Source organism: Equus caballus, chromosome 7 (genome assembly GCF_041296265.1).
Source record: "Equus caballus isolate H_3958 breed thoroughbred chromosome 7, TB-T2T, whole genome shotgun sequence".
NCBI lineage: Eukaryota > Metazoa > Chordata > Mammalia > Perissodactyla > Equidae > Equus > Equus caballus.
This window is the reverse complement of record NC_091690.1, coordinates 48263884-48402173: the sequence shown is the minus strand read 5'-3', so window position 1 is coordinate 48402173 and position 138290 is coordinate 48263884. Positions and strand designations below refer to the sequence as shown.

At 40.7% G+C, this 138290-nt stretch overlaps 1 protein-coding gene and 1 long non-coding RNA gene across 5 annotated transcripts; one reads left to right on the top strand and one right to left on the bottom strand.

Annotated features, from left to right (window-relative positions):
- Positions 1 to 18273: 18273 nt before the first annotated feature.
- LOC111774285 (uncharacterized) lies at positions 18274 to 56861 on the bottom strand. Of its 4 annotated transcripts, none has more exons than XR_011440941.1 (6): positions 56659 to 56861; positions 24910 to 24938; positions 21829 to 21950; positions 21328 to 21454; positions 21042 to 21127; positions 18274 to 20701 (listed from the first exon to the last, which is right to left on the bottom strand). It is a non-coding gene; the product is annotated as an uncharacterized lncRNA (long non-coding RNA). The 4 variants fall into 4 exon arrangements; XR_011440942.1 differs by lacking the exon at positions 24910 to 24938 and adding an exon at positions 43372 to 43568 and having other exon boundaries at positions 56659 to 56840; XR_011440943.1 differs by lacking the exons at positions 21829 to 21950; positions 24910 to 24938 and adding an exon at positions 43372 to 43568 and having other exon boundaries at positions 56659 to 56808.
- A 12792-nt stretch (positions 56862 to 69653) lies between these two features.
- LOC100630876 (zinc finger protein 709) lies at positions 69654 to 100964 on the top strand. Its single transcript, XM_023645341.2, has 4 exons — positions 69654 to 69826; positions 96903 to 97029; positions 97249 to 97309; positions 97695 to 100964. Exons 1-4 carry the CDS (start codon positions 69824 to 69826, stop codon positions 99157 to 99159), a joined length of 1656 nt encoding a protein of 551 aa, XP_023501109.1. The 5' UTR covers positions 69654 to 69823; the 3' UTR covers positions 99160 to 100964.
- Positions 100965 to 138290: the final 37326 nt, after the last annotated feature.

Genomic DNA, 138290 nt, shown 5'->3' with positions numbered 1-138290 from the left:
CCAGCTTTCTTCTTCTAGTTGATTTAACACCATTATGTTTCAGAACATATGATTGATATGACTTCAATCTTCTTAAATTTATTGAGACTGGTTTTGTGTCCCAACACAAAACAGGTACAGACTATCTTTGAAAATGTTCCATGTGCACTTGAGAAGAATGATATTCTGCAGTTTTGGACGGAATGGTCCATGTATATCTATTGTCTATCTGATCTAGTGTGTCATTTAAGGCCAATGTTTTCTTGTTGACTTTCTGTCTGGATGATCTATCCATTGATGTAAATGGGGTGTTGAAATCCTCTACTATTACTGTGTGGCTGTCAACTTCTCCCTGTAGGTCTCTTAATGGTTGCTTTATATATGTGGGTGATCCTATGTTGTTTGCATATATACATTAATAAACGTTATGTTTTCTTGATGGATTGTCCCCTTTGTCCTTACATAATATCCATCTTTCTCTCCTGTTACCTTTTTTGGCTTGAAGTCTATTTTGTCTGATATAAGTAAGCCTACACCCCCTTTCTTCTGGCTGCCATTTGTCTGGAGTATCATCTTCCACCCCTTCATTTTGAATCTATGTCTTTAGAACTGAGATGAGTCTCCTGAAGTCAGCAGACAATTGAGTCTTGTTTTTTAATCCATGTAGTCACTGTGTGCCTTTTGATTGGTGATTTAAATTAATTTACATTTATGGTGATCATTGATCTATGAGGACTTACCAGTGCTATTTTAGCTTTTGTTTTTCAATTGGTCTGTATCTCCATTGTTTCTTTTCCCTTGTGTTTCTGTCTGCCGTTTAAGTTTGGTAGTTTTCTATGATGTTTTTCTCAGTTTTCTCTTTTTTTGTGTTTCATGTCTCTGTTGTAATTTTTATTTTGTGGTTACCATGAGATTTGTATACAACATCTCAAAGATAAAATTGTACTTTTTCTGCTGATAGCTTCTTATCATCATCTACCTATACAGGTTCCCTCTTTTTCCTCCTTACCTTTTATGTTTTTGTTGCCAAAAATTATCCCATTTTATGTTGTGAGTTCACTACCAAATTGAAGTAGTTTTAGTTATTTTTACTTCTTTTTTATCCTTTAACCTCTATTCTATAATTGCTTAACACATTATTCTGAAATAGACATGCAATTTTCTGGTTCTGCTTGTCTATTTATCACCTTACTCAAAGTTTTCTGTACTTTGGCTTTTTCATTTCAGATAAAAGAGCTCCCTTCAACATTTCTTGTAAGGCAGGTCTAGTGGTGGTGAAGTCCTTTAGCTTTTGTTTGTCTGGGAAAGCCTTTATTTCTCCTTCATATCTGAAGGTAACTTTGCTGAATAGAGTATTCTTGGCTGGCAGTTTTTATCTTTCAATATTTTGAATGTTGTTCCACTCTCTCCTGGACTGAAGAGTCTCTGCTGAGAAATCTTCTGATAGCCTAATGGCTATACCTTTGTAGGTTACTGTGTTTTTTTCTTTGGCTTCATTTTAAATTCTTTCTTTATCGTTTCCTTTTGATGGTTTTAATATAGTGTCTTGGAGAAGATCTTTTCGTATTGAGATAATTAGGCATTCTCTTAGCTTTGTGGACTTGTACATCCAGTTCCTTCCTCAGGTTGGGGAAGTCCTCAGCTATTATTTCTTTAAATAACCTCTCTACTCCCTTCTCCCCCTCTTCTCTTTTTGGGATACCCATTATCCTTACGTCGCTTTTCTAATGGCGTTGGATAGTTCTCATACAGCTTCTTCATTTTTTAAAAATCTTACTTCTCTATCCTCTTCCACATGAATTTTTTCTAGATTTCTATCTTTGAACTTTCTAATTCTCTTTTCCACATGATCTACTATTTCCAATGCTTTCTAACACATTCTTCATCTCATTTATTGAGTTCTTCAGCTCCAGAATTTCTCTTTGATTCTTCTTTTAGAGTTTCAATGTCTTTGGTAAAGTACTCCTTCTGTTCATTAATTATATTCCTGAGTTCATTGAACTGTCTTTCCAAGTTTTCTTGTAACTTATTGAGTTTCTTCATGATGGATATTTTGAATTCTCTATCAGATAGATCACTGTCTTCTGAGAATTTAAGTTTGGTTTCTGGAGAATTGTCATTTTCTTTTTGTGATATCACGTTACCATGATGTTTCATCATGATGAGTTGTTCCTCTGCCATCACATTTGAAGTAGCAAACACCTTTCTTATTTAGGTAAAGCTTTGTTTACTTTGATTCTAACAGTTCAACTGATTGGTATTTGGAGGCCTCTTTTGTTTTCCAGTAGCTGGCACAATGGCATAAATTTTTGGTCCCTGTTAACATGAACTACCTCTGCCTATATTTGAGAGTCAGCACTTTCAACCTTCCACTGCCTCTGGTCAAGGTGAGGCTAGTGCCCTCACTGTTGCTGCTTGTGCCTCTGAGATTGATGGTGCCTTGCTGCTTGCAGTGTTGCTGTGGTCACGGGCATCACCACCAGGGTCAATGGTATGCCAGGCACCACACTCCGTCCACAGATGCCTGGGTCACAGGCACTACTGCTGCCAGGGGGAGAGGGAGTGTGAGGTGGGACCTGGGATTCCAGGCACCTCCACCTCATCTGGGGCTGTCAGGTTTGTAGGCACCTCAGCCATGGGTTGGGGGCTGGGCTCACAGGCCCACCCCTGCCACTGTACAATTCTCTGTGGCCCTGGGTGCCACGGCAGCCAGGGATTGAAGTCATATATGTAATCTCCATTGCTGCTATCAGGTTCCCTTGGGGTATGGATACCACCTTGGGGGGCCATGATCATGGGTGCTGCCTCTGCCACTACTAACAGGTTTGCTGGTGCTGTGGGCTCAACTGCTGTGCCCAGGGGACTGGGGTTGTGGGTACTGCCTCTGCTGTTACCCCATTTCTGCCTCCTCTGTGTGTTCCAATTGACTCACCTTCAAATGTACAGATGTGTGGATCTCTCCAGCATCCTGGTATGTTAAGCAGAGGAACCTCTGTTGAGTTATGAATGTCTTAGTAGGTATAGATTGAAAAGGAGAGACAAAAGAAGCATCTCACATTGCCATAATGCTGACATTACTTTTTTTTTTTTTAAGAATGTGGCTCATGTGGTTATAGAGATTGGGTAAATTAAAAATCTGCAATCTAGATAGGCAGGTTGGAAATCCCAGGAAAGAAGTGTAGTCTAAGTCAAAAGACAATCTAGTGGCAGAATCCTTCTTGTTCAGGGAAGGTCAGTTTTTGTTCTATAAAGAACTACAATTGATTGGATGAGGCACAACCACATTATAGAGGGTAATCTCATTTACTTAAACTCCACCCATTGAAATGGTAATCTCATGAGAAAAAGCCTGAACAGAAATATCCAGTGGAATGTTTGACTAAATATTTGGGCACTATGGCCAAGTCAAGATAAAACAGAGATATTGGCTTGCAGTTTTCTTTTCTTGCAATGCCTTTGTCTGGCTTTGGTATCAGGTAGATGCTGGACTCAAAAAATGAGTTTGGAAGTATTCCTTATAGTTTTGGGGAGAGTTTAAGAAGGTATAAATTCTTTGAATTTGTTGTTGGTCTGTTTGGCTTTCTACTTCTTAATTCTTCCTTGGTACGTTGTATGTTTCTAGGAATTTATCCATTTCTTCTGGGTTATCCAATTTGTTCACATAAGTGTTCATAATAGTCCCTTTTGATTCTTTTTAGTTTTGATGCTAAGCATCAAAATATGTCCTCTTTCACTTATGATTACATATACTTCATTCTTCTCTGTTCTCTTCATAGTCAGTTAAGGGTTTGTCAATTGTGTTTATTACTGCAAAAAATTGGTAGTTTTCATGTTTTTCTGTTTTCTTATATTCTATTTATTTCTGCCCTAATATTTATTATTTCCTAACTTTGCTAACTTAAAGTTAGGTTTGTTATTCTTTTACTAGTTCCTTGAAGTGTACTTTTTGGTTGTTATTTTGATATCTTTCTATCTTAACATAGGTGTTTATTGGTATGAACTTCTCTTTTATTACTCCTTATGCTGCATCCCACAAGTTTTCCTAAGTAGTTTTCATTTGTGTCTCAAGATACATTTTACATTTCTTATTAATTTCCTCTTTGGCTGAGTGGTTGTCCAAAAGTGTTTTATATAATTTCCATATAGTTTTGAATTTTCACAATAAGATTAAAGGTAATTAATCCTTTACTATGAGTTCTTAAATAGGCCTTAGACTGTTAATATTTGCTTTACCTGTTGGTGTCAGGAGCCTCAATATCCTCTACTGTTCTTGTATTTTTCTTCCCTAGTGTGTTTGGGTATCCCTAGATACTCAGTCTTACGTAGTGTCGGCATCTTATAACTCCATTTTAATCCACTGCTTTTATATTAAATCCCTGATGATATGGTTGGAAGTTATTAGGCTGGGAAAATACTCTCTTATGTTATGATTAAACCTGTAATGCTTTGGTGGGACAGAATCCCTGGACTGTGAACTTCAGAATGCATTCTTAGCATTTATTCTTCCCCTTGTGTCAGAGAGGAAGCCTGAAGAGCTTGGGAGTTGTCTGACTGCTCTTTCCACAATCATAGATAGTTTTGACAAATTAGTTTTCTTTGAGGGATGGCCTAAGTTACGGAGCACAGAATGCTTTTGTGTTTGCCCCCCAAAACATTTTCCCCTCATTTCCTGCATGGAGAATGAAACATTTTTATTTTCTAGTCTCCAGAGTGAGAACCTAGTTGCTTCTGTAGGAAAAATTCAGGAATTTGGGAGAGTTTCCTAAGAATGGAGCCCCAAAGTTTTTAACTCTCAAGCTAGTCCACACTTTGGCAAATTCATCTCTAACAGTTTATGTGTTCCTAGAGGTGGCTGGCTCAGTCTTTCCTTCTCCCAGAAAGCAATAATTCTCTATATTCACCTCTTGTTTGGGGGTATTGGTCCGCGAGGTAATTTCAAATCTCTCATGGATCTAAGAAGAAGTTTGCTTTTCAGCTTGTTCAGTTTTTTCTTGTTGTCAAGATGAGAATGAGCCATCCAACTCTGTACACATTGGAACAGAAAGCATTCATTCACGCCTGTTGCTCTGCATTTTTCCCTTGTGAGAGTATGCCACTTTCACTTATTGATTGTACTGCTAGAGCTCTTGTGGGTGGCTTCAAAATTTTTCTTTTCTGACCAACACATCTAAAAACATTATCAAACAGATATCTCTGCATTTGAATTTCTTATCCTCATCTTCTAAAAATTCACTACACTGATTCTGACCAAGATGGTGGCGTGAGTAGTCTTCTTTGTCTCTCCCACTTTGAATCTACAACTAATTGGACATTCATCGCTTAACAAAGGATATCCATATAGCATCTCAGGATGCTTGAGAGACCCATGCTGCTATACATCAGAAGGCGGACGGACTTCCCCCTGGGAGGAGGGGGAGATAGGTGAAAACTCTCCAACCCTGATCCCCAAACAGCCTAGTACCTGCAAGTGGCTTTCTTCCAGCAGACGCCCCCAGAGCATCGCCACACACCAAGGGCAGGAGGGTGCACACACCAGAGGAGCGACGGTGGAAACAGGTGACCACAGCCCTACCTAAGGCCCCCGCGATTACACCTAAGCCCAGGGGGAAACTCCAGAGTCCCACACCGGAGGTGGCAGGGAAAACCTCTACTCGCCATTAGCGGAGAGGCCCCACCCAGCATCCACAACGCCGGGAGGCTCCCAGAGAGGATCCCAAATGGGGCAGCAGCCCGCCAGATGCCACTGCTGGTCTCACGGACTGTGGCTGTCACCCGGTCAGGGCACGAGGCTACCAGAGATCTCCTGGGAGAGGACTGGGGCTGGGTGGAGTTCCAGCAGCCGGCTCTGTGGCCCAGGGGGAAACTCCAGGGTTCTGTCCTGGCAGCAGGTAAAGCCTCTACCTGCCATTAGCGGAGAGGCTCCACCCAGCATCCACAATGCCGGGAGGCTCCCAGAGAGAATCCCAAACGGGGCAACAGCCCACCAGCTGCCACCACTGGTCCCACAGACTGCAGCTGTTGCCCGGTCGGGGCATGGGGCTACCAGAGATCTCCTGGGAGAGGACTGGGGCTGGGTGGAGTTCCAGCAGCCGGCTCTGTGGCCCAGGGGGAAACTCCAGGGTTCCGTCCTGGCAGCAGGCAAAGCCTCTACCCGCCATTAGCAGAGAGGCTCCGCCCAGTATCCACAACGCTGGGAGACTCCTGGAGAGAATTCCAAACAGGGCAGCAGCCTGCCAGCTGATGCCACTGATCTCATGGACTGCAGCTGGTGCCCAGTCGGGGCACGGGGCTACCAGAGATCTCCTGGGAGAGGACTGGGGCTGGGTGGAGTTTCAGTGGCTGGCTTCCCTGCCCAGGGGGAAACTCCGGGGTCCCATTCTGGCAGCAGGGAAAGCCTCTACTCGCCATTAGTGGAGAGGCTCTTCCCAGCATTCAGAACACCAGGAGGGTCCTGAAGAGAATCCCAGGCAGGGCAGCAGCTGGCCAGCTGCCACTGAACTCACGGTCTCCAGCTGTCCCCCAGACAGGGAAAGGGGCTCCTCGAGATCCTGGGGAGAGGACTGGGGCTGGGTGGCAATCCAGTGGCCTGGCTCCGTGGCCCAGAGGGAAACTCTACAGTCTCACAGCAGCCTCAGTGAAAGCCTCTGCACAGTACTAGTAGAGAGCCCCTACCCAGCAACCACAAGGCTAGAAGACCCTGGGACAAAACTAGCATAGCTAGGTGAGCTAACCACAGGCTGCAGAAGATGCCCATAGCTCTGCTGTGACCTATAGTGGACAAGTGAGGTTTTGTGGGCACCGACAGTGACAGAGCTGCAAATATAGGTGATCCTGCCCCTGGCCGCTGGGAAAGCCCATAACACCACTGCAGACCCTAAGGAGGGAGCACGTCTAGGTGGTCTGCAACAGTAGGCACCAGCAGCCTGAAGCCCCCTTGTGACTGCCCCCACAGCTGAAGAGGGACCCCACAGGACCACTGTGACCACAAGGATGGGCCCAGGCCCAGTTAGCAACAGCTGATAGGGTTCCTGGTCAGTGCACTATAAACAGTATTCCCCCACCACACCAGTAGAAACAAGTGGAAGCAGTAACTAAACTCTATCTCTATGCGGAGGCACAAATCTACACCATCAAGCAACATGAAAAAATATATTAAATCTCCAGAACAGAAGGAAAATGACAATTACCCAGAAAACAATCCCAAAGACAATGAAATATATAACCTAAATGACGATGACTTCAAAACAGCCATCATTTAAAAACTCAATGAGTTAAAAGAGAATTCAGATAGACAACTCAACGAGTTCAGGAGCTATGTCACAAAAGAGTTTGATACTATAAAGAAGAACCAAACAGAAATACTGGAAATGAAGAACACAATAGAAGAGATTAAGAAAAATCTAGACGCACTGAACAGTAGGGCAGATAATATGGGGGACAGAATTAGCAATTTGGAAGATGGGAATATAGAAATGCTCCAGGCAGAGGAGGAGAGACAACTAAGACTAAAAAGAAATGAAGAAACTCTCCGAGAATTATCTGACTCAATTAGCAGATGCAACGTAAGGATTATAGGTATACCAGAGGGAGAAGAGAAGGAGAAGGGGACAGAAAGCCTGTTCAAAGAAATAATGGCTGAGAAATTCCCAAACCTGGGGAGAGAGAATGAACTTCATGTGACAGAAGCCAATAGATCTCCAAACTTTATCAATGCAAGAAGACCAACCCCAAGGCATATAGTAGTGAAGCTAGCAAAAGTCAACGACAAGGAGAAAATACTAAGGGCAGCCAGGCAGAAGAAAATAACCTAAAAAGGAACCCACATAAGGCTATCAGCAGATTTCTCAGCAGAAACTTTACAGGCTAGAAGAGAGTGGAATGATATATTCAAAACTCTGAAGGACAAAAGCCTGCAGCCAAGAATACTCTACCCAGCGAAAATATCCTTCAAATATGATGGGGAAATAAAAACTTTCCCAGATAAACAAAAATTAAGGGAGTTCATTGCCACAAAACCTCCGCTTCAAGAAATGCTCAGGAAAACCCTCATACCTGAAAAATAAAAAAAAGGAAAGGGGCTACAAAACCAAGAGCAAAGGAGATAAGTAGAAGGACAATAACAGAAAGTAGCAGCTCTCCATCAGAACAGGTTAGCAAAAGTTAAATAAAACATTAAAGATAAAAGGAAGGGAAACACCAAGAATAAATATAACCCTGTCATTTTAACCACAAACTCACAACACAAGAAAGAAGGGGGAAAAATCTGACAATAACAACCTGGAAGGGGAACAGAAAAGGGGTAGAAGGTTTTAATTTAAGGAAATAAGAGGCTATCAGAAAATGGACTATCTCATCTATGAGATGTTTTATACTAACCATATGGTAACCACTAAACAAATAACAAGAATAAAGACACAAATTACAAATAAGAAGACACCCGGGGCTGGCCCCGTGGCCGAGTGGTTAAGTGTGCGCGCTCCGCTGCAGGCGGCCCAGTGTTTCGTTGGTTCGAATCCTGGGCGCGGACATGGCACTGCTCATCGGACCGCGCTGGGGCGGCGTCCCACATGCCACAGCTGGAGGGACCCACAGCGAAGAATATACAACTATGTACTGGGGGGCTTTGGGGAGAAAAAGGAAAAAAATAAAATCTTTAAAAAAAAAAAACAAATAAGAAGACACCCAATACAGAAATTTACATACTTGAATTAGTAATCCAAAAACCATGGGATGAGAAACAAAGGAAATGCAAGAGAACCAGAAAACAAGAGATAAAATGGCAGCAGTAGGCCCCCACATTTCAATAATCACTCTAAATGTAAATGGATTGAACTCCCCAATCAAAAGACACAGAGTGGCAGGATGGATCAAAGAACAAGACCCAACAATATGCTGCCTCCAGGAAACACACCTCAGCCCCAAAGACAAACACAGACTCAGAGTGAAGGGATGGAGAACAATACTCCAAGCCAATAATGAACAAAAGAAAGCAGGTGTCGCTATACTAATATCAGACAAGGTAGATTTCAAAGCAAAACAGATAAAGAAAGACAAAGAGGGACAGTATATATGATAAGAGGGACACGAAGATGACAACACTTATAAATATATACGCACCCAACACAGGAGCACCAAAATTTGTAAAGCAACTCTTAACAGAACTAAAAGGAGATATCAACAACAATACAATAATAGTAGGGGACCTCAACACCCCATTAACATCAATGGATAGATCATCCAGACAGGAAATCAACAAGGAAATTATAGGATTAAATGAAAAATTAGACCAGATGGACTTAATAGATATATATAGAACACTTCATCCAAAAACAGCAGGTTACACATTCTTCTCCAGTGCGCATGGAACATTCTCAAGGATAGACCATATCTTGGGAAACAAAGCAAGCACCAATAAATACAAGAGAGTTGAAGTAATATCAAGCATCTTTTCTGATCATAATGCTATGAAACTAGAAATCAACTACAAGAATAAAGCAGGGAAAGGTGCAAAAATGTGGAGACTAAACAACACGCTACTGAACAATGGATTATTGAAGAAATTAAAGAAGAAATCAAATATTATCTGGAGACAAATGAAAATGAAAACACGCCATACCAACTCATTGGGGATGCAGCAAAAGCAGTCCTAAGAGGGAAATTCATTGCAATGCAGGCTCACCTCACTAAACAAGAAAAATCTCACGTAAGCAACCTCAAACGACACCTAACAGAACTAGAAAAAGAACAAACAAAGCCCAAAGTCAGTAGAAGGAGGGAAATAATAAAAATTAGAGCAGAAATAAACAATATTGAAACAAAAAAGACAGTAGAAAGGATCAATGAAACAAAGAGTTGGTTCTTCAAAGAAATTAACAAAATCGACAAACCCTTAGCCAGACTCACTAAGAAAAGAAGAGAGAAATCTCAAATAAATAAAATTAGGAATGAGAGAGGAGAAATCACAACGGATACCAAAGAAATACAAGGGATCATAAGAGAATACTATGAAAAACTATATGCCAACAAATTGAACAACCTAGAAGAAACGGACAAATTCCTAGACTCTTACAACCTCCCCAAACTGAATCAGGAAGAAATAGAGAATCTGAATAGACCAATCACAAGTAAAGAAATAGAAACAGTAATCCAAAACCTCCCCAAAAATAAGAGTCCAGGACCAGACGGCTTCTCTGGAGAACTCTACCAAACATTCAAAGAAGATTTAATACCTATCCTTCTCAAACTATTCCAGAAAACTGAGGAAGATGGAGCACTCCCTAATACATTCTATGAAGCCAACATCACTCTGATCCCCAAACCTGACAAGGACAACACAAAGAAGGAAAACTACAGGCCGATATCACTGATGAACATAGATGCAAAAATCCTCAACAAAATTCTGGCAAACCAAATACAGCAATACATCAAAAAAATTATACACCATGATCAAGTGGGATTTATACCAGAGACACAGGGATGGTTCAACATCTGCAAGTCAATCAACGTGATATACTACATTAACAAAATGAGAAACAAAAACCACATGATCATCTCAATAGATGCAGAGAAAGCATTCGACAAGATCCAACATCCATTTATGATAAAAAACCTCAATAAAATGGGTATAGAAGGAAAGTACCTCAACATAATAAAGGCCATATATGACAAACCCACAGCCAACATCATACTCAACGGACAAAAACTGAAAGCCATCCCTCTGAGAACAGGAACAAGACAAGGGTGCCCACTTTCACCACTCCTATTCAACATAGTACTGGAGGTGTTGGCCAGAGCAATTAGGCAGGAAAAAGAAATAAAAGGAATCCAAATAGGCAATGAAGAAGTAAAACTCTCGCTGTTTGCAGACGACATGATCTTAGAGAAAACTGCAAAGAATCCATAGGAAAACTATTAGAAACAATCAACAGCTACAGCACAGTTGCAGGGTATAAGATCAACATACATAAATCAGTAGCATTTCTATACACTAACAATGAACTAACAGAAAAAGAACTCAAGAACTCAATCCCATTCACAATCACCATGAAAAGAATAAAATACCTTGGGATAAATTTAACCAAGGAAGTGAAAGATTTATACAATGAAAACTACAAGACTTTCTTGAAAGAAATTGATGACGACATAAAGAGATGGAAAGACATTCCATGCACATGGATTGGAAGAATAAACATAGTTAAAATGTCCATACTACCTAAAGCAATCTACAGATTCAACACTATCCCAATCAGAATCCCAATGACATTCTTTACAGAAATTGAACAAAGAATCCTAAAATTCATATGGGGCGACAAAAGACAGAAAATTGCTAAAGCAATCCTGAGTAAGAAAAACAAAGCTGGAGGCATCACAATCCCTGATTTCAAAACATACTACAAAGCTACAGTGATCAAAACAGCATGGTACTGGTACAAAAACAGGTGCACAGATCAATGGAACAGAATTGAAAGCCCAGAAATAAAACCACATATCTATGGACAGCTAATCTTCGACAAAGAAGCTGAGGGCCTACAATGGAGAAAAGAAAGTCTCTTTAAAGATTTTATTTTTTTTCCTTTTCCTCCCCAAAGCCCCCCAGCACATAGTTGTGTATTCTTCATTGTGGGTCCTTCTAGTTGTGGCATGTGGGACGCTGCCTCAGCGTGGCTTGACGAGCAGTGCCATGTCCGCGCCCAGGATCCAAACCAATGAAACACTGGGCCGCCTGCAGCGGAGCGCGCGAACTCAACCACTCGGCCACGGGGCCAGCCCCAAAGAAAGTCTCTTTAACAAATGGTGCTGGGAAAACTGGACAGCCACATGTAAAAGGTTGAAAATTGACCATTCTTTTTCATCATTCACAAAAATAAACTCAAAATGGATCAAAGACCTAAAGATTAGGCCTGAAACAATAAGTCTTCTAGAAGAGAATATAGGCAGTACACTCTTTGACATCAGTTTCAAAAGAATCTTTTAGGACACCATAACTCCTCAGATGAGGGAAACAATAGAAAGAATAAACAAATAGGACTTCATCAGACTAAAGAGCTTCTTCAAGGCAAGGGAAAACAGGATTGAAACAAAAATACAGCCCACTAATTGGGAAAAAATATTTACAAGCTACTCATCCGACAAAGGGTTAATCTCCATAATACATAAAGAACTCACACAGCTCAACAACAAAAAAACAAACAACCCGATCAAAAAATGGGCAGGGGACATGAACAGACATTTCTCCAAAGAAGATACAAGGATGGCCAATAGACACATGAAAAGATGCTCATCATCACTAATCATTAGGGAAATGCAAATCAAAACTACACTAAGATATCACCTTACACCCGTTAGATTGGCAAAAATATCCAAAACCAAGAGTGACAAATGTTGGAGAGGTTGTGGAGAAAAAGGAACCCTCATACACTGTTGGTGGGAATGCAAACTGGTGCAGCCACTATGGAAAACAGTATGGAGATTTCTCAAAAAGATAAAAATAGAAATACCTTATGACCCAGCCATCCCACTACTGGGTATCTATCCTAAGAACCTGAAATCAGCAATTCCAAGAGTCCCATGCACCCCTATGTTCATCGCAGCATTATTTACAATAGCCAAGACGTGGAACCAACCTAAGTGCCCAGCAACTGATGACTGGATAAAAAAGATATGGTATATATACACAATGGAATACTACTCAGCCATAAAAAAGGACAAAATCGTCCCATTCGCATCAACATGGATAGACCTTGAGGGTATTATGTTAAGCGAAAAAAGCCAGACAGAGAAAGACGAACTCTATATGACTCCACTCATAGGTGGAAGTTAACATATAGACAAGGAGAACTGATCGGTGGTTACCAGGGAAAAGGGGGGGGGGCGGGGGGAGGGCACAAAGGGTGAAGTGGTGTACCCACAACATGACTAACAATAATGTACAACTGAAATTTCACAAGGTTGTAATCTATCATAATCTTAATTAAAAAAAAAAGGAAAAAAAAACCTAAAAGAAAAAAATTTCACTACACTGAGTTCCTGTGCATCACCTGAAACACATTTTCCATGAGTTACCTTTTGTTTTAGGTAATAATCCTACTCCTGACTTTTAGGGCTAGGATTACTACCCTACCTTAACGACACGAGACATCAAGACCATGTTGCCACATACATCAAATTAATAGAAATGTTTATGACTCAAAGATATTTCCTAAGGAGAGTAGGGCAAGGGAAACCTGGTTCAGGTGACAAGTTCAAAAGGACAATGTATTGGCCTTTTAAGGTGTATAGAGAGAGAGGCTTTAGGTCTTAAAGGTCTGAGCCTCCCATCTGCAGACACAAAAAGCAAGGGGGCACGTGACAACCTTCATAACTTGTTTACCATTGTGGGCCTGACGGGGTGCGCAGGTGTCTACAGCTGATTCAGAGTCCAATATCGAAAACAAGGTCAGTGTCTTTATTAGTGTTCACTCCTGAGGTTAGTTGACTGAGTGATGCCACTATTTAAATAAATCTCATTTGAATGTTAATTTTTAAAAAGCCATGTGAAAACCACAGCAACATATTATATTTAAGATGCCAAAGCCTGAAAGAAAACATTTGAATCTAGTTATCCAAAAGTGTTGGAGAGATCCAGGAAAGTGTGTCAGAATGGTTCTGGAATTCTGTTCAAATATTTAAGTAATATTATTGTATATTTTAACTTATGTCATTTGTTGTGTCATTGGTGGCACCTTGCCAAAGTAGCCTACCCACACACAACAAGCAGCCCTTTCAGAGGAACAGAACTCTCCCTGGCTGGTCAACAAATAGTCCCCAGCCAACTAATCATCAGGTCCCCTGGCTGCCAGGGAGTTTTCTTTCATGGAAAACATCTCAAACATTAGCTGACTGCTTCATGTATTTTGTAGCTGTGTAATTGTGAGGCAAGATATTCCCAGAGTTCTTTATGCCATAGTGGGCAACCTTGGATAAGGAGTTGTTGCTACTGGTGGGACTACACAGCTAGATCATTGTCAATGGCCACAGGATCTGTAAAAATGTGCACATGTGTTTGATTCTTGGCCAGAAATTTTCTATTGCTAGCATGACTTCTGTTTGACTAATTGATCTGATGCTTGGGTCCATTTTTTGATCATAGGTGACCTGTTTGATCTAGGGACAGAAGGCAGCATCTCTGCAGTGGACTCCATCAGGTGTGGTGGTGCATGCTGTCAATAAAGTATATGAAGACCCTGATCACCCATGTGCTCCTAGGTGGCTGTCCAAGTGGCCAATGTGTCTAAAAAGAAATGGCCTCCTCCAGAATGGATTACATCAGAGAAGAGGGAAACACACTTCCTAGTGTTCATGAGATATTTCAGAGGCACCATTTTTGGCCCTATGCTGTAAGTACCCATCTCTTCAATGAAGAGGTCTTTGACTAGCAAGACTGAGGGGTCCTGCGTTCATGGCCTAAGGCAAAATGGGAAGCTGGTTGTGGAGGATAATCCACTCAGGCCCTGGGAGGACCTCCATTTTCATAAGGACTCTGTCAGTTACTAGCAGTGGCTTTTCTAATTGTGTGCTGTACCAACTGAAGAGAAGAGTTTCTGGTACAAGAATGCCTTGGGCAATTTATGTCGACCACGGGAGGTTTAGAGACTCTTGGATGCAAGATGGGAGACTGCTAAAGCCTCTATGATAAAGGAGTGAGGGGAGGGGGACACTAATGGTATTGAGTGTTTTTACAAAAAATTCTAGAGCTCTTTGTTTCCCAATTCAATGTAAGTCAATTTTGAAATGTTGTGTAAATAAGCAAGCAAACAGATCTGACAAATATGGGATGTTTGTGGTTGCTGTGGCTGACAGAACGTCCCCACGACATAGTTTCTAACACTTGCTTCTGTCACTCTTTTAACACACAGCCCCCTGGTATTGCCTCAGAGAAATTTTGCAGAGCAGGACATGCATGGATTTCTAAAGACATTTCCAAGTAAGCAGGCATGGAGTAGGCTTGAGTTGGGCAATGAACAGCTGGAAATGGTCTATGGATGGCAGTGAAAAGAACATGCTGATGCACATGAATGAGGATGACAAATAAAAATGGCAAGTAATAGGATATATTGGAGTACATGAGGAAGCCATTTTGTGTAAACCTAATTCAGCCTGACCTTGTCTTTCCAAAAGGGCCTGAACGAGGCCGTTGAGCATGCATTGTATATCTGCTTTAGAGATTCCCTATGGCAAGAACAAAGGCCCTTGAGATAAAGGTGCAACTTCTCTCCCCCTCCCAACGTTGGCATCTCCTTAAAGATTAAGCATCTTTCTTTAGGCTGGAAACCGATTGCAGCGCTCATCTGTGACCGCCCAGCTCGAGGCAACAGACCTGCCACCCTGCGGCGTTCACTGAGACAGCAGACCTATCTGCTGTTTCCATCAATTGCTGTGCTGACAGAGCAGCCTCGTGACTATTGTAAAAGGGACATTTCAATCATATGTGAAACATACTCTTTGAGGGTATATAACCACTCTGTGTAACCCCACTTCTTTGGAGTGCTCTGTTCCTTTGTGGAAAGACTCTCCCGGGTCATAATCCTAAGATTTAAGCTCAGAATAAACTCACCCAAATTTTCATTTATAGATTGGTTATGGATTATTTTCATCAACAAGGATATCCCCGGGCAGATCCTGCTTGGGATACACTTTCAAGTTTTAGAGCCACAGTACTTCCAAGGAACCTGATTTAAACTCAAAGACATATTCTGGGAGCTTCTCACTAAGGTCATAGTATGTGTTTGAGATGAGGGCAGGTGCAGCTCTAGAGCATGATTTTTAAATTAAGACAGAGTTGTAAGAAAGGACTGTAGAGGACTGAGTCCTTCTTCCCCAGTCCTCTAATTCTTCCTATGAAGGATCCCCCAGTGGTGGAAAGAAGAGTTGAACACATAAAAATCAATGTTCAGGAGAATTTAACATTCTCCTAGCATCTGAAAGCAAGCAATTATGTTATGTGGTTTCTAATTATTACACACATGGACATATATAACATATATAAATATATAGAAAATATTTTTAATGTACTCATGAGTTTTCATGAATGTGTAGTAATATTGCCATGAAGACATGGAAAATATATCATCCCAAAAGAACACTCTTTGGTGCCCATGCAAACAAAACCCCTCCAGTACGTAAGTTAACACCAAGAAAAGTGGAAAAGATTGAACTCCTTTGCTCCTTTAAACTCCAAGGTTGTTAATGTTCTTTCCCACTCTTCCACATGTGCTGGACATCTAAGCATACGGAAGAGAAATGTGAACAGCAATATGGACTATGGGGTTTTGTCCATCACTGAAACAAAAGACATCCAGCCACTCTTATGATGAAAAGATGTTGAAAATTTCCCATTTTGCTTTTTATACTCAATTAGGGTATTACTCCAAATGATACCCTCTCTCTCTGCAGCTCACCTCAATTGTTCCTTAGATGATTGTCTTTGAACTTTTATAGCTGTTTTTGGGGTTTCCACTGGGAGATCACAGTGGACTAGATATTAGTGGATAGATATTACTGTACTCACAGAATACACTCAGGATGAGCTGGAACAGCGCAGATGAATGTACCTGATTTTCTGAATAGAAGAAACCCGGTTCAATGGAATAAGGTGCATATTCTGTAAAGCAGCAAAAGGAAAATGCCAGACTATAACAATTAAAATTTTTAAAGGTAAATGAAAATCCTCTCCTATCATATTAAACACAAAAAGACCCCACAAATATCTGTGGCCTAAATCAATAGTAAGTCTCAAGTCCCAGCTAACAATAATAATGACATCCTTACTCACCCCCACCCTCATCGAAAAGATATGTATACAGACCTCAGCCTCCCTATTAGCTCATATTGTATTTTACTTTTCTTCTAAGACCTTATTTCCATCTTACAAACCAAAGCTTTAACATTTGTTAATCACCTCTTTTCCTGCAAACATATAAGCACCATGATTGTAAGAACTGGTTTGTTTCATGCCACTATATCCACATCCTACTGTGCCTTCCTTGTGCTAAATTGGGTACACTGACTCTATAGCACATGGCAGGTGAGGGATGTTGAAATATTAGCATCAAGAGCACAGTCTCTGAGAAAGAAAGGCTTGACTGGCACAGTGGTCCTGTCTCTCTCCCTTGCTAGGCTTGCATTGTCTCACAATTTGCCTAAACTCACAGGCCTCAGTTGAGTCATAAAGAAGATATTAAAAATATTACATACTAAGAAGTGAATTTATATTTTTAACACAGGTACTTTAGAGTAAAGAGTGTCTAAAACACCTTAGGAAATATATCAGTGATTTGATAAGTAGGAAAGGAAAAAGCTGCTCTAGAGGACTGGGAGCTGGCTGCCTTCACTGCAAGGCTGTCTTATCCTGTTGATGAGAAAAATGTCATGCACCTCATTCCTCTAAGGCAAATGGTAACCATAATGGACCAAGACATTTATCAGGGACCTTTGTAACTCTATCTCTAAAAATGGAAAAAGATAAAATTCCAAGTCAAAAAATGACCAATATTCCCCTCTTCTTACTAAAATGACTGACTGTAGCTTCTTAGAAATTAAGCTTAACTCCATTAAATTGTTACTGCCTTCTGGAAAAAAAAATGATTATGATTACCAGTGACAGAATAAAGTTTACCTCCACACAGCATTCAATACAGAAAAATGTCCTGCTTCCTTGAATAGCAATCAAATCATCTAACACAAGTTAATATCCTAAAAGAATTACTTCTGAACCCCCTGTTACTGATATACCTCAGTCCTCTAAGGTTTGTGGTCATTCTTATTAGAATGCATTACACCTCTCTCATTGGCTACAGGGGTGATCCTGTGGGCCACTGCCAAAGGACTGAGAAAACCATGATTTAAGTTTTTGATATTGAGAATGAATGAGAATTGTTTCATGAGAAAAATTATAACTGTAAAAGGATAAAAAATAAAATTTGGGGGCTGGCCCCGTGGCCGAGTGGTTAAGTCTGTGCGCTCCGCTGCAGGCGGCCCAGTGTTTCGTTGGTTTGAATCCTGGGCACGGACATGGCACTGCTCATCAAACCACACTGAGGCAGCGTCCCACATGCTACAACTAGAAGGACCCACAACGAAGAATATACAACTATGTACTGGGGGGCTTTGGGGAGAAAAAGGATAAAATAAAATCTTAAAAATAAATAAATAAATAAATGAAAAATAAAATTTGCCTGAGGAAAAAAATAACTGAATTTTATGCATATGATGAGCCTGACTCATAATGTAAAATGATTAAATAAAGAAAACTGCAAATTTTATCTGAAAATCCATAATTATAATGGAATATTTTAATATATCCTCTGAGAAAATAAAAAACAATAATATTTGTTAGCATATGAGGGCTTATAAGACACTTGATAAACTATTTCTATGAAACAACTACAGAAATTTCACAAAAAAATGCATGTACTTTTAAACACATACAATCAAACATAATTAAAAATATTTTGAGGAATCATGTTCATCTATAAGTAACAGTTAGTCTTCCTGACAGGGGGAAGGTAATTCTCACACGGAAGAACCAGGTCAAGGCAGCCGCTGCAGAATGCAGTAGAGAAACAAACTCCCATGTCCTTCTTTTTGAATACACCACTGTGGATGTCACGATGAATGAGCAAAACATATTGGCTAACAGCAGTAACAGCAGAAGTTGTTTCCTATATACCCTAGACCTTACATGGATATAATCTAGAAAAGATGGGAACCAGAGAATACTCCCAGTCACGCAAGTTTGAATTAGTTTCCTGGTGGATGCAAGAGGGCTTACAGAAAAACCCAAACTCTGATGGATTGTTGAGGTGGAACTTGTGAAGACATCAGCGGAAACCTACATCTCAAATAAACTGGAAATCAAACAGTTGGTGGTGGTTTTGAGGATACTCTTGACTGGAAGGGCAAAGAATCCAGGAAATTGGCTGGAAGATGGTGTCCTGGAAGCTCCTATGTATCTGCCTCTCTCCCTTGATGGTGGCTCCAAAATGTCACTAATGTCTTCTTCTCGTCTGCCTTCCAAATCTCATGCAAGTGAGGCTACTGGTGAATTCTAACTGGGAAGTATAAAACGGATGGATTCTGGAAGATGTGCTTCCTAACATTACTCACAGGAAGGATATCTCCAACTCTAGCTTTTTTTTCCTGTCACAGGTCTCTCTTATTAATCAGTCTGTTCACCAAAACCAGTCAGAAGGACAATGAGCAAAGGCCTAAATGTGAATAATTCACATGAAACTATATTCTTTGATAATCTTGTCATAAATAAAAATTTATTCCAACTGTTTAAAAGCATGAAAAATGATAAAAGTTTTCTATATCCTCCACTGCAAAAAAAGGAGCTTTTTCAATAAAAAAAAGAAGCACAATATATATAATTGAGTAGGGATATCCTGGAACTGCCACACAAGGCCATGAGGAAAATCCCAACAAATAAAACTGTCATTTTTCAATGGCCCCTTAACAAAGAAAAAATAAAACACTACAAAAAATAAACCTAATTGCATATGAGAAATACATGTCAATTCATGCTTGGATCCAAGAGGCTTCAAGAAGAAAAAATATTATTAACAGATTTAAGGAAAAATCACCATCTATTAATCTTATGTACTACTTGTAGAATTATCTCACTTCAATATTCATTTCTAGAAGTAATTAGTAGAAATCCACAGTCCAGTCGTGTACCTTAAGAAAGAGGCTTAAACACTATATATTTACAACTTTGATAACAACTCTTTCACAATGAAAAGTTTTCTGGAACATTATGCATGCATTAATTCCCATCAAGCTATCTCAAGCTGTCTCATGTTATTTACATTTATTTCTTTTTGGTGGGAGTTGTCACATTTTAGGAAGTGGGCCAATTGAAGACCTTCCCATGCTGAAGTGTTCTCTAGTGTGTCCTTTCATGCCTTTGGAAAGTACCGGGATCACAGAAGGCCTTCCCGCATTCCGCACATTTATATGGTTTCTCTCCAGTGTGCGTTCTCAAGTGTCTTTGAAAGTTTGTGTGACAAATGAAGGCTTTCCTGCGTTGCTTACATTCATAGGGTTTCTCTCCTGTGTGAGTCCTTTCGTGCATCTGTAAGGAGGTATAATATCTGCAGGCTCTCCCATATTCCTTACATTCATAGAGTTTCTTCCCAGTATGAGTTTTTTCACGTCTTTGAAGAGAACTGGGACAACTGAACGCTTTACTGCATTTTGCACATTCATACGGTTTCTCTCCAGTGTGTGTTCTTTCATGTACTTGAAGTGAACTAGAACAACTGAAGGGTTTCTCACATTCTTTACATTTATAAGGAGCATCTCCAGTGTGCATTCTCATATGTCTTCGTAGGGTTTTGAGCCACATAAAGGCTTTCCCACATTCCTGACACTTATAGGTTTTCTCTCCATTGTGATTTCTTCCATGTTTTTCTAAAATGTAGAGATAAACAGAGGCTTTCCCACATATCTTACATTTCTATGGTTTCTCTCCATATTTTTTTACTCAGATGGTTTGTGTTCATTGTGACACCTTATTGCCTATTAAGGGATGAATGATGCGTGAAGACTTTTCCACACGCACTGCATTCATGTGGTTTCACTCTAGGAGTTTTCTTGTTCAAAACGAGATTTAGAGTAAGGCTGAAGTTTTCTCCACAATCACTACCCTCTTCACTTTCACAGAGTCTCTACCTTATGGCTTCTGTGAAAAACAAAAATCACATTATTAATGATTTTATATTTATTATGATTTATATAAATAGTGTAGGTTTTTCTGCCTCTCTGAGTTGTTTGAAATTCAATATACTGAATGCACTGCAGGAGGACTTCACCTTGCTATTATTTAAACAGTGAAATTCATATAGTCGTATAGGGTTATTAATACTGTTTCCAAGCAAACTCTTTTGCAAACGCTAAACAACTATGTCACAATTCAGAAAGGATTTTTAGTGAAAAATTTCTAGGAATAAATAAACTTCAAGTAGGGATTATTTGTTTTGTTTGCTTCTTTAAAAAACTTTATAACATACTAAGATTCTCACCTGAGACACTGCTTTCCATAGCGAGTGTGACCCACCTTAGTTTTCTCCCCTGGTTTCTGTACAGATCTTTGGTGTCATGATCTTTCCTAAAATGCAGATCAAGAAAAATGATTCCAAAGTATTAGAAATTATAAAAAAATTGATTCTAGGTCCATGATGAGCTGTGACCATGCCTAGTTTATTTACCAACATCCCCCTTTCCACATTCCAAATATTGGAGCAACATCGATGGGCAAGAAACACTTGTTCTCTCATTGACTAAATGAAGGAATGTCCTCATCCTTACCAATTGAGGCCAGATTCCTGAAGATTTCCTGCATCACGTCTCTGTAGAGTTTCTTCTGTGAAGGATCCAGTAAAGCCCACTCCTCCAGGGTGAAGGTCACAGACACAAACTCAATGACCACCGAGTCCTAAAACATCCCGAATATGTGTACAGTAAGGTGCATGAGACTGACAGCACGAGACATCCATATGCCCATTGTAGGAAGTTTATGTACGATTCCAAACATTTGTTTATGTATTTATGTATAATCTCCAAACATTTATTCTATGACTTGATCATCAGAAACTTACTCTGTACAAACTTCCTCATCAATTTAACAGCATCATAAACACATAGAAATTACATACACACTTTTACTGTGATCACGTTACATCTTATTTCTCTCTAACGGCAGGGTACGGAGCATGTTGGGAAATGACAGAAATGCTATACAAATGACACAAATATCATTTTAAGACTGATGATTCCTTATGAGAAAAATTCCTTCATCTTATTACCCACCAGTTAGAGCACTCCAGGAAGCAGAGGGTGAAATCTGCATGAGCTTTCAAAGAGTAAAATCATAGCGAAGAACTGGAAGCTATTTTGTCTCATCCCATCACCAAGCATGAGAGTCAGGAGGCCTGTAAAAATCAAACTTTTAACAAAGCCAGCTGGTCACATTGTCCTAAAGTACTCCAGGCCATTATGAGTAATGAGATGCAGCTGGTTGAATGTAAATATTCTTGTGGGGGAAGCACTGCTTTTAATGTGTGTAATATTTATCAGACTCACTTCTCCCTTTCTCCATCCAATTTGATGGAGCTCAGAAGTTACTTGGAACTTAGAGTTCAGACATGAGGAAGAAGGCATGACAACTTACACCACAAAATCCCTCACTCCTGTGCCTCAGGGCTGCTTCCAGCCAATTTTAGAACAGATAGTGAGATAATAGTGTGCCAGAAGAGCCCTTTTTGGTCAATCCCAAAGAGAGTATCCTGGGCCTTGTTGCCCTTGAGGGACAGGTTAAGAGCTTCAGGTTGCAAGGGAGTTCATTGAAGTTCAAAATAGTGTGAAGTTGAATTTGCCCATGACTGTAAAACATATAAAGGATTCCACAGTGCTTCCCTCTAGTAGGACATAGAGTCTCCCTTCTCCAATTTTAAGACAAAGTGTTTCCCAAACAGCCACTCTAGATGATGCCCTGACAACTTCTGGTCTGGCATTTAGGGAATTTAGAAGCTGTCATTCTCTACCTCACAAGAGGAAAATGAACAAATGTGAAATGAACAACTCTTCTTAGATCCATGACAGCACTGAAGTCATAGTGCAAGCCAGAGTCTACAAATTTGGGACAAAGAAAAGAAAGAAGGCATATTTTGAAATATGCCCCAAATATTCTGTTCTTTTTATTAACTAATTTATTTATTTATTTATTTATTATTTTTTAATTGCAGTAACATTGGAATATACCATTATATAGCTTTCAGATGTACATCGTAATATATTTCAAATTCTGTGTACATTAGGTCATGTTCACCACCCAAAAACTAATTATAGTCCATCCCCTCACATGTGTGCCTAATCACCCCTTTTGCCCTCCCCCACTTCCCCTACGGCAACCACCAGTCCAATCTCCATTGCTATGCGTTTGTTGATCTCACTCATAAGTAGAAGATAAAAACAACACCAAATACTCTGTTCTCAACAAGGCCTGTACTCAAAAAAATCTATTTCCCTGAGGTCTAATGCAAAGACAAAAAAGAACAAGAGACAGAAACCAATATCCACGAACCCGTTAGGACAACCTTTTTAAACAGAGGTTTAAAATACACATTATGGAAATACCTAAAGGAAAACAGAGACATAAAGAAACAGAAAGAATAAGTAATAACCACCAATTTCCTAAAATTAATCATAGATGGCAAAGTCTAGATCCAGAAAGTTCAGAGAACTCTAAGTATAAAGACACCAAAAATGCACCCCAAGTATATCATATCCACAACAGACAAAAATCAAAACAAAGAGAACATATTGAAAGAAACCAGAGGGGAAAACACACCTTAGGCATAGAAAAACAAAGATTTGAGTTAAACTGGACGTCTTTTCAGAAACGATGCAACGAAAAACAGAGTGGAGGGAAATATTTCATGTTTTGAAATTTAAAAAAATGCTCTCCTAGACTTCTGTGTTAAGCATAATTATCCTTCAAAAATAAATGAGAAATAAGGACTTTCTGAAACAAACTTTGAAGGAATATGTCATTAATACACCCACTTTGAATAAAACATGGTAAAATTCAGAAAGAATGTAAATAATGAAGGGGAATATTAGAAATGGAATAAGTGCAAATATCTTTTCTCCTTATCATAATTAATATAACAGATTACAATTTGTTTAAAATAATATTAGCAACAATGTATTTGTAATGAGAAGCCTCTGGACAAGTGAAATAAATGACAACAATGTGACAAGGGACAGGGAGGGGGAAATTGGAAATAGTGTGTTAAGGAACACCTGCACAAGAGTGAAGTGGTATAGTGTTACTTGACAGTGGCTTAGTTCTAAATGTGTACTGAAAACTCAAGGGCAACCACTAAAAGAGGGTTATAAAAAATGTGTAATTGATTTGCTAAGAGAGGAGGAAAAAGTCAGATAAAATGCTCAGTTAAACCCACAGAAGGTAGAAAAATGCGGAAGACAAAAAGAAACAAACAACGAGGGTAAAAATGGAAAACAGTAAAAAAGTTTGGTAAATATTAATCCGACTGTATCAATAACTACTTTAATCATCCATGGTCTCAATATAACTGAGAGATACAGTAATCTCAGATTTTTAAAATCACATTTAATTATATATGTATAAGAAAGCCACTTTAAATATAAAGCCACAGATAGATAAAAGGTGAAGGGATGAGAAAAACATACCATGCCAACACTAATCAAAGAAAGCTGCCATAGCTATATGAATTATCGACCATGCAGATTTCAAACCAAGGAAAACCCAGAGATAAAGACGGCCATTACATAATGATAAAGGGGCCCATTCTCCAAAAAGGCATAGCCATCCTTCATTTGTACGTGCATAACATGCATAAAATCCATATGGCAAGAGCTGATAGAATGCAAGGAGAAATAAGTGAATCCATTACTATAGTTGTAGACTTCAACATCTCCTTATTGTGAACTATAAATCTTGGCAGGCAAAAAATCAGGAAGGACAGAGTTGAACTGAACAGCACCATACAACCACTGGATTTCACTGTAATCTATGGAATGCTGCAGGCAACAACAGCAGAATACACATTCTTCTCAAGTTCACAAGGAACATTCAGCAAGACAATACATACTCTGGGACATAAAACACTCCTTAAGAAATTCAAAAGAACAGAAATCATACAAAATATGCTACTAGACCACACAGGTATTAATCTAGAAATCAATAATAGCAAGATAGTTGGAAAAGGCCCAAATATGTGGAGATTCAAAAATAGACTTCCATGGCATCAAAGAATAAGTCTCAAAGGAAATTAAAAGTTATTTTGAACTCAGTGAAAGCAAAATCGCTCAAAGAATGAAGGATTCAGCAAAAGCGGTACTTACAGGGAAATTTATGCCATTGAACAAATACTCTGGAAAAAAGAAAGATCTATAATCAACAAAGTAAGCATCTTCCTTAGGGAAAAAAAAGAAGAGCAAATTAAACCCAAAGTACGCACAATAAATGAAATTTAAAAAATTAGAAAAGAAATTAATGTAATTTTGATAAATTAAAGGAGAAATTTTTTTAAAAAGCTGATTCTTTGAAAAGACTATTAAAATTGATAAACTTCTAGGTCAGATAACTAAGAAAAAAGGAAATACAAAAATTACTAATATCAGAAATGAAAGGAGGGAAAATAAAAACAGAAAAGGATCTGATAAATCCAACATTCATTTATGATAATAAACGAGTAATAGAGGGGAACTTCCACTTTTCAAGAAAGAACATCTTCGCAAATCCTGTGGCTAAATTCATAAGGTTTGTTCCATATGATGTTTGCCTCTGTGAAACATCTGAAAGGATTCACAACAGAAATAACTCCTGGAATTAATAAGAAAGTATAGCAAGGTTGAAGGGTATAGAAGTCAATTACTTTCCTCTAGACCCACCCAAATAGACTCAGCTGATCTTTGACAAAGGAAGAAAGGTAACTCAAATGAAAAAAAAGTCTTTTAAACAAACAGTATTGTAAATAATGGATATCCACATACAAACACACACACACACGCAAAATGAATGTAGACACAGGCCTTACATATTTCACAAAAATGAACTGAAAACACGTCATAGATCTAATGTGAAATGCAAAAGGAATAGATTCCTACAAGATAAAATAAGAAAAACTCTAGATGACCTCGGTTTTGTGATGAATTTTTAGATACAACCGCAGAGCAAGATCCGGCAAAGAAAGAAATGATAATTTCCACTACATTCAAATGAAAAACTGCTCTGAGAAAGAGTGTTAAGAGCATGAAACGACAAGTCACAGAGTAAGAGAAAACTTTTGCAAAACATGTGTCTGATAAATGACCGGTATCCAAAATATCCAAAAAACTCTTAAGACTCAACAGTAAGAAGAAAACCCAATTAAAAACGGGCAAAAGATCTGAACAAACAGTTCACCAAAGAAGATGGATAACTGGGAATGAGGCAATATGAAAACATGCTCCATATCAAATGTCATTGGAAATTTGCAAATAAAACAATAATGAGGTATCATTAAACACTTATTAAATGGGTAAATCTCAAAACACACAGAACACCAAATGTTGGTGAAGATGTGAAGCTGCAGGTAGTTCTCATTCAGTGCTGGTGGAAATGGAATTTGATAGCACTGCAATGGAAGAGAAGGACTGACTTTTCAAAACAAAATATAGTCTTACTATGTACACTAAGATCCAGCAATCACATTCCTCGGTATTTTTCCAATTGAGTTAAAACCTTATGTTCAAAGAAAACCTGTACATGAACACTTGTTGGCACTTTATTCATAATTGGCAAGAGGTAGAGTTAAACAAGATGTCCTTCAAGATGCAAATAGGGGGGCCAGCCCTATGGCATAGTGGTGGGATTTGGCATGCTCCGCTTCAGCAGCATATGTTTGTGGGTTCAGTTCCTGGGCACAAACCTACACCACTCATCAGCCATGCTGTGGCAGTGTCCCCCACACAAAATTGAAGAAGATTGGCATAGATGTTAGCTCAGGGCTAATCTTCCTCAGCAAAAAAAAAAAAAAAGACAATCAGTGGCATATCCATATAATGAAATACTATTCAGTGATAAAAAGGAATGAGGAATCAAGCCATGCAAACACATGGAGGAAACTAAAGCTTATATGGCTAAGTGAAAGAAGCCAATCTCACAAGGCTACACACTGTGTGATCACAAGTATATGACATTCTGGAAAAGACAAAAGTAGAAGCCAGTAAGAAGAGCTTTGGTTTTGACAGATTTGGGGACTGGAGAGAGGGATGAATCAATAGATGGAATGCATAGAAAATTCAGGAAGTGACATTACACTATATGACACAGACATAGTGGATCCATGTCATTACATCTTTGCCAAAGCACATATATTGTGTAAAACAAAGAGTCAATGCTAATGTGCACTGTGCACTTTATTCCATCAATATTGGCTCATCTATTGTAACAAATGTACCACCATCACATGGGATGTCAAAAATAATGCAAACTGTGTGGATGCAGAGGGATTATGTGGGAACTCCTTGTATTTTCTGGTCAATTTTTCTGTTAACCTTAAACTGCTGTAAACTAAGTGGTCTATTAAAAAGATGAAGACAAACTCATTACAATTCACCCCTGATGACTGACTGATGACTGAAAGACTTAAACAGGCCATCTTTCATTTAGCTGATTTGAACTCGCAGATCTTTCTTGACTTATGATGGGCTTTTGTCTGGAGAAACCCGTGGTAAATTGAAAATATCATAAGTTGAAAATGCACTTAATACACCTAACATGGCAAAAACCATAGCTTAGCCTCATCTACCTTAGACACTTGCATTAGCCTACAGTTGGGCAAACTCATCTAATATAAAGCCCATTTTATAATAAAGAGTTAAATATCTCATGTAATTTGTTGAATACTGTACTGAAAGTGAAAAATAGAGTGACTGTAAGGGGATCACGTGGCTGCCTGGAAGCTGTGGCTCACTGCTGCTGCCCAGCATCATGAGACAGTACTGTCCTGCTTGTGACTAGCCTGGGGAAGGACTGAAATTCAAAATTCAAAGCACAATTTCTACTGAATTTGTATCATTTTTACACCATTGTTAAGTGGAAAAAGTCATAAGTAGAACCACCATAAGTTGGAGACCGTCTGAATTTCAATAAGCCAGTGTGGTGCTCTATGAGCTGAGACCTGTAAAAAAGGCGAAATTTCCACTGAAGGCCTTGTTGGAAAGTGAGGCACTGTATACTCTGAGAAGTGCCTTGGTTACCATCAGTCGTGTCTGGAACTCCAACGTGGATAAGGAGTGTCCTGGTGAGCGCTCGTATTGCGGACTTAGTAATGTACAGACAAGTGTTACCTCGGTTTATCTTTTGGGTATCTCTGAGTCAAGAGATTCCCAGAGTCCTTTCACCACAAAGGGACAACTTTTGAACAATAATCCAAGAGTCTGAACATATGCAGATGGGGCCAGTTATGGGCCAGTAATAAAATGACTGATTGATATTAGGTTGGCTGTGGTGACTTGCAGGTTTGTTTTTTCATCAGGGACATCCCAATTAAGGGATGAAGAGCAGCAACTCTCCACTGAGCTCCATCATGTATGAATGTGTATTGTTGTTCTTAAAGACTATGCACTCCCCAGTGCTGTGCATTCAGTTAATCCCAAGGAACTACCCACGGAACCAACGTGTCTGGGAGAGGGGAGACCTCCTCCATCACCCTAGCATGTTTCAAGGAACTGAAGTAAAAAGGTCATCCCTCCTGCAGGTGGCATAAACTAGAGGGCCAAGATTTGTTCTGTCATTACAAATAAGTGTCGGTAGCCATGCTGAGCTGGCGGGGGTCTGTTTCCAGGGCCAAAGGAACAATATACACCTTAGAAGAGGATCACAGGCTCAGCACTTATGAGAGCTGCCATTTTCAAGAGCCCGGTAGGTGGTGAGAATAACAGCTCTGATGGCATACAGTGTGAGACGTGGGGCAGTGTCTTGCAGAAGCCTATGGACAACTTAAGACCCTCCTCCAGAGCGCCTCACATCACTGCCATCAGGGTCAGAGGCCTCCTCCATGGCAACCGGTTGCTTTACAGAGTGTAAGGAACCCAGGCTTAAGTTGGGTTTGAACTAATCCCTTTGCTGTGCCAAACTCAAACTGTGGGTGTGGTCCACTATAACCCAGTGGGCCAAGATCTTTGTAGCAATAGATGCAGGTGTGGCAGCAGCAGAGTGACTTAGGGATCCTGGTGAGCCCTCTGTGATCTTGCCGTCTACTGGCTGCCCTTCCCTGTCTCTTCTCTTTCTCTCTGCAACAACTGCTCTTTGAGTGACCGTCTGATGGCCTCACCTCACTCGCAGGGTATAATCACGCTTTCACCCCCACTCCCCACCCCCACCCCCACCACACTCCCCCTGCCCGCCACTATCTCCTCTAATGTCTGGGTAAACCCAGCCTTAGTCACATCTTCACTCTACACACAGATTCCAGCCAAGACACTGACCACAGACCACTGTAATGAGCGTCCATTCTCATACTCCTGCTCCCAAAGGACAAGGAGTTACCAAAACTGCCAACTCAGAGTCCTCTGTACATAGAACCCAGGCTTGGTGGGGTCAACAGGGCAGCACAGGGCAGCACAGCGCCCGGGAGGAGCTGCCCAGCAAGCAGCAGCCCACAGTGCAGGAGCCTCCAGGCTTTCTCATCAGCCTGTCCAGGTAAGAAGGCCCGGGGGAAAAGGGAGGGGAGGCTTAAGTGTTCAGTCGTCAAACAGCAAATATGTGGACCCTGGACACTCATTACAAGAACAAACAGGGAAGAAAATAGGCATTCACACTGGCTTGTTTTTACATAAAGAAACACTAACAGGAGGATGAAGCAGTGACCAAAACTGGTCATGCAGGGAGGCTGGAGTCAGGCAGAGGAGCGGGGCAGGACGAGCAGGCGGGGAGTCTACTTAAGGGAGTTTCCTCTCAGGAATCTTTTTAACCTTACCATGTTTTGTTTACTTAAAATAAGCAGAGAAATTTATATATACCGTATTTTCCTATGCTTGATCATTATTTTTTATTAACTTATGCTTTTTAAAATTAAATTTTAACATTTTATACATAGGAAAGCAAACCAAGATTTAATCCTTTAAACACTAATGGATATAAAACTGCAGACAATAAAAAATTTACAGATCCTTTTCTAACAAAAATGACAAGGAGCATGATAATTTGTCCTTCCACTATATTTCACACTGGGAATATTTTCAGGAAGGAATAGTATAACACATTAGAGATTTATAATTGAAGCCCTGCAATAAACTAGGAATTCCAAATATGCTAGCTCTCCACCCCTGGGTGTGATTTTGACTATTGCAATGGGGCAAATGTCACCTGCAGCCAACTCTCAGGTGCTAGGGCATATGCATAAGTCCAGGAAAGTCCAGAGGCTGAGGAACGTGGATTTGGTGGTCTCTATCTGATTCTTCTAGCTTGCAAATTTGTTAGGGGCCTTATCTTGTTAGGCCAGGGGCCTGTGGATGACCCTATCTCATTAGACTAGTTCCTGCCTGAGGTGTGAGCAGGCAGGACAGCTGCAGAGGGAGGCTCTCCAGGAACAACCAACTGGGCCTGCAAGGCCTTCCCTTTGCAGGTTCAAGGGGCCTTAGCTTGGGTCTCTGACTGCAGGCCTCTGCTCCCCACTGGAGATGCTCTGGAACATCACTGTTATTTTAAATCACACAAACCCAGTGTTTGAATAATCCAGTATAATCACTTAAACCCAGGCTTTCAGTGGAAAATAGGGAAGGGCTCACCACCTGATGTGCACAGAAACCAACACCGTGGCACACCAGTCTTTGAAAGAAGAAACAGCTGATTGTGCAATCAGTTGGCAAGGAGACAGAAGGACAGGCTCTCAACAATGTCTCCCTCATCCAAAGTTTGGGGTAAGTTTTAAAGAAGCAGAGGGTGCCGTCGGTATGCAGAAGCCCTGGCAGGAGGCGGTTTGATTGGCAGATCAAAACTTTCTCTTCGGCACAGGCTCCTGGCTGGTTCACCTCCCCTGAAAAATAGCTTTAATATCCTGTTGTTAAGATGGGGTTAGTGATGGGAGGTTACCAGGAAAAGCACAGTGAACAAGGGTCAAGTTGTCCTGCAGATTTAACTCACTGCCTTCTCCACTGATAAGAGTTTCTAGAGATCTAGAGTCATCCTGCCCTTCCTGGCACAGAGGGAGGCACCCTTACAAAGGGACCTTTCTCTTAGAATGTAAATTTCCCTTACAAAAGGGTAACTTCTTCTAGGTTTTCAGAGCTTTGCCTGTGTCTGCTGCTTTTAAATCATCAGCCGCTCAAAATAGCCCAGCCAAAAATGCATAATTTGGGCTGGAAAATTATGTTCCTGGTCCTGTGGTTACATTATTTTTATGGCAAGAAGTCACACTTGAACACTTGTGGTTTGCATGTCCAAGCCCTGGAATTTCATTTCAAAAATATCCAAAAGTAAACAGGCCTCAGAAACTTACTATACACGCTCAGGGAAAGAACAAGTAGAGTACATATTCTTAACAAACAGAATGTAATACAGGAATATTATATTTTTTTCTGAAATTCACATCTTTGTTGCCTGTTTAGAACTATTTTATGTTGTCTTCCAAGCTCTATTGATTAAATATATTTACCCTTATTGAAAAACAGACAAACAAGTGAATACATTTTTTTCTAGGTCACAAATATAGGGAGGGGTAGTGCCAATGAAACAGATCACCCAGGAATGTTTCTCAACAGGAACCCCCACCCAAAGGACTTCCCAGAGGATGTCTGTGCCCAGAAAGATCCTGGGAGAGAAGCACAAGAATTTCCTGCAATGTAGTTCCAGGTGGTTATTCCTTGCTTGCTTCTCATGTAAAATATCCACAAATATAATCTTTAAAAAAGAGCCATCCATGGCCCTGGGGGATAATGATAAAGTTAAAATATTGAGTCTGTTTGAAATGCGCCATGAAGGATGAATAGTTAATGATGCTGTGGATCAGGCGGGGAAGCTGGCTTTGGGAATGAGGGGAAGGATCTGAAAATTTAGAGACTTATTGTCAGCCCTAAGAAGACTCAGGATGGAGGGACAGGGTCATGGATTTGAGACAATGCTCCCCAAACATTTGGAAAACTCAGGAGAAAACGGGTACCCCCAGAGGAGAAAGGAAGGACTGAGGACCCCACAAACCCCAGCACATCCCATGCATGAACCCGAGAGACTGAGTCATGATAGTCTCTGCTGACCCTCCCTGTGGTCACCACACAATCTGGGGAGAAGCAGGAGTGGAGTCACAGAGCTGCCCAGAGAGGCTCTGAGGCATATGTCACTGCACACATTGATGGACAGGACGCCTGGGGACCTGGCTGCCACCCCAGCCCCTGTGCTTTGGGAGAGGGGGGACCAAGCACTGCCACCTGTGGACTCAGGTCTGCAGACTCTGGAGGTGACCACGGGGAGGCAAGGTCCCCCCACGGCCAGTTCTGACCAGCCCCTCCTCTCCAGGCTTCTCACCCTGGGACAGCACATTCACCATTTCTAGGTCTTTTAGGTCTCTCTGAACCCTTCTGACTCCCACGGCCAATGTGATCACAGCGTGACAGAGGCTGTGGCAGAGCCACCAAGGAACTGTTAAGTTAGGCGACAGTCCATCCAGAGCCTGGCAGGAGCTAGAAGGGACTCCCAAGTCAGCGCTGTGGTTATCCCCTCCACCTGCCCCAGCGGCTCCCCTGATTGGACAGCCCAAAAGGCCCCACCCCACATGCCTGAATGACAGTGAGTGAGTGGCTTCATGGCTCAGCGGAAGCAGCTTAGGCTGGTGGGCTGTGACCTGACTCCACTGGCATATTTGCATTGAAACAGAACGTCTTCCTGGCCTGGGGCTGAGACTGTCATTTTCGCCCAGCTCTTTCTGAGCGCGTGGGCACCCTTGTGCACTGAGACCTCCTGATTGAGTTTCAAATGGGGCAAGTACAGACCAGGAGGGTGACCCAGGCCAGGCCACACTGGAACAAGAGGGTCTTATGTCCTCTAGGTGTCAAGGGCTTGTAATAAGGCTGCAAGGTCAAGCATGGAACTGTGACCCTTGTTTAGAAATGCTGACACTTAACTGTGACCTCACCATCTGTAATAAAGAGTCAGGCTCCATTTTAATCTTTGAATCTTGCCAGCAATTTTCATCCCTGGAATAAATCCCAGTTAGTCATGGTTTATAATTCTTTTATATATTGCTGGATTGGTTTTGCTGCTATTTGTCTTACTGGCCTCACAAAATGAGTGCAAAGTATTCTCCCAATTCTAATTTTTAAAAAAGCAAAGAATTGGTGTTAAATAATCTTTGAACATTTTGGAGATCTCTGTGTTGAAAATTTGGGTTAATATCTTAAAATCCATTTATGTAATAAAGGATATCAGTAGAATAAAAAGCAAAAATGGCAGATCATTTCAATAGGCTCAGGGAAAATAAGTGATGAAATCCAGTACCCTTTCATGATTAAAGCACTCAGATTACCAGGAATAGAAGGAAATTTCATAACATCATAATGAGTATCTATGGAAAACCCACAACCAATATTATATTTAATTTTAAAAAATACTGAATGCTTTCCCCTGAAGAGAAGAAACCAAAGAAGAATGTCTGCTCTTGCCACTTCTATTCTAGAATATACTGGAGATTTTAGCCAGAACTGTTATGCAAGAAAAGGAAATAACATGCATAAAGATTGGTTACAAAAATGTAAAACGATCTCTACTTTCAGCTGAGGTATCTTGCTTTTAGAGAACTCTAAGAAATCCACTAAAAGAAGAATTTAAAGAAGAATTTAGCAACATGACTTCATTTATTTTATTTTATTGTCAATACATTTCTTAATTTCATTATCAGATTGTTAATTGCAAGACTAAAATAATTAGGAATAAATTTAGCAACAGAAGTACAAAATGAATACTCAGAAAACTTCAAAATATGGTCCAAAGAAATTAGAAATGTATAAATAAATGGGAAAACATCCCAACTTAACATTGTTGAAATGGCACTACTCCCCAAATGATCTGAGATTCAGCACACACCTGTCATGATCCCAGATTATTCCTTATACAAACTGGCAAGCTCTTTCATACAATTACGTGGAATTGCAAGGGAACCAGAATAGCAAAAGCAATCTTTAAAAAGAAAAAACAAATGGTAGGACTAAAATTTCCTTATTTCAAACTTTGTAATATGGTAATGGTAAAAACGAGTGTGTGGTAAGGACACGAAGGCAGACATACAGATCTATGGAATAGATTGAGATTTGAGAAATCAACCCATACATCTATTGTCAACTGACATTTGAAAAAAGTGCCAAGTGTGGGGCAAGAATATTCTTTGCCCATATTGGTGGTGGGCAACTGGATAGCCATATGCAAAAGAAAGAGGTTTTATCCTTACATGACACCACATACAATAATTTATCCCAAAAGGTAAAGACCTAAACATAAGAGTAAACTGTAACAAACTTAGATAAAACATAGGGAAAAAAATCCTGACCTTGGATTTGGCAAAGAATCGTTAGATAAGGTACCAAGAGCAAAAATGGGAAAAAAATAGGTAATTTGGATTTCATCAAATTAACGACTTTTGTGCTTCAAAGAACACTACAAAGAGAGTGAAAACATCCTTTGGAACTCTTGTGCATTATTGCTGGGAATATAAAAATCATGTTGATGGTATGAAATACAACATGGTGATTCTTCCAAAAATTACAAGTTGAGTTATCATCTGAAATAGCAATTCTACTTCTGGGATTGAAGTAGAATTGAAAGCATGGAGTTAAACAGACATATGTCCACTAGTGCTTATATTAGCATTACTCACAAGAGACAAAAGGTGGAAGTAAACCAAGTGCCCATCAACAGATGAATGGATCAAAAGACTTTGGCACATACATACAGAGGCACGTTATCCAACTTTAAAAAGAAAGCAAACTCTGACATGTGCTGTAACTGAACTATACACTTCCAAAATGGTGAAAATGTAAATTTTATGGTATGTGTATATTCCCACAATTAAGAGTAATATTTTTAAGGCAAGAGAGTGAAAAAACAACCCACAGAATGGAAGAAAATTCTGCAAATCATATATCTGATACAGAAGCAACATTGAAAATATCTACAGACCTCTTAAAAGTTAATTTTAAATAATCAAATAACTCTATTTAAATATGGCAAAGGATCTGAATACACTGTTTTCCAAGGAAGATAGAGAAGTGATCAAAAGCATATGAAAAGATGCTGGACACCCTTGGGTGTCAAGGACATGCAAATCAGAACCCCAGTGAGATACCACTTCACAACCACTAGGATGGCTAGAGTCAAGAAGTGAGATAACAACAACTTTTGTTGAGGATATATTTAGAAATTTGAACTCTCTTAGATGGGTGGTGCGAATATAAAATGGTGTTGTCACTGTTCAAAAAGGTCTGGGAGTTCCTCAAATATGAAAACTAAAACTACCATATGACCCATCAGTTCCACTCCCGGGTACTTATGTACTTTGTGTTTGTGTGCGTGCACGTGTGTGTGCGCCCGTGCATGCATGTGTAGTGAGAAGGCTTAAGCCCCTGTCTTAGCAAATTTCAAGTATACAAATTATATACATATATCAAGTCATCACTTGTTATCTTTAAATACAGACAATTTTATTAGTCAATTATACCTTGATAAAGCTGGGGCACGGGGAGGAGTTTCCTGGTCATCTCACATTTACATAATGATTTATTGTTTTTCTTACATCAGTGAAAATTGGAATCAATTTCCTTAGATCTGGATATGATAGAGGCTAACATTTGAAAGGTTTCTAGGGACGTGGGCAAAAATTGATCTAAATTTCCTTCTAGTGTAATATGTACTCCTGAGACTTTAATGAGCACGTGTGACACCCTGTGGTCAGACTGAGAAGAGTCCTTGCTCCCAGGCTGGGGCTGTGGGACTCAAACTTCCCACCAGAGCCAAGAGCTCTGGGATTCTTTATGTCAAGTACCAAAGAAGTGGGGGTGGGGAGGGATGGGTGGAATATGAGGCATGCAAACATTGAGGAATGTGGGAACCATACAATGGGAAAAAAACCTAGCAACTGAAAATATTAGCCAACTCTTACAGGAAACCCTAGTAAAATTAACAGGTCTTGTCTGAGCAGAGAGAGTGGAGGTAAGAAGGCAGAGGGATAACATATTCAAAGTACACAGAGAAAAAACTTAACCAAGAATCCTATATTCACCAAAACTGCTTTGCAAAATAGAAAGATGAAATAAAGACTTTCCCAGATAAACAAAAACTGAGAAAATATATTAATAGCCAACTGTCTTATGAGATTATCGAAGGAGTTCTTCAGGTTGAAAGCAGGTGGCCCACGATGGTAATTGATATCAACATAAAAAAACAAAAACACCAGTATAAGTAATTATGTAAATATGAAAGACAGAATAAATACCTATTTTCTCCTTTCTTCTCTTAGCTAATATCAAAGAACTCTATAAAATGCTATGTATTTAATGTGCTGTTGCTCTTATTTCATATAGAAATGTAATATATATGTAACTTGTTTCTCATTAAAAGCACAAAGGTCACGGATGAGAGCAAAGCTGTGTTGGGCTAAAGTGATTATAGATGGTAAGGAAATAAGTGTAACAAGATATTATTGGTTATATTATTAATAGATATAATCTGCATAACAATAAAACCACTAGAGGCTGGCCCCGTGGCCAAGTGGTTAAGTTCCCATGCTCCTCTTCAGCAGCCCAGGTTTTCGCCAGGTTCGGATCCTGGGTGCGGACGTAGCACTGCTCATCAAGCCATGCCTAGGTGGTGTCCCACACAGCACAGCTAGAAGGACCTACAACTACTACTGGTACTATACAACTAGGGACTGGGGGGCTTTTGGGAGAAGGAAAAAAAATATGGCATTCCAGTCAAAGCTTTGGTAATACAAACAATGTTTCCAATTGTGTCCTGTTATAAGGAAAACAGATTCTTATTGAACTTAGGCAAACAACTACATTACCATGAAAATAAGATTTACTCACTAAGAGTTTCCAAATTCTGGAGAGATCAGGTGGGGAGAAAAAGATAAACGTTTCAATTCCACTTACAAAGCTATAACTTACCACATTGGTATAAGTTATAGTTAGCTTAAGAGAAAAAGGGAAGTACACACATAAGCAGGGGTCATAAAACCTGAAGAGCAGGTGGATCTCCTGCTCTTTATGTATAGACACTGCATACCTAGATGGATTACTCAGTCAGAGGTCATCCACAGTTACAATATGGTTTCTTTTCTACAATATGACTTCCCTTATGTCAACCTTGAGTTGAGCCAGTTTAATTTTCACCAGTTTCATTGGAGAGTGGGTCAGTGGAGCTCCTGATATTATTATACCACCCTAGTACATTTACTACACTGCCTATATCAGAAAATGCTCTCCAGATTGATATAAAATGGCACTACAGGGGGGCCGGCCCCGTGGCCAAGTGGTTAAGTTCGCATGCTCTGCTCCGGTGGCCCAGGGTTTCGCCAGTTCAGATCCTCGGCGCAGACATGGCACCACTCATCAAGCCATGCTGAGGCGGCGTCCCACATGCCACAACTAGAAGGACTCACAACTAAAATATACAACTATGTACTTGGGGGATTTGGGGAGAAAAAGCAGAAAAAGGAAAAAAGAAGATTGACAACAGTTGTTAGCTCAGGTGCCAATCTTTAAAAAAAAAATGGCACTACAGACTGTAACATCACTTGCCATTTTATAGAGAAACAGAATTGAGAAAATCAATTTTTTATGGCTTTTAGAAATGTATTGCACATTTCAAAAATTTTTTAGAGGATTGTACAACTGTAATTTCACAAGGATGTTAACTTTTATAACCTTAATAAAAAAATTTTTTTAGAGGATTAATACGTAGAGATGTGGCTTCCCATCAAAAATGCGTTAGTCATTTGATTATTAGCTATTGTTAAAAACCAAACCACAGGCCCAAAATGGAGTCCTTTTGCTGGGCTCACATCACCAAACTGGGGCTTAATCACTAACCTAACTGCAACTTCAACTTTCCCAGGAATATAGTCTAGCCAGTGAGTCTGGGATTTTTTGTTCATTACCAATGAGGTAATCTGCCACATGGGCCTTCTCCATCCCCGAGAAGAAGATGAGATCATCCACCTAATAAGACCCTTGTGTCCCCAAATGGAGGTTAACAATGCCTAAAATAATCCTTCTTTCTGTTTATGACTTCCTTGCCCTGCCTTTAAAACCTTTCCCTTTCTGTAGCCCTTTGGAGCTCCTCTCTACTTGCTGAATAGGATCCCCCAATTTATAAATTGCTTAAAAAATCCAATTAGATCTTTAAAGTTTACTCTGTTGAATTTTTGATATTCAACACTATTAAAATAAAATTGGTTCATACACATTTTTTGGCTTATCATGTATTGTTTATTGTTAATATCAAGGTTCAAAAACTCAGCCTGAGATTTCAAAGTATGCCTAAAGGCTGCTCCTAGCATGTCTTCTAGCCTTGGCATCTAGATTCCCCATGCTCATGTAGATAACAATGTAATTCATTTCTTGCAAGTCTTTTCAGCATTTATGTAAAGAGAAGCCATTTAAAATACATATTTTTCTCCCCTTTGATACGCAAAGGCCAAGTGGCTGACATTGTGAAATATTCTTTGCTTTTTGTACATGTAAAAAGAAATCCTGCACCTATTTTCATATCAACAGTAGTCATATGACCATTATATGATGGTCCCTAACCAGGCCATCCCTGATCAAGGATGGGACCCAATGGTCAGCAGGATTAGTCAGACTCCAGGCAATCATGCTAGAAGACTCCCTGGCCAACACTCGACCTCATCTTCATAGTTTTACACACTCATAGTTTATTGCCAATCATCTAGCTGCCTGGAAAAAGAACAACATGAGCTCTGTATCCAAGGTCACCCTTTTGGGAGAAAGCACTCTGGGAGAATCTTGCTCATAATCACTCAAATACATAAGAAGGTCACACACGTCTCTGAATGTACTAAACACCAAACCGCAGAGCCTCACTTCAACCCTCAGGCTGATAAATTAATTACAATTTCTGAAACACACACGACCCTCAGTTTCACTCAGAAGCAGAGAAAACAAACAGGGTGTGGGGAGGCAGGCTTTGGGGTATCAGGACAGTGAGGTGCCCCTATGTTCCCATGGGAGGATGTGAATGGCTTATCTGAATAATTCTGTGGACAGACATAGTAATGATACCCACTATGCTACAGACTGATAAGAATGTGATAATATTCTGTAAAATCATAACACTATACTATACACTACAAAACTAATTGTACATATGTTAATTATATACTATATTCTACTTATATATAATATATACTAATTACATAAAATACTATACTATATGCTACCTATACTATATACAGGTAATATACTACATATACCACATAAAAATATATATATACTGTATTCTACATTATCTTTAATATATGCACACATACACACAGATACACACTATATGCAGCATGAGATAATGTCACACTATATACATTATACTACAGTATACAATACCTCTTTTTAATATAGATGAAAAAAGCCACCACAAAATACTAGTGCACTGAATCCAGCAATATATAAAATGACCTAAACACTATGACCACGTGGAATTTAACTCAGGAAGGAAATGTTGGTTTTATATCTGAAAATGAATTTTAAGAAACAATTAATAGAATCAACATCAAAAACTACAGCATCATCTCAATAGACACAAACAAGCATTAGACCAAGTTCAACACCCCTTCACAAGGAAAACGCAATAAACTAGCATAAACTCCCTCACCCTGAAATAAAGCATCAGCGAAGAACCCACAGCTGACGTCATTCTTGATGGTGAAGGACTGCAAACTTTCTCTCTCAGATCAGAGAGAAGACACAGATGTCTGCTCTCACCAGCTCCACCCAACGTGGTAAGAAAGGCGCTACCAGGGCAGTTAGGCAAGAACATGGGAAAACCGAACCATTCCAGATTTCAAAGGACACACACACCGCTCCACAGAAAGACATGCAAAATCACACAGACTTTGTCATGGCACATATAGGACACACAAACTCACAAACCCTCAGAGTTAACGGCTCAGAGACACAGATGTTCCCACAGACACACAGAGCCCAGGCCCTCCCCACTCTTCCCCACTCTTCTTTACTCTTTAGGGCCAATCATCAGACACATGGTATAATTTTACTAATATATCTTCCTTCTTCTCTCCTGAAATGTCAGCTTTAGAGCAAACAGGGATATTTGTTCTCTTTGTTCACCAAAGCACCTACCAGAAGGCCTGTCACACCAGTACTTCTTGTATTTTGGGGCTCACAGAGAGACAGACACACACACACGGAAGCTTTACACAAACCTCATCACAGGCCCAGGTCTTCACAAAGTCAATTGCTCTCACTCCCATCCCACCTGGTAGAGGGGTGTCTCCTGGCACCCAAACCAATACCCAAAGAGAGGGGTCTCAGCCCTTCCAGATGGGGAAGGGATTTCACCCTTCCTGCCAAAACACAGTACAACAGGACACTCTACAAAAAACACAAAATGGGAGACTGGATGGCAGTCAAGGCCCAAAATGGCTGCAGTCACAATGTTCCAGCCCCTCTCACTGCTATAAATGTGTCCAGAAACTCCCTCATCATGAACTGTCCCTTTGTCACTTTGCTTTTCTACTGTGAGCTCAGTGAGGGGACCAAAGATGAGTGTCTCCTCGCTCAGCCCCCATGTCCCCTGCTGCAGGCTCCTTGGGAAACATCAGCTCTGCTGTGGACTCACATTCCCACAGACCTCACTCCGTCCTCCCACGGTGGCTCCACCATCTTCACTAAACACTTTCTCTTCAGGATTAGTGTCCAATTTTTACCCTTGAGATTTTAATTTACAGAGGTGACTAAGTGACAACATGGACAGGCCAATGTCACTGAAACACTTTTGTTACTAACATTTCCCAAGATAAGGGCACACCAGGCCAGGTAAGGTCCCAGGGGCTGCCTCAAGGGTTGCTCAGGAGGCAGAATCAGGAGGGGGACACAAACCTAGGCCACAGCCTTCATTTGGGTCCACAGGAAATGTGAGTCAGGGCAGAGTAAGCAGCTCAGGACTGGCTGCTTTGAACAATCCCAGCAGCCTCTGGGGCACAGGGACGGCCCTCAGTCATCTGGTTCCTGGCCCTGGGTGGGTTTAGGGCAGGGAATACTGTCTGGCGTGTGAGAGGCAGATAAGGAGGTCTGTAGGGACAGGGCACTGGATCGGGCAGGATGCACGTGAGAGGCCTGCTCCAGATAAGCTGTCCACTGCCAACATGGAATGAGGTGCCCCTGGAAGGGGCAGGGTCTCCCTATGTCTGAGAGGCCACCCAAGATGTCAACACATCTTAAGAGACAGAAAATAAAACACACAATTAATAGAATCAGAAAGAAGACAAGGATTTGTCTGCTCACGTCAGTTCAATTCAACATGGTGAGGGAGGTGCTACCCAGGCAGTTAGACACCAAATGACATAACAGCATTCCAGATTTTAAGGACATAGACACACAGCCCCCCAGACAGGCAGACAAAATCACACAGGCTTTCTCACTGGACACATATGTGCACACACCCACACACAGACACCCAAAGTCACAAACCCTCAGAGATAACGGCCCAGAGACCCACCACCCAGGCCCTGAAGAGGGAGAGTCAGGGCCCGCGATGGCTGCAGTGATCACCGTGTTCCAGCCCCTCACGCTGCTATGATCATTTCCAGAAACGTGTCCTCACCATGTGACCCTTCCTCACTTTGCTTTCCCATTGGAAGCTGAGTACAGACAACAAAGGTCTGTGTGTCCTCACCGAGCCACTGTATCCTCCACTGGAGTCTCCACAGTCTGGGATCCATCACCCCCTGAGGTCTCACCTGTGTGCAGACCTCAGTTCATCCCTGCGGGCCATCCTCATGGAGGCCTTTATCACTGCCCTGCCCTGGAACGTTCACTGATGGGGGTCAAGCCAAGAGCATCTCAGATCCCAGGTCCACCAGCCACAGAGACATCACCTTGGGGACCCAGGAAAGCACTGGAAGTTGTTGCATTAGCACGTGGGGACCTGGCTTGGCTCATGTCTACCATTTCCCTTCAACAAACTGTGGGTGTGGCCTCCAGCAAAGGGGAGACACCACCTCCTGCACCTGTGTACTTCAGGAAAAGGAGAAAATCCTGCCTTTTCTCATCACTTCCTTTGGCGTGGTGACTTGCATTCTAGGAGCCATGTGAAGGGAGGGGGCCCTGTGACTGCGGAAGGTCTGGCTGAGATCACAATTCCCCACAGACCTTGGGGCTGGAACTCTGCAGGGTGAGTCCTGATCCAAAAACGTAAGCATAGGCCTTAGTGGGAGGGCTCCAAACTCACTCAGGAGGTGGATTCTGGGGTGAGGGAGCCGGGCATGGTCAGTACATGAACCACTGAAACCACAAGGTGGAATGTTCCAGAGATCTCAGGGAGAGTGATGTAGGTATAACTGGGCACCTAAGGGACTCCCAGAGCTCGGAGAAGTCAGGGCATCTCTTTGACATTATTGGTGGTATTGAGACTACTGTGAAACTGTGCTTGTTGGTGCAGAGGGGATGTCTATGTGACAGCGGGGAGTATTGCATTCAAGGGGCCTGTGCTGGGACTGGCCTGGTGGCACAGTGGTTAAGTTCACACGTTCCACTTCAGTGGCCTGGGGTTTACAGGTTCAGATCCCGGGTGCAGACCTACACACCAGTTGTCAAGCCAAGCTGTGGCAGGCGTCCCACGTATAAAGTAGAGGAAGATGGGCATGGATGTTAGCTCAGGGCCAGTCTTCCTCAGCAAAAAGAGGAGGATTGGTGGCAGATGTTAGCTCAGGGCTAACCTTCCTCAAAACAAAACAAAATAAAACAATACAACAACAACAACAACAACAGCAAAAGGGTCCTGTGCCTCATGTTATGTGTTCTGGGTTCTGCCACTGCCTCGCTTCACAGACGTGTGGGGTTGCAAATGTGAAAACAAATACAGGAAATCTCATTTAGAATGGAGTCAAGAAGCCCTGAAGGGGGAGCTCTCACGCACTACTTCTGGCTGTACCTTGCAGACTCAAATAGGAAGTGTCCCTCCCATTCCCCAACAGGAAAAAGCTTGCTTTACAGACCCCAGCAGGAAGAGGGAAGAATTTCTCCATGACCAGCAACAGCCCAGCCAATGAGAAACCACTACTGTCACCAACTTGAACTCTCATTTTCATCCAATAGACTTCTGTTCCAAACAACCCATCACAGCTTCCTTCTTTCCTCTGTAAAAGCAAGCTCATCTGTTCTGTTCTCCCTACCTGCCTATGTGTCACCAATTTTCATGTCCTGAATTGTACTTCCTCTGATGGTCATGAATAAATTCATCTTACTGGTAAAATAACTAGCTCTTTGATTTTGATCTCAACACAGCAGAGAACATTTCCAGAGTGGACAGGTGTTGCATTTAAACACGTTTCCCAGCAAGGAGGCACAGAGTAGGCTTGAGATGGGAAACTCAAGAGCTGGAAATGGTCTCAAGACCTGTTCCAGGAAGACAGGATGTTGATGCCCAAGGGTTAGACGAGGATGCACCCAGGCAGATCCTATGTGTGGAGATGTGTCAGATGCACCTTTATGTTTCAGACCACTGCATTCCCAGGATACAAACTGAGAAACCTGGTGTCAACTCAAAGATGGAGGCTGGGAGCCCTATCACTTTCTCACCAGTTATGTGAAGGACACGAGGGCAGATGTAGCCCTAGAGGGAGCTTTCTAACTTCAGACTCAGTACCAGGCACAGTCTGCAGTGGCCGATGTCCTTCTTCCACAGTCCTGCCACTTCTTCCTAAGAAGGATCCCAAGGTGGTGGAAGGAAGTGTTGCACACGTAGCAATCAAAGTTCAGGAGAGTTCAAAATTATCCTAGCATGTGAAAACATTTTTGTTACTTTCTATTAACTGTTTTTATATATACAAATACTACTTTGAGTAGTTGTGAATTTTCACAAGCGTATAGTTACACCACCATCAGGATGGAGAACAGTCCATCACCCTAAAGGAACACTCTAGTGGTGCCCATTTGTAGTGAACCCTCCTGCCCTTAAGAATAGATCTGTTTTAGGTTCCTATACCTTTGCCTTTTCCAGAATGTCATATAGGTGGAACACCATGTTGACTTATGGGTCCTGTTTGGAAACTCTGATGCCACATTTGTAAACCGGCATAATTATGAAAACCTTGCAGTGTTTTTGTGAGCTTGAAGTTTCTGATATTGCCCAGGAGAGGGGCACAAATTATGCCTTCAAAACTAAGAGATTCCACTGTTATGAGCTATGTGAATTTGGGTAAAACCTCGAGCTTAACTTTCTTCATTTGCATCACAGGAGAGGATCAAATGAAATACTCATACTTATAAGATCATATAATCACTACAGTGCTAAGAAAATATTAATTAGCGCTGAATTAAAAAGGGAAAAGTTTGGATTTCTGTTGCTGTTAAATGAAACAAAAGCTGTCAAGTTTTACCCCATCTTCCATAACATCTCCTGGAAATGTAAACATATGGAAATGATCCCTGAAAACAGCAAAAATGGGCTTTGGGGCTTTGTGCCTCATTGAAACAAAAACCTCCCAGCTACTCTTCTTACAAAAAGGCATCGAAAACTTCCCAGTTTGAGGATGACTAATTCACCTCCTTTGCCACCACACAGGATATTACTCAAAATGATACTGTGTGTCTGTCTACAGCTCACCTCAGTTATTGCTTGGATCAATACTGTTACTGCACTAAGGGCATGATTTGCTCGCCGCAAGACAAAAGCCAATCGTCAAGAGGCAAGATGGTCGCAGAGAATGGGCATTTTATTACAGCTTGCTAGCAAGAGGGAAGATGGCTGACCAATGTCCAAAAGAACCATCTTAAAGGGGGCACAGAATCTTGAAGCAGTTATATAGGCTGGTGGGTTATAGGGGAGAGGGTTAGGAATGTTGACCTACTGGTGTTACAGACTGGGAGTTGCCACACCAGATCTTTCAGTTTCCATTGACAATGGCAGTCAGCACAGATTCTCTGTTGGGGGGTCATCACATTCCAAAGGAACTCAAAGGAATAAAGTTATTGTCTTATTGCAGCTGGGAGGTATATATACTAGCAGGGGTCATAAAATCTACAGAGCAGGTGGATCTCCTGGAGGGTGCAAATCCAGCTGGGTTAGTTAGTCAGAGGTCATTCAAAGTTACAACATAGTCTCTTTTCTACAATATGGCTTCCCTTATGTCAACCTTGTGTCGAGCTGGTTTCTAAACATTCATAGCTCTTTTCAGTGTGTTAGCCAGGAAATCACATTGAACTTGCACAGATATCATTCTACTCATAGGAAAACCCATGGTGGGCTACAGCTGTGCAGATGACCAGATGCCCCCCGCCCCCCCCGCCTCCTCAAACTGGGAGAAACTCGAAGGTTTCATGGGGTACAAATTGTGTCACTCACACTGAAGAGCAGGGAAATGATATGCTGCATCAAAAGACAATTTCAAATCCTTTCAACTGATATTAAACAAAAACATTAATACCACAACTTCCCATTGCCCAAAGCAATGGAAGTCTCAAGTCTAGATACCCATATATTTGGATCATGGTCAAATAGCACATGCAGGAAAACATTTGACCATGGCTAAAATGAAGACAAACTCTGTCTATGCATTTATCTTTATGGGGACCTATTGCTCTTAATCCCAAGAATGCAGGACTTTCGGTGTCGCTGTCCACTGTTCACATCTACACTCAAGCAGTACCTCCAAGAGTGCTTAAGATGTACTAGATGGTGGGAAGACAATGATTGATGATGACATCCTCACTCACTGAGGCCCCTACCTACCATGAATAGATGAATGGACACAGAAGTTGTAGTGTATATATATATATACCATATATATATACACACACAATGGAGTATACATTGGCCTATTATTCAGCCATAAAAAAAAACAAGGAAATCTTGCCGTTTGTGAAAACATGGATGAAAGTTGAAGGCATTAGGCCAAGTGAAATAAGTCAGAGAAAGACAAGTGTTTTATGATCTCAATTATATGTGGAGTCTAAAAAAACCAAACTCATATAAAAAGAGATCAGGCTTGTGGTTAGCAGAGGTGTGGGGTGGGGGCAGGGAAAGTGGCAACTGGAGGAAGGTGGTCAAAAGGTACAAAGTTCCAGTTATAAATATATAACTCCTAGGCATGTAATGTACAACATGACAACTAGAGCTAACGCTGCTGTATGATATATAGGAAATCTATAAAGAGTGTAAATCCTAAGACTTTTCATCACAAGGAGAAAATTCATTTTCTTTATTCTTTTCTTTCCTTTTTACCTATATGAGAAGATGGATGTTAGCTGACCTATTGTGGTAATCATTTCATAACATGTGTAAATCAAACCATCATGTTGGACACCTTAAATATATACAGTCATGTATGCCCATTTTTTCTTAATAAGACTGGGAAAAAAGGGTCAGAGATTTCTGGTCTCAAGTGTGTCAGGCAAGGAACTCATAAGCCAGATTCCAGTTCTCAAAAGAAAAAAGGCAAAAAACTTGAAATCAACAACTCTTCCATCAGAGAATTGAGGTCACAGGGTAAACCACTGTCTCCACAATTAGAAAGAGAGAAAAAAAAGGTAGCAATTTAAAAAATTCCTGAAAGTATTTTGTTCTTAACAAGGCATGACCTAAAAACAATCTGTTTCACAAGAGTGTAACTGACTGGGATTTTCCCAGAGCCTAACTGACCAGAAGGCACTGAAATAGGCAACTTGAGCCTCTTCCAGCATTTTCTGATCTCAAAGGTGAGGCAATCATGAAGACGATAGGGTTTTATTCCCCTCCTGTCACCAAACATTTGGTGTGTGTTCCAATGTCACTTCTCCAACTCCACACCACCACAGAGGTGTCCCACAGTTCAATTCAATTCTAACACTAACCACCCAGACTTCACATCAGACTCCACGAATTAAGAGTGCAGATCTGCAAACTGCACCTTCCTTAGATGCCAACCACAAATGGGGTGCCCAGTCTCCCAAGATTTCTACACAACCATCTACAGGTTCACAGATTCTCTCAACACCTCATTACCTTTGGTAATTTACTGAAACAATTCTGAGAACTCAGCAAATGGCTTTACTTACTATTATTGGTTTACTACAAAGTACACAACTCAGGATCAGAAAAAAGGCAGAGATGCATATGGCAAAGTAGGGCAGTGGTATGGGTGAGGGGAGTGGAGGTGGAGGAGGCTGCAGGGATTCCACACCCTCTCTGGACACTCCACCCTCCCAGCACCTGCATGTGTTCACCAGCCCAGAAACCCTCTGAATCGTGTCTTTAAGCACCCTGATGGAGGTTTCATTACATGCACACAATTTATTAAATTATTGGCTATTGGCCATTTGTGAACTCAGGCTCCAGCCTCTGTCCTCTTCACAGATGCTGGGAGTTAGGGCAGTAATTTCCAACCTCTCATCAAGGCTTGCTATTTTTGGTGTGCAACCCCCATCCTGAAGCCATCTAGGAGCTGGCCCAGAGTTGCCTCGTTAAAACAAAAGACACTCTATCACCCTTATCACTCAAGTAATTCCAAGGGCTTCAAGAGGTTTTTGCTAGGAACTGAGGACAAAGGCTACATATCTTTCTTATTATACAGAAGGTCAAATCCAGGGGCACAGGCTCACTAAAAGATTGAGATCAAATCACTGGACTATAGAATGCTTCCCCTCTGCCCACACCTCCCTCTACATCAACTGGGCTCTTGTTCAATATTACTGGACTACAATGAAAGAACTAGATACTTTCAGATAAGGTCAGGAGGAAGGCAAGGATGTCCCCTCCCACCACTCCTAGACAACCTTGTACTGGAATTCATATCTAATGCACACAAATGAGACACAAAAAGATAATAAAAGGTACATAGATTTGGAAGCAGGAAATAAAACTATCCTTCTGACACAAGACTGTCTATGGAGAATATCTCAAAGAATCCCCAATAATGAAGAAAATCTCTTGAACTAAGAAGAGTGTAGAGAAAGGCTGAAAGATAAACTGTTAATATGCAAAAGCTGGGAGTGATGTCAGCATCATGGCAGAGTGAGTTTTTCCAGTAATCTTTCCCCTGCAATATACAATGAAAAGGACACTCATACTCCCACGGAGGACATCCAAACACAATACAAAAAATGTCGGAGAGACCCATGCAGCCATATCACAGAGGGCAGAGAGGCTGGAGAACCCCTCAGAGGCGGAATGGGGTAAGAGAAAACTTCACTCCCTCCCCTAAAGACTGCAATCTGAGACTGCGGGTGGCCTCCAAGAGGGACAGAGTTGGGGAGGGGAGGTTCATTCATAGGAACATCAAGGACTCCCAAGGGCCCTTGCAGCCTATAGGGAAGCCCTCTACTGGGGTGAAAGCTTTTGCAGGGGGTGACTTTATCAAACCAACACCCCAGGAGAGCAGATAGTGAGAGCAGAGGGAGAAAACCCTGAGAGCACACAGGAGAAAGTGCCCCTCCCGCCACCTGCTCAGCACAGCTCCAGCCCCTGGGATTTTGGCAGGAAGCAGAGGGCTCAGAATACATGGCTCTTGACGCCCAGCCAGTGGCAATAGGTGGTAACTGTGACTAAATAACACCAGGATGCAAAAAAACAGAGCCACTCCCTCTAGCAATATCAAACATTATTTTAGATCTCCACACCAGAGAGAAAACGACAAGTACCCAGAAATCAGTCCTGAGGATGCAGAAATATGTAATCTAAATGACAAAGAATTCAAAACAACTATCATCAAAAAACTTAATGAGGTAAAAGAGAATGTAGAGAAACAATTCAACGAGTTCAGGAGCTACTTCACAAAAGAGATTGAAACTATAAAGAAGAATCAATCAGAAATATTACAGATTAAAGACACCATGGAAGAAATAAAACAAAATATGGATTCCTGGAATGCTCAAGTAGACACCATAGAGGAACGTATCAGCATAATCGAAGATAGACATGTTGAAATGCTCCAGATAGAGGAGGAGAGAGAACTAAGACTAAAAAGAAATGAAGAAAGTCTCCAGGAAATATACAACTCAATTAGGAAATGCAATATAAGAATTATAGGTATTCAAGAAGAAGAAGAGAAGGAGTAGAAAGTTTGTTCAAAGAAATAATAGCAGAGAACTCCCCAAACCTAGGGAAGGAAATCCATGTGGAAGAGGCTACCAGATCTCCTAGATTTGTCAAGGTAAAAACACCTACTGCAAGGCATATAGTAGAGAAACTGGCAAAACTGAATGACAAAGAAAGAATACTAAGGGCAGCAAGGCAGAAGAAAATAACCTACAAAGGAACCCCATCAGACTTTCAGAGGCTTTCTCTGCAGAAACCTTACAGGATAGAAGAGACTGCAATGAATATTCAAATCTTTGAAGGACAAAAACTTTCAGCCAAGAATACTCTATCCAGAAAAAACATCCTTCAGATATGATGGAGAAATAAAAACTTTCCCAGACAAACATAAGCTAAAGGAGTTCGTAGCCACGAGACCGGCCCCTACAAGAAATCCTCAAGAAGGCCCTCATACCTAAAAAAAAAAAAGTGGCTGGGGTGGGGGGAGAGAAGGGTTACAAAGCACGGAATAAGGAGATAAATAGGTAGACAGAATCAGAGCAGGATAGCAAATACTCAAGTATAACATTAAAGACAAAGAGAAGGAAAACATCAAAAACAAAAATAATCTTGTCGTTTTAACCACAAACTCATAACACAAGATGGAATAAGATGTAAGAAAAACAACTTCGGAGGGGAAGAGAAAAGGGACTGAATCGGTTTAGTCTAAGGAAATGAGAGGCCATCAGAAAAGGGACTATCTTATTCACGACATTAGGAATACAAACCTCAGGGTAACCACTAAACAAAAAAGCAGAACAGAGACACAAATAATAAATAAGGAGAAAGCAAAGAAACACATCATAAAAAACTACATAACTCGATTGGTAGACCAAAATACACAGGACAAGAAACAATAGAAATGAAGGAGAACTTGAAAACGAGTGATAAAATGGCAGCATTAAGCCCTCATATATCGATAATCACCCTAAACATAAACGGATTGAGTTCTCCAATAAAAAGACACAGAGTGGCAAGATGGATTAAAGAACAAAACCCAACAATATGCTGCCTTCATGAAAAACATCTCAGCTCCATTGACAAACACAGACTCAGAGTAAAGGGATGGAAGACAATACTCCAAGCCAATGGCAAACAAAAGAAAGCAGGTGTTGCAATACTTATATCAGACAAAGTAGACTTCAAGATAAGGCAGGTAAAGAGAGACAAAGAGGGGCAGTATATAATGACCAAAGGGACATTCCATCAAGAAGAAATAACACTTATAAATATCTATGCACCAAACACAGGAGCACCAAAGTACATAAAGCAAGTATTAACAAACCTAAAAGAAGACATTAATAATAACGCGATAATACTAGGGGACCTTAACACTCCACTTACATCAATGGATAGATCATCCACCAGAAAATCAACAAGGAAACAATGGAGTTAAATGAAAAGCTGGAACAGTTGGACTTAATAGACATATATAGCACACTCCATCCCAAAACAGCAGAATACACATTCTTCTCAAGTGCACATGGAACATTCTCAAGAATAGACCATATGTTGGGAAACATGGCAAGCTTCAATAAATTTAAGAAGATGGAAATAATAACAAGCATCTTTTCTGATCACAATGCTATAAAGGTAGAAATTAATTACAAGGAAAAAACTGAGAAAAAGACAAAGATATGGAGACTAAACAACATGCTATTGAACAAGCAATGGATCACTGAAGAAATTAAAGAAATCAAAAAATATCTGGAGACAAAAGAAAATGAAAACATACCATACCAACTCATATGGGATGCAGCAAAAGCTGTATTAAGAGGGAAATTCATCACAATACAGGCACACCATAACAAACAAGAAAAATCCTAAATAAGCTATCTCAAACCACACTAATTGAATTAGAAAAAGAACAAACAAAGCCCAAAGTCAGCAGAAGGAGAGAAATAATAAAAATCAGAGCAGAAACAAATGCTATTGAAACAAAAACGGGAGTAGAAAGGATCAATGAAAGTGTTAATATGCAAAAGTCAATTGTTTTCCTATAGATCTACACAAAGTAAACTCATCTTTGACAAATGACCAAAGGCAATTCAATGGGAAAAGTCTTTTCAACAAATAATGCCAGAAAAACTAGCCATCCACATATATATAAAAGAATCTAGACACAGACTTTACATTTTTCACAAAAATTAATTCAAAATGAATCATGGATATTAGTGTAAAACATAAAAGTACCATGCTCCTAAAAGATAAAATAGGAGAAAATCTAGGTGACCCTGGGTTTGGTGATTAATTTTTATACACAACACCAAAAACAAGATCCAAGATAGAAAAAAAGAGGTTTGCCTTCTTTAAAATGAAAAACTTCTGCTCAATGAAACAGTGTGAAGAGAATGAAAACAGAAGCCACTAACTGGCAGAAAATCTTTGAGGACAATAACTGGAGTTTGGTCGAATGCCACTTTGTAGAGTTTCCAGACTTCTGTGCTGAGAGTGCCTATTCAAGGTGGCAAATTCGCAACTAACAGCACAAATGTGGTCAAGTAAAACTTGTAAACAAGGAATATATTGCCTCCCAAACATCAAAAGAACCTACCAGATGTAGTGGGTGCCGAGAGGAACAATAGCTACTTCTTCATGGTGTCAGAGAAGAAGCGGGTCTCAGATTATCAAATAATTTACAGAAATTTAACAAAGTTATCAGAGCCACACATTATATGTGTGGCAATGTCCCATCCACTTTTTGTGAGCTCCTTTGTATGTCCTGAATGTCCTCAGAGCATGTGTCGTTAATAGAACATCGTCCCTGTGTTCTTGGAGGAACCAGGATGCAGTTCAGACCCCGCCTGCAGTGACTGTGAGAGGGTGCAGCTGTGGAAGATCCATGAGGACAACCCAGTAAAGGGGCATCATGTCCCTTCAGAGGGGAAGGCCAAGTGCAGCTGAGAGGCTGTGGACACAGGACTGCACAGAACAGACTTAGCCAAATCTGTGAGAGCAGGATATTTATCAATTGCTGATTGGCTGTGGCCAGTAATTTCCATTCTGTGGGAACGGGAACAGGGGTCTGTGTGGAGCAACCACAGCCTCGAGTTGAGGTAAATCACTCTGAGGTGTTAGTCATTCTTTCCAGTTTAATAACAGGACAAATTCGGACGTTAAAAGAAGCACTGGGAATAAACAACCCTTCACTAAGTAGGTTTCCTATACATTTTTCAATCCTTCAAGTCCTTGTGTAATTTACATTGGGCCATATTAACTACTTGATTTGTGGGGTAAGGTCCCAATTTGTCAAGCCAATTTGTAATTGGCAAAGACTCACTTAATTTTAATTCTGGATCACTGGATCACAGTAGGACAACAGGTTTTATGACCATGGAGAATTTAGGCAAGACCATAGTTCTGATGGCTAAAGATGAAACACTTGTTTGATTTGTCCTCTATATTGTTCATTAACACCCCTAAGATCATGAGGGACACCTTCCTTAAATTTAGTGGGATCCCAGGTAAAACTGTAGTTTGACACATAGTATTGATTAACTGCTTGAAGGTTTCTGAAATAGTGCATTATATCAGATAGGAAAACTAATTCAGACCCTATGTTTTACAGGTCAAAAAGCCAAGCAGTGTACCTTTACCTGTTTTGTTATGTAAATTCTTCAGTATATTTTGGATTTACAATGGGGCAAATTGCGGACCTTAGTTTCAGTATTTTATCTATTGTTTCCTTCCTCCTGATCTTTCCTGTTTATTTCCCCAAGTGATATAATCCAGGGGAGGGAGTGCCTCTCTACCCTGGTATTTATAAACTTTTTTTTAGCAAAGAGCCTCAACACAGTGCTATCAGGGTTAGGAGCCTCCTATGTGACAACTGCTTGCTTTATAGGGTTAATCCCTGGGCTTAAGTCAACTTTGAACAAATACCTTGTGCTACAGGGGTGCCATGGGTGTTGTCCTCTATAACCCTGAAGGTCAGGATCTTTGTGGCAGTAGAGGCAGCGGCAGCAGCAGAGGTACTGAAGGGGCCTGGGGAGCCCTCTGGTCTTAAGGAGTGTGGACTCAGCCTGCCACCTTCTGTCTGCCTTTCCCCTCATTTCTCCTTTTTCAAAATGAAACCTCTTTCAGGAGTGACCTTCTGATGGACTCACCTCTTGCAAAGGGTATAGTCCTGTCCACCCCCATCCATTTGGTATATAAAGCGAGGACAGCTTCTGTTTCATCTTCACTCTAACAGAGATAAATCTCAGCAAAGACACTCACCCAGGACCATTTAAGGAGGCCCCAATCCCACAGTCCTGCTCCCAAATGCCTATAAATTCTCAAAATTGCCCACTCTGGTCAGCTGATCCTAGAACTGATTCTTGGTAGGGTCAACAATGCCACAGGGAGCAGCACAGCTCCCAGCACGCGCTCCCCAGCAAGCAGCGGCCCACAGTGCATGCCACCACCAGGCAGCAGAGCAGGGGAGCAAGTCAGAGCAAGAGAAGACAGACCCACGGGTGGGGGTCATGTCTGGACATGCGGCTCAGGGCACCAACTGTTATGGTCCCTGCAGAGGGGTGGTTCCCTTGTTGAGTCACGCCAGGGTGGTACGCGCACACACACACACACACACACTGGGTAGGAAAAGGCTTAGGACTCACATAATAGAGGTCTGAGGGGAGGGCAGGGCCAGCCTCTCAAGCAGCTCTCACAGGGCTCAGAAAGCAAGGAATGGAGCCTGGCCTGGGGGTTCACTGGGCCTGGGGGTGGGGCCGGGGCAAGAGCTCTGCACACAGGCAGGGGCTGGTGTGGTGGGAATCTCCTGCCTGCTCTAGAGGAGAGAGCACCCAGGCTTCCTCCTCAGCTTGTCCAGGTTGGGGCACGAGGGGAAGAGGCTGGGTGAGGCTTAAGCTGTGAGCAGGCACCCAAAAATGTGGAGTCTGACTGCTCCTTACAAGGACAAAGTGGGTAACAAAAATATGCATTCTCGACTGACTTATATAAAGAAACACAAACAAGAGGCTGAAAAATGATCAAAACTGTGTATTAGGGGGTGACTTGAGTAACAGTGCCGGAGGGGACCAGGATGTGTTGGTAGTGAGTATTCTTAAGTTTAAATTTTCTGTCTTACAGATTTATTTCAAATAAAGAGAAATTTATGTTCTTTAATTTTAACTCTAGTACATGGGAAACCATTCTATGATTTACTTCCTCTAAACACAAATAGTTACAGAAATATAAACCACACAATATAAAATTCTCAAATCTCTTTCTAACTAAAAGCACATGCAGCATCCTAGTTTGTCCTTCCCCTATGTCTCACACTGGGGTATTTTCAGGAGTAAGCAGTGTATAATAATGCAATAGAGGTTTGAGTTTAGCCCCTTAAATGTATTGGATTTTTAAGGATTTACATAAAGCTCACATCAGTTAAAATAGAAATTCATTTGCTTTAGCATTTTTAATTTCTATGTTCTCTAAAGACATGCACATAGAAAAACCGGTCTAAAAATGAAAAACAGATTGTCTTCCTTTCCTCGCATCCTCTCTCTCAATCAACTTTCAGTTTCAGAGTCCAAATGTTAAGGGAAACTGGACCCAACTGTCTGCACTATTCCATTGATAAAGGAATCCAAAGGAAAGAAACACAAATACTGGAATCAGCTCAGATGAGCAGCCTGCTTCCCACAGGACAGAAGGAAAGCCACAGTCAGAAGGTCCCATGTTCCTGACTCTCCTGGTGGAGTCAGAGCCCTGGAGGGGGTCAGTTCCTGGAGAAGGAGGGGAGGGCACCTGAGCAGCCACAGGAAGGAGCTCTGGGAGCCCCACACACCCTCCTCTCCCCAGGGAACAGTGCACATGCTCCCTCTCTCAGGCTCCATTCTCACAGTGAGGAAACTCAGCTGGATCCAGTTTAAGGTTCTGACCCAAATGGACCCCCAGATTAATGGGCCCTAATCCAGGACACAGAGCTCCTGACTCTCACAGACTTTCTCAGTGTAAACAAATTACTCTCTGAGTGCACCTACACTGTGGATGCAAAACTCCAATTATGTCTAGAAACAGGCCCAAGGGAACCACAGTGACAACCTCAGAAAGGGCCTCACTCCCCACCCCATGAGCACGTGCACCCCCAGCTCTCCAGGGCTCTGCAGCTCCTCTCAGGATCAAGGCTCCTTCCATGGGGGTGTGAGCAGTAGGACACCTGCAGGGGGAGGCTCCCCAGGAAGGACAACTGGGCCTTCAAGGCCTTCCCTCTGCAGGCTCAAGGGGGCCTCAACTTAAATTGACTGCCCTCAGGCATCTGCCCAGACCAGGGGTTTTTTGGACCACCACTGATATTTTAAATACACAAATCTGGTGTTTGAACAATCCAGCTAAATCACTCAAACCAGTCTTTATGTGGAAATGAGGGAAAAACATTGTGTGGCACTTTGCTGCCTCAACAAGAAATCCCAGAAGAACGTATTGCTTTCTGGGGGAAAAAAAAAAGATGTTAATATAGTATTCTTATTCTTTCCATGACAGTAAATTTTTTTATAAACTATTAATCCTACTTGAACACTGCAGGTCTGCAAGTCTAAGCCCTGGAAATCCATTTGAACTCACCCAAAATAAAAGAACAGACCTCAGAATATTACTACCCACGATGGGAGGAAAATAAGGAGAGAAGAATTTAGCATGCATTGTAAAACTGGAATATTTTAATTTTTTCTGAAATGCACGTTTCTTGCCTCTTTGGAAATATTTTATATTGTGTTTCAATTTGTGTTGATTAAAAAAACTTTTATTCACTGAAAAATTGAGACTCAAATAAAGTGAATAAATCTTTTAAAGGTGACTAACTCAGGTAGGGACAGTGCTGACAGGACAGATCACCCAGGGAAGTATCTCAAGAGGAACCTGCACCCAGAGGATTTCCCACAGGATGTCTGTGCCCAGAAAGATCCTGGGAGAGAGTCACAGAATTTCATACAAGGTAGTTCCAGGTAGTTATAGGCTGCTTTTCACTCATGAAAATATCCACACACACAAAGTAAATCTCTTAATAACAGTCATCCATTGATTGTGAGAAAATGATAAACAATTATCACATTGGGTCTGTTTCAAATCAAACACGGAGGACAAAGAGTTCACAATAATGCTGTGCATCCGAGGCAGGAAGTTGGCATTTCGGAATTCAGGGAGAGACTGGAAATTTAGGCATTTATTGCAAACCCTGGGAAGGGCCAGGCTGGGGAGGCAGGGTCATGGATTGAGACTCTGCTGCAAATATATGTGGAAAATTCAGAAAAAACACGTGTCCTCTAGGAAGAAAGGAAGGACTGAGGACCCACAGACCACAGGTCCTCCGCGCACGGACCCCGGAGACCGAGGCCCGACTGTCCTGCGGGCCCTCCCGCGGGCCCCGCACCGTCTGGGACACGCGGGGCTGCGGGCACACAGCGGCCCAGAGACGCTCCGGCCCAAGTCGCCGCGCGCAGGGACCACAGAACGCCCCGGGCCCGGCTGCCGGCCCCGCCCCCACGCTGCGGCCGGAGGGGCCTGAGAGCCGAGCGGCGCCACCGCGGACTCGGGGCCGCAGACCCCGGAGGGGACCGCGGGAGGCCGGGCCCGCCCCGCCGCTTCCCACCAGCCCCTGCTCCCGCGTCCTGCCCCCGGGGCTGAACTCTCACCATTTCTAGGGCTCCTGGGTCCCCCTGAGTCCTTCTTATGACCCCCACGCCCAGTGCAGGTCACAGCGGCTGCGGCAGAGCCACCAGGACCGTTAAGTGTGGGCAACAATGGACCACAAACATGGAAGGAGCTGGGAGGGAAGTCCATGTTGGGCCAGACACGCGTCCCTCACATGCTGCCTCTGCCCAGAACCTCACCATTTCTAGGTTTCCTGGGTCCCCCTGTGTCCTTCCTACAACTCCTGAGGTTGGTACAGGTCACAACTGGACAGAACAGGTGACAGAGCCACGTAGAGCCCTCAATGGCGGGGAGACGCGGTCCCCAGCGCGGCCGGAGCAGCACCTGCCGGGGGGTTAGGGGAGCTTCGCACCACCCACCTGCCCCGGCGCCGCCTCTGATTGGACAGTTCGCGAGACTCGCCCCCTTGTGTCTGAGTGACAGCCCCCTGCAGTTTAGGTGTGCAGGCAGAAAGTCAGCCAGAAGTCCTCCGTCCTCTGCAGGGACATTTGCATTGAAAGGTAGCGTTGGCAGGAGATTCTTTGCAACTGTGATCGTTCTTTATAAACACACACAACTGAAACTCACCTCACCCTATGCAATAATTAGTCTCACTTCATTTTGATCTTTGTTGACAACTGGAGTCTGACGTAGTTTTGCCAGATAGGCACACAGGCACAGATACTGTGACCAGGGAACTAGGCAAAGAAAGGGTACAGAGGATCTGATAGAAACTAACGATCTGTTGAGTGTTTACAGATGGAAAGTTACAGGAAGAGCCTAACCGCAGAAGGTTCCCACAAGCAAGCTGGCTGAAGCCGTTTCTAGCCGCCTCAAACTGCTCTTCAGTGAACTGAAGTGAACTGTCCCCATTGTAATCTCAATAAGGTTTTAAATTCTCCTCCTCTGGGAGGGAGCAAGCAGCCATTTCTAGATCATGTGACGTGTGTAGTAGCATGTGTACATCTACCCACGAGACTTAAATGACCATGACCACTAGGCAGTAAACCCTGATCTCTTGCCTTTTCCTTAACTGAATATTCATGAACTGTACTATGATCTCACAATTAAAGGACCCCTCAAACCCTTGTTTGGGGAGACACAGCTTTGGGAGAGACCCGCAGTGTTGTCCATTGCTTGTGCAAGTAATAAACCTTTCTTCACCTACTTCTGCCTTGGGTGTGCTTTTTGGTGCTACACTCACCAAGAGGTGAAGCCATTGAGTTCAGTTACAGCACCAGCGATGCATTAGGTGTGCATCCTTCCAACACTTCAGTCAGAGTCAGAATAAGAGTATTGTGAGCAAAAACAAGTCATTATTTCAGAAGAAAAGTGCCTTCTGCGTATTCAGAATGGTTAACTTTAGAAAATATTTGTATTCTGTGGGAAGTACAAACAGGGCCTCTTTATCATTGGTGGTTAAATTACTCTCTATGGTCTTGATCTGGCCCTTACTTGTGCTTACACTATTTAATCAATCATAATAAGACATTGGAAAACTGGGTTTCATCTAAACAATCAGCTCACTGATTCATGAGTCTATGATACTAGAGTGTCATTCATTTTGACAATGTTGGAATCACTCCGGGACAGGCATCCTCTCAAAATAGTATGCACAGATACAATCTCTGATCATTTCCTCTCAGAATTCCCTGAGGAAATGCTCACCTTTTATATCACCCACCCAAGTCCACCTGAACTTCAGCAATAACTCCACCAGACCCAGGGACAGAAGTCCCTGGAGGCTATCTGACAGATGGAAACTGAGGGGCAGAGCCAAAGAACCATGAGGGATCTCAATGAAAAGAAGGTTGCAGTTTGCAACAAGATCTCATCAAACAAGGGGGAACACTGCTGGGCAGTAGCATCATCCAATGTAGGAAGAAAAGTTCGTGGATATTCAGCAGCAAGCCTTGAGAGGTAGAGAAGATATTTCCATTTCATTATCTGTTTTTCATTTATCCATTAAGCTCTCTGAAAAATAATAGTCCAGAAGCAGGTTTCCTGGAAATCACTCGAATTTCCTAAGTCAGGAATGCCTCTGGTTTTTTCGTTTTATCTCCTAACTCCTCATCTCCACATCAAATAAAGGGCACACTATACTAAGAATGTGCATTCACTGGGCAAGATGCATGAGTATGGCTCCACTCCCACACATTGTGAGAAGCACGGTGCTGAGGAAACTACATTTCAGCACTACCCTTCCCCATCCTACCTTCATTTGCACCTGTGGGAATTGTACAGTTCCAGTAGTGGCGCCATCTGGGCAGAATCTGGGGATGTACTTCCCACACTGATGAATTGATTAATTGTTCTGCTTCTCACAGGTAGCATTAGGGACAGTCTGGCTCTTTCCTGAGGTCACTTCATGGTGCTCTCAAAGGCCCTTTAATCACTTTGGTCAGCACAATAGACAAGATGTCTTAAGGTTGTCTTTGGTAAGAGCAGATGGATTTTGTTGATCTCCATCATGGCAAACATGAGGGCCAGGATACACTTAGAGTGCTGGTGCATCCACCTGCACTGAGGGACGCCCATGAGAACTCAAGACTATCCTACAAGGTGGTCTTCTAAGCCAAACAAAGGGCTCCACTTAAGCAGCACAGGGAGTTGTTTGTAGGTATGGAGAGAGACATTCTCCCTAAGACTTTGAAAAATGGCCCTAATAGAAGAGTTACCCAACATACATGAAGCAGCTCTCTTGGAGGAGGTCATTGAGAGGACATGACCACTGGGTGACCCTCCAGCTGGACTCCAGTAATCAGAGGCTCCTTACCCACTCCCTGTTCTGGGAATATACATCCTACTCATTGTTCCCAAAGTAAGAGCCATTTGAAGGATGCAGTTTGGAGAGAATAATGTGTTATTGAGACCATTTGTACTGTAGACATTACTGAACCCCATTACAGCCTCTATAAATTTTTAAGATTCTGGCTGGCAGGTGTGGAGTTTTACTCATCTTGTACCACCTAAGACAAGCCTCATATATAAGTTCCCCTTCTTATTAAAACTGCCACCAATGAACCTGGAGTGATCTGCCTCATTCTTTGGTCTTTCCTTGCCCTCCAGGTACATGAGCCAGTTTCAGATGGCACCTGGAGAACTCTTGAGGTTGGGAACCAACATGCTCTTAGATCTGAATGAAGATAAGAGAGCAACTGATCCTTCTTGTGCTGGGAAGCATGAAATACTTCTAAATGGCACAACATCAGGACATGTGTTTGCACTTTTAAAACTATTTTTTTCTTCATGGTCTGATCAAAATATGACATGATGTTTGAGGTAGTAGTGGGAAGAAGGATAAACCAAATTGTTCTATCTAGTGGGGAAACCATGATTTACCAAAAACTAATTATCACAGCATTTATTTAGTGAAGATTTCAATGCATTGGGAAAGTAAACACCCATAGAAGAACTCAAAAGAGTCACCACAGGACTTTATTAAAAGTATTAGTTCTCAGTAGGCTTACAGGCCAGTTGCAACCTTACATGTCAAGGAACCATTGGGTCATCTGCAGTGTAAAATGTTGTAGATTCCGCTTTCTACGTCGTTATAAAGCTGATGATGACAATGACAGTGAGATAGTAACAGGAACACTGACACTAATAATAAAGGCACTTTGGGGAGGCTTACTGAGTGTGAGACTCTGCACTCAGCACCTTAGGGGGACTGGCTCATTCCTTTTCATCTGCACAGACTTCTAACAGGGAAGCACTAGCATGATCCTATTTGATAAGAGAGGAAACTGAGACTTAGGGGAGCTGAGTGACTTGTGTGACTTTACACAGGCAGTCAGGAGGGCGCTTGGATTCATCACCAGGCTGCATGACACAGAAAAGCTTTGCCACTGAGCACACGTTACTTTTTATTATGAAATTAGGAATAATTGTTCATTAACTAGGACAGACCTTTAGTGAGAATCAGAAACAACTTTGACCTTCCCCATAGGCCTTAGTAAAATCCCCACTATGGACTTCATCAGACTAAAGAGCTTCTACAAGGCAAGGGAAAACAGGATTGAAATGAAAAGACAACCCACCAACTGAGAAAAATATTTGCAAATCATTTATCTGACAAAGGGTTAATCTCCATAATATATAAAGAATTCACATAACAACAAAAAATCAAACAACCTGATCAAAAGATGGGAGGGGGAGGGCAGCCTGGTGACACAGTGGTTAAGTTCTCACGTTCTGCTTTGGTGGCCCAGGGTTTGCCAGTTCGGATCCCAGGTGTAGACCTATGCACCTCTTGTCAGGCCATGCTGTGGCAGGCCTCCCACATAAAATAGAAGATGGGCACCGATGTTAGCTCAGGGCCAGTGTTCCTCAGCAAAAAGGGGAGAATGGGTGGCAGATATTAGCTCAGGGCTAATCTTCCTGAAAAAAAAAAGGGCAGGGGATACAAACAGACATTTCTCCAAAGAAGGTATACAGATGGCCAATAGGCACATGAAAAGATGCTCATCATCATTGATCATCAGGGAAATGCAAATCAAAACTACACTAAGATATCACCTTACACCTATTAGAAGGGCTATAATAATGAAGACAAAAACTAACAAATGTCAGAGAGGTTGTGGAGAAAAAGGAACCCTCATACACTGCTGGTGGGAATGCAAACTGGCAGCCACTATGGAAAACAGTACGGAGATTTCTCAAAAAGTTAAAAATTGAACTACCATACAATCCAGCCATCCCACTACTGGGTATCTATCCAAAGAGCTTGAAATCAGCAATTCAAAGAGACTCATGCACCCTTAGATCCACTGTAGCATTATTCACAGTAGCCAAGACATGGAAGCAACCTAAGGTCTAATCGACTGATGACTGGATAAAGAAGATATGGTATATATACAAAATGGAATACTACTCAGCCATAAAAATGGATAAAATCGTCCCATTCACAACAACATGGATGGACCTTGAGGGTACTATGTTAAGCAAAATAAGCCAAATAGAGAAAGACAAACTCTGTATGATTTCACTCATATGTGGAAAATAAACAAACAAGTGGACAGAGCAGACTAGTGGTTACCAGGGGTAAGGGGAGCAGTGGGCACCTAGGGTGCAGTGATGCACCTATAATATGACTGACAATAATGTACAACCGAAATTTCACAATGCTGTAAACTATCATAACTTCAATAAAAAAACTTCAAAAAATCCCTACTATGTAATAGATCGCCCTTGCCCTTGGGTGAAATCTGAAGAGGGTGCCACAGTAATTTTAGTCTTTTTGGTGCTAAAATCCCATGGTCATGCTCGGCACAATGACTGCCAGGCCAGCCTAGTACTCACAGAAGATGTTTGGGAGCAGAGCATGGAGAGGAACCGCTGTGTGAGAGGCAGCCCATCGAAAGGAGGAGCCAATCCAAATGACAACCAAAGATGTTTCTTCTCACTCCAAGTATTTATCATTGCTTTCATCTACAGCTTCACGTTAGAAAACACAATGATCGATCTGATGAATAAGATGGAAGAAGCAAATATTGTTATTGGAGATGAGAGCATTGTTTATTTGAGAAGCTAAAGATAAAATAACTGGAAAATTACTACAAATGACAAAGGAGCCAATTTTCTGAACATTGATTAAGAACATACATTTTACATGACAACACATACTAGTGAATTAAAATCACATGTCCTGCAAAATATATATGAAATTTGGAGGTTTAAGGCTAATGCCATGTTGAGATCTGTGTGCCAAGTCTGAGTATTCCTTGATGAGGTGACAGAGGGCTCACCTCCATCGAAATATAATCACCTTCAATGTATGGAAGACTCCTGAAGTCGAAGACGTAGATCTCTCTATGCACAGTCACATTTTTAAAGACATTTCCACTCAAATTTGCATCAGGATATTTGTTTCTGCCTCATAATACAGTAATTCTAAAGTATACCTCTGAAAATAAGTCCAAAGGGTATTCAGGAAAGTATTGCAAAGAAAGAACATCAGATGCACCAGTTACTAAAATTAACGAGGAGTGATAATTTAATGGTCTGTTGCCACCACAAGAACTGACTAGATGTTTGTCATATGGGTGATTTTGCCTCTCAGGGAACATTTGGCAACATCTGGAGGCATTTCTGGCTGTCATGACTGCGGGAGGTGGGGAGCACGGCTACAGACATCTAGGGATCCTGTGATGCACGGAATAGTCCCCTTGAGAAAGAGTATTATCATGTCAAAAATGTCAGTAGTGTCAATGCTGAGAAACTGTGGACTAGTCAGATGACGCCTTAAGGGTCTATAAACAGACAGAAGGATGTAACAAAATAGATGATGAATTGTGGCAATCTACAACTTTCCTACTCTGTCTACTATATCCAAATAAATTCTACATGGAGTAAGGAGTTAAATATTTTAAAAGATAAAATGAAAATACTGAAAGTAAACATCAGAAAGTGTTTCTGTAGACCTAGGAAGTACGAGTCATGATAACCCAAGAAAAATATAAATAAAAGTTAAATAGATTTGGTAAATTTAAAAATGTGAATATATCATTCATAATAACAAATGCTATGGAAACACCACCTGGGAAAATGCTTTTTTTATTTTTTTTTTATTTTTTGAGGAAGATTAGCCCTGAGCTAACGGCTGCTGCAAATCCTCCTCTTTTTGCTGAGGAAGACTGGCCCTGAGCTCACATCCGTGCCCATCTTCCTCTACTTTATACGTGGGACGCCTAACACAGCATGGCGTGCCAACCGGTGCCATGTCCGCACTCAGGATCCAAACTGGCGAACCCCGGGCCACCGAGAAGCAGAACGTGAGAACTTAACCGCTGTGCCACTGGGCCGGCCCCTGGGAAAATGGCTTTAATAAGAATACAGAGAAAAAGATAATATCATTAGCAGTTCAAATAACTCTTAATAAAGAAAAACAAAATATGAATATTCCAATAAAGATGTTCAAATGCCATGCACAAGCCTTACAAAATTATAAAGGCTTAACAAAATTATAAAAACAGATTAACTTCTTAGGCTGAAGATATATAATAAAAATGGATGTACTTATTAATGTGCAAAATACATATATCGCGTTCCTGACCCTTTTAGTGAGTCATATTCTGGTGGGAAAGGCCAAGCAGGTCCTTCTTGATCTTTTCTCCAACAAAGATAGTAGCCTGGAAGTAACACGATAAACTTCTCTCATCGAAGACCTGAGATATATGGGGGGTAATTTTTACCATCTTCCTCTTTAGTCTGCACGCTTGTTTGTTCCAAAACTATGGAGAGTGAGTTTAGAATATCACAAACCTAAAGGAGTTGGGATGTCAATTATAGCTGTTTTCCAAATGTGGAATCATATGAACAAAGCCTGTGGCATCTGGTATGCAACTTCTTACACATTTTTACACAATAGGATGCATGTTCTTCTCAATCACACATGGACTTTTCTCTAGAGTAGATTAAATTCTCGCCATGAAAAACACCCCACAATTAAAAAATTCTAGGAAATTTAAAATACAAAGTAAGATGTCTGACCATAAAGGAATAAAATGAGAAATCAACATCTTGGGAAAATTGGGGGAAAGTGACAAATACTAGGAAATTAAACAAGACACTCCTAAATAACCTATGAGTCAATGAAATCAATAAGGAAATTAGAAAACATTTTTAATGAATGAAAAGGAGAAGCCAATATACTAAAGTTTATGGGCTGCATTGAAAACACTATATAGATGAAAATTATACCCATAAATGCCTAAATTAACAAACAAAAAGGACTCAAATCAATAATTTAACCTTTTACCTAACACACTCAAAAGGATGAGGAATCAAACCAAAAGTAAGGAGAAAGGGAATAATAAAAAATAGAGCAGAAATTAAGAAAATAGAGAATTGACCCCATAAATAAAATCAATGACACCAAAAGTGGGTTTTATGAAAAGATCAACAAGATTGACAATAGAGAGCTAATAGACAATTTAGGTAGATTCACCTAAAGAAAATAGAGCCAACTCAAATTCCTAGAATCAGAATGAGAGGGGATATTACTACTGAGATTATAGGAATAAAAGGCATTATAAAGGAATTCCATGAACAACTGCATGCAAAACAAACTAGATATTTTAGATGAAATGGACAAATTCCTAGAAATACACAAACTACAAAAAGTGATTCAAGAAGAAACAGAAAATCTGATTAGAATTATAAGAAGTGAGGTGGTTGAATTAGTAACCAAAGCTACCCATAAAGCAAAGGCCAGACCCAGAGGGATTCACAGCAGAACGCTCCAAAACATCCAATTAAGGTTTAACAGTGATTCTTCACAAAATCTCCCCCAAAACAGAACCAACACATTTCAAACTCATTTGCAAAGCCAGTGTTATCTTGATACCAAAATCAGACAAAAGTATCACAAAAAAGCTACAAACCTCTTTCCTTTGCAAATATGGACCCAAAAAAGCCTCAACTAATACTAGTACCTAATCCAGCAACAACCTAAAAGAATTACACCCCATGACCAGGTGGGATTAATTCCAGGGATGCAGGGCTGGGTTAACCTCTCAAAATCCATGAATGAAGTACATCATGTTAATAGAGTAAAAAGGTAAAATAATCTGATCATCTCAATAGACTCAGAGGAAATACTTGACAAAATCCAGCATCCTTTCATGATAGAAACACTCAGCAAACCAGGACTTGAAGGAAATCTCCTGAACCTGATAATGAGCGAGTATAGGATACCCACAGCTAATATTGTATTTAAAGGTGAAAGGCTGGATATTTTCTCCCCCAAATTAGAAACAAAACAAGAATACCTGCTCTTGCCACTTCTATTTGACAATGTACTGGATATTTTAGCTAGGACAGTTTTACAAGAAAAGGAAATGAAAAGCATCCAGACTAGGTACGAAGACGTAAAACTATCTTCACTTGCATATGACTTATATATAGAAAACTCTAAGCAATTGACTAAAAAAACCTATTAGAATTGATAATCGAGTGCAGTAAATTTGTATTATACAAGTATACAGAAACAAATTGTATTTGGTACACTGCAATGAATAATCTGATAATACAGTTAACAAAAGAAATTTAGTTATAATAGCATCAAAAAGAATAAAATGGGAATAAATTTAATAAAAGGAGTAGAAAATACTCAGAAAACTGCAAAAGATCATTAAAAAACTAATAAAGATCTACAAGTGTGAAATAACAATGTTGGTGAGGATGTGAAGAAAAGGGAACCCTTGTCTATTGTTGGCAATATAAGTTGGTGCAGCTTCTATGGAAAACAGTCTGGAGGTTCATCAAAAAATTAAAACAGACCTACCATATCATTCAGCCATTCCACTTCTGGGTATTTATCCAAAGAAAACAAAAATGCTAACTCAAAAAGATATATGCACTGCCACGTTCACTGTGCCATTATTTACAATGGTCTAGATATGGAAACAACTAAAGCATCCTTCAAGAAATAAATGGATAAAGAAATTGTGGTATACATGCACAAAGAAAATAATTCAGGGGTAAAAAGAATGAAATCTTGCCATTTGTGACAACATGGATGGATCTTTATGGCATTATGCTAAGTGAAATGTCAGATGGAGAAAAATATTGTATGACGTCTCTTATATATGGAATCTAAAACAAACAAACAAATACAACAAGCTCATGGATACAGATAACAGAGTGGTGACTGCCAGAGACAGAGGTGGCAGAAATGGGTGAAGGGGGTCAAAAAGGTAAAATGAAAAAAAGGGATTTGCACAAACAAATGGAATATTTATGATAATTGCATAGTGAGAGAAAAATGATGATATATTTTTATATATTTAAGATATACAAATGACAAACCATTGCTATTGGATGGTCATTACCAAACGGACAGACACGCAAAGAGATGTCAGTTACAGAGCTGCAAGCATTCTGAGAGTAGGTGGAGAAAAACCCTCTTCTTGCCATATTTTCCCTGAAACTAACTGCTAGTAATAAAAACCATTAAAAAATTTTTTGTGTCAAAAATTTGATTTGCATTTTTGGAAATTAAAAGGAATCCGGTGATGTTGGGAGTGGATTGGATGTTTGGACATTGCAAATCTTTAATAAAATGAGCAAAGACCTTGGAGTGATGCTGTCTTTTTCCTTGCTCTTTATTAATCCCTAACAAATAGAGGCAAGGAAAAAACGGGGAACATAAAAATAAATAAATAAATAAATAAATAAATAAAAGGGAAAATAGCCCATGTCCATGGGTCCTTAGATTTAACACTGTTGAGATGGCAATACTTCCTAGAATGATCTAGATTTTCAACACAATCCCTATCAGAATCTCAGCTGACTTCTTCATAGAAATTGGCAAGCTTTTGATAAATTATATGGGACTGCAGGTGAACCGGGACCACTAAACTAATCTTGAAAAAGTAACACAAAGTAATAAGACTAAAATTTCCTGATTTCAAATCTAACTACTCAGCACGATAATCCAGGTACTGTGATAATGACACAAGGACAGACACAGATCAACGGATTTGACTGAGAATCCAGATACAAACCCGTTCATCTGTGGTCAACTGGTTGTCAAAAAAGTTGCCAAGAATGAGGAAAGAATATTCTTTTCAAAACTTCATGCTGGGACAACTGGATAGTAACATGCAGAAGAATGAAGTTGGACCCTTAAATTACGCCATCCACAATAATTTACCAAAATGGATCAAAGATCTAAACCTAAAACAATAATACTTTTAGAAAAAAACATAGGGGAAAATATTGACCTTGGATTTGTCAAAGAATTATGTGATATGACACCAAAAGTAAAAACACTAAAAAAGGTAGATAATTTGAACTTCATCAAAATTCATCACTTTTGTGCTTCAAAGAACACTATCAAGAAAGTGAAAACACCCATGGGAACCCCCGTGCACTTCTGGTGGGAATGTAAAATCACGCTGCTATTGTGGAAAACAGTATGTCAGTTTTTAGAATGTTACAGAGTGTTACCATATCATCCAGCATTTCCATTTCTGAGTATATACCCAAAAGAATTCAAAACATGGACTCTGGCAGATATTTGTACACCTGTGATCATAGGAGCGTTATTCACAGTAGCCAAAAAGGGGAAGAAACCAAAGTTTTCATCAATGGAGAAGAATGGATCAGCAAAATGTGGTACACACATAGAGCAGAATATTATTTAGCTTTAAAAAGAAATGAAATTCTGACACATGCTACAACATGAGTGAACCTCGAGGACTTTACGCTATGTGAAACAAGGCAGTCAAAAAAGGACAAGAACTGGATGATTCCACTGACAGGAGGTACCTAGAGTAGTTAAATTCATAGAGACAGCAGAATGGTGGTTGTCAGGGGCTGAGGGGCAAGGGCAATGGGCTGTTGGTGTTTAATTTGGGTAGAGTTGCACTTTTGCATGATGAAGTGTTCTGGAGGTTGGTCTCACAATGTCAGTGTACTTCATACTATGAACTATACTCTTAAATATGGCTAAGATGTAACTTGTATGGAATAAATACAGAAGGTGGTCAAAAGGTACACACTTTGTATTATAAAATAAATAAGTCAAGGGGATGTCATGCATAGTATGGTGACCATAGTTAATAATACTGAATTGTATATTAAAAATTTGCTAAGAGAGTAGATCTTAAAAGTTCTCAACACAAGAAAGAAATTTATAACTATGTACTGATGGATAAGTAGACTTATTGTGGTATACCTAAAACAAACATAATGTTGCTTGTGAATTATATCTCAATTTTTAAAAAAATGAATAAGTATTGATACATGCTACAACATGGAATTCCCTGAAAAAATTTTACCAGGAATGAAGTCAAACACCACATATCATACATGTGTCAAAGACCACATATTATATAATTCCATTCATATGAAAGTCAACAGATGTGGAAATTTATAGACAGAAAATAGATCGGTGGTTGTCTGGGGCTGGCACTCAGAGGAGCAAGGTGGGAAGATAGGGCAGTGGTAGGTTAAGGGTAGAGGGGTTTCTTTTTAGGTGACGTAAATGTCCTGAAATTGACTGTGGTGATAATTGCACGGATCTGTGAATATACTGAAAACCAGTGAGTTGTAGACATTAAAGGGTTCCATTGTATAGTATGTGTATTGTATCTTAAGAAAACTGTTCAAATTAAGTGGATAAATGCATTGAGTTTTGCAATGCAAATGAGTTTTGCAATCCAATCTCTTAAACAAATACTTTCCAGGTACATCCCACGTTCACATAGCCTTTCTTGTTTTTTGTTCTATCAGTCCAAATAGGAATTGAACTACCTTGGGGATATTATAGCCTTTACATTTCAAAGTTCTCTGAGGATACATTCAAACAATGATCTAGAATAAATTGCCCAAGCCAACCCTGATGGCCTAGCGGTTAAAATTCGGTGTTCTCATTGCTTTGGCAGCCAGGATTCAGTTCCCAGGTGCAGAACACCACTCATCTGTCAGTTGCCACGTTGTAGGGCAGCTCACAGAGAATAACTAGAAAGACTTAACTAGAATATACAACTATACACTGGGGTTTTGAGGAGAAAGAAAAGACGAGAAAGATTGGCAACAGATGTTAGCTCAGGGCAACTCTTTCCCAGTAAAAGAAAAAAAAAAAAAGAGGAAGATTGGCAACAGATGTTAGCTCAGGGAGACTGTTCCCCAGTAAAAAAAAAAAAAAAAAAGAAAGAAAGAAGAAGATTGGCAACAGATAACAGATGTTAGCTTAGGGCGAATCATTCCAGTAACAAATAAAATAAAATAAATTTCGTTCCAGGGTAAAACAGACATCTGAGCATTGAATGACCACACCTCAATACCTTGTGGTTAGACTGACAAGTCCTTGCACCCAGTTGGGGCTGCGGGTTCCAATTTCCCAGCAGAGCTAAGCGCTTGGGAGGCCATAGGATTCTTCAAAGTGTGACATGAGTGGGGGTGGGGAAGCGCTGGGTGGGAGACTCAACACTGTCAACAGTCAGAGATCAAAGTGGAGCCAGACATTATTACATATGGCGAGGTGACTTTTAAGTATCTGTGTTTATAAAGAAGGGTCACAGTTCCTCGAGTGGTCTCGCAACATTGCATTTCAATGAAAAAGTCCCCGGAGAGGACAAGGTCGAGTTCCCAGTCAGCTCAGACACAGAACCTCCGTCCCGCTGTCACTCAGGAGCGAGGGGGAGGGGCCTTTAGAACTGTCCAATCAGGATCGGCTCTAGGGCAGGTGGGCGGGCCGATGCTCGGCAACCACCCCCGACTTCCTGTCGCTCCACAGTCCTTCCGAACCTGGGTCGCTTGTCCTTAAAGGCCCCACGTTGGTCTGCACGGACTCTGTCGCGCTGTGACCTGTACCGAGTCGTAGGGAAGACGCCGGGGGACCCAGGAGCCCTAGAAATGGTGAGAGTGCAGCCCCGGGGAGAGGAAGCGGGAGGAGGGGCTGGTCGGAAGCGGCGGGGCGGGCCCGGCCTCTCGCAGTCCCCTCCCGGGTCTGCGGCCCCGAGTCCGCGGTGGCACCGCTCGGCCCTTAGGCCCCTCCGGCCGCAGCGTGGGGGCGGGGCCGACAGCCGGGCCCCGGGCGTCCTGTGGTCCCTGCGCGCGGCGACTGGGACCGGAGCGTCTCTGGGCCGCTGTGCGCCCGCAGCCCCGCGTGTCCCAGACGGTGCGGGGCCCGCGGGAGGGCCCGCAGGACAGTCGGGCCTCGGTCTCCGGGGTCCGTGCGCGGAGGGGCTGCGGTCTGTGGGTCCCCAGGGCCTCCTTTCTCCTCGGAGGGGACTCGTTTCCTCCCGAGTTTTCTATTCTGTTCTGGGAGCCTCACGCTGAGCGAACATCTGTTGCCAATCTTCCTCTTTTTTCTTCTCCTTTTGCCCGCGGCCCCGGTGCAGGAGGTGTGGGGGGGCACCTCAGTTCCCCCCGTTCCTCTGTGAGCCGCCGCCGCAGCTCAGCGGTGACAGCCGGGCGCTGTGTTTCCGCCTCGGGAGCCGAACCGCGGCGCCGAGCTTGTAACCGCTAGGCCGTCAGGGCTGCCTCCTGAGTTTCCTAAACGTTTGGGGAGCAGGGTCTCAAGTCCACGACCCTGTCCCCCCAGCTCTTCCCAGGACTGATTATAAATCTCGAAATGTCCGGATCCCTCCTCACGTTCCCAAATGCCAACTTCCTGTATCCGATTCACAGCATCATTTTCAACTACAAACAGAACCAATATTTTAATTGTTTATCATTTTTCCATAGTCAGTGGGCGGCTCTTTTAAGAGGGTTTATTCCTCGTTCGTAGATGTTTTTCTTGAGAGAAAGTAGCGCATCCCCCTGGAGGCGCGTGGTGCGAGCTCCTCCCGCCTCTCCTCCAGGCTGTCCTGGGTGCAGACGTGCAGTTGTCAGTCCTTTGGTGCAGGTTCCTCTTGAGAAACTTTTCTGGGTGATCTGTCCTGGCAGCCCTACCACTTCCTGGATTTGTCATCTTGAAAAGATAGATTGACTTAAATTTAGTCTTAGTTTTTCAATGAATAAAACTTTATTTAATCAATACAGCTTGAAAGACAATATAAAATATCTCTAAAGAGGGAAGAAAGAGGTGAATTTCAGAAAAAATAAAATATTCTAGTCTTACATTGCATGATTTAAAAATTTGCTTTTATTTTTTTCCTCCTCTAGTGTGATGGTAGCATTCTGACATTCTTTTTGTTGTTGCAGTAACAATTGGATTATAACATTATATAGCTTTCAGATGTACATCCTAATATATTTCGAATTCTGTGTAGATTACATCATGTTCCCCACCCAAAAACTAAAGTCCATCACCTCACTGTGAACCTAATCCCCCCTTTTACCCTCCTCCTCTCCCCGCTTCCCCTATGGTAACCTCCAATCCAATCTCTGTTCTATGTGTGTGTTTGTGGTTGTTTTTATCTTCTACTTATGAGTGAGGTCATATGGTATTTGACTTTCTCCCTCTGACTTATTTCACTTAGCATAAGACCCTCAGGGTCCATCCATGTTGTCACAAATGGCTGGATTTCATAATTTCTTATGGCTGAGTAGTATTCCATTGTGTATATATACATCTTCTTTATCCATTCGTCCCTTGATGGGCACCTAGGTTGCTTCCAAGTCTTGGCTATTGTGAATGATGCTGCAATGAACATAGAGGTGCATGTATCTTTATGCATTTGTGTTTTCAAGTTCTTTGGATAAATACCCAACAGTGGGATAGCTGGATCATATGGTAGATCTATTCTTAATTTTCTGAGGAAACTCCATACTCCTTTCCATAGTGGCTGCACCAGTTTGCACTCCCACCAGCAGTGAACAAGGGTTCCCTTCTCTCCACATCCTCTCCAACACTTGTTGTTTCCTGTCTTGTTAATTATAGCTTCTGACCAGAGTGAGGTGATACCTCATTGTAGTTTTGATTTGCATTTCCCTGACAGCTAATGATGTTGAGCATCTTTTCATATGCCTGTTGGCCATCCGTATATCTTCTTTGGAGAAATCTCTGTTCAGATCTTTTGCCCATTTTTTAATTAGGTTGTTGTTTTTTGTTGTTGTTGAGATGTATGAGTTCTTTATATAGTTTTGAGATTAACCCCTTATCTGATATATGGTTTGCAGAATATCTCCTCCCAATTGTTAGGTTGTCTGTTCGTTTTGTTGATGGTTTCCTTTGCTGTGCAGTAGCTTTTTAGTTTGATGTAGTCCTATTTGTTCACTTTTTCTGTTGTTTCCCTTGTCCAGTCAGACATGGTACTTGAAAATATGCTGCTAAGACCAATATCAAAGAGCATACTGCCTATGTTTTCTTCTAGAAGTTTCATGGTTTCAGATCTTACATTCAAGTCTTTAATCTATTTTGAGTTTATTTTTGTGCATGGTGTAAAGTAATGGTCTACTTCATTCTTTTGCATGTGGCTGTCCAGTTTTCCCAACACCATTTATTGAAGAGACTCTCCTTTCTCCATTGTATGCTCTTGGCTCCCTCGTTGAATATTAGCTGTCCATAAATGTGTGGGTTTATTTCTGGGCTCTCGATTCTGCTCCATTGATCTGTGTGTCTGTTTTTGTGCCAGTACTACGCTGTTTTGGTTACTTCTGACATCTTCTTTAATTTTGGGTGAGTTCAAATGGGTTTCCAGGGCTTAGACTTGCAAATCTGAAGTGCTCAAATAGGATTAATAATTTAAATTTTTCTTGTCATGGAAATAATACTTAATTAACATCTTTTTTCCCAGAATGCACTACATTCTTGTTGGTTTCTTGTTGAGCCAGCAAAGTGCCATACAGTTTTCTTCCCTCATTTTCACATAAAGACTGGTTCGAGTGTTTCAGCTGGATTGTTCAAACACTGGGTTTGTGTCATTTAAAATATCACTGGTGGTCCAAAAAGACTCTGGTAAGGAAGGAAGCCTGAGGTCATTGTCTCCATGCTAAGGCCCCCTCGGGCGGCAGAGGGAAGGCCTTGAAGGCCCAGCTGTTCTTCCTGGGGAGCCTCCCCCTGCAGGTGTCCTACTGCTCACACCTCCATGGAAGGAGCCTTTATCCTGAGAGGAGCTGCAGAGCCCTGGAAAGCTGGGGGTGCACGTGCTCATGGGGGTGGGGAGTGACGCCCTTTCTGAGGTTGTAAATGTGGTTTCCTTGGGCCTGTTTCTAGACATAATTGGAGTTTTGCAAGCACAGTGTAGGTGCACTCAGAGAGTAATTTGTTTACATTAAGAAAGTGTGAAAGTTACAGTTCTGTGTCCTGGATTAGGGCCTATTAATTAGGGACCTCATTTAGGTTGGAATCCTAAACTGAATGCGGCTGAGAGTTCCCTCACTTGTGAGAATGGAGCCTGAGAGAGGGAGCATGTGCACTGTTCCCTGGGGAGAGGAAGGTGTGTGGGGCTCCCAGAGCTCCTTCCTGTGGCTGCTCAGGTGCCCTCCCCTCTTTCACCAGGAACTGACCCCCTCCAGGGTTCTGTCTCCACCAGGAGAGTCAGGAACATGGGACCTTCTGACTGTGGCTTTCCTTCTGTCCAGTGGGAAGCAGGCTGCTTATCTGTGCTGACTCCAATATTTGTGTTTCTTTCCTTTGGATTCCTTTATCGATGGACTAGTGCAGCCCTTTGGCTCTAGTTTACCTTAGCACTTGGGCCCTGAATTGTAAGTTGACAGAGAGGATGTGAGGCAAGCAAGAAAATTCTGGAAACAAACAGTATTTTTGTTCCTTTTAGGCAACAGCGTCTTGAGATGTGAGATGAATGTATTGAGGTTCTCAGGTGCATATTTCATTTTTAGATAAGATTTTCTATGTGCGTATTCCTAGAAGACATAGAAATTCAGAAGGCTAAAACAATTGAATTCCTATTTTAATTGATATGAGGGAAACTTCTGAAAGCTTATGTAAATCTTTCAAAATGCAATACATTTAAGGGGCTAAACTCAAACCCCTATTGCATTATAATATGCTGCTTATTCCTGAGAACACCCGAGTGTGAGACATAGGGGAAGGACAAACTAGGATGCCACATGTCCTTGTAGTTAGAAAGAGATTTGAAAATTTTCATTTTCAATGTTTTACACGTTTCTAACTGATAGTGTTTAAAGGAATTAAATCTTAGAATGGTTTCCTATGTACAAAAGTTAAAATTAAAGACTGTTAAATAGTAAAATATAGTTTACATAAATTGCTCTATTTGAAATAAATCTGTAAGAGGGCAGAGTCTAACTTAAAAAGACTCACTACTGACAGATCCTGGTTGCTGCCAGCACTGTTACTCCAGACTCCCCCACATACACAGTTTTGAGCCTCTTGTTAGTTACTGTTTCTTTGTATAAATGAATTGAGAATGCATACTTTTCTTATCCATGTTTGTCCTTGTAGTGAGCAGTCAGACTCCACATTTTTGGGTGACTGCTCACAGCTTAAGCCTCACCCACCCTCTTCCCCTTGTGCCCCCACCTGGACAAGCTGAGGAGAAGCCTGGGTGCTCTCTCCTCTAGAGCAGGCAGGACATTCCCACCACCCCAGCCCCTGCCTGTGTGCAGAGCTCTTGCCCCGGCCCCACTCCCAGCCCCAGTGAAGCCCCAGGCCAGGCTCCCTTCCTTGCTTTCCGAGTCCTTTCAGAGCTGCTTGAGAGGCCGGCCCTGCTGTTCCCTAAGACGTGTATTATGTGAGTCCTAAGCCTTTTCCTACCTTGTGTGTATGTATTTATGTGTGTGCGTGCATGTGCCACCCTGGCATCAGTCTCAACAAGGGAACCACCCCTCTGCGGGGACCATAACAGCTGGTGCCCTGAGCAGCATGTCTAGACATGACCCCACCCGTGGGTCTGTCTTCTCTTGCTCTGACTTGCTCCCCTGCTCTTCTGCCTCGTGGTGGAATGCACTGTGGGCTGCTGCTTGCTGGGGAGCTGGACTGTGATCTGGGCTGCCTGCCCTGTGTTGCGTTGTTGACCCACCAACCTCAGTTCTAGGCTCATCTGACCAGGTTGGCAATTTCAAGAATATAGGCATTTAGGAGCAGGACTATGGGATTGGGGCCACCTTAAGTGATTCCGGGGTCAGTGTCATTGGTAGGATTTCTCTGTGTGTTAGAGTGAAGCTGGGACAGAGGCTATGTTGGCCTGACGTGGTCCAGGGATGAGGGGATAGACAGGGACTATACCCTTTGCAAGAGATGGGTCCACAGATGATTGCTCCTAAAAGAGCAGTCATCAGATAAGAAAAGTGGAGTGGGGAAAGGCAGACGGTAAGTGCTGGGCTGAGTCCAGACTCCTAGAAGCAGAGGGATTGCCAGGACATCTCCTGCTGCTGCTGCCCCTGCATCTACTGTGACAAAGATCCTGACCTTCAAGGTTATAGGGGACAACACCCATGGCACCCCTGTGGCACAAGGTAGTAGTTCAAACCTGACTTGAGCCCAGGGTTAAACCCTATAAAGCAACCAGTTGTCAAGGTGAAGGCTCCTAACCCTGATAGCACTGTGTTGAGACTCTTCAGTGGAAAAAAATTTATAAATACCAGGATAAAGAGGCACTCCCTCCCCTGAAGTGTATCCCACAGTGAAGAAAACAAAACAGGAAAAATCAGGAGGAAGGAAACAATAGATAAAATACTGAAACAAAGGCCCACAGTTTCCCCCAATTGTAAATCCAAAATATACTGAATAATTTACATAACAAAACAGATAAAGTTACACTGCCTGGCTTTTGGACCCGTAAAACAGGTTCTGAATTAATTTTGCTATCTAATGTAGTGCACTAATTTGCAAACATTCAAGCACTTAATCAAGTCAAATTACAGTTATACCTGGGGTCCCACTAAATTTAAGGAAGATGCCCCTGATGATTGTAGGGGTGTTAATGAATATAATATAGGGGACAAATTGGACAAATCTTTCATCTTTATCCATCAAAACTGTAATCTGGCTTAAATCCTCCGTGGTCATAACACTCGTTGTCCTAAAATATCCCACAGTGAGCTGGGAAGCTCTGAACCAGTGGTTAAGAATTAAAATTAAATGAAGTCTTTGCCACTTAGACATTGGCTTGGTAAATTGAGACCCCAGGGACCTTACCCCACAAATAAAGTAGTTAATATGGTACATTGTAAATTACTCAGAGCCTTGAAGGGTTGAAAAATGTATAGAAAACCTAGTAGTGGAGAGTTGATTATTCCCAGTGCTTCTTTTTTTTTTTTTTTTTTATTGAGTTAATGATAGGTTACAATCTTGTGAAATTTCAATTGTGCATTAATGTTTGTCAGTCATGTTGTAGGTGCACCACTTCATCTTTTGTGCCCACCCCCCACCCCACCTTTCCCCTGGTATCCACTAAACTGTTCTTGGTCCATAGTTTTAAATTCCTCATATGAGTGGAGTCATACACAGATTATCTTTCTCTTGCTGGCTTATTTCACTTAACATAATTCTCTCAAGGTCCATCCATGTTATTGCAAATGGAATGATTTTGTTCTGTTTTGCAGCTGAGTAGTATTCCATTGTATATATGTACCACATCTTCTTTATCCATTCGTCTGTTGATGGGCACTTAGGTTGCTTCCACGTCTTGGCTATTGTAAACAGTGCTGCAATAAACATTGGGGTGCACAGGACTTTTGGGATTGCTGACTTCAGGCTCTTTGGATAAATACCCAGTAGTGGGATGGCTGGATCGTATGGTAGTTCTATTTTTAGTTTTTTTTTTTTTTTTTAAAGATTTTATTTTTTCCTTTTTCTCCCCAAAGCCCCCCGGTACATAGTTGTGTATTCTTCGTTGTGGGTTCTTCTAGTTGTGGCATGTGGGACGCTGCCTCAGCGTGGTCCGATGAGTAGTGCCATGTCCGCGCCCAGGATTCGAACTAACGAAACACTGGGCCGCCTGCAGCAGAGCGTGCGAACTTAACCACTCGGCCACGGGGCCAGCCCTCTATTTTTAGTTTTTTGAGGAATCTCCATACTGTTTTCCATAGTGGCTGCACCAGTTTGCATTCCCAAGAGCAGTGTAGGAGGGTTCCTTTTTCTCCGCAACCTCTCCAACATTTGTTGCTATTAGTTTTAGATATTTTTGTCATTCTAACGGGTGTAAGGTAATATCTTAATGTAGTTTTGATTTGCATTTCCCTGATGATCAGTGATGATGAGCATCTTTTCATGTGCCTATTGGCCATCAGTATATCTTCTTTGGAGAAATGTCTGTTCATGTCTCCAGCCCATTTTTTGATTGGGTTCTTTGATGTTTTGTGGTTGAGTTGCGAGAGTTCTTTATATATTAAGGATATTAAGACTTTGTCAGATATATGACTTGCAAATATTTTTTCCCAGTTAGTGAGTTGTTTTTTTGTTTCAATCCTGTTTTCCTTTGCCTTGAAGAAGCTCTTTAATCTGATGAAGTCCCATTTGTTTATTCTTTCTATTGTTTCCCTTCTCTGAGAAGGCATGGTGTCCGAAAAGATCCTTTTAATACTGATGTCAAAGAGTGTACTGCCTACGTTTTCTTCCAGAAGCCTTAGGGTTTCAGGTCTCACCTTTAGGTCTTTAATCCATTTTGAGTTTATTTTGGTGAATGGTGAAAAAGAATGGTCAATTTTCATTCTTTTACTTGTGGCTTTCCAGTTTTCCCAGCACCATTTGTTGAAAAGACTTTCTTTTCTCCATCGTATGCCCTCAGCTCCTTTGTCAAAGATAAGCTGCCCATAGATGTGTGGTTTTATTTCTGGGCTTTCAATTCTGTTCCATTGATCTGTGCACCTGTTTTTGTACCAGTACCATGCTGTTTTGATTACTGTAGCTTTGTAGTATGTTTTGAAGTCAGGGATTGTGATGCCTCCCGTTTTGTTCTTTTTTCTCAGGATTGCTTTAGAAATTCGGGGTCTTTTGTTGCCCCATATGAATTTTAGGATTCTTTGTTCTAATTCTGTAAAGAATGTCATTGGGATTCTGATTGGGATGGCGTTGAATCTGTAGATTGCTTTAGGTAGAATGGACATTTTAACTATGTTTATTCTTCCAATCCATGTACATGGAATGTCTTTCCATCTCCTTATGTCGTCATCCAATTCTCTCAGAAAGGCCTTGTAATTTTCATTATATAGGTCCTTCACTTCCTTAGTTAAATTGACCCCAAGGTATTTTATTCTTTTTGTTGTGATTGTGAATGGTATTGTATTCTTGAGTTCTTTTTCTGTTGGTTCATTACTGGAGTATAGAAATGCTACTGATTTATGCAAATTGATTTTATACCCTGCAACTTTGCTGTAGTTGTTGATTACTTCTAAGAGTTTTCCAATGGATTCTTTGGGGTTTTCTGTATATAAGATCATGTCGTCTGCAAACAGCGAGAGTTTCACTTCTTCCCTCCCTATTTGGATTCCTTTTATTCCTTTTTCTTGCCTGATTGCTCTGGCCAGGACCTCCAGTACTATGTTAAATAAGAGTGGTGATAGAGGGCATCCTTGTCTCGTTCCTGTTTTCAGGGGGATGGGGTTCAGTTTTTGCCCATTGAGTATGATGTTGGCTATGGGTTTGTCGTATATGGCCTTTATTATGTTGAGGTAGTTTCCTTCTATGCCCATTTTGTTCAGAGTTTTTATCATAAATGGCTGTTGGATCTTGTCAAATGCCTTCTCTGCATCTATTGAGATGATCATGTGGTTTTTATTCCTCAGTTTGTTGATGTGGTGTATCACGTTGATTGATTTGCGGATGTTGAAGCATCCCTGTGTCCCTGGTATGAATCCCACCTGATCCTGATGTATGATTCTTTTGATGAATTGCTGAATTCTGGTTGCCAAAATTTTGTTTAGAATTTTTGCATCTATGTTCATCAGTGATATTGGCCTGTAGTTCTCTTTTTTCGTGGTGTCCTTGTCAGGTTTTGGGATCAGCGTGATGTTGGCCTCATAGAATGTGTTAGGAAGTGTTCCATCTTGCCTAATTTTTTGGAATAGCTTGAAAAGGATAGGTATTAAATCCTCTCTGAAAGTTTGGTAGAATTCCCTAGGAAAGCCATCTGGTCCTGGGGTTTTATTCTTTGGGATGTTTTTGATTGCTGTTTCAATCTCTTTCCTTGTGATTGGTCTGTTCAAATTGTCTGCCTCTTCTTGAGTGAGCTTTGGGAGATTGTAGGAGTCCAAGAATTTATCCATTTCCTCTAGGTTATCCATTGTGTTGGCATATAGTTTTTTGTAGTATTCTCTTATAATCTGTTGTATTTCTGCAGAGTCTGTTGTTATTTCTCCTCGCTCATTTCTGATTTTGTTTATTTGAGCTTTCTCCCTTTTTTTCTTTGTAAGTCTGGCTAGTGGTTTGTCAATTTTATTTATCTTCTCAGAAAACCAGCTTTTTGTCTCATTAATCCTTTCTACTGCCTTTTTTGTTTCAATAGTATTTATTTCTCCTCTGATTTTTATTATTTCTCTCCTTCTGCTGAGTTTGGGCTTCATTTGTTCTTTTTTCTCTAGTTCAGTTAGGTGTGCTTTAAGGTTGCTTATTTGGGATTTTTCTTGTTTGTTAAGATGTGCCTGTATTGCAATGAATTTTCCTCTTAATACAGCTTTTGCTGTATCCCATATGAGTTGGTATGGCATGCTATCGTTTTCATTTGTTTCCAGGTATTTTTTGATTTCTTCTTTAATTTCTTCAAGGATCCATTGCTTGTTCAGTAGTGTGTTGTTTAGTCTCCACATCTTTGTGCCTTTCTCAGCTTTTTTCTTGTAATTAATTTCTAGCCTTATAGCACTATGATCTGAGAAGATGCTTGTTATTATTTCAATTTTTTTAAATTTGTAGAGGCTTGCCTTGGTCTATCCTAGAGAATGTTCCATGTGCACTTGAGAAGAATGTGTATTCAGCTCCTTCAGGGTGGAGTGATCTATATATGTCTATTAAGTCCAATTGTTTTAGTTTTTCATTCAGTTCCACTATTTCCTTGTTGATTTTCTGTCTGGATGATCTGTCCATTGATGTGAGTGGGGTGTTGAGGTCCCCTACTATTATCGTGTTGTTTTTAACATCTTCCTTTAGGTCTGTTAATAGTTGCTTTATGAATCTTGGTGCTCCTGTGTTGGGTGCATAGATATTCATAAGCGTTATTTCTTCTTGATGAAGTGTCCCTTTGATCATTATATATTGTCCCTCTGTGTCTCTCTTTACCTGTCTTATTTTGAAATCCACTTGGTCTGATATGAGAATTGCAACACCTGCCTTTTTTTCCTTGCTATTTGCTTGAAGTATTGTCCTCCACCCCTTCACCCTGAGTCTGTGTTTGTCCTTGGGGCTGAGGTGTGTTTCCTGGAGGCAACAAATTGTTGGATCTTGTTCTTGAATCCATTTTGCCACTCTGTGTCTTTTTATTGGAGAGTTCAATCCATTCACATTGAGAGTGATTATTGATGCATGTGGACTTAATGCTGTCAATCTGTCGCGCATTATCTTGTTTTCCTGTGTTTCTTTTCCTGTGTGCTTTAGACTACCCATTTAATACTGCAATTTCTTATGCTGGGTTTCTTAGATTTTTCCTTATTTATGATTTGTGACTCTGTTCTGTACTTTATTTTAGTGTCTACCTTGAAGTTTGTATTTAGAATCTCGTGTATAATATAGTCTATTCTCTGGTGGTCTCTTACTTACTCGACCAGTACTGATTTAGACCCTTTGCTCTTCCCCTCCTAAATAATTATTTTCATTTTTTATTCCAACTCCTCTTATTAATTTGTAGTTAGAGTGCTAAGATCGTCCTTGTTTTGGTAGTTTCCTTATTTTTACCCTAATGCTATAGTTGAATATTTGCTATCCTGTTCTGGTTCTATCCATCGGTCTCCCTAGTCTGTGGATTTTGTCCCCTTTCTCCCTTTTTTCTTTTTTCAAGTATGAGAGCCTTCTTGAGGATTTCTTGTAATGGAGGGCTTTTAGTTACAAATTCCCTTAACTTTTGTTTGTCTGGAAAAGATTTAATTTCTCCCTCATATCTGAAGGAAATTCTTGCTGGATAGAGTATTCTTGGCTGAAGGTTTTTATCCTTTAAAGCTTTGAATATATCACTCCATTCTCTCCTAGCTTGTAGGGTTTCTGTAGAAAAATCCGCTGACAGTCTGATAGGGGCTCCTTTATAGGTTATTCTCTTTTTTTTCCTTACTTCCCTGTGTATTCTCTCCTTATCATTCCTATTTGCCAACTTTACTATTATGTGCCTTGTGGTGGGTCTTTTTACATCGACAAATCTAGGAGATCTAAAACCCTCCTCTACACACATTTCTCCGTTGATCCCTAGATTTGGGAAGTTCTCTTCAATAATTTCGTTAAGCACACTTTCTGCTCCATTTTCCTTTTCCATATTCTCAGGAATTCCTAGGATCCTTATGTTCTTACTCCTCATTGAATCCATTATCTCTCGGAGATTTTCCTCATTTTTTTAATTCTTAGTTCTCTTTCTTCCTCTGTCTGGCGCCATTCAGCCTGTCTGTCCTCGATTATGCTGATTTGCTCCTCTGTGTTGTCTACACGGGCATTCAGGGAATCCATATTCTGTTTTATCTGGTCCATTGTGTTTTTCATCTCAAGTAATTCTGTTTGATTCTTCTTTATGATTTCAATCTCTTTTGTGAAGTAACTCCAGAACTCGGCTTGTTTCTCTATCTTTCTCTCTACCTCATTGAGTTTTTTGATTATAGCTGCTCTGAATTCATTATCACTTAGTTTACCTAATTCCAAGTCCTCAGGACTTAATTCTGTGTTTTTATTGTTTTCCTTCTGGTCTGGGGCTTTTATAAATTGCTGGATGGTAGAGGAGCGGTTTTTTCTCATGGTGGTAGAATTCAGTTGCAGTTACAGCCTGTCGCCACTAGATGGGGGTCAAGAGCGTGTTAGCTCTCTGCCTTGGGGCAAGATGGCTGCGCCCACTGGCTTTGCTGGGGGGGAGGGGCTGTTACACGCACCGGTCTGGGTTCAGATCAGTTCTGTTCTCTGGTCTCCCAAGGCCCTTGATTTATAGGGTCCCCGCGGACGGAAGCTTTCCCCCCGTCAGCGGGTCTCCACTGAATCAGCGGCAGGAGTCCTGCATGATCCCCCGGTTGCGCGGCCCCTCCCCCGCTCCTTCCCGACCCACGCGGCAGTGATCGCAGACTCTAGGGGAGGGAGCGATGTTCTCTCCTACCGTTCCAGCGCCTCCGAAGGTGTAAAGCTAGGTTTATGATCTCCGCCTTCTTGGTATTGTAGGTCTCTAACGAGCTGGCATTATGTTTATCCTCTCAAATTCAGTTCTTCCAATCTTTTGTTGTATTTTGGAGGGGAGAGAATCCCGGGTCAGCTCACCCTGCCATTTTGCTCCGCCCACTCTCCTGAAATTGCATTTTGATTGAGCGTATCATTTTGCTGCTCATCAGAGTGAGTGTACCCCATGAAACCTTCGAGTTTCTCCCAGTGTGGGGAAGGGTTTTGGCCATCTGCACAGTTGTAGCCCATCATGGGTTTTCCTATGAGTAGAATGATATCTGTGCAAGTTCAGTGTGATTTCCTGGGTAACACACTAAAAAGAGCTATGAATGTTTAGAGGGTATTGATCTAAACAATAACTGAGGTGAGCTATAGACAGACACACAGTATCATTTTGAGTAATATCCATCCCCTGTGGTGGCAAAGGAGGTGAATTTGTCATCCTCAAGCTGGAAGTTTTCTATGCCTTTTTATAATAAGAATAGCTGGGAGGTTTTTGTCTGAATGAGGCACAAAGCCCCCAAAGGCTGTTTTTACTGTTTTCAGGGATCATTTCCGTATGTTTACATTTCCAGGAGATGTTATGGAAGATAGGGTGAAATGTGACAGCTTCTGTTTCATTAAACAACAATGGAAATCCAAACTTGTTCCTGTTTTTTTGCGTGTGATCTTCTTATGTATTTGAGTAATTATGAGGAAGATTATCTCCAAGTGCTTTCTTCCAAAAAGGTGCCCTTGGATAAGGAGTTGATATTGTTCTTGTTGCCAGGCAGTCAAACCATTGGCAATGACCTACAAGTCTCTAAAAATGTGAAGAAGATGTGCACTGTTGGCCAGGGCATCCTCTAGCATGATGGCCTAGAGTTTGGCTTATCCTGCTTTGGGTCCCATCTTTGGTGAGGGATGGCCTGGTTAGGGACAGTAGCAGCAGCTCTCCAGTGTTCTCCATCACATGTGCTGATGGCACACTACTTTGTTGATATGAAAATAGATGCAGAATTCATTTTTACATGACAAGAAAGCCAAGCTTATTTCGCAGTATAATCACGTGATCTTTGCATATCAAAAGGAAGAAAAAGATATACTTCAAATTCCTTCTTTTTACATAGATGCTGAGAAGACTTATAAGAAGTGAATTACAGTGTTATCTACATGGGCATGGGGAGTCTAGATGCCAAGGCTAGAAGCCATGCTAGGAGCAGCCTTTAGGCACACTTTGAAATCTCAGGCTGAGTGTTTGAAACTTGATTTTCACAATAAACATTTTATGATAAGCAAATGTGTATGAACCATGTTATTTTTAATAGTGTTGAATAACAAAAATTCCACCGAGTAAATTTTCTAGATCTAATTGGCTTTATTGAGCAATTCCTCAATTGGGCAGCATCCCATCTAGCAAGTAGAGAGGAGCTCCAAATGGCTGCAGAAAGGGAAAGTTTTTAAAGGCAGAACAAGAAAGTTATAAACAGTAAAAGGGATTATTTCAGGCAAGTTACCTCCATGGGGGGGCACAAGGGTCTTATTAGGTGGGTGACCTCATTTTCCTTTGGGGGATGGAGAGGCCCATGTGGCAGATTGCCTCATTGGTGCTGACCAGAAAATCCTGGACTGACGGGTTAGACTGTGTTCCTGGGGAAGGTTGAAGCTGCAGGTAGGTTAGGTGTTAAGGCCTGGTTTCAGAACCTGGGCTTAGAAGAGCGAATCCATTTTGGACCTGTGGTTTTCTTTTTGAACAATAATTTATAATCAAATGACTAATATGTTTTTATTGGGAAGCCACATCTCTATGTGTTAATCTTCAAGAAAAGTTCTTTTTTTTATTTCTTTTTTTAAAATTTTTATAGCAGTAACATTGGATTATAACATTATATAACTTTCAGATGTACATCATAATATATTTTGAATTCTCTGTAGATTACATCATATTCACCACCCAAAGACTAATTATAATCCATCACCACACATGTGCCTAATCACCCCTTTTACCCTCCTCCCTCCCCACTTCCCCTCTGGTAACTATCAATCCAATCTCTGTTGCTGTGTGTTTGTTTATCATTGTTTTTATCTTCTACTTATGAGTGAGGTTATATGGTATTTGACTTTCTCCCTCTGACTTATTTCACTTATAGCATAATACCCTCAAGGTCCATCCATGTTGTCACAAATGGCTGGATTTCATAATTTCTTATGGCTGAGTAGTATTCCATTGTGTATATATACATCTTCTTTATCCATTCATCCCTTGATGGGCACCTAGGTAGCTTCCAGCCTTGGTTATTGTGAATAATGCTGCGATGGACATGGGGGTGCGTGTATCTTTATGCCTTTGTGTTTTCAAGTTCTTTGGATAAATACCCAGCAGTGGAATAGCTGGATCATACGGTAGATCTATTCTTAATTTTCTGAGGAAACTCCATACTGCTTTCCATAGTGGCTGCACCAGTTTGCACTCCCACCAGCAGTGAACAAGCGTTCCCTTCTCTCCACACCCTCTCCAACACTTGTTGTTTCCTGTCTTGTTAATTATAGCCATTCTGACCGGAGTGAGGTGACATCTCATTGTAATTTTGATTTGCATTTCCTTGATAGCTAATGATGTTGAGCATCGTTTCATGTGCCTGTTGGCCATCCATATATCTTCTTTGGAGAAATCTCTGTTCAGATCTTTTGCCCATTTTTTAAATAGGTTGTAGGTTTTTTTGTTGTTGTCAAGAATAGTTTTTGAAGTATGCAATAAATTTTTACAAAGCATGAAAATTAATTTTCTCCATTCTGTTTCTCTGTACTATGACAAGTGATATTACGGCCTGTAGTGCCATTGTATATCAATCTGGAGAGGGTTTGCTGATATGGGCAGTATATAAATGCACTAGGGTGGTATAATAATATGAGGAGCTCCACTGACCCACTCCCCAGTGAAAGTGGTAGAAATTATTTTAAAACTCATTTAAAGCCTCTGGAAATTGTCCTAAAGACAACCAGAAAATGAGGAACATCTATTCAAGATAATCAATAGAATTTCTGTGAGAAAGGGGAGAGTGTGTGGGATTTGAACCATATCCGCCCCTTCCCTGCTCTCAGCTCAGCAGGTGAGCCCTCCTCTCCATAGTGCTGCCCGCCCCCCCAAACCAGAAGACAAGGTTCTCCCTCCCTAAGCTTCCAGAAGGGGGGCTATTTCCCAGGAGGAGCAGGACTTCAACATTACCCATCCTGCCCGCAGCTACCTGTTGCTGAATTTCAGTCCCTCATTGATTCATAGGAAATGTGGGGACACCCTTCTTGCCCCAGCCCCTCCTCATGGTGCAGAGGCTCTGCTATGCTCATACTGTGCTGAGAATGCTGGGCACTGACCACTCTTTCCCCGGCTCATGAGGTGGCTGTAATGTGAGACAATCAAGAGGACTCTGGCTGCTGTCTCTCCACTGCACTGATCACTCAGCCCCTAGAATGGGATTGTCACCAGAGAGAGGCTTCCTGATGTCCCCACCACAGCTCCAGAGTCCTGGCACAGAGATTTTGCCTGAACACGAGGGGGAGAATTGAGCCATAAAACACAGAGCTCTTAATTCCTTCCCAAAGGAATTAACTTGGCCAGCAAAACATCATGAAAAGTCAGGTCAGAGGACACTCTCAGGAAAGTGGAGAATGAGGTGAAAGGCAATTAGTAGATATGTGTATTTAATGAAGATACAGCTTAGACCATAGGCTGACTAGTTTTGTGGAAAGAACCAGGGAATTAGACAGCTGGGAGGAGGCTTCCAAGGGTCAGAACAAATATCTAACAGTGACATCAGCAAGTATTTCTACGAAGGAGCCAGAATTTCACTGGAGTATTTGGTAGAGCAGGTTATGCCCCCCCAGGTCATTGTTGAAAAAAGTAGAACAAGCAGCCCACAATTAATCTAGTTTAACCATGGGTTGTGTCCGTGAAAGAGGAAGACAGCCCTGTCATTATTAATATCTCATGACAGTTTATGTACCCAAAGCCACATCTGATTCTAGGAGCTATATCAGAAGTTTCACTCTTTGTGGAGGACACAGACTCAACTAAAGTAATCCGTCCAGTTATTGAACAAATGAATAAGCTAATAACAATAAAAAGTCTCAGTAGGAAGGGGCTCAGTACTCAGAGTTGCTACAATGTATTATCAGAAATGTCTGGTCATAAGTATGGGACATGCAAAGATGCAAGAAAGTAGGAACCATACACTGGGAAAGAAACAGCAATTGAAAAAATTACTCTTACAGGTAACCCTCGTAAATTAACAAGTGATGTCTCAGCAGAGAAAAGGAAAGTTAGAAGACGGAGGGATGACATATTCAAAGTGCACAAAGAAAAAACCTGTGAACCAAGAATCCTATGTTCACCAAAACTACCTTGTAAAATATAAAGATGGAATAAAGGCTTTCCTAGATTAACAAAAACTGAGAAGATGTATTAATAGCCACCTGCCTTACAAGGTTACTGAAAGAGTTCTTCAGGTTGAAAGCGAGTGACCCAGGATGGTAATTGATATCAACATAAATAAACAAAAACATAAGTGTAAGTAATTATGTAAATATGTAAGATAGAATAAATACCTGTTTTCTCCTTTCTTCTCTTAGCTGATATCAAAGGAAGTGTATAAAATACTACATACTTAATATGCTCTTGTGCTTATTCCATAGAAATATAACATTGTAATTTGTTTCTCATTAAAAGCACAAAGGTCCTGGGTGGGAGCAAAGCTGTATTGGGCTAATGAAGTGACTGCAGATGGTAAAGAAATAAGTGTAACAATATACTATTTGTCATATCATTAATAGATATAACCTGCATAATAATAGCACAAAACTGGCAAAAGGGAATAGACCTGTATATGAATAAAAATTCCATTGTCACTGGAATTAAGGTAGTATAAATTCAAAGTTTATTCTTATATATTAACATATATATTAAATAGTAGAGCAACCCCTAAAAAAAACTTTAAAATATGGTGACGAAGTCATTTAAGAATTAAAGTGCTACATTAGAACGTATTCAATTAATGCAATATAAAGCCATAAAAGAGGACAAGAGAACTGAAAATAACGTGAGAATTGTAGAAAACAAAAAGTGAAATGGCAGGTGTAATTGCAGCTATGTTAGTAATACTAAATGTGAATGGATTACATTATCCATACAGGAGGAAGAGGTTGTCACCTCAGAGCAGAAAGTAAATAAAACCATGATCTAAACATATGCTGTGTACAGGAAACACACTTTAAATTCAAAGATACCAACAGATTGAGAGTAAAAGCTCTGGAAAGTTACATCTGTAAACAGCACCAACAAGATAGCTGAAGAGATGATACAAATTTCTAGGAAAATGGACTTTAAAACAAAAACTATCAGTAGAGATAATGAGGAAGATTATATCACACCTGAAGGGTCAAAGCTTATGGCCTGCATCTTAGAAAGAAAGAAATTTATAGCCATTAAGGCCTGTACTAACCAGGAAGAGAGATCTCAAATGAGTAACATAAACTTTCCCCTTAACAGACTTAAAAAGATAAGGTACCAAACCCAAGACAAGGAGAAAAGGAAATAATATAAAGTAGAGCAGAAATTGATGAAATGTGGAATAGAAAATACAGAGAAAATCAGTGAAAGCAAATTTGACAAATTTGACAAATCTTTGCCTGCACTGATCTACAGAAAAATGGGGAAGATTCAAATTCATACAATTAGAAAGAAAACGGGATATTACTATGACATCACCAAAATAAAAATTATTATAAAAGAATTCAGTGAACAATGGTATGGCAACAAATCAGATATCTCAGATGAACTGGACAAATTCCTCAAAAGACACAAACTGCTGAACCTAAATCAAGAATTAGTGGAATATCTGAATACTAGTATAAGAAGTGAAGGGGTTGAATTAGTAAACAAACAACCACCCATAAAGTAAGTCTAGCCTGGGATGGCTTCAACACAGAATTTCTCCAAAACATTTAAAAATTATTTAATACTGATTCTTCACACAATCTTCTAAAAATTAGAATGGAGAGAATACTTCACACCCATTTTGTGAGGCCAGTGCAACAAATACCAGCAAACCCAATCCAGCAATATATAAAAGAATTATACACCATGACCAAGTGGGATTTATCCCAGGGATGAAAAGTTGGGTTAACATCTCAAAATCCAATTATGTGATAAAAGATATCGATAGAAGGGCCGGCTCTGTGGCGGAATGGTTAAGTTCGCGTGCTCCGCTGTGGCAGCCCAGGGTTCGGATCCTGGGTGCGGACGTGGCACCACTCATCAGGCCACGTTGAGGCGGTGTCCCACATCCCACAACTAGAAGGACCTGCAACTAAGATATACAACTGTGTATGGGGTGGGGGTGGGGGTGGGGGTTGGGGAAATAAAAAGCAGGGGGAAAAAAAAGGAAGATTGGCAACAGTTGTTTGCTCAGGTACCAATCTTTAAAAAAAAAAAAAAAAGATATCGATAGAGTAAAAATAAAAGATGGCAAGATCATTTCAGTAGACCCAGGGAAAACAATTCACAAAATCCGGTATCATTTCATAATTAAAGCCCTCAGATCACCAGGAGTGGAAGGCAATTTCCTAACCTCATAATGAGCATCTATGGAAAACACATAGCTAATGTTATATTTAATAGTAAAAGGCTAGATGCTTTCCCCTGAACATAAGGAATCAAAGAAGGATGTCTGCTCTTGCCACATCCATTCTAGAATATACTGGAGATTTTAGCCAGAACCGTTATGCAAGAAAAGGAAATAACATGCATAAAGATTGGATAGAAAGATGTAAAATGATCCTTACTTCCAGCTGAGATATCTTGTTTTCAGAAAACTCAAAGGAAACCACTAAAAAAATTATTAGAACTGATAATTAAGGTCAGCAAAATGGTAGGATACAAGATCAAAATATAAAAATCAGTTGTATTTCTATATACTTGCAATGAACAATCCAATAATGAAATTAAGAAATTTATTGACAAAATCAAAAGGAAGAAAATAACAAATTTGGGAAAGAAGTATAAAATGAATACTCAAAAAACTGAAAATAGAGTCAAGGGAACCAAAAAATGTATAAATAAATGGGAAACATCTCAATTTCAAGAACCAGAAGACTTAACATTGTTGAAATGGCAGTATTCTCCAAGTGAGCTGAGATTGAGCACATGCCTGACATGATCCCAGTTTATTCCTTTATATAAACTGGCAAGCTCTTTAATAAAATTATGTGGAATTGCCAGGGAATCAGAATAGCCAAAGCAGTCTTGAAAAAGAAAAACAAAATGGTAGGACAAACATTTTCTGATTTCAAACTTTGTAATATGTAATGGTAATCAAGAGTGGGTGGTACTGGGGCTGGCCTCCGTGGCTGAGTGGTTGAGTTCGCTCACTCCGCTGCAGGCGGCCCAGTGTTTCCTTGGTTCGAATCTTGGGCGCGGACATGGCACTGCTCATCAAACCACGCTGAGGCAGCGTTCCACATGCCACAACTAGAAGGACCCACAACGAAGAATATACAACTGTGTACCGGGGGGCTTTGGGGAGAAAAAGGAAAAAAAAAATATTTAAAAAAAAAAGTGGGTGGTACTGACGCAAGGATATATATACAGATCTACGGAATAGATTGACATTTGAGAAACAAACCCATATATCTGTGGTCTACTGGTATTTGGAAAAAGTGCCAAGTATGGGGCAAGAATGTTCTTTGCATATATTGGTGGTGGGCCAACTGGATAGCCATATGCAAAAGAAAGAGGTTTAATCTTTACATGATACCACATACAATAATTTACCAGAAAGGATAAAGACCTAAACTTAAGAGTAAGCTATAATACACTTAGATAGAAGATAGGAAAAAAATCCTGACCTTGGATTTGGCAAAGAATTGTTAGATAAGGCACCAAGAGCAAAACTGGAAAAAGAAGTAGGTAATTTGGACTGCGTCAAATTAATGACTTTTGTGCTTCAAAGGACTATCAAGAGAGTGAACACACCCTTTGGAGCCCTTGTGCACTGTCACTGGGAATATAAAATTATCTTGATGGTATAAAATACAACATGGCCATTCTTCCACAAATTACAAACTGAGTTACCACCTGAACTGGCAATTCTGCTTCTGAGAATTGAAGTAGAATTGAAAGCAGGGACTTAGATATATGTCCACTTGTGTTTATATTAGCATTATTCGCAATAGCCAAAGGTGGAAGTAAGCCAAGTGCCCATCAACAGATGAATGGATCAAAAAAAATAGGGCACATACATACAATGGTGTATTATTCAGCTTGAAAAAGAAAGAAAATTCTGATGTGCTACAACTGAACTATACACTTAAAAATGGTGAAAATATAATGATGTGTATATTACTACAATTAAAATTTAAATTTTTATGGCAAGAGAGTGAAAACATCACATACAGAATGGAAGAAAATTTTGCATATCATATATCTGATAAGGAACTTGTATCAAAAATATCTAAAGATCTCTTAAAACTTAATTATAAAAAAGTCAAATAACTCAATATAAATATGGCAAAAGATCTGAACACTGTTTTCCAAGGAAGATAGATAAATGGTCAAGAGTATATGAAAAGATGCTGGACATCGTTAGTTATCAACAAAATGCAAATCAAAAGTCCATTGAGATACCACTTTATAACCGCTGGGATGGCTAGAGTCAAGAAATGAGGTAATAACAAGTTTTATTGAGGATATATTTAGAAACTTGAACTCTCATACATGGGTGGTGTGAATATAAAATAGTGTAGCCACTGTAGACAAAGGTTTGGGAGTTCCTCAAATATAAAACCTAAAATTACCATATAAGCCATCAATTCCACTCCTAGGTCTTTAGTTACTTTTTGTGTGTATAAGGTGAGAACACTTCATTCTGTCTTCACAAATTTCAAGTATAAATATTGTATAGGTATATCAAATCATCATGTTTTAAAGAGAAGGCCTTGAAGGCCCAGTTGTCCTTCCTGGCCTCCCCCTGCAGGTCTCCTACTGCTCACACCCCCATGGAAGGAGCCTTTATCCTGAGAGGAGCTGCAGAGCCCTGGAAAGCTGGGGGTGCATGTGCTCATGGGGTGGTGAGTGATGCCCTTTCTGAGGTTGTGGTCATGCTTCCTTAGATTTAGACATTTTAGACATTGTTTGAGTTTTGCACCACTCTGCGGGGGCACTGAGAGAGTAATCTGTGCACAGTGAGAAAGTCTGTGAAGATCAGGTGTTCCGTCCTGTGGACAAAGGGTTCATAAATTTGGAGTTCATGTGGGTTGGAAGCTTAAACTGAATCTGGCTGAGAGTTTCCTCACTTGTGAGAGTGGGAGCCTGGGGGAGGTAGTGCTTCCATGCTCACAGGAGAGGGAGGGTGTGTGGGGCTCCAGAGTTCATCCCTGTGGCTGCTCAGGGGTCGCCACTCTCCTTCACCAGGGAAAAGACACTGTAGGGGTGACATCTCAACTGGGAGTGGTTAGACCCTAAATTTGGGAATATGGTCAACTTTCTGAATGTGGATTTTCCTTCTGAACTGTAGGCAAGCAGCCTGCTTCTATGAGCTCATTCAAATATTTGCGTTTGTGTCCTTGGATTCCTTTATCACTTGAAGATTGCAGCCCTTTGATTCTAGTTTATATTTGCATTTCAGATTTTAAAATGAAAGTTGATTGGGAGATATGATATAAATTAAGAAAATTGTGGAACCAAGTAGAATTTTTGTTTCCTATACCCAAGGCATCCTCAAGATATGAAACATTTATGTAAATTCTCAGGTGCATTTTCCAATTTTAGGTCAGTTTTTGTGTGTCCACGTCCCTAGAGAACTTTGAAATTTAAAAGGCTATAATGTTGCTAAGGTAAATGAATTCCTATTTTAATGGATATGAGGAAAAAGTACTTGAATTTCTATTTTCATTGGATGTGGAAACAGGTCAAAGCTTATGTAAATAATTGGAATTCCTAGTTTATTTCAGCGCTTTAATTGCAAACCCCTAATGTATTATAATATGCTACTTCTTCCTGAAAATATCCTCAGTGTGAAAAATAGTGGAGGGACAAACTGTCATGCCCCTTGTCCTTTTAGTTAGAAAGGGGTTTGTAATTTTTTTTATGGCTTACAGTTTTATGTTTATTGGTGTTTAAAGGATTAAACCTTAGAGTGATGTCCTACGTAGAAAAATTAAAATTAATTTTAAAATGCCAAATCCATGATCAACCATGAGAAAATTTGTGTATATAAATTTCTCTCCTATTTTAAGTAAATAATGCATAGAAAGGTTAAAAACAATTCCTATGAGAGTCACTTAAGACTCCCTGCCTGCGCGTCCTGCCCCACTCCTCTGCTCTGACTCCGGCCTCCCTCCCATGACCAGTGTTGATCACTGCTTCACTATCCTGTTAGTGTTTCTTTATATAAAAACAAGCCAGTGTGAATAGCTATTTCCTTCCCTGTTTGTTCTTGTAATGAGTGGCCAGGGTGCACATATTTGCTATTGGACTGCTGACAACTTAAGCCTCACCCTCCCTTTTCCCCCCTGGGCCTTCTTACCTGGACAGGCTGATGAGAAAGCCTGGAGGCTCCTGTACTGTAGGCTGCTGCTTGCTGGGCAGCTCCTCCTGGGCGCTGTGCTGCCCTGTGTTGCATTGTTGACCCCAGCAAGGCTGGGTTCTATATACAGAGGACTCTGAATTGGCAGTTTCAGTTCCTTTTAGAGCAGGAGTCTGGGAATGGGGCCCTCCTTAACGTGGTCCTCAGTTGATGTCTTGGGTGGAAATTATCTGTATGTTTAGAGTGAAAATGAGACTGAGGCTGTGATCGCCTCCACATTAGAGGGAGTCTGGGGATTTGAGGATGACTATACCTGTGAATGAGCTGAGCCCATCAGATGGTCACTGATTAAGGAGCAATTATTTCAGAGAGAAAGAAGAGAGAGAAAAATGTAGCCAGCTGGTATCAAGATTACAGAGGGCTCACAAGCATCCCTAAGTAATTATGCTGCTGCCATCCCTGCGTCTTTTACAACAAAGGTCCTGACCCTCTGGGTTATAGTGGACCACACCCGCAGTCTGAGTTTGGCACAACAAAGGAATTAGTTCAAACCCATCTTAAGCCTGTGTTCCTTGCACTCTGTAAAGCAACCAGTTGTCACGGAGGAGGCCTGTGACCCTGATGGCAGTGATTTGAGGCTCTCAGAGGAGGGCCTTAAGTTGTCTATAGGCTTCTGATGAAGAAACTGCCCCACATCCCACGTTATATGCCGTTAGAGCTGCTATTGTCACCAGGTACTGAGATCTCTTGAAAATAGAGGCACTGAGTAAGTGACCCTCTATTGAGGTGCCTATTATGCCTTTAGCCCCGGAAACAACCTCCTACCAGCTCAGCCCAGTTACTGAAACCTCCTTTTGATATGATGGAGACTAAGCTTGGCCCTCTAGCTTATGCGACCTACAGGAGGGGCATGACCTTTGTTTCTTCAGTTTGTTGAATGATGCTAGAGTGTGATGGAGGAGGTCACCCCTCTCCCTGATACCTTGGTTCCCTGGGTACTTCCTTGAGATTAACTGAGTGCACAGCACTGGGGAGTACATAGATGTTTAGGACAATGATACATTTGTTGACGATGGAGCTCAGTGGAGAGTTGCTGCTCTTCATCCCTTAATTGGGACATCCCTGATGAAGAACCAAACCCAAGAGGTGATCAAACAGGCAGTCATCTTCCTGCTGGCCAAAAATTGACCTCGTCTGTGTATTTTCACAAACTCTTGGATGATTGTCTAAGAGATGCCCCTTTGTGGTCAAAGAACTCTGGGAATCTCTTAACTTAGAAATATCCAAAATAGAATTCTAGGTAACCCTTGTCTGTACATTACTATGTCTACAATACAAGGACTCACCAGGACACTCATTATCCACCTTGGGGTTCTGACACTACTGATGGTGACCAGGGCACTTCTCAGAGGATACAGTGCCGTGCTCTCCAACAAGGCATTCGATGGAACTTTCCCCTCCCTTGTGGGTCTCAGCTCATAGAGCACCATACTGGCTTACTGAAATCAGTTGAATGAGAGATTCCTGTTTCAGTCATCAGGGGTGAATTGTAATGAGTCTGCCTTCGTCTTTTGTTTTGAAAGACTTAGGTTTTTTTAGAGCAGATTTAGGTTGACAGAAAAATTGATCAGAATTTAGAGTTCCCACATAACCCTTGTCTCTGCATCCACAGTTTGCATTCTTTTTCACGTTTTGTATTACTGTGGTACGTTTTTTACAATTTCCATATGGATGCATTACAGTGCATGGAGCACGTTAGCATTGACTATTTATGTATACAATGTATGGGTTTTGGCAAATGTATAATGACATGTATCCATCATTTCTGTGTCATATAGTGTAGTTTCAGTTCCCTAAAAATCCTGTGTATTTCATGTATTGACTCATCCCTCCCTCCAACCCTCTAAACTTTCACAACCAAAGTGGCTCATACTTTTGTCTTTTCCAGAATGTCATATACTTGGAATCATACACTACATAGCCTTGTCACATTGGCTTCTTTACTTAGGAGTATACTTTTAAGGATCCTCCATGTGTTTTCATGGCTTGATACCTCATTTCTGTTTATTACTGAACAGTATTTCATTGTATGGCTACACCACTGTTTGTTTTGGTCTATTTTATTCTTGAAGGACATCTTGCTTAAAACTCTAACTTTTGCCATTTATGAATAAAGCATTTATAAACATTCGTCTGTAAGTCTTGTGTGAACATAAGGTTTCAATTCATTTGGAAAAATACCAAGGAGTGTAATTGCTGGATCTTATACTCCATGTGGTAAGAATGTATTTTGTTTTGAAAGAAAGCTCTTCTCTTCTGTTGTAGGTGCACCAAATTCCACCAGCAATGAATGAGGATTACCTGTAGCTTCACATCTTCCCCATATTTGGTGTTCTGAGTGTTTTGTCTTTACCCATTTAATAAGCATTTAATGACACCTCAGTTTTTCTCTCAGAAAGTTCTTATTTCTCCTTTATGTTTGAAGAATAATTTTGGTTGACAGAATTCTAGTGGAGTGCATTTTTATTTTCAAAACTTCAGATGTTTCCCTGTGCTCTGTTCATGCTCGCATGGTTTTTGAAAAGAAGTCCACTTAATTCAATAGTTTGTTTCCTTTTACTGAAGATCTGTTTCTTCTCTGGCATTTCTCAGTATATCCTTTGTCTTTGATTTTTCTCTAGTTTGAATATGATATCCTTGGGTGTGCGTTTTTGTAGGTAATCATGTTTAGCTTCTCTGAGATTCCTGGACGTAGAGTTTGCTGGCTATGATTAATTTTAGGATACATTGGTGATTATTACTTCACTTGTGTCTTCTGTTTCTTTCTGTCTTCCTTTTCCTTCAGGTATTCCCATTATGTGTATTTTAAACCTTCTGTTAAAGAAGGTTGTCCTAGCTTCATGGATATTGTATTCTGTCTTTTTGTTCTCTTTGTCTTTGCATTAAACTCTGGTGAAACAGATTTTTGTTTAGTACAATCCTTGTTAAGAACAGAATATCTGGGGCATATTTCAAAATGCCCTCTTTTCTCCTCCCTAATTTTGGAGATACTGGTTTGCTCTATGCCTTCAAGGCTGTTATGAATCTAAGAAGAGTTGTTCACTTCAAGTTTGTTTGTTTTCTTCTTGTGAGGTTAAGAATGAGAGCTTCTAAGTTCCTTCAGTGTGGAATCAGCTGTTGGCAGGACATCGTCTAGAGTGGCTGGTCAGGAAACACTTCCTCTTGAAGTTGGAGAATGGAGATTTTCATTCTTTTGGAGGAAAACACTCTTAAATCCTTCACACATTTTATAATCATGGGCAAATTTATCATCCAGCCATTGTGGACTTCAATGAACTCCCTTGCACTTTGCTCCTCTTAACCTTTTCCTCAAGGACAGCAAGGCCCAGGGTACACTGTGGCTTTTGACAAGAAAGAACTCTTGTTGCACATTCTTATCTCACTGTGTGTCCTAAACATTGGTAGGAAGTAACCTTGAGGCACATGAGTATAGGGATTTTATGGTGTAACTTGTCACGCCTTTTTCTTTGTGTCTGAGCTCTAAGATCCAAATAATTTTCTGGCCCCATCAAATCATGCAAAGAGAGACAGGAAGAACTGAGTCTGTGATAAATGTTACACAAATTAAAAGCAATGCTTCCCCACAAGAATATTTACATTCACCCAGCTCCATCTGATTATTTGTAATGGCCTGGAGTACTTTAGGACAATGTGGCCAGCTGGGCTTTGTTAGACATTTGATTTCTACAGGCCTCCTGGACTCTCTGTTTGGTGATAGGACTAGACAAAGGAGCTCCCAGTTCTTCACTTCAATGTTTTTATCCATTGAAACCTCATGCAGATTTGACCTTCTGCCTCATGGAGTGGTGTAACTCATGGGTAATAAGGAAGAAGACAAAAGAATTTTTCTCATGTGGAGGTCTGGTCTTAAAATGATAATATTTGTTTCATTAGTATGGCATTCTGTCATTTCCCTAGATGCTCTGAGCCCTACTGTTAGAGAGAAATATGATGTAATGGGATCACAGTAGAAATGTCCAAACAATTTCCATGTGTTCATGATGCTGTTCAATTGATGAGGAAGTGAGTACAGAACAACTGAGTTTTTGATAATCAAATCATAGAATTAATGTTTGGAGATGACACAATCATGTGTAACCTTCATACAAAGGGAGTATGGGTTTCCAGCGCTGTTACACTTATGCATCCTACTCTACACTTATTTGTGATGTTTTAGGACTCAGTGGACATTGAAGATGTGGCTGTGAACTTCACCCCAGAGGAGTGGACTTTACTGGATCCTTCACAGAAGAAACTCTACATAGATGTTATGTGGGAAACTTTCTGGAATGTGATCTCAATAGGTAAGAATGAGGACATTCCTTCACTTCATCAATTAGAGAAAAAGTGTCTATCACTTTTTTTTCCTGCCTATCAATGTTATTCCAAAATGTAGAATGTAGAAAGGGGAGGTTGTTGGTAAATAAACTAGAAATGGTCACAGCTCATCATGGACTTAGAATCTAAAAAATTTTCTGTAATTGCTAATACGTTGGAATAAACTTTCTGGGTCTACATTTCAGGAAAAACATGGGAAGATCATGATGCTGAAGATCAGTACAAAGACCAGGGGAGAGAACTAAGGTGAGTCACTCTTACTATAGAAAGCAATGTCTCATATAAGAATCCTGGTATGTTAGAAATTTTCAAAAGAAGTAAACAAAACTAATAACCCTTGCTTCAAATTTAGATGTTCTTAGAAAATTTTCACCAAATATGCTTTCTGAAATATAAAGTAGAGGTTTAGTTTTTATAAAACAGTTCACTTGGAAACAGTATTAATAAACCCTATGTATGAATGCCATTGTTTTGACAATAGCAAGTATAAAGTCCTTGCGCAGCATTTAGTATGTATTCAATTTCAGAGAATTCAGACCAGGCAGAAAACATAAACTTTTCCTATAAATCATAACAAACATAAAATCATTAGTAAAGAAATCATTAATAATGTGCTTCTCATTTTTCACAGAACTCATATGGTAGGGGGTCTCTATGAAAGTGAAGACAGTAGTCAATATGGAGAAAACTTCAGCCTTATTCCAAACCTAAACCTGAATGAGAAGACTACTGGAGATGAACTATGCAAATGCAGTGCATGTGGACAACTCTTCATGTATCATTCATTCCTTTATGGTCACGTTATATGTCCCATTGAACACAAACCATATGCCTATCAAAAATATGGAGAGAAGCCATATAAATGTAAGGAATGTGGGAAAGGCTTCACTTTTCCCAGTCTTCTTCGAATACATGAAAGAACTCATACTGGAGAGAAACCCTATGAATGTAAAGAATGCAGTAAAGCCTTCACTTTTTACAGTTCTCTTCGAGTACATGAAAGAACTCATACTGGAGAGAAACCTTATGAATGTAAAAGATGTAGTAAAGCATTCAATTCTTCCAGTTTTCTTCGAATACATGAAAGAAATCACACTGGAGAGAAGCCCTATGAATGTAAAGAATGCGGTAAAGCATTCACTTCTTCCAGTTCTCTTCGAAAACATGAAAGAATTCATACTGGAGAGAGACCCTATGAATGTATGGAGTGTGGGAAAGCCTTTGTAGCTCCTTATAAGCTTCGCTCACACATGATCTTTCACACCGGAGATGGACCTTATAAATGTAAGGAATGTGAGCAAGCATTCATTTCTCTCGGTTCACTTCAAAGACATGAGAGAACTCACACTGGAGAGAGACCATATGAATGTAAAGAATGCAGGAAGGCATTCAGTCGTACCAGCATTCTTCGAATACATGAAAGAACTCATACTGGAGAGAAACCCTATGGATGTAAAATATGCACTAAAGCATTTACTTCTTCCAGTTCTCTTCAACTACATGAAAGAATTCATACTGGAGAGAAACCCTATGAATGTAAGGAATGTGGGAAAGCCTTTGTAGCTTCCTATACACTTCGATCACACATGATCTTTCATACCGGAGATGGACCTTATAAATGTAAGGAATGTGAACAAGCATTCATTTCTCCCAGTGCGTTTCAAAGACATCAAAGGAGCCACACTGGAGAGAAACCATATGAATGTAAAGAATGTAGTAAAGCGTTCAGTCGTACCAGTTTTCTTCGAAAACATGAAAGAACTCATACAGGAGAGAAACCTTATGGATGTAAAATATGCAATAAAGCATTCACTTCTTCCAGCTCTCTTCGAGTCCATGAAAGAATTCATACTGGAGAGAAACCCTATGAATGTAAGGAATGTGGGAAAGCCTTTATAGCTCCCTCAAGCCTTCGATCACACATGATCTCTCACACTGGAGATGGACCTTATAAATGTAAGGCATGTGAGAAGGCATTCATTTCTCCCAGTTCATGTAAAAGACATGAAAGAAACCACACTAGAGACAAACCCTATGATTGTGAAGAATCTATGAAAGTCTTCAGTTCTCCTCAAAGTTTCCAAATATATAAATGAAATCATACTGGAGAGTACATGTATGAATGTAAAAAATGTAGTAAAGCGTTTAGTTTTTCCAGTTCTCTTCAAAGACATGAAAGAACTCATACTGAAGAGAAATCCTGAAATGTCAGGAAGGTGGGAAAGACTTTATTTCTCATGCAAATTTTCAAGGATATGTGAAAAGCCACACTAGAAGGAAAGCCATATAAATGTAAAGAATGTGAGAAAGTCTTTTGTCATCCCAGTTCTTTCTGAAGGCATGAAAGGACTCACTTGATAAAACCTCTTTAATGTAAACAGTGTAGGAAAAGCTTCAATAGGCCTACATTCTTATATGTCAAACTCCCACCAAAAATAAATATAAATGGAAGTCATGAGAAACCTTGATGGAAATTAATTTGTGTACAATGTTCTAGAAAACTTTGAACATGAAAGAGTCATTATAAAAGTTGTAAATATATTGTTTACCAAGCCTCTTTCTTAAAGTGTAACATTGGATTGTGAATTTGTATTAATTACTTTCAGAAATGAATATTGAAGTGAGATATTTCTGAAAGTAATCCTTTATCAATGGTACAGAAGCATAATAGGTAGTTCCTTTCTCTTAAATCAATTAATATTTTCTCTTTTTATAATGTTTTAATTGTTCTATGTTAAGGGGCCATTGGAAAATGACAGTGTGTAGTTTTTGGGATTTTCTTACTGCCTTGTATTGCAGTTCCTGGATGTCCCTAATCCTATGTATATATTGTTCCTTTCTTAGAGAAAGCTCCTTTTTTGGGGAGGTGGGGGGTGGGTATAGGACCCTTTTTTAATTTTCCATTCTATTAAACAGTTGGAATAAATTTTTATGGATAGCAAGTTTATCAAAGAGTATACTTTCCAGTGAATTCTTATTTTCCTATTTGAGCCTTTGCTCTTTGTCCTTGCTTCTGGCTGGTATTTGGTGAATAGACCTTGAATTAAGTAGAGGCCTGTGAGAGGGCAACAAATGCTAGAGCTGGACATATCACCCTTGTGTTGTGTTATGTAAATGGGAGTAATATTAAGAACTAGATCTTTAAGAACCCATCCCCTTTATGATTCCATGTTAGAATTCACGAATAGCCTCACTTTCATAACATTTGGAAGGCAGAGGCAGATAAGGCATTAATCAGATTTTGGAGCCACCATACAGGGAGAAATACAGTTGCATAGGAGCTTCAAGGAAACCATCTTCCAGCCCATTCTCTGGATTCCTTGCCCTTTTAGTCAAGAGGACCTTGGAAACCACCACCAATTGTTTGATTTCCATTTTCTTAGAGGTGTATTTTCCACTGATGTTTTCGCAAGTTTCACATCAAAGATCCATTAGAGTTAGGATTTTTCTGTAAGGCCTCTTGTGTCCACTAGGAAACTAATTCAGACTTTCTTCCCCTCTTCTCTAGATGATAATTGAATAAGGTCTGATGTGTATAGGAAACAACTTATGCTGTTAATAGTGCTAGTGAGCCTGTTTCCCTGATTCAGTATGACATCTACAATGGGGCATAAAAAGAAGGACGTGGGAGTTTGTTTCTCTGCTGCATTGTGCAGTGGCTGCCTTGACCCAGTTCTTCCATGGGAGAACAATCACCTTGCTCATGTCAGGAAGACTGTTTCCTGTTACTTGTAGCTGAACATAGTCCCTCAATATGTTTTCAATAATGTTTGTATGTCATTAAAACTAGGTACATTTCTTTGTGAAATGAATGCTTCTGTAGTTGTTTCATTGATGTACTGTGTCAACTGTTCTAATCTATTGTGTGCTAATAAATATAATTGGTTTCATTTCCTCAGAATATATTAAAATCCATTTTAGTTATGGATTTTCAGATATGCTTTGCAATTTTCTCTATTCATTGAACATTATGAATCAATTTTGTCTTGTGCATACAAATTCAGGTATTTTTTTCCTCAAACTTTATTTTTTGTTCTTTTACAGTTATGATTTTTATCATGAAACTAATTTCTCATTCATTCTTATCCCAAAACATAAAAATCTTGGCTTTTTCAGTGCCCTCTTGTCAGTAACCTGCAGGATTGCACCTGTAGTGAGAGGGGTGTAATGAATTCTAGGAAGAATGACCACAGACCATAGAGGACTGTGAGGAATAACAGTAACGTGGTGCTCCAAAGGACTTCTTACAAGATTTTGCCATGAGTTTGTGGATGTGATTGCTGTTCACGGAAGCAAGTCACTTTCTGTATTGAATGATGTGAGGAGGTAAACTTAATTCTATCTTTCGTAAATATTTTGTTTTTGTTAATTACTGTTTTCTAGAATGCAATATCAATGTAGTGGAGCTAAAGTTTATTTTTAAGAAGTTCCAATCAGTCATTTTAGTAAGAAGGAGGGAATGTTAGTCATTTTTTATTTAGAATTTTGTTTTTTCCCATTTTTACTGATATGGTTACCAAATACTGTCAGTTCTGTTAAAATATATAAATTCAACTCTTAGTATATTACACAATATTTTTAATATCTCTCATGCCACAACTGAGGCCTTTGAGTTTAGGCAAATTTTTGAGATAACACAAGCCTAGCAAAGGAGAGAGACAGGACCACTATGCCAAGTAAGCATTTCTTTCTCAGAGACTGTGCTTTTGATGATAATATTTCAACATCTCTCACGTGCCATGCACTTTAAAGTAAACAGACCCAATATAGCAGAAATAAGGCATGGTGGGATTTTGGTACAGTGGCATGAAACAAACAAGTTCTTGTGGTCCTGATACTTACATGTTTGAAGGAAAATAGAGATGATTAAATGGTAAAGCTTTGTCTGATAAGATGGAAATAGGAACTGTGAAGGAAAGTAAAAAATAACATTGAGCTAATAGGGAGGCTGAAGTGTGTGTGTCTTTTGAATGAGGGTAGGAGCCTCAGTAAGTGAGGATGTCATTGTTATCTGGGCCTGGAGACTTCCTATTGACTCAAGCCACAGATATTTGTGGTGTCTTTTTGTATTTAATATAATTTGAGAGGATCTTTATTTTACCTTTAACATTTTTAAATGCTATAGTCTTTGGCATTTTTATTTTGCTGCTGTACAGACTTGAATGTGCAATACATACTTCACTAAACCATGGAGTTCCTCCCATTTAGAGAAACAGGTACAGTCATGCACACTCTTCTAGCTCATCCTGAGTGTACTCTGAGTAGAGTGATGTCTATGCAAGTCCACCGTGATCCCCCAGTGGAAACACCAAAAACCTATGGGTGTTTAGAGGCAATCGTCCAAGGAGTAATTGAGGTGAGCTGCAGAGAGAGGGAATCATTTTGAGTAATATCCGAATGGAGTAATGGGAGAAATGGGAAATAGTGTCTTCTTATTGCAGGAGTGGCTGGAAGTCTTTCATTTCACTGATCCACAAAGCTCTGTAGCCCACCTTGCTGTTCACAGGTTTTATTTCTGTAGGCTTAGATATTGAACATGCATTGTTGAAAAGTGGGAGACAGTAGTAACAGCTGCAAGGTTTAATAAAAAGCAAAAGAAAGCCTTAATCTTTGCCATTTTATTTTAGTGTTAACTTACATATTGGAGGAGTTTTGTTCAAATGAGCTCCACAAGAGTGTTCTTGGAGATGGCATGTTTCCCATGTTTTAAAGGCAATATTACTATACATTTGTGAGAATTCACAAGTACACCTAAAATATATATTCATATAATTAGTGGAAAATTAATAATAGAATCACTTGCATATGTTAGGAGAATGTTAAACTCTCTTGATCCCTGGTTTTTATGCATTCAGTACTTCTGTCTAACACTGTGGGATCTTTCTTAGGAAGAACCGAAAGATTGAGAAGAAGGACTCAGTCCTCAACGGGCCTTTCTTGCAACCCTGTCTTAAATGAGGAAACACGCCCTAGGGTGGGACCTGCCCTCAGCTCATACTCATAACAGGAGTAAAGTGAGAGGGCTTCCAGAATCACTGAGTTTAAATCAGGTTCTGTGTACAGATCTGTAGAAATACTGTGCTTCTGAAACAAAAAGCTGTCTCCTAAGTGGGACCTATCTGAGGACATCCTCACTCATGTGCATCAGCTTCGTTTCCTTCCATTGTCATGCACAGACCATTTCCAGCTCTTTGTTTCCCAACTCAAGCCTACTAGTGTCTGCTTATTTGGAAACAACTTAGAAATTTTGGAAATGTCCCTCACTTTGGAAAATGTCCCTCAAACAATGCTGGGGGCCTGTGAACTGAGAGGGTGACAGAAGGAGTGGTAGAACCCATGTCATGGGAACATTGTCAGCCACAGCTGTCCCAGCTGTTGTATATTTATCAGATTTGCTTTCTTACACAACACTTAAAAGTGAATGCCTTTGAATGGAGAAACAAATGGCTCTAGAATTTGTCAAAATAACAGTCACACCATTAGCATCTCCCTCCACACACCGCTCTCCCATAGAGGCTGTAGCAGCCTCCCATTATGCATACATGAGTCTCTAAACCTCTCACAGTGGACAAAGTTTGCCCAAGGCATTCTTGTGCCAAAATTATTCTCCTTACCCAGTGCTGCACACAGAGAAGATGCCGATGGCAACTGACAGAGTCTTTATGTACATGGAGGCTCTCGTAGGGCCTGAGTTGATGGTCCTCCACAGCCAGTTTCCAATTTTCCCTTGGGTCATGAATGCATGACCCCTCAGGCTGACTAAATAGAGACCTGCTCATTGAAGAGAGATGGGACATCCTCAGAGTCCTGAAACATCACACATGTATAGAGCAAGATGATAAGACTGACAGTAGTGGGGATCTATACTCCATTTGTAGGAGGGTTACATATGATTCTGTCATCTCCAAACATTTATTCTATGTTGTGATCATTAAAAACTCATTGCTTTTCTGTACACACTTCCTCATCAGTGTAGCAGCATCATGAACACGTGGAAAATATTTACACATTTTTACTGTGATCATATTACATCATATTTCTCTCTACCAGCAGGGTCCAGAGCATGTTGGGAAATGACAGAAATGCTGTACAAATGAAAAACAAATTATCATTTTAAGACCAACAATTGCTTGTACGAAAAATTCTTTCATCTTCTTCCTTATTACGTACCAGTTACAGCACTCCATGAGGCAGAGAGTCAAATCTGCATGAGGTTTCAGTGGATTAAAACCTGGTGAAGAACTGGATGCTTTTTTATCTAGTCCCAGCGTTAAACAGAGAGTCCAGGAGGCCTGTAGAAATCAGACTTTTCTCAAAGCCCACTGGCCACACTGTCCTAAAGTATGCCAGGCCATTACAAGGAGTCAGATGCAGCTGAGTGAACATAAATATTCTTGTGGGGAAGAGTTGCTTTTAACTTGTGTAGTATTTATCCTAGATTCAGTTCTTCCTTTCTCTGTCTGTATGATTGGATGGGGCTAGAAAGTTATTTGGCATTTAGAGCTCAGACGTGAGGAATAAGTCATGACAAGTTACACCATAAAAATCCCTGTACTCACTTGCCTCAAGCCTCCTTCCTGCCAACTTTTAGAACACATAGTGAGATGATAATCTGCCATGAGGGCTCTTTCCAGTCAAAGAGTAACAGCACACCATCAGCCTTGGTGCCCTTGAGGGGCAGATTAGGAGCTACAGATTGCAAGGGAGTTCATTGATGTCCACAAAGGTAAGGTGTGATGGTAAATTTGCCCATGATTATCACATATGTAATAGATTCAACAGTGCTTTCCTCCAAAAGAATATAAAGTGTCCATTCTCCAATTTCAAGAGGCAATGTTTCCGACCAACCACTCCAGGTGACGCTCTGTCAATTTATGGTCCAGCACTTAAGAACTAAGAAGTTGTCATTCTCAATCTCACAAGAAGAAAATGAACAGACTTGAAATAAACAACTCTTCTTAGATCCATGAGAGCCTTGAGGTCATAGGGCAAACCAGTGGCTCCATTGTTGGGAAAGAGAAAAAAAGATGTCATTTTGAAATATGCCCCAAATATTCTGTTCTTAACAAAGCCTGTACTCAAAAAAATCTATTCCACCAGAGTCTAATGCAAAGACAAAAAGAACAAAAAAGACAGTGTGTAATATCCATGAAGCCTAAGACAACCCTCTTTAACTGAAGGTTTAAAACATACATAATAGGAATTCCATAAGGAAAAGAAAGACAGAAAAAAGCAGAAGAAACAAGTGAAGTAATAATCACCAAAATATCCTAAAATTAAACATAGCTATCACACTGTATATCCAGGAAGCTCAGAGAACACTAAACATAATAAACTACAAAAGCACACACCCAACTGTATCATATTCAAACTAGAGAAAAATCAGACAGAGAATATATATATAAATGCCAGAGAAGAAACAAAGATTTGAATTAAATTAGACTTCTTTTCGAAAACCAGGCAAGCAAGAGCAGAGTAGAGTGAAATATTTAAAGTGTTGAAAATAAGCCACTCTCCTAGAATTCTCCGTTAAGCAAAATTGTCCTTCAAAAATAAAGGACAGATAAAGACTTTCTGAGACAAAAATTGAGGAAATTTGTCATGAGTACACCTACTTTGAAAGAAATGTTCAAAAATTTATCAGAAAGAATGTAGATGATAAAGGTAGTGGATTAGAAAAATATTTTTTATATTTCTTATAATTAATATAACAGATGATATTTAAAATATTAGCAACAATGTATTTGGTAATGAGAAGCTTACAGATAAGTGAAATAAATGACAGCAATGTGACAAGGGACAGGAAAGGGGAATTTATGAATAGTGTGTGAAGAAGTACTTACACAACATGAAGTGGTACAGTTATTTGACAGAGGATGTGGGTTGGTTGTAAAAGTATGCTGAAACCTCAAAAGCAACCTCTAAAAAATACTTTTTAAAAAATATGTAACTGATATGCTAAGAAAAGGGAAAAAACAATGAGAGAAAATGCTCAATTTCAGCCAGAAAAAGCAGAAAAAGTGAAAAACAAAAAAAAAGGGTAAAAACGGAAAACAGTAAAAGGTTTGGTAAATATTAATCCAACTGTATCAATAACCATTTTAATCATCAATGGTCTTAACACAATTGAAAGACACAGTATTATCAGATTTCAAAAACTCAATTATCTTGTCTAAAGAAACCCACTTTAAGTATAAAGACACAGATAGAGGAGGGGTAAAGGGATGGAGAAAAACAGACCATGCCAACACTAATCATAGGAAAACTGCTATAGACATATCAATTATAGACAATGTGATTTCAAACCAAGGAAAATTAAGAGATAAAGAGGGGCATTAGATACTGATAAAGGAGTCCATTCTCCAAGAAGGCACAGCAGTCTTTCATGACTATGTGCACCAGAAGAGAGGGGCAAAACACATGAGGCAAGAACTGATAGAATGCAAGGAGGAAAAGATGAATCCAGTACTATAGCTGTAGAACTCAACATCCCTTATCACAAACTATAAATTCCATTAGGCAGGAAATGAGGAAGGACAGAGGAGAACTGGATAGCACTGTGAAACAACTGGATTTCATTATAATCTGTGGAATAGTTCACACAACAACAGCAGAAGATACATTCTTCTCAAGTTCTCAGTGGAACATTCACCAGGACAAACCACATTCTGGGACATAAAGCACACCTTAACAAATTTGAAACAACAGAAATCATACAAAATATGTTCTCACACCACACAGGCATTCATCCAGAAATCAGTAACAACAAGATAGTTAGAAAACCCCCAATATGTGGAGATTTGACACTTATAACTAATACATAGGATAAAAGAAGTCTCAAGAGAAATAAAAAATTATTTTGAACTAAATGAAATAAAAACACAACATACCAGAGGTTCTTGGATGCAGCAAAAGCAGTGTCTAGAGGGAAATTTATACCACTGGACAAATACACTGGAAAAACCAAAGATCTATAATCAATAATGTAAGCATCTACCTTAGGAAACAATAAAGAGTAAATTAAACCCAAAGTAAGCACAATGAAAAAAATAATAAAAGTCAGAAAAGAAATCAAGGGCTGGCCCCCTAGCTGAGTGGTTAAGTACGCATGCTCCACTTTGGCGGCCCAGGGTTTTGCTGGTTTGGATCCTGGGCATGGACATAGCACCGCTCATCAGGCCGTGCTGAGGTGGTGTCTCACATAGCACAACCAGAAGTACCTACAGCTAGAATAAACAACTATGTACTGGGGGCTTTGGGGAGAAGAAGAAGAAGGAAGAAAAAAAGATTGGCAACAGATGTTAGCTCAGGTGACAATCTTAAGAAAAAGAAAAGAAGAAAAGAAAAGAACTCAATGTCATTTTGGAAATCAATGGAGAAAATTAAAACAAAAATGGTTCTTTGACAAGACTAATAAAATTGATAAACATCTAGTCAAGATAACAAAGAAAAGATGGAAGACAGAAATTACTAACATCAGAAAGTGAAGGAAGGGGAAATGAAATTTAAAAAGGATTTGATAAAATACATCCATTTAAGATAAATTAGTACTAGATAGGAACTTCCATCTCTTGAGAAAGAACATCTTTATGAATCCTGTAGCTAAATTTACAACATTTGTTCCGTATGGCACGATTGCCTCTGTGAAACATCTGAAAGCATTTACAACAACAAATAACTCCTGGAATTAATAAGAGAGTATAGCAAGGTTGAAGGGTATGTGAGTCAATTGCTTTCCTTACAGACCCACATAAATACAGTCAACTGACCTTTGACAATGAAGGAAAGGCAATCCAAATGAAAAGGAAGTCTTTTAAACAAATACTGGTGGAAATAATGGAAATTCACATGCAAACACAAACAAAAACAGATGTAGACAAAGGCCTTACACCTTTCACAAAAATCCAGTCAAGACACATCACAGATCTAAATGTAAAATGCCAAAGGAATAAACTAAAAGATAATGTAGGAGAAAATCTAGATGACCTTGGAATTGGAGATGAATTTTTAGATACAAAACCAAAAAGCAAGGTCCATAAAAGACAAAAACAAAAATTTTACTTCATTAAAATGAGAAACTCCTGCTCTGAGAAAGATACTGTTAAGAGAATAAAAACATACTTTACAGAGTAAGAGAAAATCTTTGTAAAACGTATCAGATAAATGAGAGCTATCTGAAATACCAAAAGAACTCTTAAAACTCAACAGTCAGAAGACAAACAGCCCAATAAAAAAAAAATGGGCAAAAGATCTGAACAGACAGCTCACTGAAGAAGATAAATAGATGGGAAATAAGAAGTGAACACATGCTCCACATCAAATGTCACTAGGAAATTGCAAATAAAACAACGAGGTATCACTGGAATATTATTAAATGGGTAAAACACCCAGAGCACCAAATATTGGTAAAGATGTGAAGCTTACCAATAATCCTCATTCGTTCCGGGGGGAATGGATTTGGTGCACCTACAATGGAAGACAGGATCTTTCTTTCAAAACAAAATACACTATTACTACAGGGGCTGGCCCCATGGCCGAGTGGTTAAGTTTGCCTGCTCCGCTGCAGGTGGCCCAGTGTTTCGTTGGTTCGAATCCTGGGCGCGGACATGGCACTGCTCATCAAACCACGCTGAGGCGGCATCCCACATGCCACAACTAGAAGGACCCACAACGAAGAATATACAACTATGTACCGGGGGGCTTTGGGGAGAAAAAGGAAAAAATAAAATCTTTAAAAAAAAATACAGTATTACTACATAAAGAGCCAGCAATCACACTCCTTAGTATTTTTTCAAATGAGTTGAAACCTTATGTTCACACAAAACCTACACATGAGTGTTTACAGGCACTTTACTCACAATTGGCAAGAGTTAGAGTTTTAAGCAAAATGTCCTTCACGAGTCAAACAGACAAAAACAATCAGTGGTCCATCCATACAATGAAATACTATTCAGTGATAAAAAGAAATGAGGCATCAAGCCATGAAAACATATGGAGGAATATTGAAAGTATATTACTAAGGGAAAGAAGCTAATGTGACAAGGCTATGCAGTGTACGATTCCGAGTATATGACATTCTGGAAAAGACAAAAGCATGACCCACTAGAAAGATCTTTGGATGTGAAGGATTTGAGGGCTGGAGGGAGGGATGAGTCAATAGGTGGAGAACAGAGGAGTTTTAGGGAAGTGAAACTACACTCCATGATACAGAAATGATGGACACAGGTCATTATACATTTGCCAAAACCCACACATTGTATAACACAGAGTCAATGCTAATGTGCACTGTGCACTGTAATGCATCAATATGGGTCAGAAGTTGTAAAAAATGTACGATGGTAATACAAAATGTGAACAATTGTGAAAACTATGTGGATGCAGAGAGGAGTTATCTGGGAACGCTCTGTAAATTCTGAACAATTTTTCTGTCAACCTAAAACTGCTCAAAAAACCCCTGAAATCTTTAAAATAAAAGATGAAGACAGACTCGTTACAATTCACCCCTGAGGAGTGAAACAGGACATCTTTCATTGAACTGAATTCAACTTATTTCAATAAGCCAGTATGGTGCTCTATGAGCCTGAGACCCACAGGGGAGGGGAAACTTCCATCGAATGCCTTGTTGGGGAGCACGGCACTGTATCCTCTGAGAAGTGCCATGGTCACTATCAGTAGTGTCAGAACTCCAAGGGGGATGACGAGTGTCCTAGTGGGTCCTTGTATTGTAGACCTAGCAATGTACAGACAAGGGTTACTTTGATTTCTATTTTGAGTGTCTCTGAGTCAAGAGATTCCCCAAGTTCTTTTACCACAAATGGGCCTCTCTTAGACAACTGTCAAAGAGTTTGTGAACATGTGCAGATGAGGCCAATTTTTGGCGAGTAGTAAGATGACTGCCTGGTATTTGGTTAGCTCTGGTGACACTTGGGTTTGGTTCTTCATCAGGGATGTCCCAATTATGGGATGAAAAACAGTGACTCTCCACTGAGCTCCATCATATATGAATGTGTATTGTCCTTAAAATCTATGCACTCCCCAGTGCTGTGCACTTAGTTAATCCCAAGGAACTACCCAGGGAAGCAACGTATCTGGGAGAGGGGTGACCTCCTCCATCACCCTAACATCTTTGAATGAACTGAGGAAACAATGGCCATGTCCCTCCCGCAGTTCACATATGCTACAGGGCCAAGATTAGGCTCCATCATATCACAAGTAGGTGTCAGTCGCTGGGCTGAGCCGGCAGGGTGCTGTCTCCAGGGCCAAAGGCATAATAGGCACATTAGTAGAGGGTCACATGCTCAGTGCTTGTGAGAGCCTCTGTTTTCAAGAGATCTCAGTACCTGGTGACAATAGCAGCTCTAATGACATATAGTGTGTTACGTGGGGCAGTTATTTGCATCAGAAGCCTATGGACAACTTAAGGCCCTCCTCCAGAGAGCCTCACATCACTGCCATCAGGGTCAGAGGCCTCCTCCGTGACAACTGGTTGCTTTACAGAGTGTAAGGAACCCAGGCTTAAGTCAGGTTTGAACTAATCCCTTTGTTGTGCCAAACTCAGACTGTGGGTGTGGTCCACTATAGCCCAGAGGGTCAGGATCTTCGTTGCAATAGATGCAGGGGTGGCAGCAGCAGAGTGGCTTAGGGGCCCTGATGAGACCTCTGTGATCTTGCTTCCTACTGGCTGCATTTTCAATCTTCTTTCTCTCTGAAATACCTGCTGTTTAATGAGTGGCCACCTGATGGGTTCAGCTCATTCACAGGTATAATCATCCACAAATCCTCAGACTCTCCCTGATGTGGAGGCGATCACAGCCTCAGTCTCATTTTCACCCTAAGCACACAGATAATTTCCATGATGAAGCAGTGAGCAACACTGGTCATGGGAATGACATATAAAAATGGCAAGCAATAGGATATATTGGAGTATATGAGGAAGCCATTTGGTATAAACCTAATTCAGCCTGACTTTTTTTTTCCAAAAGGGCCTGACTGTGGCCATTGAGCATGCATTGTATATCTGCTTAGACATTTTGAGATAAAGGTGCAACTTCCCTCCCCCTCCCAACCTTGGCATCGCCTTAAAGACTAAGCATCTTTCCTTAGGCTGGGAACTGATTGCAGCACTCATCTGTGACCGCTCAGCTCGAGGCAACAGACCTGCCACCCTGCGGGGTTCACTGAGACAGCAGACCTATCTGCTGTTTCCATCAGTTGCTGTGCCAACAGAGCAGCCTCGTGACTATTGTAAAAGGGACATTTCAATCATATATGAAACATACTCTTTGAGGGTGTATAACCACCCTGTGTACCCCCACTTCTTTGGAGTGCTCTGTTCCTTTGTGGAAAGACTCTCCCAGGTTATAATCCTCAGACTTAAGCTCAGAATAAACTCACCCAAATTTTCATTTATAGATTGGTCATGGATTATTTTCGTCGACAGGAGGGAGGCTGGAGTCAGGCAGAGGAGTGGGGCGGGACGTGCAGGCGGGGAGTCTCCTTAAGGGAGTTTCCTCTCTTAGGAATTTTTTAACCTTCCCATGCATTATTTATTTAAAATGAAGAGAGAAATTTATACACACTTATTTTCCTATGGTTGATGATTATTTTTAATTAACTTTTGCATTTTAAAAGAAATTTAATTTTAACTCCTCTACATAGGAAGCTACTCCAAGATTTAATTCTTGAAATACTAATAAACATAAAACTGCAAACCATGAAAAGAATTACAAACCCCTTTCTACCTAAAAGGACAAGGGGCATGATGGTTTGTCCCTCCACGATATTTCACACTGGGGAGATTTTCAGGAAGGAGGAGCATATTATAATACATTAGGGGTTTGAAATTATGCCCTGAAATAAACTAGGAATTCTAAAGACTTACACAAGATTTCACGTGTCCTCATATCAATGAAAATAGAAATTCAAGTGCTTTTTCCTCACATCCATTAAAATAGGAATTCATTTGCCTTAGGAATAGAATAGCCTTTTAAATGTTAAAGATCTCTGGGGACAGGGACACACAAAAACTGACCGAAAAATGGAAAATGCATCTGAGAACTTAAGTACAGTCATACATGTTGAGGTTCTCTTACCTAAATGGAACAAAATTCTTTGTTTCCACAATTTTCTTGCCTTACTCACATCCTATCTCTCAATCAACTTACATTTTAAAGCCCCAACTCTGAATGGAAACTAGAATCAGAGGATTGCAGTCTTCAATTGATAAGGGAATCCGGGACAGAAACACAAATGTTTGAATCAGCTCATAGAAGCAGCCTGCTTGCCTACCGTTCAGAAGGAAAACCCACATTCAGAAAGCGATCATATCCCAAATTTAGGGTCTAAGTACTATTGGTTGAGATGTCACCCCTAGAGTGGCTTTGTGCCTGGTGAAGGAGGGTGGGGACACCTGAGCAGCCACAGGAATGGACTCTGGGAGCCCCACGCACCCTCCCTCTCCTTTGAGCATGGAGGCACTGCCTCCCCCAGGCTCCCACCCTCACAAGTGGGGAAACTCTCAGTTGGATTCAGTTTAAGCTTCTGACCCACATGAACTCCAAATTCATGAACCCTTTGACCACAGGACGGAACACCTGAGCTTCACAGACTTCTCAATATGCACAAATGACACATTCAGTGCACCTACAGTGTGGGTGCAAAACTCAATGTTTAAAATGCTTAGGCCTAAGGAACCACAGTTACAACCTCAGAAAGGGCGCCACTCCCCACCCCAGGAGCACGTGCACCCCCAGCTTTCCAGGGCTCTGCAGCTCCTCTCAGGATAAAGGCTCCTTCCATGGGGGTGTGAGCAGTAGGACACCTGCAGGGGAGGCTCCCCAGGAAGGACAACTGGGCCTTCAAGGCCTTCCCTCTGCAGGCTCAAGTGGGCCTTAGCTTGGGTCTTGGACTGAGGGCCTCTGCTCCCCACTGGAGATGCTCTGTGATTTTAAATCACACAAACCCAGTTTTTTTAATAATTCAGCAAAATCACTTAAACCCAGCCTTTCCATGGAAAATAGGGAAGAAAATTATAAGGTACTTTTACTCATTCAAATAGAAAACCTCAAATATCTATTCCATTCAGCAAAATAATGCCAGTTGATTATTACTATTGCTGAACAAGGGCTCGCTACCTGATGCGCACAGAAACTGAGACCACGGCACACCAGGCTTTGAAAGAAGAAACAGTTGACTGTGCCATCAGTTGGCAAGGAGACAGGAGGACGGGCTCTCAACTCCGTCTCCCTCATCCAGAGCGTGGGCTGAGGCTTAAGGGAGCAGGGAGGGTCGGCTGGGATGCAAAGACCTGGCAGGGTGAGGTCTGACTGGCAGATCAAAACCTTCTCTTCCGCACAGGCTCCTGGCTGCCCGCCTCCTGTGACAAAGAGCTCTAACGTCCTGCTGTTAAGATGGGGTTAGTGACGGGAGGTTAGCAGGAAAAGCACAGTGAACAAGGGTCAAGCTGTCATGCAGATTTAACTCCTTGCCTTCTCCACGGATAAAGAGTTTCTAGAGATCTAGAGTCATCCTGCCCTTCCTGGCACAGAGAGGGAGGCACCCTTACAAAGGGCCGTTTCTCTTAAATGTAAATTTCCCTTACAAAAGGGTAACTTCTAGTTTCAAGAACTTTTCCTGTGTCTGCTCTTTTTAAAATAATCATCAGTTCAAAGCAGCCCTTATGCCAAAGACACATATTTTGGGCAAATTCCGTTCCTGGTCCTGTGGTTACATTATTTCCATGGCAAAAAATCACAGTTGACACTTGTGGTCAGCATGTCCAAGCCCTGGAATTTCATTTGAAAAACATCCAAAAGTAAAGAACAGGCCTCAGAAACTTACTACACACATTCAGGGGAAGAGAGTGAAACAAGCATTTTTAACAAACGGAATGTAACACGGGAATATTATATCTTTTCTGAAATTCACCTCTTTGTTGTCTGTTCTGTTTGGAACTATTTTATATTGTCTTCAAAGCTCTGTTGATTTCCTCTTATTGAAAAATGGATACTTAAATAACTGAATGATTCTTTTCTGGGTCACAAGCCTAGGGAGGAGCAGTGCCAATGGGACAGATCACCCAGGAAACTTTCTCAAGAGGAAAATCCACCCAAAGGACTTCCCATTGGATGCTGGGCCCAGAAAGATCCTGGAGGGAGAGGCACAAAGGATTTCTTGCAATGTAGTTCCAGGTGGTTATTCTCTGCTTTCCTCTCTTGTAAAATATCCACAGACAAATTTATATTTTAAAAAAAGAGTCATCCATGGCTCTGGGGAATGATAAAGTTAAAATATTGGGTCTGTCTGAAATGCATTGCAGAGGATAAATAGTTGATAATGATGCTGTGAATCAGAGAGGGGAAGCTGGCTTTGGGATTGCAGAAAGGGATCTGTCAGTCCTAGGAAGAGCCAGCCTGGGGTGACAGGATTGTGGATTTGAGACAATGCTTCCCAAACATTCGGAAAACTCAGAGAAAATGTGTGTCCCCTGGAGAAAAAAGAGGCACAGGGGACCCCACAGACCACAGCCACCTCCCAAGCACGAACCCCAGAGACCGAGTCACGATTGTCACTGATGACAATTCCCGTGGTCATCGAACAGTCTGGGGAGACGTAGGGCTGCGGGCACAGAGCTGCCAAGAGGCTCCAGGGCCGAAGTCACTGTGCGCAGCGATGACGGGACGCCCAGGGTCCCGGCGGCCGGCCCAGCTCCCACGGTACAGGTCAGAGCGCACTGAGGTCAGAGCGGCGCCACCTATGGACTAGGTCCGCAGATTCAGAGGAGCGAAAAGGGATGTCCACGTATGCGTGGTGGATCTCCCTACCCACCTGCCACAGCAGCTCCCCTGATTGGACAGTCCAGAAGTCCACCCCCTCCTGCCTGAGTGACAGAGGGTGGGAGCCTTTATGACTCAGGGGAACCAGCCCAGGCTGGTGGGCTTGAACATGAACCCAGTGGCACTTTTGCATTTAAACAGCACTTTTTCCTGGGCTGGGGCTACCTTTACTCTTCACTCAACTCTCTATGAGCACGTGGGTGCCCGTGTGCACAGGGTCCTGATTGAGTTTGCAAATGGAGCAAGTACAGACCATGAGGGTGACCCAGGCCAGGCCACACTGGAACAGGAGGGTCTTATGTTCTCTAGGTGTGGAGAGCTTGGCGTAAGGCTGCCAGGCCGATCATGAAACTGTGACCCTTGTTTAGAAATGCAGACACTTGAATGTGACCTCACCATCTGTAATGAAGAGTCAGGCTCCATTTTAATCAGTGATCCTTGCTGGAGATGAGCCTTCCGCCCATCCCTCCCCACCCCACTCATGTGGTACTCAAGACAAAGAATCCCAGAGCTCTTGGCTCTGGTGGGAAGTTTGCATCCCACAGCCCTAGCCTGGGAGCAAGGACTCTTCTCAGTGTAACCACAGGGTGTCACATGTGCTCATTAAAGTCTCAGGTGTACATTTTACTTTGGAAGGAAATTTATTTTGTATCAGTTTTTGCCGGTGTCCCTGGAGACATTTCAAATGTTAACCGCTACAATATCCGGATCTAAGGCAATTGATTCCTATTTTCACTGATAGAAGAAAAACAATAAATTGTTATGTAACTGTGGGATGCACCTGGAAACTCTTCCCCGAGCCCTAGCTTTATAGAGATATAACTGACTAATAATAATGTTTGTCCACATTTAAAGATTACAACATGATAATTTGATATATGTATACAATATTTATACTTGAAATTTGTGAAGACAGTCGATTAAGTGTTCTTGCCACAAACAAGAAGTAACTCAGTACCCAGGAGTGGAATTGATGGTTTTATATTTGAGGAACTCCCAGACCTTTTTCCACAGTGACTACACCATTTTATATTCACACCACCCATGTATGAGAGTTCAAATTTGTAAATATACCCTCAACAAAACTTACTACTTCACTTCTTGATTCTAGCCATCTTAGTGGTTGTGAAGGGCTGTCTCCCTGGGGTTTTGATTGGCATTTCCTTGATGACTAACAATGTTTGGCATCTTTTCATATGCTCTTGACCATTTCCCTATCTTCCTTGGAAAATAATGTCAAAATCCTTTGACATATTTAAATTAAGTTTTTGACTTTTTATAAAATGTTAAGAGGTTTTTAGATATTTTCAATACCAATTCCTTATCAGATATACGATTTACAAAATTTTCTTCCATTCTGTGGGTTGTGTTTTCACTCTCTTGCCTTAAAATTTTTAGTTTTAATTGTAGTAGTATCCACATACCATAAAATCTAGATTTTCACCATTTTTTGGTGGATAGTTCAGTTAGAGCACATGTCAGAATTTGCTTTCTTTTTAAAGCTGAATAATACACCACTGTATGTATGTGCCAAATTCTTTTGATCCATTCATCTGTTGAAGGACACTTGGGTTACTTCCACCTTTGGCTCTTGTGAATAATGCTAATATAAACACGAGTGGACATATATCTAAGTCCCTACTTTCAATTCTACTTCAATTCCCAGAAGTAGAATTGCTAGTTCAGATGGTACTCAGTTTGTAATTTTTGGAAGAATGGCCATGTTGTATTTCATGCCATTAAAGTAACTATATTCCCAGCGATAGTGCACAAGGGCTCCAAAGGGTGTTTTCACTCTCCTGATAGTGTCCTTTGAAGTCCAAGTGTCATTAATTTGATGTAGTCCAAGTTACCTATTTTTCTGTTTTTGCTCTCTGTGCCTTATCTAACAATTCTTTGCCAAATCCAAGGTCAGGAATTTTTTCCTATGTTTCATCTAAGTGTGTCATAGTTTACTCATGTTTAGGTCTTTATCCTTTCTGATAAATTATTTTATGTATTGTCACATAAGGATAAAACCCCTTTCTTTTGCATATGACTATCCACTTGGCTCAGCACCAATATATGCAAAGAATATTCTTGCCCCATACTGGGTGCTTTCTTCAAATATCAGTTGACCACAGATGTATGGGTTTATTTCTCAGATGTCGATCTATTCCATAGATCTGCAGGTCTAGCCTTGGGTCAGTACCACATACTCTTGATTACCACTGCATATTACAAAGTTTGAAATCAGGAAATGTTAGTCCTACCATTTTCTTTTTGTTTTCCTAGTTTGCTTTGGCTCTTCTGGTTCCCTTGCAACTCCACATGATTTTATGAAAGAGCTTGTCACTTTGTATAAAGGAATAAGCTGAGATCATGACAGATATATGCTAAATTTCAGATCATTTGTGGAATAGTGCCATTTCAACAATATTGTCTTCTGATTACTGAAATTGGGATGTTTTCCCATTTCTTTGTACATTTTTTATTTCTTTTGATCATATTTTGCAGTTTTCTGAGTATTTATTTTGTACCTTTTTGATTTTATTGTCAATGCATTTTAATTTCATTATCAGATTGTTCATGGCAAGTGTAGAGAAATACAATTGATTTTTATATTTTAATCTTGTATTCTACCATTTTGCTGACCTTAATTATCAGTTCTAATCATTTTTTTACTGGATTTCTTAGAGTTCTCTAAAAACAAGATATCTCAGCTGCAAGTAGACATAGTGTTACATCTTTCTAACCAATGTTTATGCATTTTATTCCATTTTCTTCATAATGGCTCCTGCTAAAATCTCCAATATATTCTAGAATAGAAGTGGCAAGACCCAACATGCTTCTTTGGTTCCTTATCTTCAGGGGAAAGCATCAAATATTTTACAATTAAATATAATATTAGCTGTGGGTTTTCCATAGATGCTCATTGTGACATTAGGAAATTTCCTTCTATTCCTGGTAATCTGAGTGCTTTAATCATGAAAGGGTACTGGATTTTGTCAGTTATTTTCCCTGAGTCTACTGAAATGATCTGTGATTTTCGCTTTTACTCTACTGATATCTTTTATTACATAAATGGATTTTGAGATATTAACCCAACCGTTCATCCCTGGAATAAATCCCCCTTGGTCATGGTGTTTCATTATTTTATATATTGCTAGATTGGGTTTGCTGGCATTTGTTTTACTGGGCTCACAATATGAGTGCGAAGTGTTCTCTCCATTTTAATTTTTTAAAGAGTTTGTGAAGCATCAGTATTAAATAATCTCCGAATGTTTTCGAGAATTCTGTGTTGAAGCCACCTGAGCCTAGAAGTACTTTGTGGGTGGTTCTTTGTTTACTATTTCAACCCTTTCACTTGTTATAATTCTATTCAGATTCTCCATTTATTCTTGATTTAGTTTCAGTCATTTGTGTCTTTTGAGGAATTTGTCCATTTCCTCTGAATTATCTAATTTGTTGCCATACTATTGTTCTTTGAATTCTTTTATAATCCTTCTATTTCTGTAACATCAGCAGTTATATCCCTCTTTCTGATACTATGAATTTGAATCTTCCCTCTTCTTCTCTAGATCAATCTAGCTAAAGTTTTGTCAATGTCGTTAATCTCTCCATGGATCCCACTTTCATTGATTTTCTCTGTGGTTCTCCTACTCCTCATTTCATTAATTTCCGCTCTAATTTTTATTATTTCCTTTTCTCCTTGCTTTGGTTTTGGTATGTCATTTTTCCAATCTGTTAATGTGAAAGTTCAGGGTATTGATTTGAGATCTCTCTTCTTTGTTAGTATAGACATTGATGGCAATAAATTTATTGCTTTCTACTATTTAGATGCAAGCCATAAACTTTGACACTTTAGTTATGATATAATGTTTTTCATTATCTCTAGTGATGTTTTTAGTTTTAAAGTCTATTTTGCTAGAAATACATGTCAACTCTCTACTCATCTTATGTGTGCTGTTTACAGATGTATCTTTCCAGAGCTTTTACTTTCAATCTGTTTGTATCTTTGAATCTAAAGTGTGCTTCCTGTACACAGCATATATTTAGATCATAGTTTATTTATTTTTTCAATCTGAGATGACAATCTCTTCCTCATGTTGGATAATGTATTTTATTCACATTTAGTATTACTGACACAGTTGCAATTACACCTGTCACTTTACTTTCCATTTTCTACAATTCTCATGTTCTTTTTAGTTTCTCTACTCATCCTTCATGGCTTTCTATTGCATTAATTGAATATGTTCTAATATGGCATTTTAATCTTTAAATGACTTCTTCACTATATTTTTGAAGTTCTTTTTTATGAATTGCTCAACTATTTAAAATATACATCTTAATATAGAAGAATAAACTTCAAAATTATACTAGCTTAAATCTAGCGTTACATGGAATTTTTACTCATATATAGCTCTATTCCCTTTTGCCATTGTCGTGTTATTACTGTTATGCAGATTATATCTATTAATGCTAGAATCCAATAATGTATTGTTACATTTATTTCTTTACCATCTCTTGTCACTTCCTTTGCCCAACAGAGCTTTGCTCCCATCCAGGACCTTTGCGCTTTTAATGAGAATCAAATTACATACATATTACATTTCTAAATGGAATAAGCACAACAGCACATTAAATACATAGTATTTTATACAGTTCCTTTGATAATAGCTAAGAGAAGAAAGGAGAAAATAGGTACTTATTCTGTCTTTCAGAGTCACATGATTACTTATACTGACATTTTTGTTTCTTTATATTGATATCAGTTACTGTCGTGGGTCACTTGCTTTCAACCTGAAGAACTCCTTCAATGATCTCATAAGGCAGTAGGCTATTAATATATTTTCTAAGTTTTTGTTAGTCTGGGAAAGTCTTTATTTCATCTTTGTATTTTACAAGGCAGTTTTGGTGAATATAGTATTCTTGGTTGACAGGTTTTTTCTTTGTGCACTTTGAATATGTTGTCCCTCTGCCTTCTGACCTCTGTTTTCTCTGCTGAGACATCACTTGTTAATTTGACTGGGGTTACTTGTAGGAGTCAAGTAATTTGGTCAATTGCTTTTTTTCCCCAGTGTATGGTTCATATTTTCCTGTATCTTTGCATGTCTCATATTTTTGATGCAAACCAGACATTTTAAGCAATCTGTCAGAGCAACTCTGGGCACTGGTCCCTTTGTACTGGGGCTTTTTATCGTTATTTGCTTATTTATTTGTTCAGTGAATGGGTGTATTATTTTAGTTACATCTATGTCCTCCACACAGAGTGAAATCTCTGATGTAGTTCCTAGAATGGGGCACGGCTTTGGGTTTGTCTACTGTCATGAGACAGCGGTATTACTAGGGCTGTCTTCCTCTTTCATGGACACACCCCATGGTTAAGCTAGATTAACTGCTGGCTGATTGCTCTAGTGTTTTCACCAATGTCTAGGGCAGGGGGAATAACTTGCCCTACCAAATGCTCCAGTGAAATTCTGGCTTCTTTATAGACCTACACTCTGAAGTCACCACTTGACATTTGTTCTGACACTTGGAAGCCTCTTCCTAGCAATCTAATTCCCTGGGTTTTTCCACAAAACTAGTCAGCCTACAGTCTAAGCTGTATCTTCATTAAATACACACATCTACTAATTCCCTTTCACCTCATTCTCCACTTTCCTGAGAGTGTCCTTTAACTTGAACTTTTCATGATTTTTTGCTGGCCATGTTAACTCCTTTGGGAAGGAATTAAGAGCTTTGTGTTTTATGGCTCAATGCACCCTTGTGTCGAGGCAAAACCTCTGTGCCAGGACTCTGGAGATGCTGGGGGACATCAGGAAGCCTCTCTCTGGTGACAATCCCATTCTAGGGGCTGAGTGATCAGTGCAGTGGAGAGACAGCAGCCAGAGTCCTCTTGATTGTCTCATGTTACAGCCACCTCATGAGCTGGGGAAAGAGTGGTCAGTGCCCAGCATTCTCAGCACAGTATGAGTATAGCAGAGCCTCTGCACCATGAGGAGGGGCTGGGGCAAGAAGGGTGTCCCCACATTTCCTATGAATCAATGAGGGACTGAAATTCAGCAACAGGTAGCTGCGGGCAGGATGGGTAATGTTGAAGCCCTGCCCCTCCTGGAAAAAGCCCCCCTTCTGGAAGCTTAGGGAGGGAGAACCTGGTCTTCTGGTTCGGGGGGCAGCGCTGTGGAGAGGCGGGCTCACCTGCTGAGCTGAGAGCAGGGAGGGAGCAGATATGGTTCAAATCCCACACACTCTACCCTTTCTCAGAGAATTTCCATTGGTTTTCTTGAATAGATGTTCCTCGTTTGCTGTTTGCCTTTAGGTCAATTTCCAGAGGCTTTAAATGATTCTTTCAAAAATAATTTTCACAGTTTCACTGGGGAGTGGGTCAGCGGAGCTCCTCATATTATTATACCATCCTAGTGCATTCACTACACTGCCCGTATCAGCAAACCCTCTCCAGATTGATAGACAATGGCACCACACGCTGTAATATCACTTGTCATTGCATACAGAAACAGAATTGAGGAAATTAATATTTTATGCTTTGTAAAAACGTACTTCAAAGTTCAAAAAGCTACTGATTAAAAGATGAATACATAGAGCTGTGGCTTCCCATGAAAAATACATTAGTCATTTGCTTATAAACTATTGTTAAAAAGAAAACCACAGGCCCAAAATGGGGTCGCTTTTACTAGTCCCACGTCACCAAACCAGGGCTTAATACCTCACCTAACTGCAGCTTTAACCTTCCTCCAGAATATAGTCTTAACTGGTCAGTCTAGGGTTTTCTGGTCAGGACCCATGAGGTAACCTGCCACATGGGCCTCTCCATCTCCCAGAGGAAGATGAAGTCATCCACCTAATAAGACCTTTTTGTCCCCAAAGGGAGATAACCTTGTCTGAAATAATGCTTTTTTTCTGTTTATGACTTCTTTGTCCTGCTTTTACAATCCTTTCCCTTTCTGTAGCCATTTGGAGTTCCTCTCTACTTGCTAGATGGGATGCTGCCCGATTCATGAATTGCTCAATAAAACCAACTAGATCTTTAAAATTGACTCAGTTGAATTTTTATTTAAGAGGTTTGATGGCAGCAACAGGATCCAAAGCAAACTTCTGGCAACATTTGGGACAATGATCAACACAGGAGTGGTACCCATAAACTCTTTTTGAGTTTTCTGTCTTTCTTGCCATTTCTGAGGGCCACAGACAAGTTCCCTTTCAATTCCGAGCTCTGTTTTCTTGCCTCAAGCTCCCAATCCAATTGGCTTTCCAGTCAGTTCCCCATCTTCCTGGAATTGCTAGTGCCACATTGGGAACTGCTGGTAGTTCAGACCACAATTCCCTGTTTCACTGGAAGCCCCAGCTCTTGGCTCTGTCCCTAGATTTCATATTGGGAACTGTTGGCACTTTAGTCTGCAATTCCCCTGTGTTTAGAATCCTTCCCAGATTCCATGTTGGGAACTGCTAGTGGCAGCTGCAGTTTCCCATCTGTTTGGCATCAGTCCACAGTCCCTGTGTGTTGAGGTCCGTTGGAGCAATTCATTCCCCGCTCCCGGGTTCCTTGTTGGAAACTGATGGTGCACATTGGGCCTTTTCTTGGCCTGTTTGCAGTAAGATCTTTTGGTTACTGCTGGTATGTAAAGGTACACATGTTTTCTTTTCTTCTTTTATGTAAATAACGGCTATGGCTAATGGGCATCTCAGAGACTAAAAACTGCAAAAATTGGTAGGCATGGGTGTGGCATTTAAAGGCGGTTAGAGCACTGGCCACAAAACTCAAAGGCTCCCATGTTAGAATAAGTTGGTCACGGAATGGGTTAGGGTGACTCTGGGTCACCCACAAACCTCAAGAAAATTTCCATGCAATGAAGTACTCTGAAATATTACACAATCTCCAACCCAGTGGCACATGCCTTTGACTTAACTAAAAGGCTTATTAACTAAAAGAAACAGAATCCTTAAAATCTAAAGAGTTAAATGTGCCACCTTCAGATATACCTGCTTATTTTATGTCTAAGAACTATAGTCCAAGAAGCTATAAATATCTACAAAAATGGCAAAAGCTTACTAAAATTTTTTTGTGTCCTGAGAGCTTGGCTTGGCAATTAGGTTGGGGCCCCCAAAACAAGGCTGGGCAGAAGTGTGAGTTGCACCCCATTTGCGGTTAGACAAGGCTGGACAGAAATGTGGGTGATGCTCCATTTGCAGCTAAGGGTCCTGCCAAACTGCTGTCAGCGTTCCGGGAAATAACAATGTTATTTTTTTTAACAATTAACAGGAATGCTCCATTAGATAAGATCATTTAAGAAATACACTGAAAAACAAATATTCAAAATTCCATAGATAGCTTCACTGCAAAAAGTTAATAAAAAATTAAAGATATAAGATGCACCTAAAATAAGACTAGATGACCATAAAGAAAGGCTCACCAAGTTAATGGCCTTACACACAGCCCCCATCTCTACCTTCTAAGGAGGGCCTTCATATAGGCCCCTCTCAAGTTGACAGAACTCTGAGGGGTTTCTTGTTAAATTACTACATCATTTCCTTAAAGAGCCAACAGAAACTATAATTAAAATTACTGAAAAACCTTGCCAAATTCGAGCCAATACCAGAGCTACACCCTCTACTCTACACCCCACGTTGAGCAGCTGGGATCCTGGGAGAACTGGCAAAACTCACTTTGGGTGAGAATTCTTACAGATGTAGCTTTCCTGGATCACTGTCTGCAGGGCCCATTTGAGAGAGATTTCACACTGTCCTTTCCTTTCCACATCCAAACCAAATGGTTATTGATCTTTTCTTTTCCAAAGACAGCTATTGCTTTTCTGCTTCTCTTAGTTTATGTCCTAAAAATGTGGCTTGGCTTTCTGCCTCCTGGAGGCATGCTAGTGGCCAGTTCTTTCCTTTGGCTATCTTTGAGAGGGACTCTGGATCTTGTGAAGATAATATCTTTTGCACCCTCTTTGGGGACACCTCTCGAGTCCAAGAGGTTGTCCAATATTGCCAGAAGTATTTACTGCTTGTCGTGGCTTGTCCTGGCTGAAACCTGACAAGATAGCTCAAAGGATTTAATAATTTTCTAACCAGAAATTTGGCGAAATAGGAAGCTGATATTCAGATCTTGATAGAAAAAAAGTTTTTGCCTTCTCCTCTAAGCTAAACGTACCCAGATGAAAAGGAAAGCACTCCAACGTAGGAGGATGGGTGTCAGTCCTTTAGCATCTAGACTCCAGCCCAGTTATTTGAGGAATTCAGAGTAACTGTCCTTAACTCACAAATCCTTGCAGAACTAGAAATGAAACTCTACAGACAGTTAAAATTCCTTTTACCAATCCCCAAACCTTCCATATTCATCTCCAAAGGCTTATAAATTATTGGCCTTAGGAAATCAAAGTCCTTCTCGGACAAACTTGCATTCCTTCCCGATGCCTCTGAGATGTTAAAGTAGGAACTTCAGGGAGGTAATTCTTAGAAGAAAAAAGAAAAGAGAGAAAGGTCATTTGAAACTTGGGCAAATAAAAATCTTTTAAGTGCTTCTCCATAGATATTAGTGAAAGGCTTTATTCATCTGAGCAGATAACCTTAACTTACTCCATCCACCAGAAAAACAACTCAGATCCACCTACTTAATAAATAATGAGATTTACATTATTGTATGTGTCTCGTGGCTAAGATTTTAAAATAAAAACTATAAGTAAGATAAAATTTCTGTTTGATTTGTCTGTATGTGTTGTAGATAGGTGGTATTTTTCTACTTGCAGACAGTATTTTTAAAATTAATTTATAAAAAGTTCTATTTAATTGGCTTACCCAAGCAAGTGTTTAGTATTCACAAAATTCTCAAAAATATAATAGAAACCAACCCAATTGCATTTCGAGTTCACATGATCTGAGAAAATATTCGGTATTAAAGCTAGTGTACATTTGGTGATTTAATTAAAATGGACCTGTCTTTACAGTTATCAACATAGAATGTAATGCAGATACACGATGCTTATTCCACCTATGTTTATTAATCAAATGAGTTCATGTTCTCTCTTACAAAATTTGTCAGCAAGAAAAATTAGTTTGGGAGGATAGCTGACTTTGTCTAATGAAGCTTTTGTGGGTAATCTAAACATAGTTGTTAAGAACAAGCAAATTAACTAGTTGCAAGTAAGATAAAAAGTTCAAAGGTGAACTTTTGAAATAGTCTCCCAAATCTTTTTGGTAACCTGTAACCTTAAAGTTTTGCTGAGTTAAATTACATGATGTGTTCCATTAAATTCATGGAATATCCAATCATTGCCAAAAAAGAGGATATCCTGAAACAAGTACTGAACATAGATTTATCCACATTTTCCTTCCTTTTACAGAAGCATTAAAGATCTTTGGATCTATTAGTAAACATGCCTTGTGCCATGCTGGAAATTTTACTATGAGGAAGCAGATTTCTAGAATTATATAAAATATTTATAAGTTTGCCAATTCACAGAATGCTAATGTAACAGACAGCTCATAATTGCTTGCTTGTTATTTTTCACTAGAAACTAAAAATTTCTAAGGGTTAAAAATTCTAACATATTGGGGCCAGCCCCGTGGCCGAGTGGTTGGGTTCGTGCACTCTGCTTCAACGGCCCAGGGTTTTGCCGGTTCGGATCCTGGTCGCGGACATGGCACTGCTCATCAGGCCACTCTGAGGCGGCGTCCCACATGCCACAACTAGAAGGACCTACAACTAAAAATACACAACTATGTACCAGGGGTCTTCAGGGAGAAAAATGAAAAATGAAATCTTTATAAAAAAAATTCTAATATATGCAATTAAAACTGCTAAAAATAATAAGAAAAGGGAATTTTATGTGTGGTCAGGGCTGGTTAAGATTGGAATAAATTTAATTAAGTAAATGGTTTTTAATATGAAAAGTAAGCTGATGCAAAATTAGTATTTGCTTTTCTCTCTGTTTCAAGGGTAAAGTTTTCTTGAACTATTGGTCTGCCCTTGATAATCAGAGATTATAAAGGATTTGTTTCTTTACCTTTTTACATAATCTGCCTACAACAAAAAATACAAAGATCTTGTGTTTTTTCAAAATAATCACCTGTGTTCCAAGTGGACTCCATCAGTTCTTTGATTACTTAAACCCAGTACTCCTTTTTTTTTTTATCTTTCTTTTTTTTTTTATTAATGTTATGATAGATTACAACCTTGTGAGATTTCAGTTGTACATTTTTGTTAGTCATGTTGTGGGTACACCACTTCCCCCTCCGTACCCTCCCCCCACCCCCCCTTTTCCCTGGTAACCACCGATCAGATCTCCTTCTCAATATACTAATTTCCACCTATGAGTGGAGTCATATAGAGTTCGTCTTTCTCTGACTGACTTATTTCGCTTAACATAATGCCCTCGAGGTCCATCCACGTTGTTGTGAATGGGCCAATTTCGTCTTTTTTTATGGCTGAGTAGTATTCCATTGTGTATATATACCACATCTTCTTTATCCAATCATCAGTTTCTGGGCATGTAGCCTGGTTCCACATCTTGGCTATTGTAAATAATGCTGCGATGAACATAGGGGTGCAACAGACTCTTGAGATTTCTGATATCAGGTTCTTAGGATAGATACCCAGTAATGGGATGGCTGGGTCATAGGGTATTTCTATTTTTAACTTTTTGAGAAATCTCCATACTGTTTTCCATAGTGGCTGTACCAGTTTGCATTCCCACCAACAGTGTATGAGGGTTCCTCTTTCTCCACAACCTCTCCAACATTTGTCGTTCTTGGTTTTGGATGTTTTTGCCAATCTAACTGGGGTAAGGTGATATCTTAGTGTAGTTTTGATTTGCATTTCCCTGATGATTAGCGATGATGAACATCTTTTCATGTGTCTATTGGCCATATTCATATCTTCTTTTGAGAAATGTCTGTTCATGTCCTCTGCCCATTTTTTGATCGGGTTGTTTGTTTTTTTGTTGTTAAGCAGTGTGAGTTCTTTGTATATTATGGAGATGAACCCTTTGTCGGATAAGTGGCTTGTAAATATTTTTTCCCAATTAGTGAGCTGTTTTTTTGTTTCAATCTTGTTTTCCCTTGCCTTGAAGAAGCTCTTTAGTCTGATGAAGTCCCATTTGTTTATTCTTTCTATTGTTTCCCTCAACTGAGGAGTTACAGTGTCCGAAAAGATTCTTTTGAAACTGATCTCAAAGAGTGTACTGCCTATATTCTCTTCCAAAAGACTTGTTGTCTCAGGCCTAATCTTTAGGTCTTTGATCCATTTTGAGTTTATTTTGGTGTGTGGTGAAAAAGAATGGTCAATTTTCAATCTTTTGCATGTGGCTGTCCAGTTTTCCCAGCACCATTTGTTGAAGAGACTTTCTTTTCTCCATTGTAGGCCCTCTGCTCCTTTGTCGAAGATTAGCTGTCCATAGATGTGTGGTTTTATCTCTGGGCTTTCAATTCTGTTCCATTGATCTGTGGACCTGTTTTTGTACCAGTACCATGCTGCTTTGATCACTGTAGCTTTGTAGTATGTTTTGAAATCGGGGATTGTGATTCCGCCGGCTTTGTTTTTCTTGCTCAGGATTGCTTTAGCAATTCGCGGTCTTTGGTTCCCCCATATGAATTTTAGGATTGTTTGTTCAATTTCTGTGAAGAATGTTCTTGGGATTCTGATTGGGATAGCATTGAATCTGTATATTGCTTTAGGTAGTATGGACATTTTAACTATGTTTATTCTTCCAATCCATGTGCAAGGAATGTTTTTCCATCTCTTTATGTCATCGCCTATTTCTTTCAAGAAAGTCTTGTAGTTTTCATTGTATAGATCCTTCACTTCCTTGGTTAAGTTTATCCCAAGGTATTTTATTCTTTTCGTTGCAATTGTGAATGGGATAGAGTTCTTGAGTTCTTTTTCTGTTCGTTTATTGTTAGTGTATAGACATGCTACTGATTTATGCACGTTAATTTTATACCCTGCTACTTTGCTGTAGTTGTTGATTATTTCTAATAGTTTTTCTGTGGATTCTTTGGGGTTTTCTATGTATAAGATCATGTCGTCTGCAAACAACGAGAGTTTTACTTCTTCGTTACCTATTTGGATTCCTTTTATTTCTTTTTCCTGCCGAATTGCTCTGGTCAGCACCTCCAGTACTATGTTGAATAGGAGTGGTGAAAGTGGGCACCCTTGTCTTGTTCCTGTCCTCAGAGGGATGGCTTTCAGCTTTTGTCCATTGAGTATGATGTTGGCTGTGGGTCTATCATATATGGCCTTTATTATGTTGAGGTACTTTCCTTCTATACCCATTTTACTGAGGGTTTTTATCATAAATGGGTGTTGGATCTTGTCAAATGCTTTCTCTGCATCTATTGAGATGATCATGTGGTTTTTGTTTTTCATTTTGTTGATGTAGTGTATCACGTTGATTGACTTGCGGATGTTGAACCATCCCTGTGTCCCTGGTATAAATCCCACTTGATCATGGTGTATAATCTTTTTGATGTATTGCTGTAATCGGTTTGCCAAAATTTTGTTGAGGATTTTTGCATCTATGTTCATCAGTGATATCGGCCTGTAGTTCTCCTTCTTTGTGTTGTCCTTGTCAGGTTTGGGGATCAGAGTGATGTTGGCTTCATAGAATGTGTTAGGGAGTTCTCCATCTTTCTCAATTTTCTGGAACAGTTTGAGGAGAATAGGTATTAAGTCTTCTTTGAATGTTTGGTAGAATTCTCCAGAGAAGCCGTCTGGTCCTGGACTCTTGTTTTTGGGGAGGTTTTTGATTACCGTTTCTATTTCCTTACTTGTGATTGGTCTATTCAGATTCTCCATTTCTTCCTGATTCAGTTTGGGGAGATTGTAGGAGTCTAGGAATTTGTCCATTTCTTCCAGGTTGTTCAATTTGTTGGCATATAGTTTTTCATAGTATTCTCTTATGATCTCTTGTATTTCATTGGTATCTGTTGTGATTTCTCCTCTGTCATTCCTGATTTTATTAATTTGCAATTTCTCTCTTCTTTTCTTGGTGAGTCTGGCTAGGGGTTTGTCAATTTTGTTAATTCTTTCGAAGAACCAACTCTTTGTTTCATTGATCCTTTCTATTGTCTTTTTTGTTTCAATATCGTTTATTTCTGCTCTTATTTTTATTATTTCCCTCCTTCTACTGACTCTGGGCTTTGTTTGTTCTTCTTTTTCTAGTTCTGTTAGGTGTCGTTTGAGGTTGCTTACGTGAGCTTTTTCTTGTTTAGTGAGGTGAGCCTGTATTGCGATGAATTTCCCTCTTAGGACTGCTTTTGCTGCATCCCAAATGATTTGGTATGTCGTGTTCTCATTTTCATTTGTCTCCAGATAATATTTGATTTCTTCTTTAATTTCTTCAATGATCCATTGTTTGTTGAGAAGCGTGTTGTTTAGTCTCCACATTTTTGCACCTTTCTCTGCTTTTTTCTTGTAGTTGATTTCTAGTTTAATAGCGTTATGATCAGAAAAGATGCTTGATATTATTTCAACTCTCTTGTATTTATTGATGTTTGCTTTGGTTCCCAAAATATGGTCAATCCTTGAGAATGTTCCATGTGCACTTGAGAAGAATGTGTAACCTGCTGTTTTTGGATGAAGTGTTCTATATATATCTATTAAGTCCATCTGGTCTAATTTTTCATTTAATTCTATTATTTCCTTGTTGATTTTCTGTCTGGATGTTCTGTCCATTGGTGTTAATGGTGTGTTGAGGTCCCCTACTATTATTGTATTGTTGTTGATGTCTTCTTTTAGTTCTATTAAGAGTTGCTTTACAAATTTTGGTGCTCCTGTGTTGGGTGCGTATATATTTATAAGTGTTATGTCTTCTTGGTGGAGAGTCCCTTTTATCATTATATACTGTCCCTCTTTATCTTTCTTTATCTGTTTTGCTTTGAAAGCTACCTTGTCTGATATTAGTATAGCGACACCTGCTTTCTTTTGTTCATTATTAGCTTGGAGTATTGTTCTCCATCCCTTCACTCTGAGTCTGTGTTTGTCTTTGGGGCTGAGGTGTGTTTCCTGGAGGCAGCATATTGTTGGATCTTGTTCTTTGATCCATCCTGCCACTCTGTGTCTTTTGATTGGGGAGTTCAATCCATTTACATTTAGAGTGATTATTGAGATGTGGGGGCCTACCACTACCATTTTGTGTCTTGTTTTCCGGTTTTCTTCAGTTTCCTTTGTTTCTCGTCCCATGGTTTAATCTGTTCTGATGTAGAGCTGCTACTCTCTGTTGTTGTCCTTCTACTTATCTCCTCTGCTCTTGGTTTTGTAGCCCCTTTCCTTTTTTGGATTTTTCAGGAATGAGGGTTTTCCTGAGGATTTCCTGAAGAGGAGGTTTTGTGGCAATGAACTCCCTTAATTTTTGTTTATCTGGGAAAGTTTTTATTTCTCCATCATATTTGAAGGATATTTTCGCTGGGTAGAGAATTCTCAGCTGTAGATTTTTGTCCTTCAGATTTTTGAATATATCATTCCACTCTCTTCTAGCCTGTAAAGTTTCTGCTGAGAAATCTGCTGATAGCCTGATGGGGGTTCCTTTGTAGGTTAGTTTCTTTTGCCTGGCTGTCCTTAATATTTTCTCCTTGTTGTTGACTTTTGCTAGCTTTACTACTATATGCCGTGGAGTTGGTCTTCTTGCATTGATAAAGTTTGGAGATCTATTGGCTTCTGTCACCTGAAGATCCATCTCCCTCACCAGATTTGGGAAGTTCTCAGCCATTATTTCTTTGAATAGGCTTTCTGCCCCTTTCTCCTTCTCTTCTCCCTCTGGTATACCTATAATCCTTACGTTGCATCTCCTAATTGTGTCTGATAATTCTCGGAGAGTTTCTTCATTTCTTTTAAGTCTTGCTTCTCTCTCCTCCTCTGCCTGCAACAATTCTATATTGCCATCTTCCAAATTGCTAATTCTTTCCTCCATATTATCGGCCCTACTGTTCAGAGCATCTAGATTTTTCTTAATCTCCTCTATTGTGTTCTTCATTTCCAATATTTCTGTTTGGTTCTTCTTTATCGTATCAAACTCTTTTGTGACATAGCTCCTGAACTCGTTGAGTTGTCTATCAGAATTCTCTCTTAACTCATTGAGAATCTTAATGATGGCTGTTTTGAAGTCATCATCATTTAGGTTATATATCTCATTTTCTTTGGGATTGTTTTCTGTGTATTTGTTACTTTCTTTCTGTTCTGGAGATTTAATGTATTTTTTCATATTGCTTGATGTTGTTGATTTGTGCCTCCGCATGGAGATAGAGTTTAGTTGCTCCTTTCACTTGTTTCAGCTGCTGCGGTGGGGGGAGCAGCTGTTTATACTTCACCAACCAGGAACCCTGTCCGTAGTTGCTAACTGGGCCTGGGCCCCTCTTCGTAGCCACAGTGGCCCTTTGGATTCCCTCCTCTGCCGTGGGGGCCGTCACAGGGGGGCTTCAGGCTGCAGGTGCCTACTGTTGCGGCCCACCTAGATGTGCTCTCTCCTTGGTGTCTGCAACGGTGTTATGGGCTTTTCCAGCGGCCAGGGGTGGGATCACTTATATTTGTTGCTCCGTTGCTGTCGGCACCCACCGAATCTCACTTGTCCTCTATGGGTCGCAGGAGAGCTATTGGCATCTTCTACAGTCTGTGGTTAGTACACCTAGCTATGCTGCTTTTGCCCTGGGGTCTTCCAGCCTTGTGGCTGGCGGCTGGGTGCTTTCTACTGGTGCTGTGCAGAGGCTTTCCCTAAGGCTGCTGTGAGCCTGTAGGGTTTCCCCCTAGGCTACTAAGCTAGGTCTCTGGAACTCTCTCCAGCCCCAGTCCTCTCCGAGATCTCCAGCAATCCCTAGTCTCACGGGGCGGGCAACGGCAGCTGGGGGTCGCCCCGCCCTCTGGGATTCTCTCCGGGCCTCTCCCGGAGCTGTGAATGCTCGGCGTGGCCCCTCTGCTAACGGCAGACAGAGAGTTTTGTCTGCTGCCCGGGCGGAGCTCCGGCGCTTCCCCTCCGGGTCGCAGAACCGGCCTTTGAAAGTTCCCCCAGCCCCGGTCCTCTCTGAGATCTCCGGCAATCCCTAGTCCCACGGGGCGGGCAACGGCAGCTGGGAGACCTCCGTACCCTCCGTGACTCTCTCTGGGACCCTCCGGGCGCCCTGAGCACCAGGCTGGGTCTCCCCGCCAATGGCGGGGAGAGACTCTCCCCGCGGGCTCAGGTGTGCAACTCCAAAGTTTCCCTCTGCGTTTAGGAGTAATTGTGGGGGGTTTAGGTAGGGTTCTGGTCACCTGTTTCCACCGTCGCTCCTCTGTTGTGTTCTCGCTCCTGCCCTAGATGTGTGTGGATCCTCTGGGGGCGTCCGTTGGAAGAAAGCCGCTTGTGGGTACTAGGCTGCCCGTCGGGGTCGGAGAGTTTTCACCTATTTCCACATCCTCCCGGAGGAAAGTCCGTCCGCCTTCCGATGTATAGTTGCGTGGGTGTCTCAGACGTCCTGAGATGCTGTCTGGATATCCTTTGTCAAGCGATAAGTGTCCAAATAATTGTAGACTCGAAGGGCGAGAGACAAAGAGGACTACTCACGGCACCATCTTGGATCTTCTCCTCTTAAACCCAGTACTCTTTATATTAAAAGAGCTAAGTTTTGCTCACAATGACGTAAACTTCTGTATCTGCCTTTGAAGTCTTTTATTGTCACTTTGGTTAAATAGATAATTAAATATTGTTTCATAATGAACTGTGATCCTATTTAGGCAAGTATCTCAAAGCTTTTGATATTTTTGACAAACTTCCCAAAAATCCAGTTCTAAATGAAGTCTTTTTGACTTTGGACTAACTTTGGGTTTTTCCAGAGGGGGCCCTGGAACATCTCAAAGGATTTGTTCTCTCTCCTTATAAAAAGAGAGATGTTAAACGAAGTAGGTGTATTTGAAATGTTAAATTACGTGGGAAGCGTTGTCAAACAAGAAGTAATACTGAGCCTTCTTTGTGTTGTGTTCATATAGGTAAATGTTGTAAGTGTTCCAGAAATTCTGTGAAATTCCTGGAAATCTGATATGTCCTGGTATTATGTTATCAGTCAAAATTCAACTGATCTTAAAATGTCACATGTTCCAAAAGTAACCGATTTTCCATGTCAGTTCCTTTATATTGAACTCTCATCAGATCTTTAACCAAAGGCATTTTTAACTCTTGTCATTTACAGAGTCATTGTTTTACTCTGATGCTTTTACAAAAGTGCTGCTGCAAAAATGCTTCATCTTCAAAGAGATTCAAGGAAAAGATTTTTTGATAAGTACAAATTTCTGATAACTTTAAGATCATAAAAATGAACTGGTAAGAATGAAGACTGCCCTTAAATCTCTTTGGAAGAAACTACACCAGGTCCTCCTCACCACCCAGATGACAGCCAAACTGCAGGGACTTGAACCTTGGACATACCCCTCTCAGCTGAAGAGGCTCCACCTGACATCTGGGCCTGTTCAGATGCCGGAGAGCTCCACATCAGACTGATAAGGGAGGGAAGCAGCTGACATGGAGGTAGACTGCTTCCTCCTCAGATGCCAGATCAGGACTTCATACTTTAGCTAAACATAAATCCCTCATTTCTTCTCTTTCTTTGCATTAGTCTGGCATTGGCCTGGAAAGATAATGCCAACATCTGGATCCCACAGACCATTGGTAAGAAGGGTAACCTCTGGAATCGAGACCAACTTTTTATTCCAAGCTGGAAGAAAATCTAACTGACCCCTGGCTTGAACGGGCAAATGCAACAATCCCCATGAGTGAATCGATGAACAATGCCAGCTTAGCGAGAGTGCTTTGTGCCCTTACAGGATTTATCTTTGTCTGTAGTGGTGATCCTTCTCCTCAGTCCTATGAAGGCCTGGGTGGCTGGTACATAACTGGGCAAGGCCTCTTAGCTTATCTAACTGACCCCTAACTTTTCACAAGGGAACTAAGACATACCACTGGTTGACTCCCCCAAATTTACATTGTTTTGTTTTAAAGGACCTACCAGGAGGCATTCAGGACTCAGGATTCACCTCCTTTGACAGGGCCATACTGCCCTGGTTAGGAGGAAATGTAAACAAGAATATGATCAGAAAACCTCTCCTTAGTTCTTGAATATACTGCAAAATCCATTGCTAAGACAAGAGCTGCCCAAGAAAAATCCTTGGACTCTCTGGTCAAAGTTGTTCTTGGTAACAGGACAGCCCTTGATTATCTCTTAGCCGAGCAAAGAGATGTCTGTGCTGTGGCCAACACGGCCTGCTGCTCCTGAATGAACACTTCTGGGGAAGTTGACTCAATTACACAAGATCACTCAGCAAGCACTTGGCTTTTTTAAAAAGGTGACTCCTTCAATGGGGTCTTTCTTTGACGCATTTGATTGTGATTGGTTTGGGTCCTGAGGACCATGGCTCCTAGGTGCACTCCAGATATTGAGAACTGTCCTGCTTATTATAATCAAATAATATCCCAGGTGCACTGTATTCCCTAAAAAGCTTTAAATGCATGTTTGCAGCCACTAACCACCAGCAACTGGTCTCCCTAAGACTGGAACCTCAGAAAAGGAATGAAGAGATGACTGATTTAGAGATTGGGAACCTGAAGCCTTGATCTGTGAATGTCACAGGGGTCAAGGAAAACTGTCATGACTTCTAGATACCACCCAAGGGAACAGCAAAACTGAGAGAATTTCACAGTGGTAGCTAAGAGTGGTGCTAATGCCTTAAATTTTGATTGCATATCTCAGTTAAGCTGGGAGTCTGATGAAAAAGGGAGAATTTGTGAAAATGGAAACCACAGGTCCCAAATAGGGTCACTTTTCCTAGGCTCACATCACCAAACCAGGCTTCACACCTCAGCTACCTTCAGCTTCAACCTTCCCCAGCAAAATAGTCTTAACCCGTCATTCTGTGATTTTTCTGGTCAGCACCAATGAAGTAATCTACCACATGGGCCCTCTCCATCCCCCAAAGGAAGATGAGGTCATCCACCTAATAAGACCCTTTTGTCCCCAAACGGAGGTAACCTTCCAAAAAGAATCTTTTTTCCTGTTTACAACTTCCTTGTGCTGCCTTTAAAACATTTCCCTTTCTGGACCCTTTGGAGCTCCTCTCTACTTGCTAGACAGGATGCTGCCCAATTGAGGAATTGCTCAAGAAAGCCAATTAGATCTTTAAAACTTACAGGGTTGAATTTTTGTTACTAAACACTAATAAAAATAAAATATGGTTCCTACAAACTTTTTTGTTTATCATGAATTGTTTATTTGTAAATATCAAGTTTCAAAAACTCAGCCTGAGATTTCAAAGTGTGCCTGAAGGCTGCTCCTAGCACGTCTTCTAGCCTTGGCATCTAGACTCCCCATGCCCATGTAGATAGCAATGTAATTCATTTCTTGTAAGTCTTTTCAGCATTTATGTAAAAAGAAGCAATTTAAAGTACATTTTTCATCCCACCCACCTGCCCCAGTGCTGCCTCTGATTGGACAGTTCACAAGGCCTTGCCCCCTCCTGCCTGAGTGACAGTCCTCTGAGGTTAGATGTGTGAGCAGAAAGCCAGGCAGAACTTGTTCTCTGCAGGGACATTTGTATTGAAACATAATGTTGCCAGGCCACTCCTGGAACTGTGATCCTTCCTTATAAACACAAATAATTAAAAGTCACCTCACCATATGCAATAATTAGTCTCTCTCCATTTTGATCTTTGTTGACAACTGGAGTCTGACATAGTTTTGCCAAACAGGTACACAGGCACAGTTACCAGGGACGCATTAGGTGGGCATCCTTCCAACACTTCAGTCAGATTCAGAAAAAGAGCATTCGAAGCAAAAACAAGCCATTGTTTCGGAAGGAAAATGACTTCTGGGTATTCAGAATAGTTAAATTTAGAAAATGTTTCTGACATGAAAATATGTGTATCCCATGGAAAATACCAGCAGGAATTCTTTCTCATCCGTGGTTAAATTACTCTCTGTGGTCATAACCCACTCCTTACTTGTGGCTACACTATTTATCCCATCTATAATGAGATGTCTGAAACTGGCTTTTATCTAAATAATCATCTCACTAATTAGTGAGGCTATGATACTAGAGAGTAACGTTCATTCTGACATGTTGGAATCACTCCATGACAGGCATCCTCTCCATACACTAAGCACAGATACCATTTCTGGCAATTTCTTCTCCCAGCTCCCTGAGGAAATGCTCACCTTTGATATCATCTGAGTCAAACAGCCCCACCCAAGTCCACTCAAACTTCAGCAATGATTCCACCACTCCAAGGGACAGAAGAATCCCTGACAAATGGAAACAGGGGCAAAGCCAAAGAATCATAAGTGATCTTAATGAAAAGAAGGGTACAGCTTGCAACAGGATCTCATTATACAAGGGGGACACTGCTGGGCAGTAGCATCATCGATCAGTCCCCCATCCAATGTAGGAAGAAAAGTTCTGTGGATACTCAGCATCAAGCACTGAGGGACAGAGAAAATATTTCCATTTTATTATCATCTTCCCTAACAATCATCTGGAAAACAATAGTCTAGAAGCAAGCTTCCTGGAAATCAGTCTGATTTCCTAAAGTCAGGAATAACTCTTTTTCTTTGTCTTATCTCCTAACTCCTCGTCTCCACCTCAAATTAAGGACACACCATACCAAGAGTGCACATGCACTGGGGAAGATGCATGAGTCTGGCTCCACTCTCCCGCACTGTTGAGCTGCAGGAACATGGTGCTGAGGAAAGTACATTTCATCACTGCCCTTCCCCACCCTAGTTTCATTGGCACCTGTGGGAACTGTACAGTTCCAGTGGTGGCCACATCAGAGCAGAAAATGGGGATGTGCTTCCTGCACTTATGAATTGATAAACTGTCCTGCTTCTCACAGGGAACATTAGGGACAGTCTGATTATGTCTTGAGGTCACATCATGGTGCTCTCAAAGGTCCTTTAATCACTGTGGTGGGCACAATAGATATGATGTCTTAAGGTTGTCCCTGGTAAGAGCATGTGGTTCCTGTTAATCTCCATCATGGCAAACACGAAGGCCAGAATATATTCAGTGCTGGTGCATCCACCTGCACTGAGGGATGCCCGTGAGCACTCAACAATATCCTACAAGGTGGTCTTCTAACCAAACAAAGCGCTCCCCTTAAGAAACACAGGGAGCTTTTGTAGGTCTGGAGAGAGAGATTTTTCCCATGACTTTGAAGAATTGCCCTTAATGGAATATGTTACTGAAAGTTCAAGAAGCTGTTCTGTTGGAGGAGGTCATTGAGAGGATGTGACCACGGGTTAATCCTCAAGCTGCACTCTGGCAATCAGAGCCTCCTTACCCACTCCCTGGTCCTTGGTATATACACTCTACCCACTTTTCCTGAACTATGAGCCATTCCAAGGATGCAGCCTGGAGAGAATAATGTGTTGTTGAGACCATCTGGACTGTATAAATTACTTAACCTCTTTATAAACTTTCAAGATCCTGGTGGGTGGGTGCAGAAACCTACTCATCTTGCACCACCTAAGACAAGCCTCATGTGTGAGTTCCCTTGCATATTAAAACAGACAGCTATCAATCTGCAGTCATCTGCTTCTTTCTTCAGGCTCTCCTTGCCCTCCATGTATGGGAACCAGTTTCAGATGTTACCCAGATAACTCTTGAGCTTGGGAACCAACATGCTCTTAGCTTTGAAGGAAAATAAGATAGCAAGTGATCCTTCTTGTGCTGGGAAGCATGAAGTACCTTTAAATGGCACAACATCAAGATATATGTTTGCAACTTAAAGTTATTTTTTCTTCATGGTCTGATCAAAATTTGACGTGGTGTTTGAGGTAGCAGTGGGAGGAAGAATCTACCAAATTGTTCTATCCAGTGGGAAGGCATGAATTACCAGAAACTAATTATCACAGGATGTATTTAGTGAAGATTTCAAAGTATGGGAAAGTAAGTACCCAAGGAAGAAATCAAAATAGTCATCACAGAACTTTTTTTTAATTGCTTTTTCTCCCCCAATCCCTCCAGTACATAGTTGTATATTTTCATTGTGGGTCCTTCTAGTTGTGGCATGTGGGACGCCGCCTCAGCATGGCCTGAGGAGCGGCGCCATGTCCGCGCCCAAGATCCGAACCGGCAAAACCCTGGGCCTCTGAAGCGGAGCGCACAAACTCAACCACTCGGCCGCGGGGCTGGCCCCAGCACAGAACTTTATTAAAAACATTAGTTCTCAGTAGCTGTACAGGCCAGTTGCAACCTTACATTTCAAGGAACTATTGGGTCATCTGCAGTGTAAAATGTAGGTTCCACTGAGAGAATTCTGCTTTCTAAGTCATTATAAATATGATGATGACAATGACAGGGAGAATAGTAACAGGAATGCTGACACTGATAATAAAGGCACTTTGGGGAGGCTTACTAAGTGTGGGGCACTGCACTCAGCACC

Bases quoted from the DNA above. Each gene is read 5' to 3' on its own strand.
- LOC100630876 (XM_023645341.2), top strand. The intron at 97,030-97,248 runs GTAAGAATGAGG...TCTACATTTCAG, and splicing joins CTGGAATGTGATCTCAATAG to GAAAAACATGGGAAGATCAT. The intron at 97,310-97,694 runs GTGAGTCACTCT...CATTTTTCACAG, and splicing joins GACCAGGGGAGAGAACTAAG to AACTCATATGGTAGGGGGTC.